Genomic DNA, 137,048 nt, shown 5'->3' with positions numbered 1-137,048 from the left:
CTACTGTATGCCAAAGAAGATCGCGTTCATCTCGCGTGGTCGACCCAAAAGACCGTTCCCGTGGAGTCAGGCGGTGGCGCCAAATAAAATGTGCTGTTGGCGGTTGTGAACCTCCAAAGGTAAGCGTAGCGGAGTGGATCTCTCTACCAACCCTTCTAGACTGCAAAGTAGCGTGCGATCCACGCTACCGCTACCCGACGTACAGTGCTTATTATACGACGACATAGGCGTTAGCGACGAGTATATGTTTGCGAGTTCGCCAACAGGCACAGTGCGGTAGGTCACGTGACCCTAAAACTTGAAAGTTGACCAATCAGAGCGGGCGCCAAGGCTAGTTGAGGGCTGGTATAGAGCTTCACTCCCTCGCTGACGCCTCACCTACGTACTCGCAAGCTCGTACTCCGGTGTGGCTAGCGCTCGGTCGCTACGCTTAAACATATGATCGCGACAGTATCTCATGCCAGAATGGAACGTCAGTTCCGTGGCCCAGTGTGTCTGTCTTATGAAGGAGGTGATGGAGATGCTGCTCTGGACTTCGGCTGTGTTGTTGTTGTGGTGGAACGAGCAGCTGTGCCACATGTTCCCGAGGCCTTCCCCTGTCGAAAGCTTGAATAGAAATAGATTGGCACGTGACTAGGCTTGGCGGTTTCTCACCTCGATGCTGGCCCTTTCCATTCAAAGATTACTGCCCATTTCCGACCCCGGCGACAGCATCTGCCGCGTGTGTGGAAGCAAGAGCGTCGGTCAAGCTTCCAGATGCAGTGCTTATGGCTCATCGAGAACAATCTTGCCAAGGGACAGCATAGAATGGTGCACAATCGAGGAAAGTGCCTCTACTTGAATGACTGCACAGGTGTATGCCAATGCCTGAGGCCTAACACGAGACCCTGAGCACCAATCATGATACTGTACGCTTTGGTGCAGTAGCACTAATCGCTGTCTAGTTTACACTACACACTACACTCATCCGGGTCGTATTCTCATATACATTCCATCGTCTAGTCTAGTTGATCTCAATCAGACCTGGTCCATACTTGGTCGCAGCAGTAGCAGCTGCAACATCCGCAAAAGGACCAGCACCCATGGCAAGACCAGCAATCGTCAGTCCATTCATGAGGTTCTTCTCGCCCGGGAAGTCAGCGCAAAAGGTAATCTGTCCATCTTTCTCTGCAACGCTGCGGACTGGCTCAGACACTGGCACGTTCTGCTGGTTGATGTACACGATGCTCATCTTGGTGACATCAACACCAGCCTTCTTGGCAATGCTGAAAGTTACAGTGGTGTCCTCTGGTGCAGTAGGTGGGGTGACGACAGTCAAAGGCTCGTAAATTGGGATGTCGATGATGTTGGCGTTGGGGCATGAGCCTGGGACGATGAACACCTGGTTGAGCGCAGAGTAGGCGAACGGCGCGGTGGAGCGAGTCAGGAATGGGAGGGCCGATGGGATCTTCTTGCCAATGTTGCGGTAGAAGCCGACTTGCTCGCCCTCCTGGCCGATGACACTACCGATCAGAGCGAGGAGCTCAGAGTCGCCGTCAGTGCCGAAGGCCTCGAGAGCGTCCTGGAGCGTGCCGAGGACGACGTCGGTGAAGGTGGCGGCGAGGGAGATGGAGCTGTCGAAGTCGGTGGTTGGGAACTTGTACTCGCATGGCTTGATTGGGGTGCGGCCAGCGGTGGCGAGGATGGCGTTGGCGCCGAGAGCGTGGAGCTCCTCCTGGGCCTGGACGGCGGTGATGGCGTTCACGACAATGTCCTTGGCGGCACCCTTGCCAACGTCGAATGTGCCGTCGGTGATGTTGCCGAGGAGAGAGGTGAAGTATGCGACTTCGAAGATCTCGTTGAAGGCAATCAACTCGAGCACGGTGGCGCTGGTGTCGTTGATTTTCTTTGGGAGTGCTCCGTTTGGCAGAGTACCGTGCGCCTGCTTCTGGATCGCAGTGAGGGCGTCAGACGGCACCTGGATGTTTGGGAAGCCGTTCGAAAGCGGGAATCTGAAAGGCTGATTCTTGCCATTGGCGCCGGTCGGAGCAGCAGGGCTCTTGTCGCCCCAGCTGTAACCCTTGTTGGGTTGTGGCTGATTGTGTGGAACGGCAGTCGCAGCAGCAGAGGCCACGAGGGCGGAGACGAGGAGCTGTGAGTACATCTTGACTTGAGGTCGAACGATCTCTATTGTTGAAGGAGGGTTGGTGAGAAGAAGGTGTCTGAGCCCACACAGGTCGGGACCTGCTGGACTTTATTGCTTATACCCTTGTCAGGACCACGACCTGCTTAGGTTTTGCCTGCGAAATCATCATCTTACAGATCTACCCCTCCTATCACACTATTCTAGCCCGCCACGCGAATCTTACCAAAGCTGAGTCGGATAGCTTGCTTTCCGCCATTTCTTCGCGAATCACAATCAGGGCTGCCGTGTGTTTTATATTGAATGCAGGAACAATCGCTCCATCGGTTAACGCCAGCGTGAAACTGGCGTCGAGCGTTGGAGCTTTCGCTGCACTGTGCCGCTTAGAGTTGGAAGCTTAAATAAAGCAAGCCCATTAGCAGAAGCTTCGCTTTTCTTAGCTGCATTTGCGGAGCGCACTCCTCTCGACGCCAGTGGCATAAAACAAGAAGCTGATCGCTCGTACCAGCACGAATGATGTTCACGATGGCTGCCGCGTTTTGACAAGTCTGCCTTCTTGTTGGTGGTGTTGTTGTTGCTGTTGGTGATGTGATTTCGCTTGTCTCTTTTTAAGGATTATTAGTGATCCCTTTGCAATTTGGTCCTCAAAAGTTACTTTCAATTTTCAGCCTCAAAACAAGGGCTGAAGCTGTACAGCCTTCACACACTTGCCTGTGCAAGCCATGCAGCGACAGACCGGACCAGTCAGACTCTGTCGTTGTTGAGCAACGTTCAAAAGTTAGACAGGGCCTCCGCACAGACTTGGTCCGACAATTTACAAAAGGTGCCACGTGGGTGCAAAGGGATCGCCAACGTGGAGAATTGGCCGCCAACGTGGCTACGCCGCAACACGAGTACGCGCAATGCGGCTCAAATGAATGTTGAAACTTGCCGATCGCATGGTTGCGGCGTGCATTTAACCTCTTGGAAGATTGGGGTCACTGCGACACGGTCAGGTATTCGTGATGGGACCAAAACATTTTCAGAGGGGAAGCGAGGATGTAGAGACCAATGCATCCGGTCAGATCTTTGCGAGGCATTGTTTTCCCTTCAAGCTCGAGCGAGAATGTGATGATGAGTCGAGGGAGCTTACTGGGAGCAATTGAGGAGAGGGTCTGCAACTGTGGACAGCTGACCCAATGGCTTTCGACAAGAGAGCTGGCCATTCTGAACGGAGGAGTGGCTGGCTGAACTGCAAAAGTGAAGCGTCTCAATCGTTGACGGACTGGAAGTACAGTGGCGTGTCTGGACTCGAGTCCATGAGCAGCATCGAAGGTACCAGATCTATCTTGCAGTGTTCGCTGTTACCGTCTGTCTTCGAGAGCACCGCGGGCACCTCTCTTGTGGGGGGCGCCTCGCGGTCGATGTCGCGGAGGCAGCTGCGATGCTTTCCGCCTACTATACACAATCACTGCATATGTCCCTCCTTCTCCGTGCTGTATGCAAAAGCCTCATCGGAAGCCTGTCACGACCGAAGAATCTGACCTCTTGGGCTCCACCGGAGAATGCGCAGAATCCTGCAAGAACTCATCTTCACGACGGCAAAATGTGCCTATGCGTCACTATCCTGCCTGATCTGCAGCTTGGTTGATGTAACGCCATGAACTCCTTGCCTATGCTCCCGCTGGGTATCGTCTCAATTATCAAGAAGTATTGCGCCGTCGTCTTCGACAACATACACCGGTTCGTCCTTATCCGCCTTGGCTTTCTTCTTCGCACTCTCGACCATTTCTTCGGCATCCCGCTTGCGCTTGGTACTAGAGCCAGGCTCAAGGGCAGGATCCGGATCAGATTTGGCTTCCACGAGGTTCTCGCCGTTGATGAGTGTCTTCTTAGGTGGCTTCTTGCCGAGCTCAATAGACTGTGGCAATAGGACCAGCTCGTCGCTATCAAGCTCCTTGGCAATTACGGCGAGCTGCAGGTCAACCCTAGGTTCGTCGCTGTCGTCCTGGATCGTAAGGAAGCCGATGCTCTTGCCATCGATGCCAAAGTCTTTCAGTGCTTTAGGTAGATTCTCCTCCAAATCAGGGTCGTAGATCATCCCAGCATCAGCTGTGATCGAGAAGTCTTCGTAATCTAGACGCCTCTTGAGTAAATCAACGAGCTGCTGCAATGTCGGTGAAGAGTCTTGCTTGATGTGTATCTTGGCGTAGAACGGAGAACAGACAGGGCAATCGGGCTTAGCTTCCACGAGATTCTGGCTCGTGATCATCCGATCGGTGCTCTTGGATGTCAAGAATGTCATTTTCGCGCCACCCAGTAGTGGAGGGGTGTTCGGTGCGCCATTGTTGGTAGCTGGCCTTTTGCTTGGAAGTTCGCTCTTGAAAATCTTGAATGCTTCAAGCACACATAGACTTGCTGTTAGAGCATTCGATGTCGCAATAGCGGGGATGATGTTGCCAGCCATTTGCTTGACATCCCACTCAGTGTTGAGTTCGATGCCGAAGATGTGGGAACGCAGGTTTGCCGCAGCCGTGACGAAGTCAAGAGTGTCCTTGTCATCCTTGTCGAACTCGATGACATTCTCCTTGCCCGACCGAATGCGCTTGCTGAGCGTCTTGACAGCGTAGCAGAAGACCTTCAAATTGTCCTGCAGTGTCCAGACATTCTGGTCCTGTGAAGCAATCGCCTCGCCTTGCGCAGTTGGGTTTGTGTCTATGCATACGGATTCAAACCGCAGCGCATCTGGCGCTTTCCGAGTCTGCCACATCTCAGCCATCGAACGTAACCGCTCAATGTCGTCGTGGAACACTTTGTTGAAGATAGCCTGTGCAAACTCGCTCTTGCCCATGAGACTCCGTATGTTCTTGAGCGCCTCGGCCTCCTCTTTCAGCTTGGCAACCTCTTCCGCGTTGTCACCCTCGGTGACTTGCATATCCGACGAATCCTCCTCACTTGTGCCAAAGAGCTCCGGTAGTAGATAAGATTTGGCCCAGACTATGCAGTGTATTGGTTGCGATGGAGTGGAGCGAATCGTGCAGATTGGAAACGATTTCGTGACCGGCTTCTCATTGCAATCGTAGCACTCAGTGATACCCTTCTTGATAGCCTGGACCTGACCATTAAAGCCAGTCGTGCCACTCTCTATGAGCGCCACATCCGCTGCCAGGCACATCTTGTTCACATGCCGCCGCGCAGCCAGGTTGTCCAGCGCATTGAAGACCAGATCGAAACCTTCGAAGAACTCCACGTTGTACTGCGAGTCGAAAATGGAGGCATGGTGCGCATCAATGTTCACGGCGGGGTTGAACTGGCTTGCCGTCTCCTTCGCCACTGTTGCCTTGGGCTTCTTGATGTGTTGTTTCCGAAACAGGAACTGCCGATTCAGATTGCTCAGATCGATGGTGTCCAGGTCGATTACCACGATTTCGGCCTTCTTCGCTGGGGGCTGCTCGCCTTCTGTGGCCGCCGCTGCTGGCTGTGCAGCATTGTGGTTCTGTGGCAGCTTGAGACCAGTACCAAACCCGCAGCAAACAAGGTTCTTCAGCAGCTCACATCCGATGCCACCAGCGCCGACCAGCAAGACTCTGCTCTCCTTGACCTTCTTAATGGTTGGGAGTCCGAGCGATTGCGCGATGGACCTGTCGCGGCGCTGCATCGTAGCGGCGGTGGTGGTGTTGTAGTGACAGTCGTTGGTGGGTGATGTGTGATGTCTAAGTGGTGATGCTATTCGCGCTCGATTCGCGCCGCGCCTCTCAGCAGCCGCGATAGCTTGCGTGGATGCGCTGCGGTGGTAGGACCATGAGCTCGGTGGTGTATATGGTAGCGGCGGTGGTGATGGAGGGGGTATGATGCTGTTCGCGTGGTATGTGGTATCAAACGTCGAGTCGTGTGCGTCGATCTGCAGGAGTGGGTGTTGGTTGGTGGTTGCAACGCAAACGCAGCCCTGAGCGCGATCCACTTCCGAACATCCCTGCTCGCTGTCGCGTAGCGGCCCGAGTGAACCTTGCCAGAACGCGGTCAGTGTAGGAAAGTGAAACACATCTTGCACATCAACCGGCAAGATGAGGTATCACTTCTCGACAAACAACGGGTCATTGCGATCGGGAGTGATTGTGTGGCTTGACGTACAGAACAGCCAGAATGAGCGACGACGAGGCCGATCGGGAGCTTCTGGAGTTGCTCAGACAGACTCTGGGCATTGGCAGGAAGAAGTCCACTGAGATCACAAGCAATACTGGTAGGTACCAATGGCAATGATCTCCTACTCTCCCAACGTACTGGTGGTCTGGAGCGTGGTCTCTCCGTTGCCTCGAACATAGCCATCATGGCTGACCTCAGATCCCAGGTGTCTTGAAGGATGCCGAGTACATCTACAACAATGCCATCGACGTTTCCATCGATATGTATGGCACGAAAGCTGCTGCTGCTGAGATTCACAAGAGTATGCAGCAGAAGAGCTATTCGACGGAGACTTGGATGCAGAATGAGCTCCATCCTAGACCGAGCGAGGGCTTCAGCGAGAATGATATCGTCAACTTCATCTTTACCATGGACCTCTTGAACTACTCGTACGTACAAGAAGTGATGTCTCTAGAACGATCTTTCTTTGTTGACCAATATGAAGCTTCTGGTCCGAATTGAGCAGTGAAGAACGTTACCAAGTCGAGTATCGTGGCACCCGATGGACTGGCTACAACAGCCTCGTGGCATGTCTTCGCAGAGCGTTGGACGAAGGCATACCTATCACGACACCTGGGTACTGGACAAGCCAGGAGTTCTCCGATCAAATAGCCCACAACGTTTTCCGTAGCGCAACTGCAGAGCAGATAACGCTTCTCGAAGAGCGAATTGCGAGTCTAAGAGAGGCTGGCAAGATACTCCATGAGGTACGCAGGAGTCAAGCTCTCAACGACATATTACTGATCTGTTAGAACTTTCCTGGTGATGGAGATGACGACGAGATGGAAGAAGCTGCACCGCAGACGACCGAACTGCTTGATGAGGGAAGCGAGTATAGACAAGGCTCGCGCAGCGACATCGATGGCCCTCCAGTCCTGGACAAGTCGCACGTCGGCGACTCTTCAGCGAAAGCTGTCGGATCATGCCAAGTTGTGTCCAATGATCACCCGGAGATTGTTTCTGGTTCGAGGGAATCAAGCGAAGCACTACTAGAGTTGACAAGTCAGTGTGAGCAATCCAATACAACTCTGGACCAACAACACTCGAGCGACCAAGTTCTTTCATCGGATGCACAAGACGCTGTGCCGCCAACCGTGGTGACGGACGGTCCCCTTACGTTGCAGTCGCAGAGTGGCACCGCGCAGCTATCCGGATCCCGGACCAGAACTCAGAGGCCAGACCATGCAGTGGCCCGACTGATACAACAAGCCGACAAGTCGGCTGGAAAGCTGGTCAACTTGCTTGCACATCACTTTCCGTCTTTTCGAGATGAGACTAGATTCGATGGCCGCAAAGTGCGCCTACTCAAGCGCGCTCAGATCTTCGTAGCAGACTTGTGGGCGGCTCTCAATGGCACCGGGCTGGGCGACTTTCACGATATTGATCACTTGACAATGTTTGCAGGTAAGTTGATACAGCATGCGGAGTCATGCAGCCAGCCGGAGCAAGGGCCATGGGCAGCAGACATGGTCACAACAGCGCCAAAAGCAGCAGCAGCAGCAATATCGACAGTCGTGAAGAAATGTTGCTGGCATCAACAGCCCCAGGCGGCATGCGCGCTTCTCACTTCTCGAAGAACACGGCGAGCGAAGCCAAGATGTTTCTGCCGCTGCTCGTGTCAAATGCTCGAGCTTTTGCAAAGGCGGCCACCTCTTTTGACGATGGCTGTTGTCCGGAATCGTGCATTGGGAGCAAAGCTGACGCCTGCTTCGTGTTCTAGACTATCGCGTGCCTCAAGTCCTGCACTCCTTTGGAGTACTGACGTACAGCCCACCTCTGGGCTACCGAATCCAGAATTTTGGACGCATTGAATCTGGACACTCCTGGGAAGTGCAACTCCGGTGAGCTTGTTTTCCCATCATTAGGCGTGTTCCGAAACCCAGGAACAATCATGCATGTACTGACGATCGTATTCAAACAGTGGCTGCAGCATCTGGGCAGTTGAGTTGATCAAACGCGAGATCCTCAAAGCACACCCCGATGCCAACGTCAATGCCGTTCTGATCGACTTCTTCCTCTACGACCTCGCAAAGGAGAAGGAGGCACAAGGTACGTTCTGGCCATGCTTTGAGCAACCACGACATCAAGACGCGGAGCAATTCTTGATCCTGCTGCTTTACGAACACAGCGCGAAGGCACCGCAGCCATTGGTTACACATTTCCGCTGTGAAACAGAAGGCTGACCCACTGAAACTCAGGTGTATCCTCCCTTCCCCACCACAGAACTCGCTCCCATTGGTACTGAGCCCACGGGGACTTTGCCGACAACAGTTAGATCTGCGACTGAAAGCTTCTCTGGCTGCGGCGGACCAGGCCGATCACCACATGCACGATGATGGGCACGAGTCCTGCACTTTGATTGGCTGAAGACCACCGCACCTATTCTCCCCTGACATCTCAGTAACAAGTGTAAGGTCGTATTTTGTGGCCCTTTGGACAGATCCCACAGCAGGAGGAGCTCGTGTGCCAGGGACAAGCTTTCACCATTCTGCCCCTATAACCGAGTTCTCAGCTATGCGAGGAGCTCTAGACGGCGCTTTTGTGCATATGTGATCCGTCCACTTGAGCGTTTGTGTGCATGTGCTTTTGCGGGTCGACCGTTGCGGCTGTGAGGGGCCCACCTTATAGGTAGTATTTCTCCTTCTCGTAACCTCTTGCACCTCGTCGCTACAACTGCTGCTCGCTGTCTCGTGCCTTTTGTGCTCATTGTCTCTCGTTACAAGTCGCTAGTCGACCAGTCACTCATTAACAGACAGATCTGAGATCTGTCACCACACTCATTGAAGAAGAAGAAGAAGAAGAACAAGACGTAGAATCTGCCAGCCAGATACCGCGCCGACAACTCAACAACAGAATCACTACCACAACAACCCAACAGCCACACCAACAGCACAGCCCACTACCACTCACGATATTCATCAAGATGCACGCGCTCACCATCCTCGGCCTGGCTGCCGCATTGACTACCGCAGTCCCACATGGCCATAGCCACCAGCACCTCCACGCCAAGAAGCACGATGTGACCCTCGCTGGACGAGACCACATCGACTGGAACTTCGGCACATGCGGCGGCAGCACTGGCTTCACATGCGGTACTGGATACTGCTGCTCGCAATGGGGCTACTGCGGCACAGACAGCGACTACTGTGGCGCGGGATGCCAATTCGGCGCATGCAACGGAGACGCGAGCGAGACCGCACCTGCTAACAGCACTGCGCCCACCGCTCCCGCTTACGTAGAGCCAGTGGCTTTCTCGATGTCTGAGCAGATGAGCAAGGTCGCGTGGCCGACGCTCTCCTTGGATGTGCCGAACGTCTACTCGGCACCTGCTACTACCCTTGTGACGAAGGCATCTGCCATCACGGATAAGGGTCATCACCCACAGACTTATGGCGTGGCACCTCCGGCATACAGCAGTCCTGCTGAGTCTCCAGCCAGTCCCGAAGCTCCCGCATACACTGCTCCCTCTTCTTCCTCAACCGCACAGGCACCTGTGGCCACATCCAAGACCATGGAAGCGTCAATCTACAGCGCTCCAACCACCACATCCATCTCCTCCACCACCTACGCCGCCCCCGTGGCCTCAGCCTCCCCCTCAGCACCCACCTACTCCAGCACCTCCTCCTCCTCCTCCGGCTCCACCGGCCTCGGCAACATCTACAAAATGTACACCGGCACCGGCGAAGCCTCCTCCGGCTGGCCCTCCGAATCAACCTGGATCTCCTTCGACGCCGCCTGGACGTCGAACCTCGACATCATGGCCAAATCCTGCACACAATGGGGCGTACCCAACAACTCCGACGAGGAGAACGCCAACCTCAAATCCGCCATCCAATCCGTCGCGGCCTCGAGTGGGGTTGATGAGCGCTTCGTCCTCGCGATCGTGATGCAGGAGAGTAATGGATGTGTGCGCGCGCCGACGACGACGTATAGTGTCAGCAACCCTGGGTTGATGCAGAGTTTTAAGGGGACGGCGACGTGCAATCCGGGCACTGCTACGGCGCCGCAGGGGCAGAGTCCGTGTCCAGCAGACTCGATCACCCAAATGATCTCCCAAGGCACCAACGGCAGCAACCCCGGCGACATGTCACTAGTCTACGCCCTCCAAAAAGCAGGCTGCGACGACGTTTCAAAGTACTACAAAGCGGCGCGCATCTACAACTCCGGCTCCGTTGCCTCAGACGGTGACCTCGCCGGTGGGGTGGCGACGCACTGCTACGCGTCGAACGTCGCCAACCGACTCACTGGGTGGACGACTGCAACTTGTGGGTGTGATCTCGATTAAGGGGGGGAGTTCTGAGGGGCTGGAAGCTCTCTCGACAGCTTGTTGCGAGTTTTCATGATTGAGATGATAAGGCTTGGATTTTTGGGCATACACAGAGCCAGGACATATGGTACAGCCACACACGCGCCAAGTTGCGCAGACGGGGACTTCTTTGTAAATACTACTACTTCTTCTTTGCGAGTTTTGAGCGTTTCAAGCCAGCGAGCGAAATGCAAAAGCAGCTTTGAGCTCATATCAGGCACAGGACTGATCCACAAATTCGGTCGGGATCTGCTGCACAGCAGTCCCATCCGCTCCAAACCTCAACATCTCTGACTGCCAGCCTTCAGCCTCCAGACCGACATGAGGATCTCGCATGAACGCCATCAAAAAGTCCCGCATCTTCTCACTCGTCTCATACTCCAGCTCCGTAGACGGTCCTTGTCCATTGGCGTGGTCCTGGTGCGTGCCGAATAGCATTGGCACGTCCGAACCATGGTAAGCACCGAGCCATGGTAACGTACTGACGTTACTGAAGTTGCCGGAGTAAAGGTAGCGGTACGTGGTGAGGTTGAATGCAGAACGGAGGTTCGTGGAAAGTACTGCTGGACATTGGAACATGTCGAGTGTGACTTGCTCAGCTAAGGCCTGATCGCTTCCAGCGACGTTATAGGCCACTTGCGAAGCTCCTTCATTCTCGCAGGTGGAGAATGTAGCTGGTCGATCTGACACTTTGCCAAGTGCATACCTCTCAGTGTAGTTTGAAAACATGACCTTCTCGTCCGGCACAGGGAGGAAACTGAGTGGACCAGCTGAAGCTGCTCCTTCAGAGTAGGACTGTGTGAAGTCTGTGATTCTCGTGTGAGGAATAAGGCGCATACATGCCAGCTGTGCCTCGGGCACGGAAATATTGCAGCCTGCATTTTCGGCGACGAAGGAGAAGTTCGTGTGTTCGACATCGTTTGGTAGAGCGCCGATGAAGACTGTGCCTGACATGCCGAAGAAGCCGGTGTAGATGGGGTCTTGCCAGTAAGCGAAGTTGTGAGCGTCTGCTGAGGCGGCGCCGGCGGATTGGCCCATGAGGGTGATCTTTGAGGCTGGAGGTCGATCAGTGGGAGTCTTGAAAGATGGAGTATACGGTGGACTTACGATCACCACCGAAGGCATGTATGTTATCTCGCACCCACTCCAGGCCAGCACGCTGATCAAGGATTCCGACATTCTGCTCAGTCAGACCAGCAGCGTTTGGGAAACCGAAGATGTTGAGCCTGTAGTTGATGGAAACGACAATGTGCCCTTGCGTTCGCTCGACCCAATGGCCTGGCCACTGATAGTCGACATTCGTACCGCCAGTCTTGAAGCCTCCTCCAGGCAGGAACACGAGTACCGGCAAATTCTTCGCTCCAACTGGCGTGAAGACGTTGAGAGCCAGGCAGTCGTCGGATATTGGTCCGTTGATAGTGATCTCTGGCAGGACTTGATTGCCGATGAAGGGTGTCGTGGTTCTGGGCTGCGGACATGATGGGGCATAATGTGTTGCGTCGAAGGTGTCATTGCTCGTGGCGTCTAGCTTTTGTGGTGCCGCGAATCGCAGGTCTTCAACAGGAGGGTAGGCATAGCGTATGCCTAGAAACTCTCGAACGTGAGGTGCTGAGCTGTTGACGATGCCGGTATACGTGCCGACGGACGTCTTGACGATGGGATTGCTGTCCTGGTTTGGTAGAGCGGATGCCAGCTGGCATAGCAAGGCAAACAGAACGAACCTCATGATGGTACTTACTGGGTATGTTGTGAGTGGGAACTCCAGAAGAGCTTTATATACGCAACGACGCCCATCGTACCTACCGCACTCATGGTGCTGCACGGTGGCTCTTGACTACGTATGCAAGGCGGTGGGTTGTGGTTTCCGAGCATACTCATAGGCTCGTTCGGTATTCGTCCAATGGTGTCAGCCACAACTTCGAACTGACGTTCCATAGTCCACGCAATCTGTGGCCCCGTACGTGAGACATGTTTGCTATTGAATGGTACGGTATGATGGACCTTCAAAATACATGTACTTGTGACAGTCCGATGGCAGTCGGCATGTTCGGTGGAGGTTGATGGAGAAGGAGCAAAGGGACACTGGACGGTCGAGTGTTACGGCACGTGCGTTCGCGTCCCTAGCGCGTTGCACATGCATCCTCAAGCTGCTCTTTCTCACTTGAGCCGTCTCCTCTTCTAGAGAACAAACATCCTGAGCTGATGGCAGCTTGAACCAATACAACCACCACTTTGCTCACGCAGACCACCACTGCGAATACAATTACCACCACACTCGTGGCACTAACAACACAGACATGACTAACGACACTGCAGACACAATGCCATCTCCGGCATCACTCACTGACACCACCGACCTAGCACCGCCCACACCAGCTCCCGAGGCAGCTTCCGAGACAGTCTCCGAGAACACCAATCCAGCCGAGAATGACAGTAACCCAGCACAGACGAACGGAACTTCCAACAATGGCACCCCCACAAATCAGACAGTACCAGAACCAGCCAACAACGTCCCCAACTGGACCATCGAAAGCGAACCCCTCGCGATACAACCTCACGAGCAAAGGGACGAGATCATTCGCCAGGTCGAGTTCTACTTCAGCGATGAGAACCTACCTCACGATGCTCACTTGCTCAGCAAGGCAGGCGAGTATGGCGATGGCTGGGTATCGCTCAGCACCATCATGGGCTTCAGGAAGATGAAGCAATACAAGCCAGCGGCGCGCGTCAAGGCTGCACTCTCTCTGCCAAACGATACCTTCGTGGTCTGGAAGAATAAGCTCATTCGTCGGAAGCAGCCATTGCAGAAAAGCGTGGTGGTCGTACCAAAGGTTAATCCGAGTCTGGAGCGAAATGCGCAGATGGTCGAGAAGCCATGGATGACGAAGGCAATGTTCAAGCCCACTGGGTTCGAGAAGGACTTTGTCGAGGGTCCTATCACTCCCGCCGATCACGAAACAGAGCGCAGACTGTTCGATCCGGAAGAAGCCTTCACAGAGCGCATCCAGCACGCTGTCACTCGTTACACCTCGAAGCGCAAGATGCACCAGAACACTGCCAAGATCTTCGGGTCCTTCATCATGTTCGGCGGCTTCGCCGGAGGGCAAGCCATGTTCACAGGTGGTCTCAGCAAGACTGATCTCGAGGATTACGACAAGGATCAGATTGAGGCTATGAAAGCACGATACGCTGTATCGGAGGCCGTTCTTGATGGAATCTACGAAGATCAAGAAGGCGGTGCGACCTGGGTCGTCGACTTTGAGGCTGTAGCCAAATCCTACCTGTCGATAGAGTTCATGGCAGCCTACAACTGGAAGGATCAGAAGGCGGTTGACGAGACAACAAACATCATGGTCAATTTCTACAACTACCTCATCTATCACGACGTATGCCCAGAATACGAAGAACGGGTCATGAAGGCTCGCGACATCTGCGTTCTAGCTGGCGAAGAGCTCATCAAGCTGGCGGAGGTTGACAATCTCCTGCCCGGCCAGTTCAATATTGCCTGCTCAACTCTCTACGACGGCTACTACAAGGAAATGCGACCAGTCGACCCCAACGCAGAGTGGTTGCATCCGGACGACTTCAAAGGCATCTCTGTCGCGGACGCCACAAAGATCTTGAGCGCAGCCATAATGGCCTGGGGCACATCCGAGCAAGTCGCAGCCTACGCGACTGCCACACAGCAAGGCAAGCTGCTGGAAATCACCTCCGAGGATGAGATAGGCCTCGAAATAGTCAGCGTCGAGATGTCCAGCGGAGAAGGCAAGGAGCTCTACGACAGACTCAAGAACACTACTGCGAGGCCACTGGGCAAGCTGCACTGCGTTCAGTGGGAAATGCCAGGTGCTGGTCCCAAAGACCTACCAGCTCATGTCACCAAGCAGCAAAAGGCCAAGATCGGCAGCCAGCACCAGCTCCTTGTGGACGAAGCCACTCTTTGCTTCTGCTATCCAGGCCTCAAGATCGAAGCTTTGGTGAAGACGCTCAGCAATGGCATCGAGTTCGTCGACCATTACAAGCACGCCTACCCAAGCTTCTATACCTGGACGCTCAACGACCGTATTCGAGACTGGAAGGAACCAGGACCGCCGAAGGCTTGGATGCAACGTCAAAACGCGAAGAAGGGCGTGAAGGGTAAGGAGATGGTTCGTCGTGAGGACGAGGAGGAGCAGAACACACCAGATTGATTGTGATGTTGACAACCGCATCGGTCCGGCCTACCTGAATTGGAACAGCTGATCGCAGGGTGACAAAGCTCGCTACTGCACATTCCGAGAACTTGTCATAGCGGCAGCTTCGCGTGCTGCGGAAGGTAGTAGATCAGCTCACTGCAAAAAGCTGTCCAGTGCAGTACCCGGCGGAGTTGAAGCCGCCAACCGATTTCGGCTCAAGCTCAAGGCGGGGCAAGGCGCATCGCGTCAAGGGCAGGAGCTTCCAATGGCCCACGAAGAGCTTACAAACACGAAACATTTGTTGGTCAAGCATCACCGTCTTCTCTTGTCACAAACCTCCTTCATCTTTCTTTCATGTTCCTGCGCACTGCTTTCACCAGAACTCTGGCCTCCACACCAACACGTAGAGCGGCTGCGATCTCCTCCCACATTTCCAAACCACTCCAAACACGAGCCATGGCGTCCATACCAAGCACCATGAAGGGTGTGATCATTGAGAAGCATGGCGGCACAGAGGTCCTCCAGTACAAGACGGACCTACCCGTGCCTCAACCAAAAGACGGCCAGGTCCTCGTCAAGAACGACTACATTGGCGTGAACTTCATCGACACGTAAGACCAGGTCTGACCTGCAACTTCGCATGGCCCCAACTGACATTTTCTGCCACCATAGATACTTCCGCACAGGCCTCTACCCAGCTCCCCAATTCCCCTACATGCTCGGCCGCGAAGCCGAAGGCACCATCGTCCAAGTCGGCTCCGGCGAAACACAAGGCCTCAAAGAAGGCGACAAAGTCGTCTGGATGGCCGAATCCGCATATGCCGAGTACACCGCCGCACCTGCCGCGAAGACTGTCAAGGTCCCCAGCAACATGGACCCGAAGATCGGCGCAGCGTCCTTACTGCAGGGTCTCACGGCGTTGACGCTGGTAAGAGAGGCGTATCATGTGAACAAGGGGGACTGGATTCTGGTACATGCCGCCGCGGGCGGTACAGGGTTGTGGCTGTGTCAGTTGTTGAGGAGCATTGGTGCGAATATTATCGGGACTGCGTCGACGAAAGAGAAGGTGGAGACGGCGAAGAAGGCGGGAGCTACGTATATGATCAACTACAGCGAGGAAGACGTCAAGACGAAAGTCGACGAACTCACCGGCGGCGCCGGCGTCGCGGCCGTCTTCGATGGCGTAGGCAAAGATACCTTCGACCTCTCCCTCAGCTGCCTCGCGAGGAAGGGGTCAATGATTTCTTTCGGGAATGCGTCAGGTGCTGTGCCGCCGGTTACGATTGCGAAGTTGAGTCCGAAGAACGCGAGGTTGATGAGGCCGACGTTGTTTGGGTATCTTGTTACGAGTGACGAGTTTGAGGGGTACACGAAGGAGTTGTTTGACTTTGTGCTTAAGGATAAGTTGGATGTGAGGATTCATGAGACGTATCCGTTAAGCCAGGTGGCGAGAGCACATGGGGATTTGGAGGGGCGGAGGACGAGTGGGAAGTTGGTTTTGGATCCTAGTACGTAGTGACCGACCAGATACCTGGGAGCATTGCTACGTTGATGGCATTTACCTTTACGTACAAGTTCTCGACATCGGCAAAGATGAACGACCACTTTGTGTTCTGTGGCCGTCGTTTACGTGTCTCTTATCCGCGAGGCTTTCATCGATACCTTTCCTCATGTTGATCTTCCCAGACGACGACGGATCAGTCTGCCCCAAGAACCACACCATATGAGCCTGCGGTTTCTGCCTGAAACATCAGCGGACGGACTGTTCAGAAGAACATTTTCCTCAGCACCCACAATAAGCAAGCAAAATGATGAATCAGAGAGGTACCATGTACGTACAGGAGCATACGGCTCCTAATAAGTTACTACTAACAAAGGAGACCGGATGCGGTGAGGTATGTAGAGCCCATTGTCCAACACAAAAACAAATGCCCAGATGGTGAACTTGCACAAGCCGTAAAGCGCGGGCTGTATCGAGTCGGTCCATCTGTACAGGTCGAAGTGCGAAGTCTTCGCACATCCTCCACACACGCAAATGATGCGTCTACCATTGTTCTCTCGGGACAGCTCACCGCCGACCTTGTGGCACATTGGGCATGCGATGACTTTGCGCTCAAGGTGTCTCAAGACACGAGCTCGCTTGTGAAGCACCTTCCCAATATCTGCTGCGAACGTTGGCTGCGCCTCCGCGATCTTGCAGAACGCTTTCCGTCCAGTGGAGTCTGAGAAGAGTTTGTCGACGTTGTCGACGAGTGAGGTGCTGATGATGTCTCTCAGCTTGCGGGAAAGATCATAAGTGGTTGCGTATGCTTCTGCCGTCGCTTCGAGGAGATCTGTGCCGCTGACTTGCTTGATGCGAAGCTCAAACTTCTTCGCGGCCAGATCAGCCAGGCCGGGGATGAATTACTTCTCGCCGAGAGCAAAGACACGGACGTTGAAGGTCGCGGGGCGAGATTTTGAGGCCGTCTTTTGGAGGAGGGAGAATGCGTCGCTGTAGTCTTTCGTGTAGAGGTGGGAGAGCATTGCTTCGACTGCATCCGGGTTGTCGTCGTGGAGGATGATGACACGTTCTTCTGTCTCCTGTCCTGGGGATCAGCCACTCGATCGGATTCGCGATATGGAACGACATACCCTGAAACGACCATCGCCGGCTGCTTTGAACCAGTCCGATTGAGGACAGAGGACGTTCTTGTGCACCATCCAGTGTCGAGATCCGCAGCGCAGCTCGAGATCAGCATAGGCACCAGAGCGCAAGATCCTGCGAACGGTGGTTAGTGAAGGCACGCAGCGATGACTTTCATGTAACTCACTCTTCGCCGTGTGGCAGTGGGAGCTTGCTGGCGGCGAGGCCCATGATGCGGGGTGATCGACTTGTGCTTGTCAAGCAAGAGGTAGTGGAGATGTGTGAAGCCAGGTGAAGTTGGAAGAAGATATTTGCCAGCAGTAGATAAAGTTGCGCTGAACTCAGCATCCTTGTCAACACATGCGCCACATCACCGCACCGGTTGCCATCCAAGACAACAAGTGAGTAAGACAACAAGCAGTAGCAACGACACACTCGAACTCCTCACAGCAGACGACGGCACATCCCCCTGTACACTCATTATCCCCGTCGTATTCAACACCCCCCTCCCATCGATCTCCACAACATTCTCCCCCGTAGCATTAAACACCGTCTGCGCCAGACTAATCTGATCATTCTGCAAATCATACACCACATACGCACTCCTCAACACCGTATCCCCAATAACACTGATAGCCTCCGCATTATCCGAGACCGGCAGAATCCCAAAGACACATTTAGCATCCTCGATATTGCTCTCCCTCTGCACCAGCTCGTTCATGCCCACCTTCAAGACCTTGTTGGTCGCGAACTGGAAATTGAAGACGCGGTCGCTTTGAGCTTCGGAGCAGTCTATGACCGCAGCTTTCAGGCCTCCGGGGAAGTTTGTGACGTTTACGAGTTCGGCGCCGACGACTTTGTAGATGTCTTGGGTGAGGTCGTCGGGGAGGTATGTATAAGTTGAGCCGGAGTCGAGGAGGGCATCTAGGTTGATGTTACCGGACATGGACGTGGCGTCTCCGTTCTGGCCCACACCGCTGAGGCCAATGATGAAGCGTGGCGAGCCTGGTCTGATGGGAACTGTGACGAGATCGCCGGCGAATTTCGCTGTGTCGATTCCACCGAAGAGGATGGATCCCGTGGCGGCGTGTAGGTCGTTGAGCCATAGGCTGTAGGCCATTGTTTGGATGTGACCGTCGTCGACAAGGCGCTGAGGGAGGTTGGGGTACTGCTGACCGCCTTGCTGGACTGTAGCTTCATTTGCAGGATATCCGATCCCTAGGATCCCATTCTGCATGGTGGAGTCGTACCCAATGCCGAACTGAAACTGGTTTATCACCAAGTATTCTCCAATATGCAGGTAGTCGGTCACATAATCACCGGTCACACGCCGACCACTGGCGTAGGAAATGTTGAAGTCGCTGTTGACATATCTGTAGGAGAAGGAGCTGTTGGCATTATAGGTTCCAGACTGGCACTGACCGAAGAGATTCGAGTTGCAGATAGTCTCGCTGCCTTCCTGTGTGTTGACCCAGAGATCACTGCTGCCAGTGTCGAGCTGCACTCTTATGCCTTGGCCGTTGCTGCCACCCAATGAGATGTTCATGAAGTAGAAAGATCGCTGATTGTATAGAGGGACTTCAAGATGGCCAGTCTGACGCTTGTCCGTGGCAGAACCATGCTGTCCCAAGAGAAATGGGCTCGCATCTTGCCGCTCTATGTGATGGAGGAGTACTCGTGGCTTGACGATTACCGCTTCGCGCTCAAACAGCCAGCCATGAGCGTCGGGTAATATTGATGTTAAGAGAAATGCAGTGCTTAGGTTGAACCGCATATTGGCCGACTTTCTGTAGGATATGCAGTAGGTGGACGAGCCGCATGCACTTTGCCGTGCAGGGGCGCAACGTGCATTTTGATCAAGTCGGCCACGCCGCACTATGCTGCATCTGCGGAGCGACAACCGCGAGGTGCAGAAGCAGGATCATCCTGCGCTAGGCCTGGAGGAAGGTGCTACAGCGCAGCGTAAACACTCTTGTGCAGGTGCTGTGCCGTCTCCAATTTGAGTTTTGATCCTTTGCACTTCTTTGGACGACCAGCCACAGTGACAAGCGGCTTTCGGATCCTCACTGTCTTGGCGCGACGATCTGCATACCATGATTTGATGAGACGAAACTTGTGTGTTGTGATGCCAAGCAGTGGTTCATTGCACGCACTCTTAACTTTTGCCGTGGTGGTAGTATTACTGTCATGAGGAGCTGTCTACTCCTTCTTCTTGTTCATGCGTGGCAGGCCGAACCATAGCATCAGTATCACAGCCATCAATGCAAGTACAATTGGCTGCAGAACACCGACACCCTTTGCTTGCGCGATGGCGCCGACTGCATATGGCAAGATTGCACCGCCACTGCCTCCGAATGCTGCTGCGAAGCCGATGCTCGACACGTGGAGGTGCTTCGGCAGAAGTTTAGTGCACGCAACCACGACCGCTGGGAAAAGTGGTCCAAGGAAGAACCCAATGAGGGCTGCTGCGATCGTCGAAACGTAGAATTGAGGTACAAGCCAAAAGACCAGCTCCAGACCCATCGAGATTGGAATGTAAATCATGATGGCCAGTTTCTCGCCGATTCTCGGTGTGACAAAGCCCAGTACTACCCGGCCGACAGTCATGCCTAACCAGTATCCTGTAGCTGACATGCCACTGGGAAATGGAGCAGCGTGCCTGACTTGTATCATGAATTCGACTATCCATCCTCCCAAGGCAACTTCGATACCAACGTAGCCAAGCAGGAAGAGTGCGCAAAGCCAAGTGACACGAGCGGCTGGCCTCTGAAGCAGTGCTTCTCTCAATCGTGAGCCCTTGGCATCGGATGTTCTGCCGTTCGACTCTCGGAACTTTACACCAGTCTCAGGCCAGAATGCGTGCACTGACCATACGAGCTCAAGGGCAGCGAAGCCAACCATACAGTAGTACCAGTTGAACCACGGGAGGTTGGCTTTGGTGATCATGCTCGTGGCGATCAAAGGAGCAATAGTTGCACCGAGTCCGTAGGTCGCATGAAGAAGCCCGAGCATTTCGTTTGCATTTGCCATGGCACCAATCCAGGCGTTCCAGCCAGCGTCTAAAAGTCCGTTTCCGAAGCCAGCGAGGATAAAAGATACGACAAGGACGGGAAATGGTGGATGAACACAGTTGATCACGTAGGCGAACAGATGGCAAAGAGGTCCAAGAAAGGCCACTCCACGCTGGCCAAACCGAAGATGGATCGCGTTGTTCAAAAGTGCACTCGCAGTGTAGCCGACAAAGGGCGACAGGAAGACCAGTGAGACGATGGCGTATCGCAAGTTGTAGTAAGTCTGGAGGTACGGGATGATGGCTCCATAGGTTGCGTCGTTCATGCCCATTACGATAAAGGCCCAGAAGGTTGCCGACACCTTGTAGATGTTGCCTTTGGGATTTCTCCAAGTCTCCTGTGGCTGGCTGGCTGTCGTTGGCGATGGAAGCGATTCGTTGCGATCATCGCTGCCGTCGTCCGTCTTGATCGAACGTAGACTGCGGCCGCCTACAGATGGCTGTTTCGATGATGATGTTTCCTGCTTCAGTGAGAGTGGCTGCAGTTGGACAGGCTCCATGACGGCCGTGGATGAGGTGCCATTCTGGAGTGTTGTTGCCATTGCAGTCGACCTTCTGACCTGGGCCTGTGGTGACAATGTGTTGTTTCAGTGTTTGTGTCACGTAGAGATCAGGAAACAAAAGAGAGTGAAGAAGGGAACGTGATGAAGTAGGTGTTGCGGAATGTGGCCCAATCAAGCAATGCCGACACAACGGCTTGGCGCAGGAAGAAAGAGCAGAGTCTGCGGCGGCGACTCACATGTCAAAGCACAAAGGCATCAAGCTGCTGCCTGTGAGGTTGCGCGTAGTACCGATCAGCTCGAACTCCCCATCGTTTGGGCCGCTGCTCGTGCGGGGAGTCGAGGCCCGTCGGCCCTGTTGTCGGTGCGATGACGCCCGAGGCGGCAAGCGCGCATCAGGGTAGATCACCAATGTGTGTAGGAGAGATGCCTGATGCATCGGCGCTCGTGATGATAGCGCTACCGCTTCCAGTGAGTAGTATGGAGGAGGGAATGGAGACAGGAGAAGAAGTGAAGACGGTCCCAAGCATCTGATTCTCCTCTCGGGCTTGGCCGGCCACGACATCCGGCACTGCACTTCAGTGGTCAGAAGAGATGGTGGCCGAGATTCATTCTCACAAGCATCAACAACAACATCACCAACAACAACTGTCACGGCATGACCACGACCACCTGATACCACAGTCGCCATCATGAACGCCGTCGACGCCACAGAGCGAAGCGACAAACACGACGAAACAGAGCCGCCATCACTACTGACCATCATCCTTGACACCAATCCGCATGCCTGGGCATTACACGAGACATCATTGTCATTGTCAAAGGCAGTCGCGAATCTGCTGGTCTTCATCAATGCACATCTCGCCATCAACCACGGGAACAAGGTCGCAGTGCTCGCCAGCCACGCGGAGCGCGCTGAGTTCTTGTATCCCGCCCCAGCGAGAGTGAAGCAACACCCAACAGCCGCCACTGGCAATGTCGACACGGGCAATGATGACTTGATCGGCAGCGGAGGCCCAGTCCAGCCACCAGACGATGCCAACAAGTACAGACCCTTTGCGCATATAGAGCATGCCTTGACCAGCAATCTGCGGGAGATGATGAACAGAACATCTCCCACTTCGCTCTCTGCACCAAGCACGATGCTAGCCGGGGCGTTGACGATGGCCCTTACATACATATCAAAGCAATCTGCTTCGCTACCAACCGCAAACTCCAGCGCTCAATTCAATTACTCTGACCCGTCCTCTGTCGCAGGTGGCACCGACTTGACTGCCGACGGCAGGAAAAAGAAACATCATGGATTGAGGTCAAGGATCCTGATTTTGTCTGTGTCAGGCGACTTGGCAGACCAGTATATCAGCATCATGAACGCCATGTTTGCGTGTCAACGTATGAGCGTACCGATCGACATCTTGAAACTCGCCGGCGATACTGTTTTCCTCCAGCAGGCAGCAGATGCTACGGGCGGGGTCTATGTCGCGCTCGATGACAAGACTCGAGCCGGGTTTCTGCAGTATCTGATGTTTGCCTATCTACCAGATCAGACTGCACGAGCCCACTTGATTATGCCTGGCGAAGGTGAAGGAGTCGACTTTCGAGCAGCCTGCTTCTGTCATCGCAAGGTCGTCGACACGGGCTACGTCTGCTCAATTTGCTTGAGCATATTCTGCGAACCTTTGCACGATGGCACATGCCTCACTTGTGGGAGTCATCTTACCATGAGCAACTACGGCCAGAATCCAGTGGTGGTGCCCAAGAAGAAGAAAAAGAAGAAGCGACCACTTGACGGAGCGACACCAGATAGTCGAGCTGGCACGCCACTTCCATCCTGAGGGTCGTGACCATCATACACCTGGGGCATTCTAAGAACGATGTCTGGTATCCCATCGCTGTGAGACTCCACGGACAGCCTTTCATTCTCTCCGAATAATGCCCAAAATCGTTGACCTTGTACTCACTAAGATCACCCCGAATGGATATCACTGCGGGGGCGAGCTCAAGTGTACCCATTGCATGAGAGGTGGGCATTCCGCGCCACGGAAGTGCCGGATGGGGAGGTTCTGGTGGTCGTTGTTGTCAGCTGCAATGACGATGGTTTCCTGAAAGGGCGCGATACGAGGTGCGAGCGAAGCTGCGATACCTGGTACAAAGTTACTACAAACACAGATCCGGGACGGTCTTGCGAGGCTATGACAAGTCATTCGGGAGTTGACGAGCATTTGTCATCTGCATCAAGGCGGCACATAGGTGAAACTTGGAATGCACATTCACTGAGTATGCAGATGAGTGATCGCGGGAGACTACGTGAAGGGACCTGTCTTGGGTTTCGGCAGATCAGCTTAACATCTGCCAGGGCCATTTCGCATCCTCAGCATCTCGCAAGCGTGCGGGTAAATCCTCTCACGACCAGGATATGTTTGCTGTCGGAGCGGCGGATTTCTCGGCACGCTTGCGAGATGCTGAGGATGCGAAATGGCCCTGGCAGATGTTACACCATCCTGCACTATCCCATTGCGGCCTTGCAGAACTCTAATTCCACCCATAGAGCCAGGATAGTCTGACTCGCCTGACACCACATGCTGACTGCGATCTGATCTTGCGAACTCTACATGTACCTCAGCTCGAGTTCAAGAGCGTCGTACTTCCATCAACTTCCGAACCACTTCGACTAGACTCCTCGACTTGGTTGTCTTGACTCAGCACCTCCTTCTTCCCATATCTGTTGACTACTACCACCTTATTGCCAACATGGGCCTCCAGGTCATCATCGTTGGAGCTGGGATCGGTGGTCTCGCAGCTGCAGTTGCCCTCCGTCGCGCAGGACACCGAGTGACGGTGCTGGAAAAGTACGATAGCAAGAGCGAGGTTGGATTCGCCGTCGGGGTCTTCCCTAATGCTACACGCGTACTCCGGAGTCTGGAGATCGACTTCAAGCAAATTAGACTGTCTCCGTGGGTGGGCTTGAACTATGCTCGAGCAGATCTCGACCCAATGGAGTTGGTTGCGGATGTCGGCGCAGCAGAAGGCAAGGTATTGAGTACTGACTACGGCGCCCCATCTTGTGCTGCCCATCGGGTGGACCTTCATGAGGCGCTCAGAGATCACGCAATCAGACCTGAGGGCACTGGTCCGCCGGCCGTGATCAAGGGAGGATGTACAGTGGTCAACTACAATCCGCAAGCTGGGTCGGTCACACTTCAAGATGGTGCGGTGCTCAAGGCCGATGTCATCGTTGCAGCTGACGGCGTAAAATCGAAGGCGCATATCGCCATCCTCGGTTACGAGCAACCGGCAAAGCTGACGAGACTCAGCAACATCCGCTTTGTGTTGCCCACGGACAAATTCAAGGAGATTCCTGAACTGCAACTTATGCCAGAAGCCGAGAAGATGCCCACATTCTACAGAGGTGCGGACCCATCAAGGGGCTTGTTGAGGTACCCGTGCCGAGAGTAAGCATGACACAAGCCCGCGCAAGTCCATCTTGTTAACACTGCTGCAGAAACACGTTGCAGAACTTCGGCCTGTATGAAGTCAGTACCGACCTCCCCGCCGATGAGGAGAAATGGCGAACGCAAACGAAGAAGGAAATCGCCTTGGAACGCCTGAAAGGCTTCAACAACGGCCTCCACGAAGTTGTCCGCAGGGCTGATGAAAAAGACATGTACCTCTGGAAAGTAGCCGACCGCATGCCTCTTCCCGCCTGGACTAAGGACAAGATGACATTGCTTGGCGATGCAGCCCACCCAATGCAACCTACCCTCGGCAACGGCGCTGCACAATCGATCGAGGATGCTGGAGTCCTGGGAACCCTTCTGGAAGGCGTCGACGATCCCACCGAAGTACCAGAACGCCTCAAGCTCTACGAGGAACTTCGCAGACCACGAGCGAGTGCTGTGCAACTGCTTTCGATGTCGGGGAATTTGTACTATCGATTAAGTGATGAGGTGCAGAAGGTGCTGAGGACTTTTGTGGCCGAGGAGGATTTCCCGGTTCTCACTAGGCCTGGGGCGAATCATTTCCTGTTCAAGTTTGATTGTATTGAGGAGGCGAGGAGAGTTTTGGGCGAGAGGTATGGGCGTAGGACGGATAGTGTGCAGGGTTTCGAGCTCTATGGTAATGGCCACAAGGCATAGTCGCTGCAATGCGCCAAGCCACCCAGCTCAGAACCCTTCAACTTCTTCCACCTCTATAGCTTCTCCGAAGACACGCTCATCCACCCACTGCTGCCCGACAAGATCCAAAATCACCCTTCCGAGCAGACCTTCCTCATCCCGTGTCTCATATGCCTCCCTGATAGCCCCCACGAGATCTTTCTCGACGGTTGACTCCATGCTCGCCGCTTTGCGGAACTTGTCCACAGCTAGCAGTCCGAGACCGTAGGCTTTGTACTTTTCGGCGAGTGCGAACATGCGAACGTGGTACAGCACCGGCGAAATGCCGCTGTCGTCGCTAGGACCGTCGTAGTCCAGTTCGTAGCAGAAGAAGATCATCGACGACACGAGTTCAGCAGGCTCGTACAACTCGATCGTATTGGTATGGCGCTCCTATGATCAATCGTGAGTGGGAAATGGAGCTTTTGGGGCAGTATCGAAAGCTCTGGGAGAAAGTCTGATCGCAGCAAACTCGATCCCATCAGATCGGTCCCGCCAACTTCAAGCTACTCAGCCATAGAGCGTCTCAAGCCTCTGGTCAATCATGACATCCATCCAATGTATTGCCGTTGGCATCTGCTCGTTCGCCGACATATCCGACTGTATATCCGATCGATTCCAGACTTCTTGCACAAGTTTTGCGCCCCGTTGTATGGAAGCGAAGCCCAACTGTTTGTGGATGTGGATAATCTGCTCACGGACGTGATCTCTCCACCAGCGGACGACTGCCTTGCTCTGCCTTACGCTATCGAGTTCAGCTGTCAGTCCATTATCGGCGCTTGCGTCGCTGGAGCCTGGCTTGCGTCCAACAAGTGGTGGCTGTATGGCACTGCCTGCTGAGATGTAGGCGATTGCCAGGACAGTGAAGACGTTCGAAGTCTTGGGTAGTTCTGACAATATATTCAGCGCGCTGGTTGCCAGGTCAAATACGAGTCCTTCTCGTCCCCAGCCGAATGATGCGCGCCGCTGTGAAGTACTTCCAGTTCCCAGTTCGATGAGCAGCGCGGGAAAGGCCTGATACAGCTCCAACAGTGCGATGAAGCGGTATACCTTGGCGACGTCACACAGGTGAGAAAGCGGCGTGTTGGGGTCGCCTGTCTCTTCCATTGCTTCTTTAGGCGGCAGATGGCAGTCCATGATCTTGGTGTGTAGTGTTCTTGCGTCTTCAAGAATGCTAGGGTCCTCAGCTGCATGGCCTCGCTTGATGAAAGCTACCTTTTGCAGTACTCGCTTCTGCCGCATGAGGATTCCGACTTGCGCAAGTCGAATGAAGATCGGTGATGACACTCCAGTCCAGCTATTAGGATAGATATTCTGCTCCATTGGTGTGGAGCAGCAAGGTTCCAGATAGTCCAATACGTCCAGCGGCTGATCCGTCAAGAAGGAAGCGAGCGCTTCCCAATATGCCATAGAGCCAACGATGAAGGACTGCTCGCGATCAAGTATTACGGCATGCCCATGTTCATTCACCAGCCCGAGCTCCGCAGACCACGTTTTGAATAAGTGCCGTGCTCCTTGAAGATGAGACAGTGTATACGCTGACGGGTCATGCCAAGCCTGTGCATATTAGTACGTCGGGTTAGTAGCAGGACAAATGGTGAGATCATACCGAAGTCATTCCAAGCATGATAGTTCCGAGTAGAATTCGGTATCTGGCTGCTGATGTGCCAGTAATAGGCGAGTCATGAACAGCGAGCTTTGCCATCTCTTCCTGAAGAGTGTTGACCGCTTTGGTCTGGTGGTTCAGATTCGCCATTGCCATCTCACCGGAGAAGTTCGCCATGTGTGCAGCAGTCATGCTCATCATACAGTGATAGAGATGCGGAAACATCGTCGAGGCCTGTGGAATATCGGTTCTGTACGGATTGCTGGGTGAATCAAAACAGCTCATTATCCGACAGGCGGCCTGGAAATAGCGTGAAATGAGTTGTTCCGCAGGTTCGTCGTTGTCATCCGCAAATGAAGTGGACCACGTTGTTAGTGGTAGGTTGGCTTCCGGGACGAACATATCTTCCGCTGTCATGTCTTCGATGATGTCGTCCAGTCCGGGCACTACACTTGGATCCTGTTCATCTTCGAGCATCCAGGCGGCCGTGGGTCCATCGAGGCGTTCGAATGGAAAGGACGGCAGGTGGTTGTAACCGGAGTTGACCTCGAATTTCAAAATGTCATCCTGAGGCTCGTACACGTTCGGCTCGTTCGTGCCAGCACTGTCGACTCGAGCAAGGCCATGAACAGAAGAACCATCTTCGCGAGCATTGTCCAGTACAGCCGATAGCAGTCCGACGGCGCTGTCGACTACGCCGTGGTCTTGAGACGATGCTGCTGTCACCTCGGGCGCTTGGACAGTCTCAGAGGTGGGTTTGGCCCTGATCTTCTCGTGCTTGCCCGACCATTTGAGCGGCTTCACATAGCCGGGACATTCTATCTTGCGACGTATACAGTTCTTGCAGCTTGGTAGAGCCTCATCGCACTTCATTCGCTTCTTCTTGCAGGCAACGCATCCGGCTATCTCCTGAGCATCAGCAGAGCCAACAGGGACAAGGATGATGCCGTGCCTTACAGCGGCTCTTCACGATCTTGGATTCTGCTGTTGTGTCAGCCATGACGAGCAGTTGAGACAAGATCCAGCAAGTAACATCGGATGCGCTATAGACCTGATCATTGACTGCGATGAAGGCAGCTGCTCTTTAGCCGGAGTTGTGGTCCGCTTTAGCCGACTGCCGAAGAAACGCCGTCGCTGGCATTTGCTGCTTGTGAGAAGTTCCTGCCATCAACATCCATCTCACATCAATAACATCGAGACACACATACGTGACTGCCTTGATACCACGCAGATTTGGTGACGCGGAGCTCCTGACCGACTCTCATCAGCGCTGATGTTCGATCTACTACGCTGTCACCACGGCAATTGACAAACTCACATCATGGCCAGCACCAGCAACCGCGAGAAAGGCAGCGAGCGCATCACTAAGCTGCCGTCTGAGCTGCTACATATCATCTTCAATTGCCTCTTCGTCAGACACTACCCGAACAAAGTGCTTGGCGGCAGGACTGAGGCGCACGACACACCTCGAGGCTACGCCAATACAGAGCATGCTCACCCTCTAGATTTCGTGGCGGCCACTTGCAGAACACTGCGGTCAGAGACCAATGACTGGGCGATTCACTTTCTCGTCCAGCACAAAGACATAACGCGCTTCACAGCCCTCCCCAGAAAGAAGAAAGATCACACCTTCAACATGCTCCGAGGCCGGACAGGACTGCTATCTTGGGCAGAGAGGCATTGTATCTTCTGTGGAAGGAACTCCTCGCGATCTGCTATCCTCATCAACGGGCTGCGAAGCTGCGCAGCCTGCGACAAAGTCCAGTGGCCAGACAAGATCACCAAGACTGATGCCAGGGAGAAATTCGACCTCAAAGATGAACATCTTCTGCCTCAGCGACCTCATGGCTCAGCTCTGGCTGTCAAGCTCGAGGCACAGTTTCCCAATGGTTTGCCGAGGATTCACTATGGTGCCTACATTCAACAAGGCGGTACAACGGTGATGTTCTTGAAGAAGGACGTTGAGAAGCTGGCCAGGCTGCACCATGGTGATCTCGAGGCGCATTTGGCAAAGGTACGTCGTGAGCTATGCTACTCGGCATATTGCACGTTAGCTGACTTGAAGTAGCGCGAAGCACGACGTACTGAGCTCAGGCGCAAGAAGATCGACCGAGACAACGTGAAGAGAGTGCCCATAGTCATCGATTGATCAGCTATGTCATAGCCCAGAGGCAAAAGCCATAAAAGGCTGCTCGAGACTTATGGATGACGAAGTCCCCGCGGTTGCAGAGACCTGGTCGCGAATTCCTTCACGGATTTCTGCTTGTGCGACCACACTTCTGGCTACAAGGCCGTCACCTTTGCGCGTCGCTCGCATTTATGCTCCGACCGTCCAAAATAGGACATCAAATTATGCTTCTGATCCCCGACAACGCTCTATACTCGCAGTCTGACAGATATGCTGCTTGGCTTGGCATGACATATTTACGGCCGAACCGCCCGCAGGATCGCTTCGCACTGCAGGCCGAATGTGGAATCGCTGCAGACTGGCTGAGCACCGCCTTCCTCTACCTCACGCGGAAGAACATTGCATCTCGTCCGTAAGTATGGAATCGTGACATATGAAATAGGGCATGCAGCAGGTCATGTATAAGGTGCAAGTAAATCACCGCAACAGACTTTTCTTCATCCCATCAACACAACATAAGACAGCAAGCAATTACACAAATAACCCAGCTTCTGCACAGAGCATCATTCGCTCACATCAAACATGTCAAGATCTGGTAAAGACTTCATAGGGCTGCTTCCATCCCAGGATAAGCAACCCAGAAATCACTTCTTCGGTCCAGGCCAACAGGCGCACTTCATCCGCAACCGACTTTCAACCTCAACATGGCTCTGTCTCGGCGCAATAGCTCAAGGGCTACTGATCCTCGTAGTCGGTCGCATAGCGCTCTACCCAGCCATCCTCCTCATGCTATACCGCGCATTCGACACCTATGCCATGACCGTCGGCTGGAAACACAACCCCTACATGGACAACATCATTCCCACGAAATTCAGCGCCCAGTTCCCCGACTCAGAAGGCCACTACGGCAACAAGCCCTCCAACAGCGACGTCGTAGTCCTCCTCATCGGCACACGCTGTAACCACCCCATGGGTCTCCTCGCCCCAGGGTTCAAATAAACTCGGCGACTACTTCTCCAACATGGCCATCGACCTCGACAAACACTCTGAAGAATTCGGCTTCTTGGGCATGACCTCGTGGCTCAATAGTTCCGATCGCGAAACGAAACCCGAATTTATGGCGGTCTGCTACTTCCGCACGACCGAGGGTCTGCATGCGTTTGCGCATAGCCAGTATCATCGTGATGCGTGGGATTGGTGGAATAGGACTATCTCCGAGCACAAGCATTTGAGCATCTGGCATGAGGTGTATCACGCGCCACAGGGACATTGGGAGAATATTTATGTCAACTCGCATCCTGCTGGGATCAATTCGACGACGTTCAAGGTCTTTGATCAGGAGAGTGGGAGCGAGAAGTGGGCGAGTCCTATAGTAGATGCGAGTAAGGGTTGTTGAGGACGAGTGCTGGGCGGATGAATAGGAGTGCGAATGAGGGAGGGGAGCATGCGTATCGCGGTGAGGATCCGTATGGGGAGCAGTAGGGTGAGGGGAATCGACTGGGGTGAGTGAATCAGCTGTATAGAGGCGTTGTTGGTAGAAGCTCGTTGATCAGGTCTCATGCATAGTGTCGGCGCAGAATCGTAGCTCTAGAAGGTCTTGAAGAAAGGTCACAAGGACGACCATACCAAGCCCCCTTCTCTTCCTCTTCCTCTTCCTCATCCTCATCCCCACACAAGCATACAACCTGCATCCGACATGCTGCTGCACCTTCACCCTTTACTCACAACCTCCGCATCATCCCGACATCAATCCATCTCTCCGATACCCTTACAACCTAGCCTCCGACGCACAAATCAGGCGTCTCAGCCGCTACACACGGGCACCCCGCAAGTTTATAACCCGCCGGACAGGATCCATTCACATTCCAGGCAAGGCCGCACGCGCAACAAGCCAGACTCGCATAGTCCGGTGGTTCTTGCTGTATGAGGGTCAGTTATGATGATACAAGACATCGAAACCCTCCAGACTGACTTCTGAAAGCTCTGCTGCCACGGGACTGGGACTGGCGATGACGGTAAGGCTGAAGAGCGCCGTGGCGAGGAGGGTGGTGAGGTGCATTGTTAGTGGAGATCCGGGGGAGGGATTGGTGGAGAGGGCTTGATTTTATGGAGCAGGTGGGTGGAGGGTGTTGTATATCTGGATCTTCTTGGGAAGTTATCGGCATCGTCGAGGTTTTGGCGTGAATACTTTGACATCTTCCCAGGTGACCATGTGTAGTCCGAAGCCATGCCCCCTGCCTCTTTCACGGGCTCACTTCGATCCAGACCGGAAGCGTACGCGTGCGTGGTACAATCCCAGAATATACACGTGTAAGAGACCGTTGAGGATTGTCAATAGTAGGACCGGACTGTGAGGCCTTGTCTGTCGTCTGTTTGCCAACGGAGTCGTTGCTCCGCTTGTTATCTCATCTTACCTCCTCTGCTTGTTGAACTCACTGAAGCCCAAGAGCCCATCCTCTTCACTGACTTCGGAGAGCTCTGCTGCAAGTGGACCGGCTATGACAGTGATGCTGAACAGTGCTGTGGCGAGGAATGGGGTGAAGTGCATGATTGGGGGACTACCGGAGCAAGGCGAGATTTTGATCGTGAGGTATCGCTCTTCATGGTCGGCAGTGCGACAGCTCTATATGTCTGGCGTCTTTGACAATCTTGTGCATCTCTGAAGTCGTCCATAGACCGAGTGTACGAATGAGTGCCGTGTGAACGAACGAACGCCCCTGCCTGTTTCACGGGCTTACTTCGATCTAAGCAGGTTCATGACGGAGCAGTATAAGAGCTTTCTCCGGGGCAATGCTTCCATCTCGTACATATACTGCAATGTGTACTGGCTGGTTACTGATCACTGCAACTCAGTCCATGTATGGTATGCAGATGTGGAAGACTGTTGCCAAGTTTTCGGTCCTGAGGCAGTGTTATCAAGCCAAGCTTGGCTATCGAACTGCTGCTCAACGACCATTGCGCAACTCTATATCTCTTCATATTAAAAGGTGTTCGTAGCGGAAGCTAGCCTTAGGATATTCGTAGATAGTCGTAATAAAATCGAGTATAATAGTCGAGGTAATAGTAGTTAAGAGTAGTAGACTTGCTTTTTTTTGCTTGTCCTATCTAGAGGGCTTATTCTACTCTTATTTATATTCGATTATAGACTCCTAGAACCTTCTATACTACGTAATCTATTACGTAGTATATTTATAATAAGAAGCGGATTTGTAAGAAGTTATATCTCGTAGATTCTATTAAATTCCATAGCTTGTCTTCTAGACCACCTAGAGCGTTCTAGATTTTAATATAATTGGAACATAGCTAGTTCTAAAGATATTATGAGCCGGTAGTCCGGCGCTAGCCTATTACGGCCTAGACAAGCATTTCCGTACGATCCTAGCGATGCTAGGAGCTTACGGGTTGTTAGAATCTATTGGATTTGTTAGTCTACCGCTTTATAATAGTATATCTCGCTAAGTAGCTATATAAAGCTTATAAACTAATACACCCCTATAAGCTTTATATCGATACTACCTATCAAGGCGAGAATACCTTTCTACTAAGGGGTTTTTAGGCTAAAGAGACGACTCTCTCCTTCTTTAGGTAAATAGCCTATTTTCTATACTCTTTTCTGAAGTATAGATAGCTATAAGGTATTAAGTACGCGCGATTTTAAGAGAGTCTATAGGATATACCGTCCTCCTAGTCGGATATAATCCTTAAGCTAAGTTAAAGACCTCTTCTTAACTATAGTAAAGCTTCGCTATAGTTATTCCTTATAGACTTAAAACGTCGTTCCTAATTTTTTAGGATTAAGGTACTTTTGACGGGGGTAACCCTACCGTTTTAGCGACTTTACGCCTTAAAACCTAAAACGTTTCGGTATTCCTATCCTTATAAGGTACGTACGTACTTCGCTATTTCTAGATAATTCTAAGCTCTTAAGTATATAATAGTATTTTAGCTCGAATTGCCTCTTAATATTACTTTATAAAAGTAATACGTTAAAAACGGCTTATTCTATGGTTAATAACAGCTCTTTACCCTACTAGACTACAAAACCTTTTAGGTATACTTAAGTAAAGTATCCTAAATCTCGGTTGATAGTAGTAGGATTAGCCGTTATTTTATAATCGAATTTCTAAAATTCGAAAATTATGACTTTCTCTAAAGGCGTCCCTCTAAAGAAAAACAATGAAAGTACCAACTAATTACTATTACCCCTAACTAAGTTCTAGGATTAAGGCCTATACATAGCTCTATAATTAAGGGCCGTTTTACGCCGATTAACGCCTTATAGAGTACTTCATCTCGTTAAAATACCTTTAATAAAGGAAAAAGAGTACGAAGGTTTTCTAAACTAACTAGTCTCGTTAAAAACCTAGATAGGGATCACAACCTAAATAGGATAAAAGAGTACTAGTATGATATAAGAACTAGCCGTAATTAAGGTCCCGTAGCCTCTTAAAATTCGGCGAGTCTAGAGCTTTAGTTAAAATATCCGCTATTTCTTCTTTTATAGGGATATACTCTAGACTTATTATTTTTTCTTGAACGCACTCTCGAACTAAGTGATATTGTATATCGATGTGCTTTGTCTTGGCGTGGTGTTCGGGATTATGAGCTAGTTCTATCGCGGATTTAGAATCCGTAAGAATAGTATTAAGGCCCGTACTAATTCCTATCTCGAGATATATATCTCTTAGGAATAAGAACTCTTTTATAGTCTCTTTTAGGGCCATATATTCGGCTTCGCAACTCGATAGCGCGACCGATTTTTGTAGGATACTACGCCAACTTATAGGCGCTTTAGGTCCTATAGTAAAGATATATCCCGTAGTACTTTTTCTAGTCGTAAAATCACCCCCCCCAATCGGCATCGCTATAGCCTAATAATAGGGGTGACGATTGCGCTTTATAGACTAGTTTTAGCTCGTAAGCCTTAGGATCGTTCAAGTATTTCCAAATCCTATTCAGGGCTTTAAAATGTGAGCTATCGGGATTAGAGGCAAATTTAGCTACTTGCCCTACGGGGTAGCCTATATCTAGCCTTGTTTTAGTAGCTAGATAAATTAAGGACCCTACTTCGGCTTGAAATAGCCGAGTATCCTCTAAACTAGCTTGTTCCTTATTCTTTTCTAGACGTAGGCTATTTTCTATAGGGCTACTAACCGGATTAAGACCTCTCTTATTAAATCTAGTAAGGATCTTATCTAAATACCCTTTTTGACTTAGAGTAATAGACTTATTTTCGCGATCACGCGTTACTTCGATCCCTAGATAGTAGTTTACGTCGCCTAAATCACTTAGTTCTAGCGACTTAGAGAGGTTATCCTTAAGTTCCCTAACTAGTCCTTCGTTAGGACTAAATATAAGCATATCGTCTACGTGGCACGTTATTATAATGCCCGTATTAGCGTTTTTAAACGCTACCTTGTCTTTCTTAAGCGGAACAAAGCCTAGCTTTTGAAGTATAGACTTAAGGTATAAGTACTATTGTCTAGAGGCTTGTTTTAAGCCGTATAACGCCGTATTTAGACGGCAAACTCTCGGAGTATTATCCTCGAAACCTAAGGGCTGTTCGATATATAATTCTTTATCTATAGGGCTATTAGGAAAAGCTAATTTAATGTCCTATTGCTTTATTTCCCAATTATTGTAAGCCGTAAAGTAGAATAACGAACGCCAAGTTTCGGGTCGACAAGTATTACTAAATGTCTCGTCGTAATCTACTCCGAATATTTGTTTAAAGCCCTTTACGACCCACCGACTCTTATATTTAATTATATTGCCTTTAGCGTCGGTTTTAGTCTTATAAACCCACCGTCCTTTAAGGGCTACGCGATCCTTAGGAAGGTTAACTAAGTCCCAAGTTTTTAGCTTATTTAAGTCGCCTATTTCGGATTTTATAGACTCTAGCCATTTGACTTTATTAGGACTAGTAATCGCGTCTTTATAAGTAATAGGATTGGCGGTCTACCCGCTATAATTAGCGAGTAGCGCTAGCTCGTCTTCTAATCCGTCGTCTTCTAAAGTCTTAGAACTATTAGATTCTAACGGATTATTAGAAATTAACGGGTAAATAGAAATCGACGGGCCGGCTAATTCCTTATTCGTCTCTATAGATATAGGGTCTACGTCGTCGTTCGTATTTTCTAGAGGACTAGAACGAGTAGTATTAGCCCCATTTTGCGAATTTATAGAAGGAGTAGCGCTGAAATCGCTATTATCGAGGTTGATAGCGGGACTAAGAGCCTCTACGCTTCCGGAAGTATTTTTCCTAGACGTATCTAAGCGTAGTCTCTTATTACTCGGCTCGTTTTACTTCGTAGCTATTTTATTTTGTTCTGTTAAGAATATATAGGTCATAGGGTCAACATTAGGTGCTTAGGGGGATTAGTAATCAGGGCTTGCTAGTCAAGTCCTAAGTATAGCTGTCCCTCCTAAAACACCTACACTAACACCGGCGATACTATATATAGATACACGCTATCCTATTAGGTCCTTCTTCGTCTTTCGTGTGATCCGCCGTCTTCTACTACTACGCAACTCGTACCTATTTAACAGGTTATAAGCCCGGGTTAGTAACTCGGTGTTTTACCCTCGACAAAGTCGTATTAGAGTTATTCCTCTTTAGAACAAAAGGAAGGCAGACTAGAGGCCGCACCCGCCTTGTATAGGAAGCTACAGCCGTGCTATAGGTGCATATAAGACGTGAAAGAGCCTAGTAAGGCACTGTTATACTCCGAGTTAGGGAGCCTATACTAATACCTTAGACAAGTAGGCGAGCTTACTAAGAAGAGTCGCTCTCCGGACATCGCGTTCGTATCGACTAACTGTTCATTCTAAGAGAGCCGTAGTGTCTTAGAAACCCCCTCTGCTAAGAGAGTTACGCTACAGTGTCTTAGTACTAACACGATCCTTACCGACCGACTTTCCTCCTCTTCCCGGCGGATAGCCATCCTCTCCGCTATCAACCTCGCGTTCGGTTTATCCCATTTCGATCCGATCCGATCGCGTACGACCGAATACATCCTTTTACCTAAGGGCAGCTAACCTGTCCCTTAACTTACAAAAAATAGAGAACGAGACTAGGTTTACGAGAAAGAGAGTAGCACCTATTCTAACAAGAGAGAACCACGAAACATAGTTCAAGCTGATAAGAATACACCTAGTATTAAAGTAGGTTAACTAGGTCCTCGAAGACATTATTACGGACATTCCCGCTACAACCCTATCTGTAGCGACACCCTCTATATCATCGGAGTCATCCCTTCCTTTGGATCAAGCGATAAGGAAGGCATCGTACAGACGGCACAATGCAACGGCCCTATATAAGATGTATATCTGTCTGTCGACAGATGATCAAGAGATGACATACGAGATCCGGCATACGAAGGAGTTGTAGGAATAGGCTGAAGCCAAATACAAGAGAAGACTTCTCGCTACTAGAAGAAGTTTGCCTTAGCAATACACTAATTTCGTGATAACAGAGGACCAGTCAATAGATGACGCCTAGTAGGAGCTTAGCTCAATTATAAGGAGGGCTGTTTCAATCTCGCCTTAGTTCTAAGACATTAAGACTGAGGACAGAAAGATCTAGCAACTCTTAGTAGCTCTGCCAGACTCATTTGGCTCAATTCGCGATACAATTGATGCCTAGGTGAATCTCTCACCACAAGACATTCTTGCAATCCTTAGGGAGAAGCAAGAATCAATGATTCATCAAGGGACAGCTATATTCGCTAAGAAGGGTTTCTAGGGCAAGCTCACGTGCCATCTCTGCAATGGTGACCATTTTATGAGCAAGTGCCTACACCTTTCTGTAGCTCAGCAGGCTGTTAGGAACAAGGACAAACTAGCTAGGGTTACCTACCCTGCTAAGAGACAACCGTCACCACCTCGTAGGAGGTCATCATCACCAACCCTTCGTGATGTCCTCAAGGTGATGACGGACCTTGCAAAGCAGATGAAGGAGAGCCGCAAGCCAAAGGCCTCCTCTAGTAAGAAGCCTGCAAGGGCCCATGCGACCCAGGAAGACGCATCAGACTCTGAGATACCATCAGAAGATGATGATGTTGATGAGGTTGCCCATTCCACTGTGGAAGCCAAGGGCAAGTACCCCTCGTCCGAGTGGTTGGTTGACTCTTGTGCTTTATTACATATGACTGACCAAGATTCACTATTCAGGACACTGAAGCCTCTTCAAAAGAGGAAGTGGATCAAGGTTGGGGGTGGCTATCTACAAGCTACACATGTGGGAAGTGCAGTAATGGGTGGTCCTTCTGGAAAGCAAATTGTCTTAGAAAATGTCTTGTTTGTTCCTGGCCTTGGAGTTAGTCTTGTTTCGTGGAATCAGTTCAGCCAATAGTTTGATGTCCAACCACCCAGTCTCACCCTTAAATCCCTTTCTGGAAAACCTGTTGTCTAGACAAAGCTGAGAGGGGGTGTTCCATTCATTCAAAGTGTTTTAGAGCAGCTTGAAGCTATGCCTCAAGCATATGCCTCTCTACAGGAGCATGACTTGGATCTGTCTAAGTTAGGTACACATTTTGAGTGTGAATTGGAACAGGCTATGACTGCTACTGAGTCCCAGGACCAGTGGGAGCTATAGCATAGAAGATGTGCACACCTTAGCAAGGGACTGCTAAGAAACCTGCATAGAGTCACTGACAAAAAAGATCCCATTCCTGTTCCTTCTGAACACTAGAACTGCAAGGTCTGCTCCCTTGCAAACATGAGGAAGTTCAAAGGACCTGCCATAGAGAGGAAAGGAGAGAGGCTGGCCCTCATCTCTATTGACATCTGTGGGCCTTTTCAAGGGGCAGTCTCAAGACTTAGCTTCAAGTACTAGCTTGAGATTGTAGACAACTTCTTAAGGAAGAAGTGGGTAATCCCTTTGAAGGCTAGGAGTGATGCTCCTACAGCTCTAAAGGAATGGAAGGTTCAGGTAGAGAACAGCTCAAGGTGTTTTCTGTCTGCAATCCGTAGTGATAGTGCAAGGGAAATTCTTTCCTTGCTAAAACAGTGGGAGAAGGAGTTTGGCATTCAGATGGACATAACTGATGCCTACAACTCACTTCAGAATGGACCTGTGGAAAGGTCAATCCAAGCCTCTAAGAATACAGTGAGAGCTATGCTTGAGGACTCGAGTATGCTAGTTGAATTCTAGCTAGAGGCCCTTATTGCTCAAACTGTGGTCAGAAACAGACTTCCAAATGGACCAATAATAGATGGTACTACTCTTTCACCAGAAGAAGCCTTTACTGGCCAGGTACCATCAGTTGACCATTTGAGAGTCTAGGGATGTAAAGCAGTGGTCTGCGTAGACCCGAGATCCTAACCTCAAGGCTTGAGAAGTGACGAGCTCATGAATAGGGGTAAAGAAGTTGTCTTTGTTCGCTATATAGAGAACACCACAAAGCAATGGCTCTTCTGGGAGCCTGACATGAAAGCCATCAAAACACACGGGCAAGTTGACTGGTTTGAGAATGAGAAGGGGGGTGATATGGATCTTGGCATCACCTTCACAAACCAGTCAAGCAGAGCCCTGAAGAGAAACCCCGTTGGAAGACCTCCTACTCAGGTCTCCAGTTCATCAATGCAGCCACAGCAGCTCCAGGCAAAGCCTCTGTTTGTGCAACTTCCCCAACCTCCAAAAGACATTAGAGTGTACTAGAAGAGTGGAGTAGAGGGGACTCCAAGAAAAGAAAAGGAAGAGGAACTTGTTCAGGGGGATCAACCTCAACAGCCACCTCAGCTTGCAGGCAACAAGAGGTCAAGGGGGGATGAAGATGATGGCTCTGCTGAGCATGAAGCCAAGCATCATAGGGCATTGATTGCTCAGATGTTTCATTTTGATCCAACTATAAGCTAGGTTGAGGAAATCCTGAATGATGTGGAGGGATATGCATTTGCTGCTGTTAGGCAGGCTATAGCCTACTAGCAGGAAGTGCCAATCCCAAAGTCCTATAAGGAGGCAGTGGGAGACCCCAATTGGGGACATATGTGGAAAGAGGCAATCCAGAAAGAACTTATTGCCTTAGGAAGCAACAACACCTTGGATCCAGTTGTACCACCAAGGGGTGCAAACCTGGTTACATCTAAGTGGGTTTTTGATGTGAAAAGAATGATCAGTGGAGCCATTGAAGAGTTCAAGGCAAGACTGGTTGCAAGAGGGTTTTCACAGAAATATGGTGTTGACTTTGAAGAGACCTTTGCACCTACTGTTAGGCATAATACCCTTAGGGTCTTCATGGCTGTAGTATGTGAGAGAGATCTTGAGATGCACCAGGTGGATGTGAACAATGCTTTCACCGAAAGCAGCCTTCTTGAAGACATCTACATGATCCCACCCCTAGGTGTTGAAATTCCACCAAATATGGTCTTCAAGGTCCTTAGAAGCCTGTATGGACTGAAGCAAGCAGCTAGAGATTGGAACAAGCTCTGTGTTGCCAAGCTAGAACAGATTGGATCCACCTAGTCCCAGGTGGATCCATGCCTACTCATCTATAGAGGAAGAGACATCATGGTCCTCACCTATGTGGATGACATCCCTATTGCAGCTCCAAAGCTGTCAGATGTTCAGTGGTTCAAGGCTGAATTTAGAAGAGTGTTCAAGATCAAAGATCTTGGGGAACCTGAGAAGATCCTTGGAATAAGGATTACAAGAAACAGGTCCTAAGGTACTGTAAAGCTTGATCAAGGACACTACATCCAAACTAACCTTGCCAAGATAGGCATCTCTCCAGAGAAGGCCACACCCACACCCTCACCTATAGACAGCTATAAGGATCTGAGACCTTCAGCTACTATGGATGAGAGGTGCAACAAACAGGAGTACTAGAGTTGCAATGGTACCTGGATGTGGCCAATGACAATGACAAGGCCAGACCTTGCTTTCCCCCTTGGAAGAATCAGCTCATATGTTGCTGACCCTTCAAAGCAACATCTTAGAGCTTTGAAGAAACTCTCCAGATATCTGAGATCATACCCAGACCTGGGCTTGATGTACAGAAGAGGAGGAGGTATTCTCTAGGGATACTCAGATTCTGATTATGCTATAGACAAGGCAGACAGAGTCTCAATCCTTGGACATGTGTGGTTCCTTTATGGATCACCTGTGTCCTGGTTAAGTAGGAAGCAGAAGTCTGTTACCACATCAACAATGGAGGCTGAGTTCATGGCCATGAATGCAGTAGCCAAGCAGTCACAGTTTCTTGCTACAGTCCTTAGAGAGATGAGGTGTCCTGACCTGGTTGGAGAGTGTTCATTCCAACCTAGGATCAAGGCAAGCAGTACTGTTGATGAGCTGAGACCCGTGAAGCTTATAGGTGACAATCAAGCAGCTTTGACCTTTGTCAAAGATGCCCATGTCCATGACAGGTCAAAGCATATTGATGTGGCATACCACTATGTCAGGAATCTCTAGTGGCAAAAGAAGATTGCAGTGGATTGCTGCCACACAAAGGACATAGTTGCTGATGGGCTGACTAAGCCCCTTAATGGCCAGCAGTTTCAAAACTTTGTGAGGCAGCTCTAGCTTGTATAAGGGATTGTTTGAGACCTTCTGACCTGAGTGGGAGTGTTGAGAATATGCAGGTCATAGGGTCAACATTAGGTGCTTAGGGGGATTAGTAATCAGGGCTTGCTAGTCAAGTCCTAAGTATAGCTGTCCCTCCTGAAACACCTACACCAACACCGGCGATACTGTATATAGATACACGCTATCCTATTAGGTCCTTCTTCGTCTTTCGTATAATCCGCCGTCTTCTACTACTACGCAACTCGTACCTGTTTAACATGTTCGCTAGAAGCTTTAATATCCTCGCTAATTTTTAAATTATCGTTTACCTCGAATTCGCTAACTATAGCGGGTTCTTCGGATTGAGGACTATCTAAAAAGGTTCCTTCTAAGACTCTTACGTCTCTAGTAAAGACTACTTTTCTAGAGTCTAGATCTAATAGTTTATAGTTACCGTAGTCGGTATAACCTAATAGAATAGCCTTTTTGCCTTAGTTTCGAGTTTCTTAGGACTCGGATTACGATAATAGGCGATAGATCCGAAGATTTTAATATTATTAAGGTCGGGTTTAGTCCCGTACCTAACTTTGTATAGGGATTTAAAGCCTAAGCTAGAATACGGCGTACAATTATAGATAAAAATTGCCGCTAAAACGGCTTCTCCCCAAAAATATTTAGGTAGCCTAGACTCGTATAACATAGCTCATACTTTAGACATTATAGTACGATTAGGCCTTTCTATTTTAGCGTTTTGCTCCGGACAATACGGCGTAATTAGCTCGCGTATAATACCGCTATTCCGTACTAGTTCTTCGAATTCTTTAGTTAGAAATTCGAGAGCATTATCCGATTTAAGGATCTTAAGCTTAGGCCTTTTATTATCGGCTACGCTATTAGACAAAGAATTCTCGGTACGTAATTTATAGGCACAAAAAGAACGAAAAGCTTCGGACTTAGACTTAATTATATCCGCCTCTATAAACCTAGAGTAATAATCGATAAAGCTAAAAAAATAACGAAGTCCGCAATTAGTCCTAGGCTCTATAGGACCGTAGATATCGAAACTAACTTTGTCTAGGAAGGCTTTAGCTTTCGTGCTCGTATTACTTATTTTATTAATTTTGCGCGTAAATTTCGCCTTAAGGCAAATGTCGCAATTTACGAGCCTAGGATCGTTTTTGTCTACCTTTACGCCTAGTTTTTCTAAGGCGTTAGGATTTATATGTCCTAGTCTTTTATGCCAAATTAGCGAATTATTCTCGCTATTAGATAGGGTATAGAACGTACCCTCTTTGTCTTTCGAGTCTTTAGGTAGGCTATTATTCGGAGAATAAACGGCTAACTTATATAGCGATTTGTCTTTGTTAGCCCGCGTTATAAGGGCATTATTTTCGCTATATAAATCTATAACGCCGTTCTTAAGACGGGCATAGCAATTACGAGCATCTAATTGCGCTAGACTTATAAGATTTACGCTAAACTCGGGTGTATAAAGGCAATCCTTAAGAAGAACTACCTTATTAGTGTCTTTAAAGCGCATTTTTATATCTCCTTGCCCGTAGGAGACTATTTTCCCGGCGTTACCCTACCGTAATACGGTAGTAGTATCCCGGAATGTAGTGAAATAGTCTTTATTTGCTATAATATGCCGGGAAGCGCCCGAATCTAGAATAAACTCGGTACTTTTAGCGCTTTTATCGCGATTATTATCGCTATTTACGCTTAAAAAGGCGATATAATTTAATTCTTTGCCGCCTAAGTCCTCTATATTAGAGAATAGTACTTCGACTTTGCTAACTTCGTTAGAGTTAGCGAATAGCGCGTCGCTATCCTCCTTAGAATCCTTATCCTTTTTCTTAAAAGTCTTATTTCTTAGATTAGGATTCTTTTTAAAACACGTAGATTCGATATGTCCCTTTTTATCGCAATAGGAACATACCTTATTCGAATTAGCGTGTTTAGGACCTTTATTCCCGGCCGTTTAGGCCCGTATCTCTTAGGCTTTCCTTTAGAAGAATTGCCGACAAATAAAGCGCTATCTTCCTTATCTTTAGCGCTATATCTTCGCGATTCGTCTAGTAAATTACTAAACAATTCTTCGAGAGCATAAGCCTCTATATTAGCTCTTAGGCTTTGACTAATAGAGGTAACAAACGACTCGTATTCGTCCGTAAGATTATTTAAAGTCTACGCTATTATAGCGGTCTTAGGTAACTCGACGCCTTTAGATTTAAGGTCGTCGTATAGACGGCGAATCGTAGTCGTATATTTTTCTACGGAGTTATTACTCTTAGAGAGCGTAGTATTAAATAGCTCTCTTAAAAGTAAGAACGAGGAATTAAATCCTTTAGGACTATATAAGTATAAGGGCGCGCGTACTATAGGGTCCGGGAGAGATAGTTGTTGTTCTACGAAGCTACAAAAGAGGAGCGAAAGGCGCGGCAAAGTTATAAAGTAAAGCCAAGCCGCGCTAACCCGATACGGAAGGTCCGCGGTTTAGCCGGGCTAACGTAGCTATAGTAGGGGGTCGCGGGCTACCCGTAATAGTACCCCCCTTCCTAAAACACGCCTTAGTCCTCTAAGCGTTATCTACCTTATAAGGCTACTTGCCTATCGAGCTCTATAATCGCGCGAACGCCTAATTATCCTCTAGTACCCTATCGTTATCTAATAACATCGTATTCGCTCTATTAAGACTATCCTCGACCGGCTTCCTTCGAGAAATATGTTGCCTAGTTAGCTAGCTTGCCCTAGACCTAAGTCTGTCTTCGGCTAGTACTCGCGTATAATCCTTATAACTAAAGTTAGGTATTATTATAGGCTCTATAGGCTCTACTCGAGTATCGAATATATACGGAGTAGATTCTATTAGAGGTAAGGCTCGAGTCGACTTATACGTAACGGTATCTCTATTAATCCTAATCGTATTAAGTCCGAGCACCTTAGCGTCTAGCGGTGACTAGTTAGATAGAGCTACGAAACCTATAGGCGTAGACAACTCCGGCCGGTTATAGTAAAAGTCTATAATAGCGGCGGCTACCCTCGTAAATAGGTCCTTAGTAGGTTACTAAGTTTTACTATCCTCTATATCCTAATATCCGACCTATCGTACCTTATACTATATATCGACCTTACGCTTATACCCCTTCTTCACCTTCCTAGTACGCTTCCTCGTATATATATTTAAGATCTTGTCTACCTCGTACTCGGTCGCCGCGGGTACTACTATAATGTCGGCCTCGGCATTAGCTTCCGTCGTATTAGGAACTATAACTACGGGTAGCGGCGGTATAAGGTACTATCCCTCTAGCGGCGGTAGGTCAGTATCGTCGGCGCGCTATAATAGCGACGTATAGAAACAGTTGTCGAGTCTAGCTAACGTATCGGAGAGCTTTAGCTTATAGGAGAGCTTCGAGGGCATGACTTCTACGATCTAGTATAGTCTAGTATATCGTCGATCTAGTTTCTTAGAAGGGCGTATCGTACGGATGTTCTTCGTACTAAGGAACACCTAATTGCCTACCTTATAGTCGGGCGAGATACGGCGATATCGGTTAGCGGCCTTAGCTTAGAAGGCTTAGGACATTCTTATATTCTCTTAGAGGAACTGATGTAGCTCGTAAAGGCGTCGGGCGAATACTTCGGCGGATTTGCTATCGAGTCGCTAAAGAGTCGTTATCTAGCGGCGATCTCCGCCTACCTATAAGTCGATACGTTCCGTAAACTCGGGGTTATATCTAAGGTTTACGTAGAAAGGTAAAACACCGGTAGTCTCTAATACGTAGTTATTAATAGTAAACTAAGCTAGGTATAGCTATTTAGCCTAGTCGCTCTATACCTTATTAACGTAGGCGCGTAAGTACTGTTCTACGTTCTAATTAGTACGCTTAGACTAACCGTCCGTCTCGGGTGATATAATGATCTTAGCTTACGTTAAATCCGTAGTATCTTATATAGCTACTTCTAGAAAGTTACGATAAACTGTTTCCCTCTATTAAAGGTGATTGTGTCCGGGAGCCTACGTCGACTAAATACGTACTTTAAGAATAGGCGCGCTACATTCTTCGCCGTTATAGCTCTAATAGGAATAAGTTCTACTTCTTTCGTTAGGCGGTCCGTAACGGTCATAATATTATTATAAGTTATACCGTCGAGTTCGCTATCTAGTAAGTCTACTATAAAGTCGACTAATATGTAGCGCTAAGGTCGTTCTAGTATAGAAAGTGGATGTAATAATCTAGGTAGCTAGGTATACAGAGATTTCGTCGTACGGTATACTCGGTAATTTGCGGTATATCTACGTACTAATCTTACTAAGCTAGGCTAGTAAAATTCACGTGCTACGAGCTTATATATACGGGCTCTACTAGGATGGCCTACTACTAGTACGTCGTAGTTCATCTTCACTATTCGAGTCCGTAGCTTCTAGTTATCCGGTACCTATAAGCTCTAGTCGCCGTACTAATTACGGACGTAGAGTATATCTCCTTCTACCTCGTAGTATACTAGGTATACCTTCGCCTTTTGAAGAAGTAGCGGGATTACGTCACCTTTCTATAGCATCTTAATTGCTACCTTGAGCTCCTAGTCCACGGCGTACGCTATTACTATTCGATACTCGAGTTTAGCCTCGTACTTAGCCTCTATCGTAGGCTTCGATACGGTAGTAGCTTCTACCGGTATAGCGGCTTCGGCTAGTATAAATTCTGTTGCTTCTAGGTTTAGTAGAGTTTCCGTCTCTTTAGTAACATCTTCTACGGTTACGCGTATAGAGTCGATCTTAAGGAATCGCTTAGGCGGTAGTAACGTCTAGTACTAATACTAATTACGCGGATCGTCTACCCCCTACGGAAGGTCCTAGCTACGTCTCGTTAGACTATCTAGCTTTATGCCTTAAACACCGGGCCTATAGACGATGCGGAAGTTAAACTAAGAGAGGAACTTAGCCTACCTCGCCTAACGTCGATTAAGCTACTTCGTTATTATAAAGTACTCTAGGTTCTTATAATCTATAAACACATTAACCGGTTCGATAGTGTTATTATCTACTTCGTAGGCCAATTTAGACCTCTACTCTTCAAACGCCTTAATAATAGATAGATAGATTTGTCATTCCCCTATTCTAGGACCCTATCCGGCCTATATAGGTATATATCTATTGTTATATACAAAGGGAAACCCGAATAGGTAAAAACCCTTCCCGCCCCCGACTACTCCTTATCTAGTTTAGCTTTCCCTCTGAACGTACGTAGTCTATATCACTACCCCGTTAGCCCCCGCTCCTAGCCCGTCTCGTCGCGCTACGTCGTGTCCTCTCTTTCTATACTACTCCTACTAGGCGGTACTGTTCTAGCTAGCCCTTCTCTAGTATCTACTTCGTAATACGCCGTAGGTCCTTAGCGTTGTTAAGAAGTGCCCTAATCGTCCGGTTCCTCGCCTTTACTATCTACTCCCCCCTTCCTAGTAACCACCTCGGATAGACGAGGAGTACGTGCCGTACGTTCTAGGAGCGATAGCCGTAGGGGCAGCTAGTATTCGTATATCCTAGAACCTTCCTCTATAATAGGTACCCCTAGAGGCCGATGTGTTCGCTTCGTAGTTAGGTTGCTATACTACTCTATGCCCTCGTAAGGCGGTAGTAGATAAGCTTCGGGGGGTACTTAACCGCGGATTTTGTAGCTAACTATTCCTTAGGTTGTCCCGCTAGCTAAGGGCGTCCACTATACCCTATAACCTAGTTGTTCTACCTCTCTTTCTATAGTTGCTCTATAAATGATTTCTTACCTTCCTATTATATTACTAGCTATTCGTCCCTTACCTAGTAGTTCGGCTCGTTTCCGGGTCAAATGCCCCTATACGCTAGTACTAATTCGCGGGCCCTTACGACTATACTAGCGATGACCTTCTATACTAGGTACTATACCGACTTGCCTAAGTAGGAGGTCCGTAGTCCCTAGATATATAGGTCGATCGGCGGTATAGCGGTCTCGTACTTAAGTATCCTCGTTAGTATCGACTTATATACCCCGGTGACCTTCCTTAGGCATTAGTTTTAGATCTTCGCTAGCGGCGCGACGAGTCCCTTCGATAGGTAGGCCCTCTCGCCTAAGGACTACACTTAGCTACTATAGGTAAGGACTGGCCGTATAATAGCCGTATATAGAATTCGTAACTACCGGAAGTCCGCCCCCTATATAGACGTAGTGAGCCTCTAGTATAATACTATATTCTGTTTAGCTTTCCGTAATATTACCTATACGTACTTCCTCTACCGTAGCGCCGGGTCTACCTATAGTCCGAGGACCCTAAGCTAATTTGCCGGGTTAGTCGTGTGCCCCTATATCTAGATAGAAGCTTATATATTATAGAACCGTGGCCGGCGCGTAAAGTGTATTAGATTATACTTTTCTAGGGCAAACCGAGCCCCGTGCCTCCTAGCCTAGTCCTCGTAGATCTTGTACTTCTCTTCTAGTAGCCTATAGTTCTCCTTAGTCGAGGAAGACTACGCTAGGATATTTATATTGTCTACGAAGCCGCTCGTAGCGGTGTTCTAGGATTCTAGGGCTAGGAGTAGCGTCGCTATAAAGAAGAGGAACAGAATAGGTACTAGCGTTAAGCCTTACGGGATTCTAGTATAGACTACTTAAAATAGGCTTCTATACTAGCCGACTAGGATCGACGTACTACGGTTTTAGAGGTAGGACCGTACGAAGTTAACAAGCCACTTAGGGAGTCCTTTCGACCTTAGGATATAGAGTAGCCGCGGGTATAACACGTAGTCGAAGGCTCCCGATATGTCTAGGCTAAGTAAGGAAGCTACCTTGTCCCTATTCTTATACTAGATAGCCTTTACCTAAGAGGTGATAAGTTCTATCGTAGATAGCGTCGATCGCTATAGGCGCGTACCTATCTAGGTGTCCGGGAGTAGGGAGTGTTCCTCTACCGCCTCGGAGAGTCTTGTTATAACTAGCTTCTTAAGCGCCTTCCTAAGAGTATTAAGGAGCGCAATTAGGCGGTACGACTTTACCTACGTATAGTCTTCCTTCTACGGCTTACGTAGGACCACTATCGTCGATTGTTTAAAAGCTATTAGGTAGTATCCGGTCTATAGGTAGGCGTTAAAGATCGCTATAACTACTAGGGCTAGTTGATCTCTATACTTCTTTAGTAGCTCGTTTAGGATCCTATCCGGCCCCGGGGCTTTCTTCGCCGGTAACTTCCTTAGTATAGCGGCAACTTCTCCCTCGGACACCTCCTATTAGACCGCGATACTAGGGGCTAGGGGAGTAGAGCTATTTATGTCGCTTAGATTAGCCTCGACTAGAGGCGGGAAGAACTTACTAGCTAGTAGACGCGCCTTGGCCTCGGGGTCGCTAACCGGGCTACTAGGCGATTATAGCGCTAGGATAGAGAAGGAGGGGCCCTATATAGGGTCCTGTCGGGCCTATTTCGCTAGCTTCTATATCCTCTCTAGCTTGCCGGCGATTTCTTCTACTATAGCCCTCTAGCCGACTGCTTTCTCCCTCCGTATTATAGCTTTCTTCTGTTAGTATGCCTCCCTATATACGTTCTAGGCCTCCTCGCTATAGCTGCTCGTCTATACCCGGCGGGCTCTCCTTACTTCTCTTACTACCGTAGTGTACTCCGGCGTCTAGTATAGTTTAGACTATGTCGTTAGTTAGGTAAGCGGAACGTAAAGTAAGGTCGCTTTTCTTATTTCGTCTATTAACCCCTAGACTGCTTCGTCTATCTCGTGTTTACTATTGTATTACTACTACGCGATCTAGACTAGCCTCTTAGAGTTATCGAGGTACGCCTAGATATTGGCCTAGTAGGCCTTTCCCTAGTTTAGCTTAGGGGTTCTCGCTAGTATACGTTATATCTATATCGTAATAGAGGTCCTGACTAGTATATATTCTGACGACGCCTCGAGTTTATGTTCGATCCTATAGTAGGTTACCGTATAGTAGTAGCTATCTAAGATCTAGGAGAGGTCGATCGTGCCTTAGAGTCCCCCTCTCTTCTAGGTACCTAGGTCCTTCGGGGTATAAAGGGCAATTACGTTACTCGCTATCAAGTCGAGTACTTCGTCGGCTATAGGGTGCGGCTATATAAGGCTTTCCTAGGAAGGGTAGTGTATATTAAAGTCTCCTACTACTACGATATAGCACCCTTGTCTCTTAAGCGTACTATCTAGGTGTCTATAGACTCTAAGGTCGCGGCTAGACCTCGAGGCTAGCGGTTATATATATAGGTTGTATATCTAGGTACTACCTACGTAGAGGGAGGTAATATCGCCCCCGCCTTCTTCGTCTACGTAGTATACTACCTCCTAGTCGGATTCTAGTATATCCTTACTAATATAGAAGCACGTACGGGGTCTGCCGTCGCCTCGTAGGCATGTCGTATAGCCTAGTGACTTATAGGTCGTTAGTCTCTTATAGTACGGGTTAATCTATAGCTCCTAGATTATAAGGACGTAGTAGACGCGCGGGTCCGCCTCGTATAGGAAATGGTTCTAGACTATATCCTTACTATAGTTGACGTTATACTAGATAATACTAAGCGTGTCGAGGCTAGTTATCGGTATCGACAATCATTTCCTCTATATCGTCCTATGTCCTACTACCCTATACGTCCTAGTCTACGCCTATCGGCTATATACTAAAGGGGAGCCGGGCCTAGTTAGATTCCCTCGCCGTAGCTAGTAGAGTACGTGGCCTCCCGTACGCCCTAGGTTACGTATCCTTTATATCGTTCTCGGCCCTAGGGCGCTTATACCCGACCGCCGCTAGTTAGTTCCGGTATAGGCTAGCCTTACGGTTGCCGTAGAATCTTAGGGCGACGGTTCTGTTTGTAATTGCCTTGTTTTTCGCTAGTTTCCGCTATAGGCATTCCGTACTATACGATAGGTAGTGCCCCGGACAGTTCGCGTACCGTCTCGTAGTCGATATATAGTCCCTAGATATATAGTCTCCTATATAGTTCGAGCAGGCCTACTTGTTTATATACGTATAGGTTTGGTGTCTATACTGTTAGCATTTGAAGCATTAGAGGATACAAAAGGATAAGGAGTGCTTTTCTACTATCTTAAGGCTATATTACTAGACTAGGCCTTGTTCTATCGCTAGATCCGCCGCTTTCGCGTCTTATAGCTATACTATTAGCGCCGAGGCCTTCTTACCTTCTGGCCATTTCCTATAGAGCCAAGTCGCCTTCTAGATTAGAGAGTTAAGAGTGACCGGGTTGTCCTCTTAGAGAGCGCGTAGGTAACCCTAGTTAGTTAGGTCAAACTCCTTAGGTATATCGTAGACTAGGATCGTAAATTGTTTCGTTAAGACCTTCGCTAATGCCGTAACCTTAGATGCCTACTATAGCTATACCTCTAGGTGCCTCCTAGTAGTAGTAGAGCTAGTATAGATCTGTAGAGTACCGTTAGAATATTAGTTCACTACGACCACCCCTAGTTAGTTAATTCGTTAGGCGAGCTCCTTATTCGATAGCTTCGTAACTTCGGCCTAGTCTTCCTTTGCTACAATACGGATCGTAACTATATCGTGCGTTAGGCGGGGGCCTAGTATCGATGCCGCGACCGATGCCTAGCTATAGGGGTGTTGATTCCGGGTGGCCTTACTAATCGCCTAGGACGTCGTCCTTATTTCTTATTGCCCTCGGTGATACGATAGTACAAGCGCCGTACGTAGCTAAGTGATCATTACCTATAGAGACCGGTAAGGGAGCTAATTGTTAGTTTCTATACTTTTTACGTCCTCTATAAGTTGCTACTAGTTGTCTTAGGGGGGCTTCGCCTATAGGGCCGTAGGCGCCGTTAGTACCGTAGCCTAGGCTACTATTGCCTAGGAGTTGCCTAATGTAGCTAGGCACCTCCGCGGCGTTTAGAGCTAAAGAAATAGGGTGAAGAGAGCTTTAAGCTATCTAGATTAAATAAGGTAGAACTCCCTTAGTCCTAGGGGTAGTGGCCTACTTTATATATCGTTAGAATAGCCTTGATAAGAGCTTTCGAATGTGTCTTGTTTTGGCGTAGAGATCGATAAGTCTACTTAATAGGTACGTCTATAGTCGATTAACACCTTTTATATATATTCGACGTTCAAACGCCTTAATAATAGCTAATAGCTCCTTGTCGTAGATCTTATAGTTATACTCTTATAGATTTAACTTCTTAGAGTAAAAACGCTACCGGGTATAGGACGCCTTCTTCGTTATATTAGGAGAGGACGCCGGTATTAACAAAATCCGAGGAGTCCGTCTTAACGACTGTCTACCTCCCCGGTACGTAATGTACTAATATGCCCGCTTTACTAAATGCTGCCTTTAATACGTCAAACGCCTTCTAGCACCCTAGTGTCTAATCGATTCTTCTGTTCTTATAGTTACTAGGGCTATCGGACTTGGTCAAGTCGGTTAGCGGCGATACGAGTCGCGAGAACGCTTCGATAAACCGTCTATAGAAGTTAGCGAAGCCTAGGAACGCTTATATATCCTTTAGGTTAGTTAGAGCCTCCTAGCTTTAGATATATTCTAGCTTATCGGGGTCTATTTTAATGCCTTCTAGCGTAATGATTAGGCCTAGGTATTTGACTCTCTACTAATAGAATTCGTATTTGTTAATATCTACGGTTAACCCGGTATCGCGTAGTTTTATTAAAACCTTCGTTACGTACTCGATATACTCTTCGAGTATATCGCTAAAAATCAGCACATTATCTAGGTATACCGACACGAAGTCGTTAAGGTGTTCCTATAATATACTATTAATATACGACTGAAACGATACCGCGCCGTTATATAGACTAAACGGTAAGACTAGACATTCGTATACTCCGTACCGCGTAGCGAACGCTATTAGCTATTTATGCCCTTCGGTAATACAAAGCTTATTAAAGGCTATAACAATATCTAGCTTCGTAAAGTACCTCTTGCTATACATCCTATTAAGGGTTTCCTAGATCAAAGGTATAGGGTACCTGTTCTTAATAGTTATTATATTTAGCCCTCGATAGTTAATATATACTCGGAGTCCTCCTCCTAGCTTACGTACTACTAGAATAGGAGCTAGGGACTAGCTTGTCTTCTAACTAGCCTTACGGACTTTCCCTTCGCTCTCCTACTTAGTGACCTATTTCTTGACTACTTCATTCTCTTACGGTACAAGTCTATAGGGTTTGCGGTAAGAAGGCTCTTATAGGCCGTCGGGCTTAATGTAGATTTTATAGTTAATACCCGGCCTAAAAGGCGGGAGCCCTTTATAGTCTTTAGCTAAGAACGCGTCCGTAATATAATAGTACTCGGGCGGAAGCTTCTCCTTCGGGTTGTATTTAAATTGCTTGTTTAGGAACTAATTAAGATCGTTAGCTAATATTACGCTTAGCTTTAACTCGCCGTTACTGTCCGTTTTACTAGACTCGTTACTAGTAGGTAGAATGTAGAAGTACTCGGCCCTAGACCGGTACGTATATATCTCCTAAGCGTAACGACTAACGCCTTAATAGTCTACTTTCTTATCGTCGTCTATATATAGATAGATAGATTTGTCATTCCCCTATTCTAGGACCCTATCCGGTCTATATAGGTATATATCTATTGTTATATATAAAGGGAAACCCGAATAGGTGAAAACCCTTCCCGCCCCCGACTACTCCTTATCTAGTTTAGCTTTCCCTCTGAACGTACGTAGTCTATATCACTACCCCGTTAGCCCCCGCTCCTAGCCCGTCTCGTCGCGCTACGTCGTGTCCTCTCTTTCTATACTACTCCTACTAGGCGGTACTGTTCTAGCTAGCCCTTCTCTAGTATCTAGTTCGTAATACGCCGTAGGTCCTTAGCGTTATTAAGAAGTACCCTAATCGTCCGGTTCCTCGCCTTTACTATCTACTCCCCCCTTCCTAGCGACTACCTCGGACAGACGAGGAGTACGTGCCGTACGTTCTAGGAGCGATAGCCGTAGGGGTAGCTAGTATTCGTATATCCTAGAACCTTCCTCTATAATAGGTACCCCTAGAGGCCGATATGTTCGCTTCGTAGTTAGGTTGCTATACTACTCTATGCCCTCGTAAGGCGGTAGTAGATAAGCTTCGGGGGGTACTTGACCGCGGATTTTATAGCTAACTATTCCTTAGGTTGTCCCGCTAGCTAAGGGCGTCTACTATACCCTATAACCTAGTTGTTCTACCTCTCTTTCTATAGTTGCTCTATAAACAATTTCTTACCTTCCTATTATATTACTAGCTATTCGTCCCTTACCCGGTAGTTCGGCTCGTTTCCGGGTCGAATGCCCTTATACGCTAGTACTAATTCGCGGGCCCTTACGACTATACTAGCAATAACCTTCTATACTAGGTACTATACCGACTTGCCTAAGTAGGAGGTCCGTAGTCCCTAGATATATAGGTCGATCGGCGGTATAGCGGTCTCGTACCTAAGTATCCTCGTTAGTACCGACTTATATACCCTAGTAACCTTCCTTAGGCATTAGTTTTAGATCTTCGCTAGCGGCGCGACGAGTCCCTTCGATAGGTAGGCCCTCTCGCCTAAGGACTATACTTAGCTACTATAGGTAAGGACTGGCCGTATAATAGCCGTATATAGAAGTCGTAACTACCGGAAGTCTACCCCCTATATAGACGTAGTGAGCCTCTAGTATAATACTATATTCTGTATAGCTTTCCGTAATATTGCCTATACGTACTTCCTCTACCGTAGCGCCGGGTCTACCTATAGTCCGAGGATCCTAAGCTAATTTACCGGGTTAGTCGTGTGCCCCTATATCTAGATAGAAGCTTATATATTATAGAACCGTAGCCGGCGCGTAAAGTGTATTAGATTGTACTTTTCTAGGGCAAACCGAGCCCCGTACCTCCTAGCCTAGTCCTCGTAGATCTTATACTTCTCGTCTAGTAGCCTATAGTTCTCCTTAGTCGAGGAAGACTACGCTAGGATGTTTATGTCGTCTACGAAGCCGCTCGTAGCGGTGTTCTAGGATTCTAGGGCTAGGAGTAGCGTCGCTATAAAGAAGAGGAACAGAATAGGTACTAGCGTTAAGCCTTACGGGATTCTAGTATAGACTACTTAAAATGGGCTTCTATACTAGCCGACTAGGATCGACGTACTACGGTTTTAGAGGTAGGACCGTACGAAGTTGACAAGCCACTTAGGGAGTCCTTTCGACCTTAGGATATAGAGTAGCCGCGGGTATAACACGTAGTCGAAGGCTCCCGATATGTCTAGGCTAAGTAAGGAAGCTACCTTGTCCCTATTCTTATACTAGATAGCCTTTACCTAAGAGGTAATAAGTTCTATCGCAGATAGCGTCGATCGCTATAGGCGCGTACCTATCTAGGTGTCCGGGAGTAGGGAGTGTTCCTCTACCGCCTCGGAGTGTCTCGTTATAACTAGCTTCTTAAGCGCCTTCCTAAGAGTGTTAAGGAGCGTAATTAGGCGGTACGACTTCACCTACGTATAGTCTTCCTTCTACGGCTTACGTAGGACCACTATCGTCGATTATTCAAAAGCTATCGGGTAGTATCCGGTCTATAGGTAGGCGTTAAAGATCGCTATAACTACTAGGGCTAGTTAATCTCTACACTTCTTTAGTAGCTCGTTTAGGATCCTATCCGGCCCCGGGGCTTTCTTCGCCGGCAACTTCCTTAGTATAGCGGCAACTTCTCCCTCGGACACCTCCTATTAGACCGCGATACTAGGGGCTAGGGGAGTAGAGCTGTTTATGTCGCTTAGATCAGCCTCGACTAGGGGCGGGAAGAACTTACTAGCTAGTAGACGCGCCTTGGCCTCGGGGTCGCTAACCGGGCTACTAGGCGATTATAGCGCTAGGATAGAGAAGGAGGGGCCCTATATAGGGTCCTATCGGGCCCATTTCGCTAGCTTCTATATCCTCTCTAGCTTACCGGCAATTTCTTCTACTATAGCCCTTTAGCCGACTGCTTTCTCCCTCCGTATTATAGCTTTCTTCTATTAGTATGCCTCCCTATATACGTTCGAGGCCTCCTCGCTATAGCTACTCGTCCACACCCGGCTGGCTCTCCTTACTTCTTATACTACCGTAGTGTACTTTAGCGTCTAGTATAGTTTAGACTATATTGTTAGTTAGGTAAGCGGAACGTAAAGTAAGGTCGCTTTTCTTATTTCGTCTATTAACCCCTAGACTGCTTCGTCTATCTCGTCTTTACTATTGTATTACTACTACGCGATCTAGACTAGCCTCTTAGAGTCATCGAGGTACGCCTAGATATTAGCCTAGTAGGCCTTTCCCTAGTTTAGCTTAGGGGTTCTCGCTAGTATACGTTATATCTATATCGTAATAGAGGTCCTAACTAGCATATAGTCTGACGACGCCTCGAGTTTATGTTCGATCCTATAGTAGGTTACCGTATAGTAGTAGCTATCTAAGATCTAGGAGAGGTCGATCGTGCCTTAGAGTCCCCCTCTCTTCTAGGTACCTAGGTCCTTCGGGGTATAAAGGGCAATTACGTTACTCGCTATCAAGTCGAGTACTTCGTCGGCTATAGGGTACGGCTATATAAGGCTTTCCTAGGAAGGGTAGTGTATATTAAAGTCTCCTACTACTACGATATAGCACCCTTGTCTCTTAAGCGCACTATCTAGGTGTCTATAGACTCTAAGGTCGCGGCTAGACCTCGAGGCTAGCGGTTATATATATAGGTTGTATATCTAGGTACTACCTACGTAGAGGGAGGTAATATCGCCCCCGCCTTCTTCGTCTACGTAGTACACTACCTCCTAGTCGGATTCTAGTATATCCTTACTGACATAGAAGTATGTACGGGGTCTGCCGTCGCCTCGTAGGTATGTCGTATAGCCTAGTAACTTATAGGTCATTAGTCTCTTATAGTATAGGTTAATCTATAGCTCCTAGATTATAAGGACGTAGTGGACGCGCGGGTCCGCCTCGTATAGGAAATGGTTCTAGACTATATCCTTACTATAGTTGACGTTATACTAGATAATACTAAGCGTGTCGAGGCTAGTTATTAGTATCGACAATTATTTCCTCTATATCGTCCTATGTCCTACTACCCTATACGTCCTAGTCTACGCCTATCGGCTATATACTAAAGGGGAGCTAGGCCTAGTTAGATTCCCTCGCCGTAGCTAGTAGAGTACGTAGCCTCCCGTACGCCCTAAGTTACGTATCCTTTATATCGTTCTCGGCCCTAGGGCGCTTATACCCGACCGCCGCTAGTTAGTTCCGGTATAGGCTAGCCTTACGGTTGCCGTAGAATCTTAGGGCGACGGTTCTGTTTGTGATTGCCTTGTTTTTCGCTAGTTTCCGCTATAGGCATTCCGTACTATACGATAGGTAGTGCCCCGGACAGTTCGCGTACCGTCTCGTAGTCGATATATAGTCCCTAGATATATAGTCTCCTATATAGTTCGAGCAGGCCTACTTGTTTATATACGTATAGGTTTGGTGTCTATACTGTTAGCATTTGAAGCATTAGAGGATACAAAAGGATAAGGAGTGCTTTTCTACTATCTTAAGGCTATATTACTAGACTAGGCCTTATTCTATCGCTAGATCCGCCGCTTTCGCGTCTTATAGCTATACTATTAGCGCCGAGGCCTTCTTACCTTCTAGCCATTTCCTATAGAGCCAAGTCGCCTTCTAGATTAGAGAGTTAAGAGTGACCGGGTTGTCCTCTTAGAGAGCGCGTAGGTGACCCTAGTTAGTTAGGTCAAACTCCTTAGGTATATCGTAGACTAGGATCGTAAATTGTTTCGTTAAGACCTTCGCTAATGCCGTAACCTTAGATGCCTACTATAGCTATACCTCTAGGTGCCTCCTAGTAGTAGTAGAGCTAGTATAGATCTGTAGAGTACCGTTAGAATATTAGTTCACTACGACCACCCCTAGTTAGTTAATTCGTTAGGCGAGCTCCTTATTCGATAGCTTCGTAACTTCGGCCTAGTCTTCCTTTGCTACAATACGGATCGTAACTATATCGTGCGTTAGGCGGGGGCCTAGTATCGATGCCGCGACCGATGCCTAGCTATAGGGGTGTTGATTCCGGGTGGCCTTACTAATCGCCTAGGACGTCGTCCTTATTTCTTGTTGCCCTCGGTGATACGATAGTATAAGCGCTGTACGTAGCTAAGTGATCATTACCTATAGAGACCGGTAAGGGAGCTAATTGTTAGTTTCTATACTTTTTACGTCCTCTATAAGTTGCTACTAGTTGTCTTAGGGGGGCTTCGCCTATAGGGCCGTAGGCGCCGTTAGTACCGTAGCCTAGGCTGCTATTGCCTAGGAGTTGCCTAATGTAGCTAGGCACCTCCGCGGCGTTTAGAGCTAAAGAAATAGGGTGAAGAGAGCTTTAAGCTATCTAGATTAAATAAGGTAGAACTCCCTTAGTCCTAGGGGTAGTAGCCTGCTTTATATATCGTTAGAATAGCCTTAATAAGAGCTTTCGAATATATCGTGTTCCTATTTAATAGTAACGAAGATAATACTCTAGAGGCTTTAAGCTCTAATAATAAGGGTTCGTCGTCTATATATAAGGACGAGACGTTTAACTCCGCCCCTCCTACCGTAAATCCTAGCGACTCCCCGGTAAAGGGCTCTAGTCCGTATTTCGTACGTTGCTAGTATTAGTAGTTTAGGGACTGAACTATTGTCGAAGTCTTCCTACGAAGATAGTAACTAAAGTAGTAGTCTGATCTAAGGGCCACTTCGCCGGTTTCCTAGAAGATATTAGGGTTATACTAGCTTAACTAAGGTAGGCCGAGGACGATCTCGTATTCGAGGTCGGTTACGTAGCACATTATTTACTCGTGATAATAACCGCCGATAACAACGTCGACTAAGGCTACGTATATAATACGTCTAGTACTCGCCTTCCTATCGCCTAGTATTAAGTTATTACTCTAAACTAGGGGTATTAGAGCGATGTTATATTTGCGTATATATTTCTAATCGAGAAAGAGAGAGGTTAAAGCAGAATCTAGTAGGCCTCGTGCCTTTCTATTTTATATTATTATAGGCAGTAATATATAAGGGTATATATCCGGTAACTATAGTTCTAATATATAGGCCGATATTTTAAGTTCTCCGCTATAGTCCGTCTCTTATATTCTATACCTCTCGATCTTATACTCTTTCTAATTCTTATTCTAACTACTATCTACTATACTTAGGTAGTGGCCCCGGCATTTCCCTACTCGGTAGCGAGGGCGCTTAAGTTCGGAGTTACGTTACGTAGTCGAGGTAGGCGGTAGTCGCCGTCGTAGCCGTATATCTCGTACTCGGGGTTACTAGTAATATATAGTCCGGTACGGTAACGGAAGTACTTACCCTACTTCTTTAGATCTTCGCGACCCTCGCGGTTAAGCGGTAGTAGATTCTAAAGGTATACTAGTAAGTCTTCCTTCTTCTTAATGCCTAAGTACTATAGTAGGCGTTATACGATCGTACCGGTCGCGCTAGCTACGGTAGCTATAGTAGTTATTACGTTACTAGTAGGGCCTAAGTTCTAGTTACCTCCTCCGCCGCTACTACGAGGGCGGTTATTGTCCTACTAAGGGTATAGCTACTCGGTCTCGTAGAAGGTCTTGTCTAACTCGGTGTACTCCTTAATAATATCCTATATACTATTTAGGCAACGGTTAACCTCTCGGTCGCTAAATGTCTTAACGAAGTACTTACGGTTTAGGCGGTTACGGAAAAGTATTAGCTCGGTATTATCCCCCTAGTCTATCTAGGTACGTAACTTCGAGTAACGTACGAAGAATATAATAAAGGATTCCTTCTACTACTACTTATAGGTTATAATATCGACTATAGCCTTTATAGCTTCGTTCCGGGTACCGTACTATCGAGTTATCTAGTCTAGTAGCTCCTTACCGGTACTAAACTCGTTATATAACTAATGTCCTAGGATAGGGATACGTAGCTTAATAGTAGTCTAGACTTCACTATTAGTCTATCTATATAGGAAGCGGAGGGCATCCTACTTAGTACGGAAGGTCGCTACTATAAGCTTTAGTAGGATACTCGTATACTAACTATCGAAAGATAGGTCGGTATCGTTCTTAAACTTCTTAGGATCTAGCACTCCCTTACCGATCTCTATACTACGCTCTAAGGTACGGTCGATATTAATAAGACGCTCGGCGAGGTCTACTAGCGGTGTCTATATACAATTAGTACGTCCTCCTCTAGTACGTACCGTCTCTTAGCGCTAATTACGGCGGCGATTATCGCGGCCTCGATCCTTATCCTTAGCGCTACGGCCTAGGCCGTCATTATTATCGTTATCTCTACTACTACCCCTACCGCCCCCGGTAGCGGCTTTACGATATATACGCTAAAGCTTCTCGAGGGAGGTCTCTCGCGGGTAAGAGCGCGAGCGTGACGGACTACGGCCTCGACGCCTATTACCGTTAGTAGTGTTGTCCTCTATAGCTTAGAGTCGAGTCTTTAAGTTATTAATCTCCTTTTATAACGCCTAGTTTATACTCTTAGTATCTTATGCCTTCTTCTTCTCCTTTTTACTAAGATCGTGAAATTGTTTATATAGATCATTAGCTTACTTATACTTATCCTAGACCTCCTTTATCTCGGCTAGGTCTAGTACGTTCTTGAGATCCTATACTATCTTCTATAAGGCGGACTTCTCGGTTCTAAGTATCTAATAGATACGGTCGTATTCGGCGTAGAGGTTACGGTACTAGTCGTTCTAGAGGGCGTTTATACGTTATAAGACGTCGACTTGCTCGGTAGCGGTCTACGTAGTGTTAAATCCTCGTAGGATAAAGTCGTACAAAGTCTTAGGATAGTCTCGGACTAACTCGGCGAGGTCGTTCGCGTCGACGTTCTAGAAATCGCTAGCGGCGATATATTCGGCTTCGTCGAGGGAGTAGTAAACGGGTAGTATATCGTCGCTACCCTTCTCCTAGTACTCCTTTAGCTCGTAGAGTTCTATAAAGTTAATAGCGCCTCTCTGTTCCCTATCGAGTACCTTCTCCTATACTATATCTAACTCCTACTAAAGAGCGACGCCGGTATTAATCGTAATACGCCGGTCGTTATCTTAAGTCTAGGGCTATAGAAAAGATAAGAGATCTAGGAAAAGAGATGTGCGCTTGCCTAAGGGCTTTACCGGTAGTAGTATACCGTTCTAGATCTATAAGTCCTACTGACTCGTTATAGTATAGTTATTAACGCGACCTATCGCTATCGCTAAGGTCTTCGCGGCGTTAACTTTCCTAGGTATCTACGTACTTAGCGCCTTACCGTGTTCTGCTACCCGCTCGTAGTCGCGTGTTCTTTAGTTCTATAAGTCTGTTCCTATTATTACGCGTCCCTTACCTAGATCCGTAATCTAGGTAGGCTAGTAGAACAAACTATAAGGGCGCGCGTACTATAGGGTCCGGGAGAGATAGTTATTGTTCTACGAAGCTACGAAAGAGGAGCGCGAGGCGCGGCGAAGTTATAAAGTAAAGCTAAGCCGCGCTAACCCGATGCGGAAGGTCCGCGGTTTAGCCGGGCCGACGTAGCTATAGTAGGGGGTCGCGGGCTACCCTTAACAATAAGTCCTCTAAGGAATTCTACGCTTCTAGGGCCGTATTCTTATTTTGAATTTGTAGAAGAGGCCCGTCCTCGATAGATAACCTAATAACGGCGAGCGCTTTGTTTTTAATTTCTTTATCGTCCGTAATAGGTTCCTCTATAGCCTTATTTAGGCCTTCTTTTATAAGGTACGCTTTTATCCTTAGGGCCCAAAATTTATAATTAGATTGGCCCCTTAGACGCGTAATATTAAATGTCTTATTATTTAAAGACATCTTTAAAAATCGTCCTTTAGAAAGTAAAGAGCTTTATTTAAAAATCGCCCTTTCCTTTTATAGAGAGATAGGCACAATACTTTAGCTACTTTCGCAGGCTCCCGCCCTCAGATTTCGCTATTTTTCGTCCTAGCGTATTAGTATACCGATTGCTAGTAGGTTCCTCGTAAGGATTTTATACTACTAGTAACGCTAAAATTCCTAATTACTTAGGATAGCGCTCCGAAGGGACTTTGTAACGCCACAGGCTCTCTATAGTTAGATTCGTCGTATATTCTCGATCCGGAAATAGGTTAGTTTGTATTTTTAGGTCGTAGGGTTGTCGAGTTATTGAATTTACGAAGTTGTAATAATTATAATAAGTCGTAATCCTCGTAGCTTCGAAATGCGGGGTACTTCCGTAAACGGAAGGTTTGCCGAGACTAGCGCTCATTTTTCGCCAGGATGTTAGGATATCTAGGGTGTTTCCCTTTTTAGTATAGCCCGCTTATTTATGACGCGGGGAATCCCTATCCGTATCGGACCTTCTAGTAGATTCGCGCGATTTTTGCCGTTTCTCGTTTGTTTCCTCGGGTTTCTTCGGTTGCTACGCCGCTTATTATATATATAGGGCGTAGTTATCGTTCTTAATTAGTAGAGGCGACTAGGTTCCGTAGGCTAAGAGCTGATTCGGGCTTATAACCTATTAAAAGGTGTTCGTAGCGGAAGCTAGTCTTAGGATATTCGTAGATAGTCGTAATAAATCGAGTATAATAGTCGAGGTAATAGTAGTTAAGAGTAGTAGACTTGCTTTTTTGCTTATCCTATCTAGAGGGCTTATTCTACTCTTATTTATATTTAATTATAGACTCCTAGAACCTTCTATACTACGTAATCTATTACGTAGTATATTTATAATAAGAAGCGGATTTATAAGAAGTTATATCTCGTAGATTCTATTAAATTCTATAGCTTGTCTTCTAGACTACCTAGAGCGTTCTAGATTTTAATATAATTAGAACATAGCTAGTTCTAAAGATATTATAAGCCGGTAGTCCGGCGCTAGCCTATTACGGCCTAGACAAGCATTTCCGTACGATCCTAGCGATGCTAGGAGCTTACGGGTTGTTAGAATCTATCGGATTTGATAGTCTACCGCTTTATAATAGTATATCTCGCTAAGTAGCTATATAAAGCTTATAAACTAATACTTCACGCTCTTTAGATCGATTCGGAAAACGGGTCGACCTACTATAGCCTCGAATAGCTACATTGTCTCTATCTCGTAACAAGCTCGATACCGTCCTCGGAGTGGTCGGGGTGGAAGCGAAGGTCCGTACGGCGATGGCCTACACGTACGACGGGGAGAGAATGACGGGTGCATTAATTGATTGATTGATTGATTGATTGATTGATTGATTGATTGATTGATTGATTGATTGATGAATTGATTGATGAATTGATTGATGAATTGATTGATTGATGAATCGATTGATTGATTGATTGATGAGTTGATTGATTGATGAATTGATTGATTGATGAATTGATTTATGAATTGATGAATTGATGAATTGATGAATTGATGAATTGATGAATTGATGAATTGATGAATTGATGAATTGATTGATTGATTGATTGATTGATTGATAGTGGAGGGTCGGCATGAGTGGTGCTCGAAGGATCAGAGGTCAAGACAGACTCTGCTGATGAGTGATCGTGTCGACTGTCGATCTGCGGAAGATATTCTCCACATCCCGACACCTCTTCCAAGCTCTCCTCACTTCTTTGCGGAGCAACAGCACGACATCAACCTCGTCCCTCGCATTGTTTCCCCATATATCTCCACCTCTCACGCCCGGGGACGGCAGGTCCGCCTAATGTCATCGCCTCTCTTTCGCTAGTCGTGTTACTAGTGCAGGCCCCGCTCACGTTGTGTTCTTCCGTGGCATCATCATCAGCTCCCGTACCTGATCGGCAGGTCAAGCTTCCCGTTTGAGCAAGCATCACTGCCAAAAGCGCCAAAAGCTTGACGGATGCAATGTCTTTCGGAGCGAGACACAGCGAAGGGCGAGTACAAAGCTCGTCGCCCTCGCTCAGAAAGATTCCTTGAACTCTTTCCGACATTGTCATCTTTTGTTTGTGAAAGCGAGCGAAGATGTTGTTCGGCAAGCTGTTGAAGGCAGCTGTGCTGTCTGTGGCAGCAGTCCAGACCGCCGCCTTGACCATTGGCGGCAAGCCCAATATGATGATCAAGTCATACAAGAGAGAGGCATTGCAAGATCTGGTGACATGGGACGAGGTGAGGCGAGGCATATAGTTGGGAGACCGAAGCAGGACTAACATCAAGTCCAGCAATCTCTCTTCGTCCGCGGCGAGCGTGTACTCTTCTACTCTGGAGAGTTCCATCCCTTCAGACTGCCAGTACCATCTCTATGGCTCGACGTCTTCCAGAAGATCAAAGCTCTAGGCTACAACGGTGTCTCGGTATACTTTGACTGGGCTCTGCTCGAGGGCAAGCCCGGTCAATTCGAAGCAGAAGGTGTCTTTGCATTGGAACCATTCTTCGAGGCTGCGCAAACCGCTGGCATCTACCTCATTGCTCGACCTGGACCATACATCAACGCTGAAGTATCAGGTGGTGGCTACCCCGGCTGGATGCAACGGGTCCCTGCTCTCTTGAGAACAAGGGACCCTGCCTACCTGGAAGCGACGCAGAACTACGTTGTCAACATCGCGAAGTTGATCGCGGCAGCTCAGATCACGAATGGAGGCCCTGTCGTTCTGTTCCAGCCAGAGAACGAATACTCCCAGGCCACGGACAACATCGAACCATTTCCCGACCCGATGTACTTCCAGTACGTTGAAGACCAGTTCCGTAACAACAGCATTGTCGTTCCATTCATCAGCAACGATGCGAGACCTCAAGGTTACTTCGCACCTGGACCTCCGCGACAAGAAGCTGCACTCGACATCTATGGTGAGATAGCACCTTACTTGACAATAAACATTGTGCTAACACCTGACTAGGTCACGACGGGTACCCTCTCGGTTTCGACTGCGCCAACCCGTACACATGGCCGGACAACGCCTTGCCCACGAACTACCGTGACTTGCACGAGAACCAGAGCTCCAGCACACCATACTCGATCGTCGAATTCCAAGGCGGTGCATTTGACCCATGGGGCGGCCCAGGCTTCGCCAAGTGTACTGCTCTACTTGGCCCAGAGTTCGAGAGAGTGTTCTACAAGAATATCTACTCCTTTGGCGCGACTATCTTCAGCACTTACATGACTTACGGCGGAACGAATTGGGGCAACTTGGGACACCCAGGCGGTTATACCAGCTATGACTATGGCGCCGTGATCACTGAAGAGCGTACCGTTGACCGCGAGAAGTACAGCCAGGCTAAGCTCCAAGCGCAATTCTTGCAAGCGTCCCCAGCATATCTCACGGCTTTCCCACAAAACAATAGCAATGCCAACGGCTCTTACACCGGCAATGGTGCCATTGCAACCACTGCATTGCTCGGAAACGTTACAAACTTCTACATTGTTAGACACGGTGCCTACAACACGCTAGACACCACAGACTACCGATTCAACTTCCCTACCAGCAAGGGCAACATCACGGTCGACGGACTCTCACTTCACGGGAGGGATTCCAAGGTCTTCGTGAGCGACTATGATGTTGGGGGCATTAACCTGCTCTACTCGACTGCTGAGATCTTTACCTGGAAGCAGTACGGCAACAAGAGAGTGCTCGTAGTATACGGCGGTCCTGGCGAGACTAATGAGCTTGCGATTGCTGGGGCTCAGACTGGTAAATGCGTCGAAGGACAAGGCGTCACGACTGACAGCAAGAACGGTGTCTCGGTCATCCGTTTCAAGACAAGCTCTGAGCGCAAGGTAGTCGAGGTCGGTGATGACTTGTCGGTATACATTCTGGGTAAGCAAGTGTGATGAGAGATAATGAGCAACCACTGACGTCTCGCAGACCGCAACTCCGCCTACAACTACTGGGTCATTGACCTTGCTGATGATTCGGTCACCAAGAACTACACCAACTACAAGCACGCCACTTCTGCGCCAATCGTCAAGGCAGGCTACCTGCTTAGGACTGTTCAAGCCCACGGCAGCAGTCTCCACTTGACTGGTGACATCAACTGCACTAATCCTGTAGAAGTCATCGGTGCGCCCGAGCCACTCCACGAGCTGACCTTCAACGGCGAGAGCCTGAATTTCAAGCAAGCCAAGAATGGCGTCGTGACGGCCACAGCTGAGTTCAAGAAGCCTGAGCTCACGGTACCTGACTTATCTTCCATCGGCTGGAAGGTCATCGACACTTTGCCAGAGATCGAGTCAAACTACGACGACAGTGCATGGACTGTCGCAGACCTGACTTACAGCAACAACACAATCCGCAACTTGACTACACCCACTTCGCTGTACTCAAGCGACTACGGCTACCACACTGGCAACCTTATCTACCGTGGACACTTCAAAGCCAATGGCGGCGAGAAAGAGCTGTACCTGGCCACACAAGGAGGCTCCGCATATGGTCACTCACTTTGGCTGAACGATGAGTTCGTCGGTTCCTTCTATGGTGGAGACAAGTACTACACATGGAACACGACCTACACCCTCCCCAACACCGTCGCTGGTAAGGACTACGTCATCACCGTTCTAATCGACAACATGGGCCTCGACGAGGCCTTCACAGTCGGCTCCGAACAAATGAAGAGACCTCGCGGCGTCATCGACTTCAACCTGAATGGCCACAACAAGAGCAGCGTCACCTGGAAGCTGACCGGCAACTTGCACGGCGAAGACTACGAGGACCACACTCGCGGTCCACTCAACGAAGGTGGTCTGTACGCAGAACGTCAAGGCTACCACCTCCCAGGCGCCCCAACCTCGGACTGGAAAGACAGCAAGACCGGCCCCATGGAGGGCATCGACGCACCCGGCGTAGCATTCTACGCGACGGAGTTCGACCTTGAATTCCCACAAGGCTACGACATCCCACTAAGCTTCTCATTCACGAACAGCAGTACCAACACCAGTGCGACGACTCCAAGCTATCGATGCCAGCTGTATGTCAACGGATACCAATTTGGCAAGTACGTCTACAACATTGGTCCTCAAGACTCGTTCCCTGTGCCGGAGGGCATTTGGAATTATCAGGGTAGCAACTATGTTGCTGTCAGTCTTTGGGCTCTGGAGAAGGAGGGTGCGAAGGTTGAGAAGCTTGAGCTTGTGGCTGGGACGCCGGTGCAGAGTGGGTTTGGACCTATTGAGCTGGCGCCGCAGACGGGCTGGAAGAAGAGGGAAGGGGCTTATTGATGGGTGATGTGACATGAGCGATACTTGTAGGCAGCTTAGAATCTAGTCTTCGCACGGAATCATGGGCTTGCACGCAGTTGCACGAGGAAGTTCCAAGCACGTGTCTTGCTCGCGATTCACACAATGTCCGCACAGCTGCACTGCTACTCCTTTGTCGTCCCCTTTGACCAGGTGAGCGATTGACATTGTTCGCTCCCTTTGTCCTCTCTTTGACACTCCGCTTTATACCAACACTATTATGTGCATCTATTTTCAGCACGCCACCCTTCCCTTCCCAATATATACCGCATTCCCACACCTCCCCCTTTCCACCCCATCATCTGTCAAAATTCCCCTTTCCTTACATTTCCTTTGTATCCCCCCCCCAATCCCCACAAGAGCTGGTCTCTTCTTTCCCCAACACGACAACTACCGCAATAAAAATGGGTCGTAATAATAAGCGTAAAAGTCAAGACAGGAGAGCAGGCTCTTCTGACAACTGGTGGCAAGGTAAGTTCGATCAGAACAAACACAATAATAATAACAACAACAGGAGAACGGGAATCGACTACTGCCCTTTGAAAAAGCAGCAGTACAGATCCGATGATACCTGCTATAGCGTCCAGGAGGTGCAGCAGTTCGCGGATCACAATATGACGTGTCTGCCCGACTATGCGCCCTGGGAGACGATCCATCAGAAGCAACTGCCGCACTTCAATCTCGAGACGATTAGGGAGGTGCCGATCCACCAGATCCTCAGCAAGCGGAATTTCCAGATTGCGCGAGCGGACGTGAACGGAAGGGAACTCCTCGAGGACTGTCCAGGGCTCGACTACTGGAGCCTCAAGCAAGCCCTGCACCTCGCCTCGTGCTTCCTCGTCGTAAGTATCCCCTTCTGGCACACCATCTTCGAAGGTAAGCTCCGCCCCATCCTCGGCGCTCCCACGCGAAGCTACGAGTTCGTCGAGAACAACGAAGCATTCCTCTTCGGCGACGCCAGGAAAAGGACAATGGACTTGCTCCAGAACCTCGCTCAATACGTCAAATTCGAAGTCAACCAGGACCCTCAAGCGACCAGCTGCACGGTCGCCGGTGAAGACATCACCGGCCACGGCCACGACTTCTCCCACGGCAAGCAGAGCACCATCTACCTCAGCCAGCAAAAAGTCCTTGCCGCCATGGCCGCGGCCCAGGACGGCGCGGATCCCCTCTTCAAGGCTGCTGCCATGTTCGATATCGCCCGAGACATCGCACACGAACTCACCCACGCCGCCATCTTCGCGGCACGCGGTACGCACTGGCGCGCGAAAGAGGGCGAAATGAGCTGGTACCGCGCGAAATTCTTCTTCAAAGGCAACCCCGTAGCGGACGGCGCCTTCGAGCTCGAGCACCGCATGCTAGGCGGCCGTATCGAATTCGTCCCCGAAGAGGGCGGGCAAGGTCTCCCCACGTACTACCTGATGAACGGCCGACCTAGCGCTTTCCAGCGTAAAGTCATCTCCCTCGACCGTCCACAGCAGAACATCCGCTGCATATACGACGACTTCGCCGCCAAGACTGGCCTTCGCGCTCAGCACGCGCCAGTGTTCCAGGCGCATTACGTGCACATGGCGCTGATCTGCCAGCTGTTCCAGGCGGACTTTTGGTACCTGGTGGGTCAGAATGGGAATCAGATTCCGAGCCTGAAGAGTGTGTATGCGGTTAATTATCGATACCCTAGCTCGCCGATCGATCACTATGCACCGCTTGATTCTCCGCGACTGGCGGAGGAGGCGGGGTGGGACGAGGCTGAGTCGCGGCCGGCGATGCAGCTTTGTCATTTTTCTAGTGATGGGTTGCCGAGAGGCTGTTCGGCGAGTTTGAGGGTGTTGGAGCAGAGGCAGGAGGTTGCTGGGACGGAGGAGGATGATTTGATGGATATCGATGGTGGGTTTGTGTATGTTGGTCATGGACCGGCGAAGGTTGTCAAGTCAGAGGTCTTTGAGATTCACCATTGACAGTAATTCTAGGTAGCTGTCGGCTGTGCTGGATCATAGTCAATAGTCAACACATGCTTTCTTCGCACTCACAGTCTCACATCACGGGTTCAATGTGCCATACCTCGCTGCTAGCAGCGCAGCTGTGACGTTGTGTGCTGAGCATGCCCTTCGGCAGCCCTAAAACGATGAATAGATGCTATACGATTTGCTACGGCATTAGTAGAATGGGTCGTACGCGGCTCAATGGTCCCTAAGCACAGATTGTATCTCCCTGATGGTGCGGCTGCACATGTCACACAAAGTAGACCAGATCATCCGCCACAAATGTTGCGTGATGTGTCGACGAGGTGAGAACAGCTTCGTGTTACACACTCCCTTTGCGTTCCTTAAGCCACGAGACACTCCCCGGATCGACGACGCATGAAGAGACAGAAACAGCACCAATGCTGAGCCTATCGTGGACTGACTTGCGCACAAAGGTCAATTGTGGCTGCCGCGTGCTCTTTCTCTCTGGGGACATTCAGTTCCGAAGGCGATCTCATATCTTTCAATTGTCATTGCTGGTGCTGTGCTGCAACGTTCCGTCTGCAATGTGCATCGATAGTTTGAACGACTGTTCATGTGCCTCCGGGTACGGGCGCTGACGATTGCACCCGACAAACAGAGCCAACGAATGTCGCCTCGTATGGGAATGGTTGTACAACGCAGGGGAAGGGTTCTTTGTCGTGACCGCCTTGCGTCGGGAGTATGCCGAGAATGGCGTCCGCACTAAGAGGCGTGAACCCCTGCGGCTACACGCTCGCGTCGAATTAATGGACAGAAGTCCCTATTGGAAGCTGGCAGGCTGTAGGCATCGGTGGATGTGTTACATATGCCATCAGCCAGGACGACTGCTGGTCAAACCAGCTGACTGCGCTGGGAGTAATTTGGTGATTGCAAGCTGACGCAATCTTGCCGTCCAGAGCATCGTACGGCATCACAGACGGTCTGATGGTGCCTGGGTATCGACGTTTGTTGAGCACAAAGCGGTGGTACCAGGCTGAAACATAACCCACCGCTTCAGCTTGCATTGACGCCGTGGCCGAGGTGCGAGCTGCCAGGCCAGGTTGACGGAGGATGCATCGCAGCATCGCAGATTGCAAAGTTTTCAAAGCTGCAAGCGGTGGTCCAGCGCACAGCAAAATGGGGCGTCCATGTCCACCGCCTCGTGTTGTTGTTGTGTGAATGGTATACTTGGCACAGCGGTTGGGCAGAAATGTGAGCAAGAGCAGCCTATCACAGAATATTCGGTGGCGTTGGCGCCACGATCGGTTCCTGTCGGCCAATCAAACTGGGGCAGCGGCGGAATGGTGCAGCAACGTCTGCATGTCGGTGGGCGTATGCGCTGTTCGTGATGGGACTAGAAAGCATGCGTCGTCCAAGGAGTCCGTCATGTGTCTAGAAAGTCAGTCTGGTGAGCTTCGTCGACCAGTCGCCGTGGCCATACGAGCTTTGCCATACGAGCAAAGCTGCAACGAGCTCGGGTGGGCAAATTGCGCGAAGGCGACAGCTGTTCTGCTGCCGTAGTCCAGCAGCAGGTGGCAGGTGGGGGCTGGTCTGCGACGAAGCTTGTCGGGCCAGTCATTTGCTGAGAGAAGATCGCCGAGTGCGGCTGCGAGATGTTCGGGATGAGTGCGTGGGTTTGGGCAACGGCCCCCTAGCGAGATGGATGATACATGTACGGCTCAGAAAATGAGCGAAGTTTTGGAAGCAGCGGTGCCAGGGCACTGGGCGGAGACGGGAGCGGATGCTGGGCGGTGCACGCGGTGCACGCAAGCCGCTGATTTGTCTGGATACAGCATGCATGCGAATCCTTCCAGCGCTGCAGCCTGCAGGAACGTCTGTTATTGGGTGAAAGTGTGCTCCGAATCCTCCAGCACGCATGCTCGGCATGGCTACAGCCTGCAGCTGCACCTTCCTTTTGGTGGGCTGCTCGACCGTTTTACCGTGCACAACATCATCAACATGAAGGTGCAGTTCTACTGCAGACTGCGAACGGAATACTGTATGATGTCTCTGACTCGCTGGGTGCTGTGATGCTAGGGTCAGGCATGTGTGCTCGGCCGGATATAGATGGGTGTGGTGTCACTGTCGTTTTGACGCTGCTGAGCCCGTCGCTTTCGCCACGCTTACGCAGCGCGTATAGATAGCATGTCCCTGAACTCGCTGCTGAGTGCACATGTAGAATATCTACGGCCCGCCCGGATGCACAAGGCGTGTTGCTTTCTGTCACTCCAAGAACCTGGTGGCTTGCCACGCTTGCTCTTCGTTGTCCGACGAGACCCTACTGCCCAGATACTGTACGTGCGACACGACGTATATCTGGCGGACCTCGACCAGTCTTCGGTGCTGCAGGTAGAAACGTGCGCTCTGCTCTGCCGCCGGCCCGCCTGAGGACCTCCTTCGGCTGCGTGTTTCCACCTGTGCATGCTTCCCCTCGCCGCAGAAAACGCATCAGCCATATCACGTTGGGCTCCCGTGCTCGTCAGAAACGCTTCGACTCATACTGAGACCAGGGGAATGCCAGGGAACATCGCCATGTTCTCGTCCTCCTGACTGGCCAACGCCGCACACACAGACTGCAAAAATCAGACAGACTTTCATCAGCCACACTGCTCTGTCGTCGACTCGTCGGTCGTCGCCCCTGGATCGCACCTCGCGCACCTTAAACTTAGCCCGCCGTCCTGACCAACCTCTTCGTTCTCTTCTTCGCACTCTTGAGAGAGATCCAGGCAACCATTACTAAGAACCCGCATATCTTACCAGCACCCTCTACGAGATTCTCGCGGATCTCGTCTGGATTTGGTCATCTTCCAAATCAACAACAACATCTCAATGTACCCACACAGACAGGCAGGGACTCGACAATCCTCCTCCTCTCGGCCTCCGCTACCACACTGTCGACCTCACGGTCCGTCATAGAACCAACACATTCTTACCTGGAAGCACTGCATTTGACACGATATAACACCATCGATCAGAGGCGCGTCTGGTCGCCTCGCCGTCGCTCGATGGCAACATACCAGACATACGGCGCGCCGCCTGGCTACGCATCTTACCACTACCGGTCGCCTCCACAAACACCACCGCCTGCTAGAGGATATGCGTACTATTCGCCACGCAACCCATCATACACCTACAAGCCTCAGCACACCCGGCGAGCCACTGGAGACGGAACGACTTTCACATACACCTACACGACCGCGACACCTCGGAAACAAACATACTCATCGACACCAGAGTCCACTTACAACACCCCTGCGCAATCAACGCCGCAGCGCAAATCCGACTATGTAAGTGGCTCTGCTCGCACACGCGGCAAAAGCGAAAGCACTCGCACATATCGAGTGTCGACGGAAAGCACCAAGCAGCGCAAGTCATCGACCAGCAAGCAGTACTCGTCTCGTCCGGAGTATGTCGACCCATACTACAACCACGATCGATCATATGAGTATTTGCCACGCTATGAGACGCACGAATCGCATGCGCCGCCGCCGTACAAGCAGCGTCGCCAAAGCTACCACTACGCACGAGCTGATCAACGATCCCGTGATCAGGTCCCCATCTACACAGCCGCTGACTCCACCAAGCAATCAGCACGTCCTCGTCGAGCATCATACACCACCAAGCCGGCCAATCCGCCTCCCCGACCCAGCACAGCCACCAAATCGCCACCGGCGCAGGCAACCGCCGACGATGCGCGTCGCGCAGGTATCCCAGCCGGTTACTCATACAAGAACTGGGATCCAACCGAAGAGCCTATCCTCCTGCTAGGCAGCGTGTTCGATGCCAACTCACTCGGCAAGTGGATATATGATTGGACAGTCTTCTACTATGGCCCGGCGACTCCGATGTCCGAGGTAGCCGGCGAGATGTGGCTGCTACTCATACAGCTAGCGCACAAGGTCAAGCGCGCAGAGGAGGTCATGCCACGGATTCGATCCACGGCATCCCGTGACCTCGTCGACGACTTCCTCGAATCAGGCGAGCGCCTCTGGCAGCGCTTCAACAAGCTCCTCAAGATCTGCGAGAACTACATGTGGAAAGCGGCAAAGAAGGAGAGCGGCAGCGCAAAGAACGTCACCATGGGCAAGAACAGCGGCTGCGAGTTTGTCGATTCCATCTTTGGTCGCGATCGCGAGCTGGAGCGTACCGAGAAGCTCATGACCGGCATGCGGCTCTGGAGCATGCGATTCGACGCCAACTGCGAGGAGATCCTTCGCAACCCTACAGCATAGAATGTTGATGGCTGGCTGCTGCCTGGAGTCACGGTGGCAAATCCGCGCCATCACATCCGCCTTCTTGTCATTACATCGCACTTCGCCTTCTGATACCCAACACCGTTACTTTATTACTGGGATACAACGCATACTTGGAGTTTCGGATACGGGATGCTTACTACTACTACACGGGAACACTACTGGGATTACTTCATTCTTCGACTTTTATACCGGGCAAAGACTGTACGAATAGACTGATCACGCGCCACCTGCATGGAACATGGAACATGGGAGAACTGCTTCTTCTTTGATGCGCAAGGCGCTCCGTTGGCGAGGATATGAGTCACACGTACTGAAGCGTTCACGTTCTGCATGGTTCGGGTTCGCCACGACAAACAAACGAGTTTCTTCATCTGATTGGTGGGTGGAGTTGCTCTTGATTATGCTCGCGGCATGATATGGGGACAGGACAAGGACAAGGGCTGGGAGAAAAGTTTGTGCCGTGTGCATTTGATGATCTTTGATTGGATCTCATCATTTTTGATACAGCGATATACCCTATTGTTCGCGAGAGTGTTCTAAACCGCGCATCGTATGGTGGTGGCTGGTGGGGAATCATTAATTGTTTGTACGGGGCGGATGTGTTTGCACTTCGCTCAGTTTAGATAGCAAGTCTTTTTTAATCCAATCTACAGGATCTATCGGTATAGCCGTTCCATCCACGTTTTCAAATGTGTTTCATGAGTGTTACGAGGTGAGGTCTACCAGCCACGAGACCGACGCAACCATCACATGCCCAAACGACGATCCAAGGCAGCATTGCCTGCATCTCTGCCTCCAATGCTCCCCAGAACCCGGATGGCGATGTCTTAGTTCTACCATCTAGACCCAAGCCACCAAAGGCCGGAGGTATCTATCTGCACGTCGGTGTTGTGCTGGTGCACGGCCATTCTGTATGTATGTATGTACCTATGTCTCAACCCACGTGTCTCCGCATCGGATAGCGTACTGTTGTTCCATGTGGCTCTGGCTCTGGACGCCTCCGGAGTCCATGCGACATGGAGATTGAAGATGCAGCACCTGTTGGAACTCATGCATACTCCACAAACTGCCAACGACCCAACACGTTCAACAACACGGGCGTCAGAATTGATTCGTTGTCGTCACTTGCGGCGCTTGCGATGTGAGTTGATGGAAATCTCGGAGACCGAAGGGGCGAAGGTGCGAAGTATACAGTAAGTGCATTGATGAGTAAGATGCAGCTGGGTGTAGGATGTGTGAAGTACGATTTGAGCTTGCGAGGTTGCCGCTTGCGAGGTTGCCGCTTGCGAGGTTGCCGCTTGCGAGGTTGCCGCTTGCGAGGTTGCCGCTTGCGAGGTTGCGATGTACCTGTCCTGTCCTGTCCCGCACCGGCTCGCTGCTCCTTCAGCAACCTTGCTGGCCTTGGTGCGGACTGCGGAGCGGGTGTTCGCAGCTGTCAGGACAGCGCACAGCAAACGCAAACTGTGCTAGCCGTGTTGATCCCCACGACAGCCCTGACATCCTGGTCTGCCGCTGCGAACTGTGCGGGATGGATGTCCAGGTGGCTTTTGGGGCAGGCGATGGTGTCGTGGGATGGTCGCAGCTCGCGACTGCCGTGCCGCGGAGCACGTTGCTCATCACAGATTTACAGACACGCTTGCAGGCTTGTTGATGAGGGATCGTTTGTGATGATGGAAGAGGCTGGACTGGACTGCACTGTGACGATGCAGTCGCTGTGGTCTACTAAGCGCCCGTGCTCAAATTCGCCACCCTGCCTCCCGGGTTTTCGGGTTGTGATGGAAGGAACGGTTTTCACTTTCCATAGTCAGCCCTATCGTACAGTACACCTGTTGCTGCGCCTCGCTGACATGGGCTGCATATCGTGATGCATAAGTTTTTGGCCAAAAAGTGTATGCAAGCTATTTCGAGGTGCCGAGGACATAGGTACGAGATACACAACGGCAGATAAGCAGTGGTGGCACGATGCGATGAAGGACATGACGATGTTGCTGGCGGCGTGGGGTAGGGGGTATGCGATTGAGGCGTCACCAGCGCCAAGACAGCTATACGGGACGACACAAAACACTGAACGACTTCCATCCAGACTCATGCGGCGACATAATAGCGCGATACCGGCCACCTACGCGCGACCACCTTCGTTCAGCCTCTGGTGTGATTGTGGCGTACATAACGGTACGAAGGTACAACGATCAATGATACACCTGCAGATTTCTCATGCCAGCGCTTAGATGCGAGTGCCGGGCATGGGAGCCCTGCTATCACAGTATCACTTCGGCGCTTTGCTGTGATGGCACGGACATCGTTCGCGCACGAGGAATGTCGTGCAGCTGACCTCTTGCCGGCCAGCCGTCGGCCGACCTCACAGGAAGTGCACGTCACGTCGGTGAGCGGACTCGTTGCTGATGTTGACTTCACTGTTGTTAGGTCCTTGGACGGGAGAGCTGGAGCCACGAAAGGAATTCTACATCAGAGTAGGAGTTTCGATGGATCAGCTACAGCCATGGCTTGGAACTCGTGCTTGTCGTCAATCTGGAGCCTTGGGTGGGCTATTGCTTATGGACACGATGGTGTCTTTGCTAACTTCCAGGTGTCGGCATATTTCGTGTACTAACCTCTTGAACGATAGGTAGGTCCTTTGTCCTTTCTTGACTCCTTGTCACGGCATGACTAGTCCGTCATGCTTTGTGCTATTATCGCCTATATCGATCCGGCGATGATGATGCACAGAACAAAGAATCTCGTGAGCGATCTCGTTGCATTCCAAAAGGTAGACGATGGCATGCTGCAAAATGTGCAAGCCAAGCCTTGTGAAGCATGGCAACTGATGATGAAGCCGAAGATGGAGAGCAAAACGACAAGCGATGGTCCATTGTCAAGCGGGCGTCCGGGAAGTGCAGACTCACTCAGGTGTTAGGAGAGGAACAGCGAGGACGTGCACAGCGCTGTCATTGCGGCAAATGTCGCGCGCCGTTGAGCGAGATCTCCCCAGGAGTCCCATGTCCCAATGGCTGTTCGTACAGGTGGCGGAGGAATCAGTCGTCCGGAAAGCGGAGACGTCTATCCGCGTGGGATGTCCAGAGACAGGAGCGGAGCCAAGACCATTGGGAGGTCTTGGAACGGCGCAAGAGTGCTAAGAGGGAGACTTCAGAAGGCTCAGCGAAGCCTGCGGAGATTCTGGAAGACTGCAGCAAGGAGGAAGCCCCTCAGCTCAATGAGGAGCGCACGGCATCTCAAAGCTCAGATGAGGTCTCGCTGATACCGGACGAAGTTGCACGCGATGAGGACGGAAACGTTGATCCGTTTTGGAGACAGCGGAGGGCGAATTTACTTCGATTTCAGGCGGAGGGATCTACCGCGCCCAGGGTGGAGGACCCGTCGCAGCCTGATATCTTGAAGGGACTGGAAAGGGGCAATGATGTTGGGGAGCCCGAGCTGGGACTGGTCTCTGATGGTGTGCCGGCTGCTTTCCAGCCTTCACATGCGGCTCCTCGTTCTTACTATGGAGGATCGGATGAAGAAGATGGGAATGCAGAAGAGGAGAGTGCAGAAGATGCTAGTATCTTGACTGATGAAGAGGAGAACGCTGAAGACGAGGGTAATGGCCAGGGCCAGGACGAAGTGGAGGATAAGTACTATGAAGAGAGGGGAGAAGGTCAGGAAGTAGGTACGGACCAAGGCTCTGATCAAGGCTCTGATGGTCAGGACGAAGATGACCGGAATCAATGTGGAGAGGGAGGACACGAAGCAGCATACGTGTCCAGAGACTTCTTTGGCTACCAGGATGAAGATGGCGCATATCACACTGCGCCTCTCGAGGACGAAGACGAAGACGAAGACCGGAGTGCTGATGAAGTACCTTCAGGACGTGAAGATATCCCGCTTGCGGGCCCCCCAAGTCGTGGTCGAGAATCGGGAGATAACACCGCTGCCACTAAAGCAACTACACCGACTGGCAATGTCCCGCTTGCAGGCCCGAGTCGCGGACCAGAATCTCTGGAGAACATCACCGCTACTGGTATAACTCCGATGCTTGCCAAGTTGTCGCTTGCAGGCCGAAGTGGTGGTCGAGAAGCTTGGGACAACAGCACTACCACTGGAGTAACTTCACAACATGCTGATGTACCGCTGCCAGGCGCCAGTCGGCGTCGATCATCTCCTGACAACACCATTACCACTGGAGTAACTTCACGACCTGTCAATAGACCGCCGTCTGGCCCGTGTCGGGCTCGAGAATCTTCGGACAACGCCACTACCATTGAAGTCGAGAATAAAGATCAAGTTGATAATAGGTTAACTTCAGGACGTAACATTCCTACTACGCCTGCCGATGCTATACTTGAAGCCTTTTCCGGCGGCGCCACTACCACTGAAGACGAGAGCGAGCGATCGACGACAGACGACACTTTGCCCGGTCGAGCTCTGCGCGGCAAAGACCCATCCGCGTACGAGCGCGACCTGGACCTCGTCAAAAGATATGCGACTGCCAACGGGCGGGCAGCGCTCAACACGGTGATCCAGATACGCTTGGTGCGAGCACTTACACAGATTCGACAGCCATCAAGCCGCGATCAATACCAAGACGCCTATGACTGTGCGACTTCTGGCCTAGATCTAGCTAGACTGGCGCTGGAGACGGATGCTGGACAGCAAGATTTCGAAACACTTTCCAGGATCGCCGCACAGAGCCACTACTATGCAGGTCTGGCGGCATATCTGGCTGGACCAGATGGCTTCGAGAGAGCAGCAGAGCACCTTCGATCCTCACTGGAATATGCGGGCAACACAGACGTGTTAGGTCGAGGTAGAACTGAAGAGGTTTTGAACAACATTCTTCAGTTTCAGCAGGATCCTGGTAATCTTGACACGAACGCGCAATCATCAAGCAGGTGGGCATGGCTTCGCAACCCCTTCGGCTCTCTCAGCTCTATGGCTGCTTCATTATGGAGCTCGCCATACGACAACGGTGTCACGCCCAATGGACAGCGTCTAAATTCAAACATGCTCGACGGAGAACTTTCATCTGGACAGTCTGGTAGCATGAGATCTTTCTCTACTACTGGCAGCGCTACACCAAGCAAGGGTAGTGGTACCGGCAACTTACGATCGTATGTACCCTTTCGCCTTGCTAGCTTTGAGTATGGGACCAGTGCCCGACCACACAGTGCTGGATCTCAGGTGAGCCCTGGCACCAGTCATAGGACGATACCTGTGGTCATGCCTGTGACGAAGCGTATGACCATTTCGATTGGAAGTAGCGGCAGTGATAGAACGTCGCCGAAGCCCAGACCGATGATGCAGCGCAACAAGACAGCGCCGAGCAGTTTTGGTAGCTCTTCGACCAAGCTTGGAGCCAGCAGGCCTGGAAGTAGCAACGGCACAGTGTCGTTGGAGGCCATACTGGGAGCATCAATTCGCTCGCCATCTAAGAGTGATGGCATATCGCAATCCGGATCGAGACCTGGCATTTCGTCACTATCTATCGCATCCCGCAGAAGCAGCGGCAAACTGCCTGTCCCCGGCGCAAGACCTGGATCAATACCGACCACTATCGTCGAGGAACGAAAAGACACTTTCGCACGAGATGTCCTTGACGAGGGACTGGGGCTGACAGAGTCGCCTGAAGGCTATCCACAAGGACTCTACGAGGCCGGTCTCCCGAATGCCAGACAGGATGAGGCTTACAAGAAAAGAGACGGCAGAGAAGAAGCCGAACGCATCGATGAGAGTAGCACGTGGCAGCAGAAGCAGGAAATTGCGAGGAGACTGGTTGCTCCAAAGGTCAATCGAATGGTGAAAGACTTTGGACGAGGTCTGATGGACGTAATGCTAAAGACCGTGACTCTCGAGGAGATGCGTGAGTAGTGAGTTAAACCCATCTAACCGAGAGACGACAATAAACTAACACGGATTCAGCTGCCTTGACACGAATGACGCCTCGTTGGAGCGCAAGATCTGGGAGATGATGTGTAACAAGCAAGCAAAAAAGGAGGCAGCCGAAGGCCTACCGCCGATACCACCAACCCCAAGACTACGTAGGGCTCAACTGGCTGTCGTCAATAACTCACCTACTTCTCCCCAGATACCGCCGACTCCGAGACTGGCCAAAGCTAAGCTGGCGGTTGTAAACACATCGCCAATTTCACCACGAGTGTTAGCCATCCTACAGTCCCCTAAGCCCAGGCTTGCAGTCTTCAATACTTCTCCGCGAGGCTACGTCCCCATACCGCAAGTGCCAACCCTTGCCAGACCAGAAGATGAGGTTCAAGCCGTTGGTACAGGAGTGTCTCGAGGTACGATGATATGTCCACAGGCCGGTCCTTCGCGGGTCTCAGCACCTCCGCGATCACCAAAACCAGGGCCCAGTCGTCCTCGAATGTCACCGGCTCCGGAATCTCATGAAGCAGAAGTGGACGCAGAAGCAAACAAGCCTCCAGAAGACCTCACCGCACCTATTGAAGCAAAGGGGGCGGTCGCAGTAGGAAACAAGCGTCTAGAAGCACCAACCACACCTCCCGAGATACCATACCTTCCGGAAACACCATGGGCTCCTCGAAAACCAAGAACAACCCCTTCAAAGCAGAATGAAAGTCCACCTTCACCCTTAGCGTACAAGAGTGAGCCGTCTCGGCGCCCATCCGGTCTGCCCAGCGGCCCTACTCCAATTGATGATTCTAGCAGCAAACATCGCAGAAGATCCTCAATCCTCCAAGGCACACTGAACATCCTGACCGGTGGTGGATCTGCACGAGCGACGTCAGCTGAAGATGCGGCGGAGCGAGGTGAGAGTCCGGTTCATTCACCCGTCGTTGAGAAGAGGGAGAAGAAGGAATGGAGACAGAGTCGGTTGAGTTTTCAGGTTGTTAAGCAGCGGAAGATGCTGGAGGAGCTGCTGGAGGAGGGACATAGTCCGGGGTTGGCGCTGGAGGGGTTTGGGGAGGGTGCTGGGGGACGGTTGTATACGTTTTGAAGTGAGAGGATGGTGGGGAGGGGGAGAGTGTACGGGTTGTGTGGTGTGTGATGGAGAGGGACTTCGATGTATAGTTGGAAGCGCGAAGGAGGATACTGCTCGCCTGGGAGCCTTCATATCAGTGCGTTTCGAAGGGCTCGCGTGCAAATTTGTGCGTTTCCATGTACATACTGTGCAAGCTCATCTCGCCACCTTCTGTTTCACGCTTTCCTCTCCTTGCCTTTGCGCAATCAAGCCGCGCCGCAAAGCGGCACAGCAAGCCGGTCCTCCAGCCTGTTCATGTCATTCATGGGTATCGTCGCTCCAACCTGAATCTCAAGCGTCCGCTACCATATGCGCCACCTGTAGTCGTATATTCATGCGCACTCCTCCGTAGTCACATCCCGCGAAGTGATCCTCGACAGTCCTCATCTCGCCCCCTCACCAAAGCCATAGATCGGCCGTCCCAAGCGGTTCAGTACAAAGACCACATCTGTGACACACACAGTCTTCCGGCCGCAAGACTCGACTACTGCGCAGATGTCTTTCAGGATCTGTTCATCGTAATCAGCATTTCCCTCGCCACTCACTCGGGAGAAGTGGAACTCACGTCCGTCAAGCGAATCCTCAACACCGACCGTGTCTCGTCGTAGATCTGACCAGAGATGCGTTTGACACCGCCACGGCGCGCGAGGCGACGGATGTCTCCTTTGGTGACGCCTTGGATGTTGTCGCGGAGGATCTTGCTGGTGGATGTTAGTGATGTGGTCTTCGCGATGTGGTCATTGTGAGTTGCGCGTACCGATGTCGCTTGGGCGTCTTTCCACCCTGACCGAGTCCTTTGCCGCCGGCTCCAATTCCCACTCCTGTTTTTCCTTTGCCGCCGGACGCCATTGTTGATGGAGGAATGCGATAACTGTGAGTGCTCGCTGGTGTGGGTTGTGTGCGGTGTGGTACGTCTGAGCGCAACAGTTCTGCATTGGAAGGGCGATAGCGAGCCATTTCAAGTGAGATTACATAAAACTAGGCAGCAATGTGAGTTGTTTGCGACGAAGTGAATGAAGATGTGAAGATGTTTGTTTTGTTTGGCGCTTGGAGTGAGGTCGCGGGGTGGCGTCGAGATGTCCGCGGGCTTGATGTGTGGAGAGTGCGGACATGGTGGACATTCACAGATGGAGATTCGACTCAGTGTAGATCAAGACGTGTGTAGTAGGGCAAGAGCGAGAGTGACTATCGCCTATCGTGATACATAGCAAGCGACGGAGTATACGTGCTTCGCGTATCTGATATGCAGTCGTCCTGGGAAATCTGCCCCTGCGAAGAACTCTCCTGCTGCGGCGATGATGAACTCGCTTTGCTCATCGGCTCATCCAAGTACGCCCCCATACCTTGAGCTCTCGGCTACTTCTTGCGAGCTGACGAGCTGTTCTTCTGTTTCGTCTCTCTCGCTTTCTCCGCGCATTATAGTATCACTGCTCTTCGAATGCCTTTGGGCGATACTGGTTCTCGAGCACTTGAATCTGGCCTCCGTCGCCAAAGCCCTGAGAACCGTTAGCATCGAGCCTGGGGTAACTGATGAATGAGAAACTTACTGCAATTGGGCTTCCCAGAGAATTGAGTGCATGGACAATGTCGACTGCTGTGACAGTCGTGCGATTGGCGTGCTCTGTAAAGCCTTGTTAGTATCGGCGCTTTGATCAATGATGGAGAACGCTTCTTACCAAGGTAGATCACGGCTTTCTTGATGACCTGCTATGTGTCAGTGATAGAAGCGCAGTCAAACCCGGGATACGCGGAACTTACGTTGGTGCAGCGGGTTCTGATCACATTGCGAATATCTTCATAGATTGGGCTCGACACTCTTACGACGCCTCCGCGGCGAGCAAGGCGGCGGATGGCGGGCTCTGTTACGCCTTGGAGGTTGTCTCTTACACTCTTCTGTAAGACGTCAGTTAATGTCTATATAGATAAGCTTCGGCTGTCGAACATACCGGTGGCGGCGGATGGTCACTGCACGGCCAACGCCGCTTCGTGGTTGAACCTGGGCCTGAGCCGGCTGTGGGGTCGGTGCTGTAGACCGGACGTGTCTGTCGTTCTCATTGACATTATCTTGGTACGCGATTTCGACCTGGACGTTAGGGCCGTCTCCATTGCCTCCACTCATGACAACATCCGGAGTCTTGGCTATTGAGGATGCGCCGCCGCTGGTGTTGTGATCGTCCTCTGCCGGATCGTACGAGCTCGCGACCGATAAAGCTCGGTTGTTCGACGATAGATTACTGGACTTGCTGGCAGCTTTGTTGGCGCTGCTGTTGGGGGCTTCGGTCTTGTTGCGCGGTCGGTTCTGGCGGTAATCGCTGGTGTCACGAAGCATGATCTTGCCTTGCTTATTTGACATGTTCTCTGCCTATCGTTAGCAAGATCTTGAACATTTGGCAGCTCATAACGTACCACTTCTCGTTGTAGTTGTTGATCTTGGTTGTTGAACGGGTGGTAGAGTGTAGCGTATGCTGAGTGGCGGTGTTTGTGAATGAGGTAGAGCTTTCGACAGTAGAAAGCCGAAGAGATGAGCCTTCTTATAGGCCGCACATCGATGTGAAACCTCACAGCGCACCTTGCAAGCATTGTCGCGACTCTCGCTACCGTTGAGTGGCCAGAATCGCCAACGGCTGGCGGGAAGCGCCGAATTGTGCATATAAAAGTAACAAGACTGCGCGAACGTGGTGTAGAGTGAAGTGCGAATCTTGAAGGCAGCCCGGTTCTCGCCCCGGGCATGATTGGCAAACAGCACTCTTCTTGGCTTCGATATAGCTGCAGTCCAGACAGAGATTCCAGAGGAGCTTGTCGAGATATGGTAGTCTTGTGCCAGAACGATTTGCTCGAAGTGTATGGCCCTTGGTGAAGAACGGCCGCACATCTAGGGGAGAGCAGCGGGAAGCAGCTGGGACACCCTGCTCGCCAATACCTTCACTTCGAGGCGCGCGACTTGCCGTGATGTGAGCCGCTTCTGCCTAGCGAACCGCTGTCGTCATCGCGACTTGAAACGCAGCCATGAAAATGCCGTCGAAAGTGAGGACCAGCACGGTGAATAGGACTTCGTCGGTCCTGAGGTTTCTGTTACGTCGCCGCCTTGCGATCGGGATGTATCATATCTGGCTGCCATTTGTCAGCTTCAGATCTTGTAAATGAGTGAGGGTGGTGGCACGACTCGCCTTGCTAGTGGTGGTGACTCATCCTGACTGAGCTCACTTGGAGGCAAAGGAGGTCGTTCGATGTCACTTTGACATGTTGGATGTTGATGTAGTTGAGAGAGGCAGTGTGGTGAGAGGAAACATCTTTATAGCACTGTTGGAAGAGGCATGCTTGCTCAGCTTGGCTTGCGAGCACGTGCGCTGTTAAAGCTCCATCTCAGGGAAGGTACGATCAATGCCGGCACTGTCAAAGCTCCGTTTCAGAGAAGGCACGAAGAATGCAAGTGAGCTGAGAAAGGGCATCGAAGCTGGGAAATGATGAGATCTATGATCATGTCATTATCTATATCGCATGCATCAACAGGGTATGGCGATGCCAAGCCATATGCCAGAGTAGGGTCATTACGCGTGAGAGCTCACCAAGACCAACGCCAAAAGGTCGCATCGAATGCTGCACTGTCGATCCTGCCACCCAATTCCCTATGAGATGAACGTGGCCTCCATAAAGAGCTGTCCCTCCTCTCCCTGCTCCTCTCCTCCGATGTTCAGCTTGAGCTTGAGCTTTGGCGTGTACTGATAGATGTATGGCTTCGTGCCGGCTGCACCAGCAACGATCTGCTTGACGAACTTTGGTACCTCGCCCATCACGTCGACTCTGTCGGTTCGTGGTCCAAGGGCGCCCTTGACCTCGGCGTGAAGCTCCTTGCCATCTTTGGTCTTGCCGTCCCAGGCGAAGGCCACTGCGGAAGGTTCTGGCCAGTCGTTGTCTGGGTCTCCTTTGATCTCTGTATGCTCTGCTTTGAGTAGTGGCGACGCGCCTGCGAATATGACTTCGCCATCCTTGACGATACCGCCGACATTGACCTTGGTCTCGCCGTACGATGGTGGTGTTGTGTATTCCATCATGATAGCGGTGTACATGGGGGTCTGGAAGTAGCAGAAATTCCACTTGGCAGCTGAGATGTGTCAGTCGCATTACTTCATGCTTGCCCTTATGTTGCGACTTACCTGCGAAATGTGGCTTCATTCCCTGCAAAGCGTGGATGAACACGCCCTTCCCCTTGAAGTCGACTGGTCCCTCCTTGGTCATGATGGTGCCCTCAACATTGCATCTCGGCCAGAACTTGTGGTACATCTTGCCCCAAGGATGCGCTGGATCTGTTCCAAATGTGCTTGTCCCATCCTTGCCAACCACGAAGCCCGGCGTGGCCTGGGTAAACTTCAGGTCGACCACTTGCGTCTTGTTCGTCGATGACTTGATGTGGTAGCTCTTTCCATCCTCGCTCATATCCATCGCACAGTTGTCTGCCTTGAAGCTCTGCTTGTCCTTCGAGAAAGAGAAGTTGTTCAGGCTATCGGATGCCCACAGATGCGGCTTGCCCGCCTCGTTCGAGTAGATCTTGCTGCTGAATTGCGCAGTGGTCCGTACCTATAGCGCAAATCAGCACCTCAATGACCGATCTTCCGCTGATTGTTCACAACTCACTCCCATGACATCGCTGTAGATAACTTGCGCTAGCCCAATCTTGCCGTTGTCGCCAATGACATAGAACGTCTTCGTCTCGACATTTGTGCCATTGACCAGCTCCCACTTCATGTCATCCTTGCTCAGCTCGGTGAATGGTGTCTGTTCGACCTGCTTGGCGACCGATTGTATGCCTTCCGGTCCATGGTTGGAGTCCGTTATGCCTACGCTAGGCGACAGTCAGTTGTGTGGAGGGGAATTTGGGACTGGCTGACATGCGTCTGCTTCACCCAATTGAACATCGTGAGTGACTACTGCTGTTATCTTGGTGCAAAGTTGATCTCGAGCACTGGTGTCGAAGCCCGGGTCGCTGTTGGAGGATTCAATGTTCTTCGATGTTGCTCATGGATAGCGGAGCAGGTCCGCTGACACAGACGTCATGATCCTCGACCAGGGTTCGACTTGAACACCCCTACCTCATTCACACCCTCCTTCCTGCCTCACACCACCTCTTCCAATGACCTCGAGCTGTCATCAATCATCAGCACGACAGCTTCCACATGCGAAGATGTACACAATGGATGACATAGACGGCAGCAGCTACCCCAGCTCTCCACAACGTTTCCCAGTCATTTGGCTTCCTCAACAATGGGCCGGCACCGCTCAATCGGGAAACACAGGCCGCCTCCATGCCTCGCTTTCATTCCCCTTTGGCATATCTCCGCCGTGATGACCTTAAAATGGCCTCTCCGCTGAATAAATTAGTAAGAACTCACATGCGAGCATGATTCGTTGTGACAGCTTTGCATCTTGAGTGTTTATCAACACCACGTTCGCTGCTACTGACCCTCAGCTTCAAGCCTCTCTCTTGAGTCCTTGGGTTCTAGAGTAATCGTTGCTTAACAACTCAAAATGGCTGCCTTGTGTCGTCTCGCAGGAGGCTTTTCCATCGATTCGGACAACAACACATCCTCCAGTGACACGAAGCACACTCGAGGGCCCTCCCCCAAAGAACTTGATGCCATCGAACTGCAAGATCATGGCAAGCTCGCCCAGAAGACTTCTTCGGACGAGCCAGTCAGTCCTGCATCCATCTATACTCCGGGACGAAAGCACGACCCATTCAAGACGCCAGAGGTGTCGAAGACTCCGAATGAGCTCGAGAGCAGCCAGCCTCCAACACCGACCCGCCAGACAGCCGCCTCAGTCGTACCCAGCTGGTCGTACCCAAGAATGAACAAGTGGCGGATCTTATGTGCCTGTCTGATCTACTTCGGCAATGGCATGAGCGACTCGGCGCCTGGAGCTCTCATCCCATACATTGAGACATGGTACAGCATTGGCTATGCGATCGTGTCACTCATCTGGATTGCCAATGCTGCTGGGTTCATCACCGCGGCTTTCGTCACGGACCCCATCTTAAAAAAGTTTGGTCGCGCCAGAACATTGATGGGGAGTGAAGCGTTTATGATTGCAGCCTACGTTATCATCTCTTGCACGCCGCCCTTCCCCGCTGTGGTGGTGGCTTATCTGATTATGGGCTTTGGCAATGCAATTAATCTTGCCTTGAACAATGTCTTTTGTGCCAACTTGGCAGACTCGACAGTCATCCTGGGTCTTGCTCACGGCTCTTACGGCGTGGGCGGCATTGTGGCCCCATTGATCGCCACAGCCATGGTCTCGAACGGCATACATTGGTCACGCTTCTTCCTCATCACCATCGGTGTCCGAGCTGTTGGCTTGGTCTTTGCTGGCTGGTCGTTCTGGAACTACGAAAAAGAAGGCACAACGCAATTCGCCAACAGTCTTCAACAGCTCGCTACACGACAGAATGGCGAAGTTACCAAGAGGCATCTACTTAGTCGTGCTCTTAAGAACAAGACAACTCTTATTGGAGCGCTCTTCATCTTTGCATATCAGGGAGCAGAGGTGTCAGAGTCAGGCTGGTTCATCTCCTACCTCATCAACTATCGCAACGGCAACCCAGCTCGTGTAGGATACGTTACCTCAGGCTTTTGGGCTGGTATTACTCTCGGTCGCTTCACGCTTACCCACGTCGCCCATCGCATTGGCGAGAAGAGATTCGTCTTCGCCATGGGCATTGGTGTCATCATTTTCCAGCTAATGTGCTGGTTCATTCCCAACATCATCGGCGAAGCCGTCAGTGTAGCGATTCTGGGTCTGCTGCTTGGTCCGGTGTATCCTTGTGCGGCCACAGTGTTTACGAAGCTTTTACCGGGTAATATGCAGACTATCGCCATAAGCTTCATCAGTTCGGCAGGGAGCAGTGGAGGTGCTGTGGTGCCGTTCATTACTGGTTTGATTGCACAGGGAGCCGGGACTTTTGTTTTGCATCCCATCTGCATTGGCGCGTATGTGTTGATGCTCGGCTGCTGGGTTGTGTTGCCGAAGGTGAAGAAGAGGGCGGAGGATTGAGCGCAGCTGCCTTGAGGTAGATTGATGCTCGGTGGCATGTCTTTATATCCTTACGTACACTCTGAACTACGGACGGCACGTTCTTACCCATCGACGAGGTGCTCGTGACCTACATTCGTATGGTCTGCTATCCCTCCGTACGTACAGCACGTTCTACGTCCGCACCGTGACTCACGTGCTCAATGCCTTGAAACGATCGCCAGACCGTGCTGAAGTCGGTGTGTATCGATCATCGGCGATTTTCGTCACATGTGACTCGGCAATGTCTCATGGGTGTGGTGTTGCAGATCGTGCAAAGACCAGGTCGTGAGGATGAAGATGTCAATTCGAGAGCACGTGTCAGCTGAAGATAGCATTGGACGCGCAGAGATTAGTGAGAGAGCACATGCTTTGTACATAGACCTTCGCGATGCAAGATCATCGCGCTTTCCTGGAACGCGTCAAAATGCCATTGCCAAGAGAGATGCAGGTTCGCGATCTGCGCAAGCCCACGCTAAACCTTAATCGATACCGAGCGGAAGAAGTTTTGGCTTCGCAAAAGACTGTCTTTCTTCCTCTTCTTCTCTCCTCCTCTCAACTTGTCGATACGCACAGAGAGACTCTTGGAGATGGCCGCCCAAGAGGAGAAGAGAGAGAGCTTGTGGAGCCAAATGGCTCTCGAAGTCCAGAATGGCACCCAAGCCATTCGCTTCGCTGAGGGCCGCAGCTTCGGTGCTCATCGCAGCGTCGCCGGCGAGCTGGTCTTCCAGACTGGTATGGTCGGCTACCCAGAATCTATCACTGACCCTTCATACCGAGGCCAGATCCTCGTCATCACATTTCCACTTGTCGGCAACTACGGTGTGCCTTCGCGGGAAGACAGAGATGCCATCCTGCAAGATCTGCCCGCTCACTTCGAGGCCAAGGAGATTCACATCGCAGGTCTGGTCGTGGCCTCGTACGCTGGAGAAGGAGAGGACTACTCCCACCACCTTGCCACCTCTTCACTCGGAGACTGGCTGAAAGAGCAGAATGTGCCCGCCATTTGCGGTGTCGATACACGAGCCCTGACCAAGAAGATCAGAGAGCAGGGAAGCATGCTGGGCCGACTGCTCATGCAGACGGGCACCAAGACATTGACGAATGGCGCAGTATCCGCCAGCGGCTTTGCAACACCCAGTGGCACTACAGCACCATCCACACCAGGTCTGTCGAACCTCCACGCTGTTAACGACGCGTTGGTGCCAAATGGCCAGAACGGCGCCAATGGCGCCAATGGATACTTTGGCAGATCCCAAGAGGTGGCAGTCTACGAAGAGATCGACTTTTACAACCCAAACACCAGAAACTTGGTGGCCGACGGTAAGCCTGCCTTGCCACTCATAGCACGTAGCTTTAGCCCAGAGTCAGAATCTGATTCGTGTTCCAGTATCAACATCACAACCAAAGATCTATTCTCCAAGTGCGTCCAATGCGTTGCGTCATCCGTCAGGTCGTCCCGTGCGTGTTCTCGTCGTCGATGTTGGTCTCAAGTACAACCAGCTGCGCTGCTTGGTGACAAGAGGTGTTGAGGCGGAGGTTGTGCCATGGGATTACGACTTCCCTTCGCTGGCTGGAAAAGAGTACGACGGTCTCTTCATCTCGAACGGTCCTGGTGACCCAGCGATGATGCAGAACACGGTCAAGAACATTCAGAAGACAATCGAGGAAGCGCGAGTGCCAATCTTCGGTATCTGCTTGGGACACCAACTTCTTGCCCGCGCAGCAGGTGCAGACACCCTGAAGATGAAGTTCGGTAACCGCGGACACAACATCCCAGCGACCAACTTGCTCTCTGGGAAGTGCTACATCACATCGCAGAACCACGGTTATGCAGTCAACGCAGAGACTCTGCCTCAAGGCTGGAGCGAGCTTTTCGTCAACGCCAACGATGGCAGCAACGAGGGTATACGTGCACACAACCGACCATACTTCAGTGTGCAGTTCCACCCAGAGAGTGCACCAGGTCCACGCGACACCGAGTTCCTGTTCGACGTGTTCATCAACACAATCACGGACGTCCTCAAGGACAGCAAGCACATGCAGCAGCCTGTTGCATTCCCAGGTGGAGATGCCGCCGAAAACGCAGCCCTCAAGCCAAAGCTCAGCCCGAAGAAGGTGCTTGTGCTTGGAAGCGGTGGCCTCAGCATTGGCCAGGCTGGAGAATTCGACTACTCTGGAAGTCAAGCCATCAAGGCACTCAAAGAGGAGGGCATCTACACCATTCTCATCAACCCGAACATTGCTACTATCCAGACTTCGAAGGGACTTGCAGACAAGGTGTACTTCCTGCCCGTCAACGCCGACTTCGTGCGCAAGGTCATCAAGCAAGAGCGACCAGATGCCATCTACTGCACGTTCGGTGGTCAGACTGCCCTCCAAGTCGGTATCCAGTTGAAGGACGAGTTCGAAGGTCTCGGCGTCAAGGTTCTCGGTACGCCGATCGATACTATCATCACTACTGAGGACCGTGAGCTCTTCGCACGAAGCATGGACTCGATTGGTGCCCCATGCGCCAACTCCAAGTCTGCAAACAATATGCAGGAAGCGCTTGACGCTGTCGAGGGTATCGGCTACCCAGTTATTGTCCGCGCTGCATATGCCCTTGGTGGTCTTGGCAGTGGTTTCGCCTCTAACAAGGAAGAGCTTGTCGATCTCTGCCACAAGGCATTCGCTGCCAGCCCACAGGTGCTTGTCGAGCGCAGTATGAAAGGCTGGAAGGAGATCGAATACGAAGTCGTCCGTGATGCACAAGACAACTGCATCACAGTGTGCAACATGGAGAACTTCGATCCTCTCGGCATTCATACTGGTGACTCGATTGTCGTTGCACCGTCGCAGACACTGTCAGATGAGGACTACAACATGCTGCGGACGACGGCAGTGCGCGTCATTCGCCACTTGGGTGTGGTCGGCGAGTGCAACATCCAGTATGCACTCAACCCAGACAGCAGGGAGTACTGCATCATCGAAGTCAACGCACGTCTTTCCAGATCCTCGGCGCTGGCGTCGAAGGCTACTGGTTACCCACTCGCATTCATTGCCGCCAAGCTGGGTCTGAACATCCCACTTAACGAGATCAAGAACACAGTCACCAAGAAGACAGTGGCCTGCTTCGAGCCATCTCTCGACTACGTCGTTGTCAAGATCCCACGCTGGGATCTCAAGAAGTTCACCCGAGTCTCCACCCTCCTCGGCTCCTCCATGAAAAGTGTCGGCGAAGTCATGGCCATCGGTCGCTCCTTCGAAGAAGCAATCCAAAAAGCCATCCGATCCGTCGACCCAAGCAACGACGGCTTCAGCGAGCGTCCCGCCCTCATGTCCATCGACATCGACACCGAGCTCCAAACCCCGTCCGACCAGCGCATGTTCGCCCTCGCCAACGCTATGCATAGCGGCTACTCGGTCGAGAAAATCTGGGAATTGACCAAGATCGACAAGTGGTTTCTCCGCAAGCTTAAGGGGCTCAGCAACTTTGCTAAGGAGATGACGACGTATGATGTTGATAGCATTACGCCGGTGCTCTTCAGGCGTGCGAAGGAGCTGGGATTCTCGGATAAGCAGCTGGCGACTTTCTGGAGCAGTAATGAGCCCCATGTCAGACGTGCTAGGCTGGAGCACAAGATTATGCCCGTGGTGAAGCAGATCGATACCGTTGCGGCGGAGTTCCCGGCGTATACTAACTACCTCTACACGACATACAACGGCACAGAGCATGATGTTGACTTCAACGATCGTGGTGTCATGGTCCTCGGCTCTGGCGTCTACCGGATCGGTTCGTCCGTTGAGTTCGACTGGTGTTCGGTACGCGCTGTTCGCACGCTTCGAGCCAATGGGTACAAGACTGTGAGTGGCGTTGCCGACTCATTGCTGTGGACTTCACTAACATATTCTTCGAGGTCATGGTGAACTACAATCCCGAGACTGGTAAGTCGCCTGCGATTGGTCGTTTCTCTCGTGATTGCTAACAGGTTCAAGTGTCCACCGACTACGACGAGGCCGATCGTCTTTACTTCGAGAAGTGAGTGACAGCCATGATATGCTTCGAGACTTTTGCTAACATCTTCGCAGTATCACTTTGGAAACCGGCAAGTATAAGGTCTGAATCTTCGTGGACTGCCAGCTAACACGCTCTAGTGATGGATATATATTCGATGGAGAACTCCAGCGGTGTCATCCTGTCCATGGGTGGTCAAGTGCCGAACAACATTTCACTTCCGCTGTACAGGTCCAACGTTAAGATCCTGGGCACATCACCGGAAATGATTGATACAGCCGAGAACCGCTACAAGTTCTCCCGTATGCTCGACAGACTGGATGTCGACCAGCCGCAATGGAAGGAGTTGACCAGCACTGAAGAGGCTAAGGAATTCTGCAGGAGAGTCAAGTACCCAGTGCTCGTGCGACCATCGTATGTGCTCTCTGGCGCGGCGATGAACACTGTCTACTCGGAGCACGATCTCAAGAACTACTTGGACCAAGCTGCCGAGGTGTCGAAGGACCACCCAGTTGTCGTTACCAAGTACATTGAGAACGCAAAGGAGATTGAGGTAAGTTCTGCCAAGTATATATGCTTGGTCGGAAAGCAGCTAACGATTCTCTCTTCTGCAGATGGACGCTGTCGCTCGTAACGGCACCATGATCGGTCACTTCATCTCGGAGCACGTTGAAAATGCCGGTGTGCACTCTGGAGATGCCACCCTCATTCTGCCACCCCAGGATCTCGACCCAGGTATGCAGAACCATTTCTCTTGCGCCGAGCCTCAAGCTGACATACTTTCAGAAACCATCCGCAAGATTGAAGATGCCACACGCAAGATTGGTGAGGCATTGAACATCACCGGTCCTTACAACATTCAATTCATCGCCAAGGACAACGACATCAAGGTCATCGAGTGCAACGTTCGTGCCTCGCGATCTTTCCCGTTCGTTTCCAAGGTCATGGGTCTCGACCTAATCGAGATGGCTACCAAGGCGATGACTGGCCTGGCAGTACGCGCCTACCCACCTTTGACAGTCCAGCCGGACTACGTCGCTGTCAAGGTGCCCCAATTCTCTTTCTCTCGCCTCCAGGGCGCCGACCCTGTCATGGGTGTGGAGATGGCATCTACTGGTGAAGTCGCTTGCTTCGGTCGCACCAAGTACGAGGCATACATGAAGGGTCTTATCTCGACCGGCTTCAAGCTGCCAAAGAAGAACATCTTGCTCTCTATTGGATCATTTAAAGACAAGATGGAGATGCTTAAGCCAGTAGAGACTTTGCACAAGCTCGGCTACAAGCTTTACGCCACTGCTGGTACCGCCGACTTCCTCGAGGAGAACAACATTCCCGTTCAGTTCTTGGAGGCTCTCGGCGACAAGGAAGACCAGCGTGAGGAATACTCGCTGACCCACGCTCTGGCTAACAACCTGATTGACCTTTACATCAACTTGCCATCAAACAACAAGTACAGACGTCCAGCCAACTACATGAGTAAGGGTTACCGAACTCGTCGTATGGCTGTTGACTTCCAGACACCGCTCGTCACCAACGTAAAGATCGCCAAGATCTTGATCGAGGGTATCGCCAGGAACTACGACTTCAGCATCAGCAAGGTCGACTACCAAGAGTTTGCTGAAGTCTCGACAGCGCCACCTGTCGTGCCACAGCCACAGCAAGCTCTTCTTGAGCCTCTTCACGATCTTCTCAAGAGATCGTCGCTCAAGGGCAAGGATGTCGTCTCTGTCAAGCAGTTCACGAAAGAGGATTTGCACCTGCTTTTCACTGTTGCTGCTGAGATGCGTCTAGGCGTAGAGCGTGACGGCTGCCTTGATATCCTGAAGGGTCGTGTCCTCTGCGAAATGTTCTTCGAGCCTTCGACCAGAACTTCGGCGTCTTTCGATGCTGCCATGAAGCGTCTTGGCGGTCAAACTATCATGATCAACGAGGCGCACTCAAGCACAAAGAAGGGCGAGTCGCTCGAGGACACCATTCGTACCCTCGACCAGTACGGCGACGCCATCGTCCTTCGACACCCAGACAACGACTCCGCCGACATTGCCGCTAAGTACTCAGACCATCCAGTCATCAACGCCGGCAACGGCTCTCGCGAGCACCCCACACAGGCATTCCTCGACCTCTTCACTATGCGCGAAGAACTTGGTACCGTCAATGGCCTCACCATCACCTTCACAGGTGATCTCAAGTACGGCCGCACCGTCCACTCTCTCTGCGAAGTCCTCCGACACTACAACGTGACCGTCCAGCTTGCCGCACACCCACAACTCGCCCTCCCTAAGAAGGTTCGCGAGTCGCTCCAGGCGCGTGGTCAGCTCGGCCTTGAATCCGACCGTCTCACACCCGACATCATCGCCAACACTGATGTCCTCTACTGCACTCGCGTGCAGAAGGAGCGATTCGAGGATCTTTCGGTCTACGAGGAAGTCAAGGACGAGCTCGTCGTCAGCTCGAAGACTCTCCGTGATGCGAAGAAGAATATGATCGTCATGCACCCACTTCCTCGTAACATGGAGCTTTCTCCAGAGGTTGACGACGACCCGAGAGCGGCGTATTTCAGACAGATGAAGTATGGTATGTTTGTGAGAATGGCGTTGCTTGCGCTGGTCATGGCGCCGTAAAGCGCGGCGACGGGAATGATGGACATGGGTTATCGCGATTGGGGTTTGGTGTTCTAGATGGGGAATGAGCTTCAAGACTCTCACTAAAGGCATAGCGTTGGCGTTTGATGACGGTAGATGAGATAACCCCACGGGACCGAAAAAAGTGCACACTTCTAGGAAGGATTTGGCGTGTGATGTACAAGGCGCATTTGTGCACGGGAGATTAGCTCTTGGGATGCCGTGTTGTATGATATTTTGGGATAGCGCTCGTTGCTATCGAATGCATATACTGTGCTGCCGTGGCCATTCTTTGGCGTTTCCTTTCCCTATCATTGTTGCGAGCTTACACGCGCCTTGAAATCCGAGGTGTCCAGGCGCAGGACGTTGCCCTGTTCAGGCGGTTCTTGACTACCACTGGATGTTCTTGTTCGACCCACAGCAACACGTTCTCCAGGATCCTCGACAGACGGTGCGAGCAAGTCCTCCATCCGCACCTACGGTATAGCAAGAATCTGCCTTCCACGCTCCCGCCGCGACTCCGCCTCACAAAACTTATCCTCTGGAGCCTTCCACTCCTCCGCGACCACCCACTTGCCAGTGATGTTGCTCCACTCCTTCAACACTCCCTTCTCCGCCAACATCAGGGCCAAATCCCGGTGCTTCTCTTCCTCCCACAGCTTCTAGAGGATCCACGCCGCCGGCCAGGTACAGCGGATGTTCTTGATGGCAGTGACATACTTGTCTGGCAACGCGGTAATCCAGTTGAAGAGTTTGTCGACGTTGGTCGCGTAGAAGATAGTGCGGGCGTAGTAGAGCTTGGCGGTCTCGTTGTGGGATTGGCACGAGGTGAGGAGGAGAGAGCCGTTGCTGTAGCGTGTGATTGGGCGTGAAAGGGCGAGGTCGACGGTGCGGGTGAAGGTGAATCTGGGAGGGTGTCAGCAGGAAGCGCGTGGCGAGGATGTACTGGGCGCCGCACTCGTAGACACTGTCGCGTAACTCACGAGGGAGGTCAAAGAAGGTCATCTTGCAGTTGGTTGGGGTCGCCATGCTGGGCTGGGCGCAGTGGCGTCTGCGTCTGTAGGCGCAGGTAGTGACGACGGCGCTATCACATTGAGATGAGGTGGCTTTGTCGATGTATTGAAACGCTGTGGACTAGCGATACTTTGGCTCTGTGAACTCGAGGAACCTCGGGAGGCGGCAGGCTTCGCGAGCGAAAGTCTGGCGGAAGTTGCCGGTCAGTGAGTGAACGGCACTCTTCACGGCACACTTCGATATTTCCTTCACAACTGGTCGTCCATGCTTACTCCATAAAAGTCGGATAGCGGAGTGACATTGGAACTGCATGAGTGTCGCGGCAACAACAGGCGATATGTCTATCTTCTCACTACCTACAGAGCTCATCCAGAGAATCGCAAGAGACTATTCGTCAACACCTGCGGAAGCCGCACTGGTGCTGACATGTCATCGGATGTTCCATATCATCGGCGGCAAGAGTTTTCAAGTGTAAGTAGAATGAGTCTCTGTCCGAACACATGTGCAACGAATGCTGACACACGACCCAGGCTCGGCCGCAGATCTTTCAGCCAGGAAACCAGATACCTTCCAGAGCTCTACCTGTTGCGACCAAACATACCCGAAGCCATGCGACGTGACTACAAGCGACGTGATGAGAAGCGCGAGTTCCTCCAGCTACTACTCAGGGACCTGCCAAAAGGCTATGCGATCTACTGCCACCAACACATCATTCTTCACATCTGCCAGCCGAAGCCATCGAAAGTTGAGGGTGCCAAACTCTGGAAGGAAACATGCGCCTGTAAGGCACGATATCGGCTTCCACTAGGTGCCACAGGTGGTCCTCCTGTCGGTGCGGTACAACTGGTCGCCCGAGGTGCTGCTGGACTCGAGCAGCTGGCCCATTACGAAAGTCTTGAGAAATTCACTGTAGCTCATCACATCTGCTGCATAGCCGACCATCCGCGAGACTTTAGTACAGAGCCCACAATGCCAATCTACAAGGACGTGACTTGCTACGGTCGCAAGGTGGGCAATAATGTCGTGCTCGCCATGCAATATCGCGCCCATATCTCAAAGAAGCGCTTGGCTTTCCACAAAGGCTGCGCAGACGAGACGAAGAATCATGCATACTTGCTTCTTCGATGGTCTAGATTCGGTGGCAACGGCTTCGACTTATACCTTGCCGTCCAGGACCTGATCGACTTAGTCGCTTTAGGCCACGCCGCCAAGGATATCCCGATGGGTTATATGGTAACACGCCGTCTAGGTGGCCTGGCCGGCATTCCATATACCAGAGTCCGCATCGCTACTACAAGAGGTGGCGCGGTCAATGTGCAACTAGATATGTTCGCAGACCTTCGGCAAGGACTTGCACGACCACGCGTTCCGCATCTGCCTCTGGGCATCATCGTCCTGGACGACAATATTGTGACTCGTCGTCGGCACAGGGCAACTGGGACAGCAGGACCATACATCGATACCCAGGCCCTTCTGCAGCAGCGGTGGCTCCGTGAGACTGTGCAGGAGCATTTCCAAGACCACGAGGAGAAGCTGGAGGAAGTAAGGAAGAGCAAGCTGCGCTGGAAAATATCCTCCATACGTTTCGAGGGAGTACGAGCAGGGCTATTCAGGAAGAATTAAGACGCACAAGCTATGCACACGCATCTTGCACCAACTGCACAACATTATGCAAGCATCATGAGGCAAGGCTTGGCAGCTGAGACTTCAGCCGCACTGCTTACCAAGAGCTGTACCTCATACTCACAGACGGAAGTTTATCGCCCACACGTTCATATCAAACTACCATTACAATGATGATGGAATGCGACTCGCTTTGCAATGGAGTCATCCTTCCCACCCAATCGGACCCTCTACCATCACCACAATACGAGCCGAACTCACCACATTCCCACATAACCAACTCAATCCATACCATAGTCCAAGCACTCAATGCCCGCGACTTTGACTCATCTCAAACATAGAACCTTATGACTCCGGACGCAATCTTAGAACCGACGTTTACGGGCTGGCCTAGGCGTTCATGTCTCGACGAATTCCTCGCTCTCTTCGAGGCACATACATCGAAACATCCCGAGCACTTTCTCCGAGTTATCGATGTTCACGTCACTGTCAATGGTAGTGGCGACAGAGCCAATGCTTTCGTCAACTTCAAGTCGAATGGCATACCGACGGGAGTGGTGAGAGAGAGTGTGGGCTCATTCGACTTTTCAAAGGTGAAGGAAAAGTGGTTGTGTGAGAGATACAAATGCTTGCCGGGGATCATTACTTATGGAGCGTTCATGCAAGGATAGGCGCAACTCTGAGCAGTCCACCTGAGATTTTGAAAGATTGTGATGGGAGAGAAAAGGAGTAGAAATGATGAAGATGTGTTCGCATTAGGTAGTACATGCTTTTGATTTCCCGATGAATGCAGATTGCCTCCCCAAGTATCAGACCTGCCGCCCAGCCGCCCAGCCGCCCTTCCGCCCTGCCACCCAATGATGCGTATGATAAAGGCGATGCCTTACGAGATTGTTGACAAAGAAGATGTTGGGAATGACTTACCGGCCATTGTTGCAATGGTCAAGAAGTGGCAATGTGGATTGCATCTACTTCTTCGCCATTATCTGACCCACCAATAACCGAAGCTTCGATCGCTTCTTGACATTGGCGAACTTCCTTCGGACCTCCTTCGCAACCTTAACGAACTTCTCGGTGACACTTGCTGTGGGATCTTGTACGGTGTAGTACGAGTGTTCAGTGATTTCCTGGCCTGGGTGGAATTTGTAGATGCAGGCGCCGGTCCTCACAAGGTTGCAATTCGGTGCGAATGGACACGCCTCGGTGTCCATTTGTTCCTGGATCGAGGACTTCATGCCATCGGCGCCACGGGATGACACTTCTCCTGCATCAACGTATGTCACATTGTTGTCCTTGCGGCGGACGCGCGTGTCTCGTTCCTCTTCTTCCAGCTCCTCTTTCGTGAGCTGGTGGAAACGCACCTCATCGAGGTGACGAGACATGCGTCTCCTGCTGCTGGTGGTCTTGGAGTGTATGGTCCGCGATGGACCTGCTTGCTCAAGCATGGTTGAGACTTGGGTTTTGATATTTGTGAGTGTGTCTGAACTGTCTTGCAGTTGAAAGGTAGTGGTGCTCTTGATTGAGGCGTTGCCGGAACGCTAACGATTGGTAGATGTGAACACTGGTGTTTGCAAAGATAGTCGAGACGGATTGTAGACCTGGATCGGCATCGTCCTGGCTTATATAGTCCTCGCAATACGTAGCTCTGACTGTTAATGCGTTACGGGTAGCACATAACGCTTGTATGATAGCTTCAATGTGTTGTACTTTGTGGAATCAAGCCATTTACTTGCTGTCCCCGTGACTAAGCAGGAATGTGACAACGCCATTGTCTGTGCTCTGCAAGAAGCGGCAAGGCAGAGGACCATCGTAGCAGAATGAGTGTATACGTGAGGTTGTTGAGTGTATAAGACTGCGTGAACTATCAGTACGAGAGCTTTCGGAAGATGAAGCGTTGACAGGAGAGAACGATGGGGGCTTCACTTACATTATCCGGTGAGCATACCTAACCATATTGGTACAGCCTCCCAAAAGCAAAGAAAGACTATCAGCCTCCAGTAGTCACGACCTAGTCACCATGTTAGTTGCCAGAACGTTTCATGACATTTTTGATCATACCTCTAAGCGTGTGTTTTGGCCGAGGCGGAAACATGTCATCAACACAAAGCTCCGAACTCGATGGCCGAGTGATGTTACGATCTTCCTGGGGCCCCTGCGGAGCGTGTCTCCGCGGACAGCCATAGAAGTAGCAATTGTCGAAATATTGACAGTCCTTGAGCCTTTCCTCGATGTCAAGTCGGTTGAGTGCAGGAGGCGGCGTTGGATTAGGGTTGTCCTCTGTGGGCTCGTAGCCGCAGAGGTTTGGAAGAAACCGGTGACAGAAGCGATCTCGTGCCTCACGAGATGGGTTGGTATACGGGTCGTTGAACTGTTCGGTACAGTATGTGTAGGCTTTGTGAAAGAGTCTGTCGAAGACTTGTCGTTCCTCGTCAGTAAACCCGTCACAGAGCTTCGAACCAGGGCTATCCGGGTTGTCTCGACGAGACACGTGCTCGAAGAAGTCGTAGAGCGCCATTCGCTGCTCGGTGCCCATCATCGCTACGTGCGGCATCGAAAGAAGCTTGCGTGGCATGATGGACGAGAGTGGTCTCGAAGATGTGTTGCTGGCCGGCAGCGTTAGTGTGTTTTGTGGTGATCTAAACCCTCCCGCTCTAGTCCCGGTCCAATACAGCGTCGTCAGGCGCTGTGAGTGTGAGGTCTGAGTTGTGAAGCTGGTGGTCCGATGGAGAAGAGAACATCATTCATCGATAGGGTGAATATATACTGCTCCTCGTTAGAACAGGGAACAAGACATTGTGTCAGGAGACAAAGGACCATCGCGCACACCTTTCTAGTGCTGACTACAATGCTCTTTGTCGTCTCTTTGTAATGATTCGGAGCATTGACTCAGGCGCTTTGTTCTCCAGCGCCACAAGACAGTAGCATCAGAGTCCTGCCCAATGCTTGGAGTCGTGGAACCACTTCATCGGCGACTACGATTGGCCCACACGCTGCCCTATGCTTCTCGAAGCCTGGACATGATTTATCGGCGACGGATCTCACACTATGAAGCCTCGATTCAAGGCCCAACGCGCACGGCGACTTGAACCAAGAGACCTGCATGAGCCAGTGCATGAAGCAGACATAAAGGTCCTGCGACGATTCAAAGCCATCAATACCACCAACTCCTACCGTATCGCTTTGATGATATCTCCCTATGCGAGGAGTCTGCAAACGCCTTCACTTCTGAGGCGCCCGGACTCGTAACATGTCGCTTCCCGGCGAGGGACCTTTGTGTTACATGCCGAGTGGTGCGTAGCCTTTGCCGTTACCGCTCGTGGCTTGTCCCGCAATCGAGTCATCTCTTCCTCGTCCAGGTTGGCACAGAACCGATCCCTGCGTTCCAGAGTCGCTTTGGACGGTGGTCGCTCTGCAGTCTGTTTTGCTCCCGGACAGTCGTGCTATCAGTGAAGCAGAAGCACTGGGTCGGAGAGGTTCGCAGGGGAGAGCCTATCGTGGTGCTGTATGTCCAGCGTACTGATGTTAAAGGCCGATAAGGCGATTCACGTGCGCATCTTACTGACAGTCGAAGAGTGGTCGTGAGTACTGTGCTGTGAAAGGAGTGACAGCAATACCGGACCACTCCTATGGCGATATGGAGTGTTCTATTTAGTTGCTATGTCCGGTCGATAGCATCTCAATGAAGTGAGCCCCGTGAACGCGGTGTCCATTCACTTTTCCATGTTGCTGCGGTAGTGAGGTTCAAGGTGGAGACTCCGAAGCAGGGGCTATGAGTGGCTGCAGAAGACCTTGCGCTAGTGGATGTTTGTTTTCCATTCACTCCTTCCTTCTCAAGCTTGGCTTCACAACATCGTCCGCTCACCTACAGCTCCCTCTGTTACATGGGTCTTGGACTTGTTGTGCAAGAATGTCACGGGAAGATACCAAGTTCTCTCCCCAAATCATCCAACGGCCTTGCTCTGTCAACCGCCATGTCAAACAGCGCATCCCAATCTATGCAAACATGGGTGACTCCCCAGCCTTCTGTTCCATGGAGGCCTTCATCTCCAGGATCTGCTCCCTCAAGTGCTGTGTCACCATAGCACATCAAAGCTACGCGGATGTAGTCGAAGCAGTGGAATATATGGCGCTCTTGGAGTGTCTCGGGCTGAGCGACACCATGCTGATATCTCATGTATGAGCGGAGGATGAGATTCTGATATTCATGAGACATTAGCTGTTCGAGAATGCCACTATGACGAACGCTGACGTACCAGGCAATGCAGCTGATGGAAGGCTGCCATGCCATACATGTTGTCGACTTGCACACCTCCTTCAACCCTGGCGAGAGGCCGAGGCAAGACATACTGGTCATGGTCGTCGATCTTGAGGAAGCCCAGGCCCACTGGAATGCTACCAGTCAGTAGACAGTATCACGAGCGTTCAATCACATCTTGATACCTGGCATCAACGACAACCACGACTGTTCTACCATCTCTTCTTGGTTCTCCAATGACATGTCTTTGTCGTAAGGGATAAAGCGAGAGTCATTCTGGAAGACGACCAGTTTCCGGGGAACTGGCAAGCATCAGTCATGGGCAAGTCTCGCTATGTTGTATGACCACACCTAGCGAGACAATCCCATTGATGTCCTCTGCTATTGAGGCTGACGGAAGACTTTGGTCGATATGAGCCCTGGTGTGCCACACGTAATAGCCGAGAAAGAAGTTGCAAACAACGCTAACAAAGAGGGCTGATACTGTGCTCCAGCTGCAACTCTTCTTTAGGTGAAGGTCTGTTTTGACGACAAAGCTTTCTTCATCTAGGTGAGGAGATTGGGACCGCAAGAGGCTGTACATGGTGCTCAGAGCATCAGCTTATCGATATGAGAGCGAGATGGGAATGCGAGTATTCAGAGCCATCACAATGCTGACCATCAATCTGTCGCAGGAAATAGTCCTCTATTGCTCAACGTTTTATGTGCTTTTTGGGTCCTCGGTATCATCTGGATCCGACAGCTTTCCATGCCGGGTTTCGTACATAGTCTGACGCATGTTAAGGTTGCGCATTCGCTCCCGATGATCTCTCGGTGCATGCTATGTCTGAGTTCGTGGGCTGCGATTCAGCACTTCTACTGCGTCGTTATACAAGTTTTCTTTAGCACTATGAATGCCTTGGCGCTCGACCTCTTGGGATTTCATTTTGTTCTTTGGTGTTGCTGGTGGTGATAAATGGTCGTAGGACACGGGTCCAATTGTCTGCCCAGGCTTTTTGAGGTTCAGGATCTGACGCTGGAGCAGTCTCTCTGTATCTGACCCAGGATCTAAGTTCGCCTTTGCCAGATTGGGCACTTGCTGAATCTTTCCAGGCTTTATCGCCTGTTCAAGCTTGATGGCATCTTTTAGGGGCTCTTTCGGGAACCAAGTTCCAGGATCGTTCTCGTCAACGCCATCACGGTCGAACCATTTATCTCGCAGTCCTACAATGAGGCTTCGGACGTTTTCTATGTTGTCTCTCCAGGCTGGAGGACATGCCTTGTCCAAGTGCTGGAGGTCCCCAAATAGCATCTTTGCTATCTCTGCGGAGTGACCCTGCTTTAATAGTACCCCGGAGCCTGTATATGCAGCTTTGCACCGTGCCGCCCATAGGTGAATGCAACGAAGAGCATGCTCCAGATTCACCTTCAGAGCATCGCACACTCGGTCGAGAGCAACATGGACTTTGGCTCCGCCATTCAGTGCTGCCTTACGCCACTCAGGCCCCTCCAGCTTAAGGGCGTCACTGATCATGGTCCAGTAATTCCGCCCACTTAACTCTCCGGATGGATCTAGATTGTCCTTGCTGGCTTGCAGCCGGAGGCCTTGGCAAAAATCGCCAAAGTAATCTCCATACCCGCAAAAGAAATCAAGCTCCAAAAGCCTTGTCAGGTCTACCTTCAAGGACTGCCAGTAGACTTGCTCTTCGACCCCGCCGACTGACTTGTAGAAAATGCGCTCCGCAAGATCAGACTCGTGAGATCTTAGCTCAGGGATAGCCTGGCGGCGCTTTGTCGACCAACTCGACTTGTCCTTCATGGCGATCTTAATCGAGTTGCACTTCTCGTGAATCTTTTCCAGCATCTCTCGTGTGGTAGGGCTTGGATTCCGCTTCGACTTAAGACTTTTTACAGCCCGATCACAGGTACGCTTGATCCTTGGTAGTGTGTAGGCCTCGATCGAAGTCTCTGGAGCTGGCATGGGGATGACGACGCTTCTTCTATCCTGACTCTTCTTCCTATGGAACCATGAAATCATGGTGGGCGGAGTCTGCTCTTATACGCTCTAGTGAGTCAGATCGCTGTCCTCGAACTCTGGGTGGGTGTACACGTCAGGCTGAAACACGCGTGCAATGAAAGCAACACAAATCGCACTACATACATGTATATCGAACTTACTTTGTCAAGACCATCCCGGCGCCATGGTGAAGCAAGATCGCCCCAGCGATTCTAGGCAATTTACTGCCCGCTAAGTCAGGCGCGTTGTGGAGCCTGAGGCAGTGCAGTCATGGCACTGGGGTACCTTCTATCTTGCAGTTTTGTAGACACCACATTTTGATTCACTTTCACTTGCGCGGAAAAGTACTACCCAACACAGGCGTAATGAAAAATCGCTTCGGGCGAAGCTGAAGAATGCAATATGCTTGATTGGTCGCCTCCGACACTAAGATTAACCTATGACCTATCTACTAAAGCTCATTTGGGACATCCCTGTGCAGCACAAGTCGTGACAGTATTTGTAGTGAACAAAGTTGTGGTCCTAGTCGTCTGTGCCGAGCAAACCGTGACCGTCACAATGTTGACCGTGGAAGTTCTGCTACCGCCGCTGCTGCCTGGAGGATAGACTGGTGGCGTTTCATTTCCGCCTGGAGTGGTGGCTGGTGTTCCTGTACCAATGCTACCTGGAGGAGTGCTGCCGCCGCCTGGCGTGGAAGGTGTCACGCTAACACCTGGCGGGTATGTTCCTGGGCTAGTGGGCGTCTGACTGCCTGGAGGCGTGCTAACCCCACCTGGATACTCGGGAATCGTGCCTTGTTCAGTCTTCAGCAGCGCGATGGTGCCTGGGCTGATGGTTAAGGTCTCATTCACTCGACTGAAGTACTGGCAACCCTCGGGCGCGACGTTAATGGCAACACAATTGATCATCTTGTCACAGGTTGCCATGCAGCTGCCTTGCTGTGGAGAGTAGGAGAGCTGGCGGTACTGGATAGGGTTGATAATCTCATCACCGGTGTAGGCAGAGTCGCAGTCGACCAGGTACTGGCTAGAGCCATAGGCTGGTGCAGTGAAGTATTGACCATCGTACGCTGGACAGACGCTCACGTACGGAGCTGGCCCTGATGTCGTGGTGCTGGTGGATGAGCCGCTTGTAGCGCCATTACCATTGCCTCCTGGGTACGATGCGGGGTTTGAGCCTGTCAATGGCGGACCTGTTGATGTAAAGCTGCCAGTGTTGTAGTTGATAGGTATCTGTTGGCTGCCTGAACTTGTTGAGGAGCTTCCTGATGCACTGCCATTTTCATAACCAGTAGGAATCTCCGAGCCACTTGTAGCCGAGGCCGTTCCCGTTGAGGTAGTACTAGAAACGCTCATGATTGATCCACTTGGAATTGATACCGTAATGGTTGAGACGGAACCACCTGATGAAGACGAACCAGTAGTCTGAGAAGAGCCTCCCGGCGGTGGATACTCGCTAGCTGGTGGCCCGTCCGAGGGCGCACTGCTCACATCGGTCGAAAGGGTGCTTAAAGATTGAGTGACGCCGGTCGATATGGTTGTCGCATCAGATTGGGACGGACCTCCAGGGAAGTAGTCTGTCGGCAGTGAGAGTGACAAGGAGCCGGAGATCGTTCCTGAAAGATCTGTAGTTGGGCTTGAGGTCACTTTAAGGTCTGATGAAGTTGTGGAGCCAGTGCTGATGGTCGGGATGATGTAAGGTGACTGTGAGGATGACGAGGAGCCGAAGATCGTTCCTGAGAGATCTGTAGTCGGGCTTGAGGTCGCTTCAAAGACTGAGGAAGTCGTTGAATCGGTGGCCACGCTAGCTTCACTAGAGCCGCCTGGGTATTGAGAAGCCATGGAGCCGGTGGCCGAGCTGCCTCCACTCGAGCTACCTGCGGATGGAATAGAACTAGTGCCCGTGCCGGTGCTTGAGACGCTTGATGCGCTCTCTGTGGCAGAGCTCGAGGCGGTAGGAGCGGAAGATTCCGTGCTGATAGTGGCGGAATCTGTTTGACTCGATGTTGCTGATGCTGTTCCTCCAGTCGCGGTTGAGTCGTAGGGTGGTGCGGTCGGTCCACTGGTGCTACTCGACGTAGAGCCATCGGAGTCGGAATTCTCCTGCTCGCAAGAGATGGCGCCCGGAGTGATCTCGTAACCATCAGGTGTCTCTACCAAGATGCAGGTGCCTGTAGCAGGGTAGAAGTTCACCGCCTTACAGCGAGGCCTGTTGCGCTCGCATAGCAAGTTACAGCCGGCCAGGTCGACCACGTCTGGAACTTGCCCATAGGGGTCTGGGCTGACCTCGTCGGTAGGAATGGTAGGACCGGTGATGGTGTTGCCACAGTTGTACGAGTAGAGCTCGTTGTACTCGTCGGAGATGATACAAGTGATGACTCCCAACTCATTTTGTTCATTCGCGCAGACATCTTCGAGTGGCTCTGGACATTGCGAGGATGTAGGTGAGGTCGTAGCACTTGATGTGGTACTTGAGCTGGTAAGCACATCATCGGTGTTGATCGAGGCAGTAGACGATGTCGCTGTCGCTGTTGTTCCTGTTGCAGCCTCCGTACTAGTACTGAGGGCTGGGACGCTGTCGACAGGGCCATTGACCCGTACTGCGACGAACATCTCGTCCGAGACCGCACCGTCCTGGGTCGCTCCTTGCTTGAGAGTACACTGACCAGCGCCAGAGTTGCCACCGATCCAAGACACCGCGTTGCATCGGAGTGTTGTGTCGCAGGCCACCATACATGCGTCGAGATTCGTCAGGTCATTTAGCTGTGTCAGATCCTGGTTGTATTCTGCAGCCCCACCACAGAAGACTTGGTAAGCATCACCGAAGGAGTCGACATATGGCAACACTACGGTACCGTCCGCACCACGGGGACATGGGTTTGGCGTCGGAGCAGAAATTGCAGAGCTTATCGAAGTTACTGAGTCCGTTAGGGTGCTGGCACTCTCAGTCGTTGATGTGGCAGTAGGTTCTGAGGTAGCGCTGGAGACCGAGGAGGCGACTGCAGGACCCGATATCTTCCTCAGGGCGACGCTGCCCTCGGCTGTCCCGACGCGGGTGAGGTATGTGTCCGGAGGTTTCAAGAAACAGTCTGGGGCCAGTAGGACTGCTCCACCGCAACCAGCGTTGTTCTCACACTCGGCGAGACAAGCTTCAAGGCCGAGGTTTCGCAGGATGAGTCCATATCCGAGTGAGGTCCCCTGAAATGCAAAATCACTATCGCAAGTGATTCGATACTCCTCTCCACCTTCACTGCGGTAGATGGCGCCATCGTAATCGGGACAAGGAAGTGTGGGATCTTCGATCTCGACATCTGCGTTGGGGTCCTCCGGAATATCACCCTGGTCCTCGAGTCTTACGAACCCGACGTTGCCGATCGCGGTTTCTTCACCTGGAGGCGTTGACGGAGCATTCTCAGGCTTCAGATAACAGTGGACGTTCTGAGTGTTGAACACCGCAGCACCACAGCCAGGAGTAACTTCGCACAAAGCGAGACAAGCCTCGATGTTGGAATCTGCGGTGGCTATGTTTGTATCTGTGTATCCGGTGAAGTCGTTGTCACATGAGATTTCCCATAGCACGTCGTCCTCACTGCGGTATACCTGGCCTACGTTATTTGGACAGGGACTCGCCGGAGCTGAGATGGTTGCACGTGCAGCACCGGAAGAGGTCGATGCAGTCGACGATGTTGATGTACCGGAAGCAGTGTCGGTTGTTGTCGCAGGATCACCATCGCTGCTTGTCTCAACCACTGCTGTTGCTGTCTATTCTTTGGTCAGCTTGAAATTCCGCTCTAAAGCTACGAGGGAATACTTGCCGTTGCCGTAGTAGCAGTGGTGGTCACTCGATCTCCAACGACCTTCCTCAAAGCAACGTTGCTGGCCGTGTCGGGATCTTCTTGTCGGTAGTAATAGGTATTCAGCAGCTTCCGATAGCACGCGCCGCCAATTCTGGGATCGAAGACCGCGGCACCGCAGGTATCGGATGCATCGCAGAGGGCGACACAAGCGTCAAGGTCTATTCCGGGGACTGGCAACGGTGTTTCATCACGAGCATAGTCACCACCGCAGGAGATCTGATACAGCTGTCCGTCGGCGCTGCGGTAGTATTGACCAGGGTTCGCGGGACACGGCAGACTGGGCGGTACGATGGTAGCTGTTGGCGCAGGATTTGGTACACCGATATAAGTGGTAGGCGTGGGAGGCACCTGCGTGCCAGGGAACGTGAGAGTCGTGGTAGCAGCATAGGCTCCCGTGAGAGTGGATAGTGTCGATGTGTCACTTGATGATGTATCAGACGTGGTCGTAGTACTCTAGAAACAGTCAGTAGGTGCCAGAAGTTTGAGAACTGCTGTGAGATACTTGCCGCCGTTATCGTGGTTGTGAACACATTGCCTGCAATCTTCCGAACAGCAATATTATCTTCAGTAGCTGTGTCTTCTTGGCGGTAGTAGTACGTGTCGAGACTCTTAAGAACACAAGTAGAGCCGGCGAGCGTGGCGGCTCCGCAGTCAGCTCTGTTAGTACATGCAGTGATACAATCCTGAAGATCCTGGTCATAGAGGATATTGAGCCCGGGAGTGGCTGGCTGAAGATCGTTCGCGAAGTCGCCTCCGCAGGAAATCTGATAAAGCTGTCCAGCATCGCGATACACGGACCCTGCGCTTTGAGGACACGCGGTTGCAAGTGTTGTAACAGTGGCCGCCGGACTAGAATATGGCGTACCGAAGACTTCAGTGTTGCTTGGACTAGGCCCAGGCCCGCCAGTTATTGTCATAATAGTCGTTCTGGTCGAGTAATCTCCGATCAGAGTGGAGGAGACTGTTACGACAGGCTGAGTGAGGATATCGCCAGGAATCTTTCGAATGGCTATGTTTCCATCCGTGGCGTCATCCAGTTGACGTTCATAATAGGTAGTCAGCGTCTGCAAATAGCACGTCCCAGTGCTTGTCCCAGTGTCCATCCCAGGGCTGAAGGTTGCCGCGCCACATTGAGGGTTGGCGCCACACGATGCGAGGCACTGGTCGACTGTTTGGCCCGATACGCCCGTGTCCTCGATATTATTGGCCCATGCGCCGTCACACGAGATCTGATACAGCTGACCAGCGCTACGATAGGTATTCCCAGCACCAGCGGGACAGATGCCGGTCAAAGTCTCACCAGTGAACTCGATGTACGGTAATGAATATGGTACTCCTTCTACGACTGTGGCAGTAGGAGTCGCATCAGAGCCCGCTATCGTAGTGAGGGTCTCGGTGGTCGTATAGCCTCCTGCCAAGGTCGAGGTCTGCAAATGTTAGCACATAAACATCACTCGTAACCAGACAACTCACGGTAGTCGGGTAAGGCACTCCAATGACGACTACGTTAGTCGGAGAAGGTGCGTAGGAGTTGGCAAAGGTTGTGCTTAGCGTAGTCGTTGCGGTCCAAGTACCGGTGGTAGTAGTTGTCGAGACGGCCGCGGGCGGTACGACGATGGCTGGGCTCTGCCTCACTGCGACCACATTGCCGCCGCCTCTGACCAAAGCCCCCGTATTGGCAGATGTGAACCTGTAGCAATCTCCCTGACCCTGGTCCTGCGGCCTAGCAAATCCCGCGAAACTGATACCACTACACTGTATAGCATCGGTACACGAGTTGATGCAGGCAGTGAAAGACCCTCTGTTGCCCGGTGGCATCATGTAGCTTCCAGCATTAACAAAGCCCGTGTCACAGCGGAGTCGATACTGGTTGCCGTTGGCGCTGTTGTAGAGCGTGTCGGTGTTGTCGGGACACACAGGGGCTGGATCATCAGTTGTGAGTATTTGATTTCTCTCCGGTTTGGGAACGCAAGCACCGGGACTACCAGTTCTTGGCAAGATCTGTATGGCGCTTATGTCGTAAACATTGCCAGCTATCCAAGTGTTTTGCGAACCTAGCCTTTTGATGTAGCACCTCTTCGACTCGGTCTGGAAGGTGAATGATGTACACTCCGTGTTCGCGGAACACCGTTGAAAGCAGTAGTTGAAAGTATCCGCGTATACTCCGGAGTCAATATCTTGGGTACCGCCTGTGTTTCGTCCGCAGCTAATCTGGTAGTCCATACCGCACTCGTCCCGAACAGTGAATGGTGCTGTGGTGGCAGGTGTAGGACATGATGCCATGTAAGCCGGAGGAGGTGGGTTCTGTGCACTGGCTGTGGTAATGAGTGTGACAGCAATACCTGCAAGCCTGCAGGCATCGATGGGGAAGCGCGCCATGGTCGACACGACCGACGAAACCTGAAGAGAAAGAGTGTGTTTGACCAACCAAAGACTTGCGAGAGCGAGAAGGAGGAGATGGTCAGTATACGACTCAAGCGCGTGTGTCTGCAAGATCAACACGACGGCTCCCGCGTTCCATTCAGCTCACTTGGTAATAACAGAGACATCCCATTGGAAATGGTCTAAACATGGAGTCCGTGCTGCCAAGGCCATTGGGCGACTCATTCTTGTGCTTTTCGGGCGGCTGGACGTATTTCTGACGGCTGGACGTATTTCTGACGGCTCGGCAACTGGCAAATGTTCCAATGATGTCTCGTTAGGAGGCATGCCGGACGGGAACAAGCATTCCTGAATATGCCGACACGGCGGATGTCAGTCAAGGGAGCCGTACAGATCATTACTCTGCCGCGCCATGCCGTGTCCAGCTGAGACCTGACCAGCGATCTCGGGAGACATGTTGTCGAGTGTGTGTGCGTGTGAGTGGTTAGGAACGTGAAGGAGGTGTTGTCAATGGAAAGGAACGTGGACCATACATCATACATGTAACGGTTAGTAACCTCAGACCACTCTCGCTTAGTCGTCCAATGGGAACAAGCCCTAGCTGCCAAAGCGCAGGGATCCTCTCGTCAACTTCCTCCAGCACCCAGCCATTTTCACGACGTCGTGCTCTGATGGAGTATCAAGAGTCTGTTGCATGTTGTGTTGTGGCTAAAAAGACCCATAGCATCGGGATAGACACGGCACGCTGCATACCTCTCCATCAGCCGGGTCGGCTTGGCGTCCGGCCCTTGTCTGCGCTTCGAAGATTGTTGCCGATCCAGGTAGAGGTTAATCTCGCTAGGATTGTGATGTCTGCAAAGGAGACTTGCCATTCACGTTGCCTTGAAAGCCTACCAGGTCACCGGATGATAGTCTCTTCGTATTCGTAGTATATCTCAAAACGCTCACTCACGTCAACAGTTGCTCCATCACCATCACAAAACCGCCCTCTCCCCACCTACCTTCCTCACCGTAAACGTCCCAAAATACGCATTCAACGCATCGACAGTCCCACTCCCCTCCACCAACTTCACCACACAAGCCACATACCCATCCGGCCTCACAACCACCACGCCTCCCTCCTCCTCACTCAACCCCATCTTCGCATGCGCCGCCGCTTGCGCGTCAGGAACTCTCTGATCCCACACATCATCCGCATATACGTGATCCTGGTACCGCGCTAGCACCTCCGGGAGCAGATCCTGGATCTCAATTTCTGGCCGCGGGGCGTTGAAGATGGTGTTGACGGTGAAGAAGTGGGAGTGAGGGTTGTGGCGTTCGTGGTAGTCGACGGAGTCGATGTCGCTGCGGGCGTAGATGGAGTAGAAGGAGGTCTTCTTTTGGAGGTTCTTGGCGAAGTCTGAGATGGCGGATTTTGTCTTTTGGGGTTTGCCGCCGAAGAGGTAGAGTCTGTAGGAGCCGTTTAGGGGGATTTCTTGTTCGAGGTGGACGACGTTTGCGTCTGAGACGCGCGTTACCGTGGCAGGTGTGAGGATTCTGCCTGTTTGTAGCTTTGTGGTGCCTTTGGATTCCGACAGGAAGAGATCGTGCTGTGCTGGGTGGGAGTCTGACCAGTTGAAGACGTTCTCGAGGTAGCGCACGCCGTATCCGGAAGTGAACTCGCAGGATTCCTTGAACTTCTTGATAAACGGGTTCTCCTCGCTTTCGCTATGGCCAGCCTGCTTGCCTGCGGCTCTCACCTCGCCAGCGGAAGGCTGCCGTTGTGAAAAGAGTTTCGCGTATTCCGAATCGAAGTTTAGGAGGTTCTCGGCGACGAACTTGCGTTCGGTCTCGTAGGATTTCAGGATAGAACGGTCAGCGAAGCCAGATTCTACGTGATGAATCTTCCAAGCAAGGTTCTGGGCATCGAGGAAGGCAGTGTTCATGCCTTGACCAGCTTTGGGAGAGTGGGTATGACAGCAGTCTCCGCCCATGAATACTCTTTCGTCAAGTGTGTAGCGATCTGCGATGCCTTGGCCGATAGGGTAGACCGAATACCACTCGACACGGTCCCATTCGATCCAGTAAGGCTTCAGGATTTTCTTCGCGAACGCCTGTACTTCTTCTGTGGTCGCTGATTTCCTTGGGTTGAAGTCTGGATCTTCTGAGGAAGCGATCTGGATGTATAAGCGGACCATGTTGTCCTCGCGAGGAATAACCATGATGGAGCCAGCATCGGAGTGGATCGTGCACTTCATCTTGATGTCTGGGAAGTTTGTCCGAACAACACCATCCATGACACCCCAAACATATGCGATCGGGTCTTTGTGTGTGATCCCCACACATAACTGTTCTCTGACAAAACTTCTTGCGCCCTCTCCACTGAACAAATACTTCGCTCGTACAGTCTCCGTCTCGTCACCATCGACATGTCCGATGCTGACCTCGACTGGGTACTCCGGATCCTTGCCATCGTTCTGGAACCCTGTGATCTTCCAAGGCCGTTGTATCCGTGTGTTGTGCTTCTCGATGTCGGCGATGAAGACGCGCTCGATCAAACCCTGGTGTAGCAGAGTTGTGAACGGGTATCTCGCATCAATGAATTTCGGACACGATGCCCAAGTCCCTGTCCTGTGAATGCCTTTCCCAGCTTCTGATGGATCCCAGAATGCCACCTCGTAGACCTTTGCAGGTTCGTTAGCCATGATCGCGCGCTTCAGGCCCATGTTCCGTAGAAGGTCTAACGATCGGGGCTGAATACCGTCTGCTCGTCCTGTGAGGGTAGGCTCGGGTCGCATGTCGATGTGCTTGATCTTGTACCCCCATCTTGCTAGGCATGTCGATAGGAGGAGACCAACTGGTCCCGCGCCAACTATCACAATGTCGTACTTCTCGTGAGGCATCTTGTGCGACTCTTCTGCAGCTACTCGAACGATGATGAAGACGTCCTAGGGACTGTCCTTGTTGGTGATACGAGTCGATGGCCAGCCGGCGATCTGCAGTCAGTAGTCTCCCACGTTCGATAGGACAAACAACAACAATGAAGACCGAGTAGTGATACGGACGGAAAGGTATAGATGGGATCCAGGACCTACCTTATGAAGCGCCATGATGCTGATAGCGCAGGAGGCGCTTGCACACGGCTAATCGATCGGATGGCTGGTTTTGGTGCAAGAATAGTTACCATGTGTCGAAGCCGTAGCTGTGAGTGATGCAGAATCCCCGCTAAAGGTTTCCCGTGTATCTCATCCGGTGCGCGGGAGAGACAGAAGGCAAAGCTTATGTGAGCACGTGATCCTGCTCGGACTCTGGTGGGGCAGACGAGGCCGAAGTCGCTCCTTCTTGTCATCTTGTGCATCGACATCGATCCGCAGTATCTCCGCAGACATGGTGGAGGTGCATCTGGAGGGTAGGATGATAGTGCAAAATGGTTAGCATTGATACTCCCGCGATGACAGAGAAGCTGAGGTTTTCGGACCAGCGGCCGCTGCCGGCTACCTGGTTGAAGTGCCGTGCTGTCTATCAGGAGGACCTGCTGACTACTCTGTCGAGGGTGGCGGTGATCGCCATGATGCAGATGCGTCTTGGTGGAATTCATCCGGACAGAGCATCCCAAGGTCCTTTCGATTTACTGACCTACATCGCTCGGTGAGCACCAATGGCCAGCCATTCGCGAATTTGATGTGTTTGCTGTCGAGGATTGCCTGTAGATACGTCCAGCTGGTTTCACCAAAGAAGAGGCATGAATTGAGGTTGTTTTGGAAAGAGCCGGAATTGTTTGAAGCAAGAACGAACTGAACCAGCAGCGACTTCTTACACAGACCACTCAGCTCTATTCTCATCTGCTCCCTTGTGCCGCAACAATGGCAGAAGTATCGCACGACCTCCCGGCAATACTTTCTCCAACCATAATCATCGCCGCAGTCATCATATTAGCCATCGCCTACGATGTCTGCCTCATCTACTGGATCTAACCTATATTGAGCTTCTCTGCCGTAACCGCGCCTCTCGAACATCATCTTCCGTTGTCTGTTCCCAACTAACGACCAAGGCGGATAGTGTCCTGATCACCCGCCTCATTGCGCGAGCATTATGTCGATTCAGGCAGAGCGGTCTCGAGGCCTGCTAGTGTGGCATACTGCTTCGTCATGGGTGCAGGTAGGACAGGCTTGCAGGTACGCCGTACGTTCGATCGAGAATGTAACAGCGATGGCGTGAATGGCGCGGCGGATACGTCCAAGCAATAAGACACTTCTTTGAACGCGGACCAGTCTGTGCCAATGTCCACGGCTCCTGGAACTTCAGCCTCTTTTGGCACATCTCTTAGAGCTAACGAGGCCGCAGACGAATCCTTGCAATTTTCAGGGCAATGGATGCATTCCAATGCCGGATCCTGTAGCGAATTGTTTGTAGAGTGGGTTTGGGATCCTTGACCTTCGAGTCTAATGGATGTCAGTCATATCGGACGGGAGTGATTCAAGTTGTCTTTCGCCGACGTGCCTCCACCCATACGTGTCTTCTACCAAGTCTTCTTCCTCTCCAGCTCCTCCATACTTCTGAACAGAATACATCCATCGATGGGTGTCGTACACGAACTCTTGAGCACACCCTTTGGTAGCTGTAAGCCGTAGCTGTACATGCTTTAAATGAGAAATTTTCCATGACATCGTGTGTCTAGAGACTCCATCATCCTGTGCACACGATCTACCACCCACCCCGAAGCAGCCCCTTCTGTAGCGCGGCCACGCTTGAGCGCCGAGCTGGTCCTACATTGGCCCAAGTTGAACGAGTACTGTACACAAGTTTGCCTTTCACGACATGCTTCACGACATGAGGCGTAATCATCGACACCCTCAACAACATGTTCCGATAAGTTATCCCAACCATCAGCGTCGCCTTTCATGGCAATGGGCAGACCCATCGATCGGTATACGTCGCTGTGTCGGAAATGTCGTCCATCTGATGTCCTATTCCAAGCCCCCTCGAAGCGATGTAGACGACGAATATCGTCGGGCCCGACGTGGTGATAAGTGACGGCTGGGTAACACCACGCTCTTCGTCCATGCTCCATCATACTGAAGTCCATCGAGGCTGGATCCCCGCGTTGGAAGTGCGGCAATGCCCAGCTGAGGTCGATACCAATGGAGAGCAGCAACTTTGCGAACGGGACTTCCCCGAATTCGTTTTCTACGGCATCTGTATCCCAACGCGATTGCTGAGCCTGGTAGCTTTCAACCACTTGTGTAAGCGCAGCTTGCGAGAGCGCGTAGCCAGATCCGCCGTGGCCGAAGAACATATTGGGACCCATAGCGGCTGGATAGCCTACGTACAAGGGCTTCGTGTGATCGAGAGTGCGAGCGAGACCGAGGAAACCGGACCACGAAATGTATGTGTCGGCATCGATGAAGACGAACCATCTTGCATCCGGATGAAATTCAAGCGCTTTCACGGACATGGCCAGATTCATAAAACGAGCCAAGTGCCAGCCCGCTTGCATATCTGTCGTCCCAGATTCCCAATAGACGTTGTCGCCAGTCTCCGAGTCCGATATCTCAATGGCACTTCTTCCGTGCGCATGCAGACGGCGCCACAGCTCGAAAGACGGATGTTCGAGACGGATCTGCTCGCTCACATGGTCGAGTGCGTCGTGGACTTGGTGTCCGCCAATGCTCTCGTCGAAGTCCGATAGGAAAAGGACATTCGGCCAGCATCGCAGTGTCGTTTGGGAGTGGACCGGTACTTTGCGCCGAGACTCCGTAGCGCCAGTCTTTATGACGAGCACGGTGTTCTGAAGCTCTTCGCGAGCTCGCTCGCATATTGACAGGTCTCCGCTGGCGTCGGTCAGTCCACTGCTTGGGGGCTCGAATTCGGGTCGCATGGCAGCATGTTGTTGCTCAAGAAAGATCTTGCTGTCTGTGCACCATGATCGATAAGATCCTCCTACCACTATCACAATCAGAGCAGTCCATATTGTCAACCACAAGGCCTTTCTCAACGGTATGAAGACCATTGATATCCCGATTCCAAGGTATTATGTTGAGATTGGCGTGAGTTGCACGTTGCTCGCCAGTGCTCCTGGGCTTGTTGCGCAGTCGATGTGCGGTCAAGAACTCACGCTGCTTCGCGATCTGGCGCTGGAAATGCTATTCTCATCCGGACGAGACTGGATTCCTCTATCCAAGAAGAGTGCCCAAGCGTGCCAGGGCCATGCTCCATTCAAGAAGTTCGATATAGAAGGGAGAATTTTCGGATGAAGCTGTGTGACTAGCTGAGAGCTGCAGGTCTGGGAGCATGTGATGGTGCCATGTGCGAGCTGGTCTGTGGCATGAGACTGACACCCATACCGTGGGGTGCGGAGTAGGAGTATGGAGAAGGGGCGAGTCGAAGCTGGCGTATTTGACTTCGACACTGCATCCCAGGGCCCAGCCTGCCCAGGCTGGGAGGGCCGGTCTCGCGCCGGCATCAAGCTTGGCACCTAACACTGTATGTCGAAGCTCTCTCGTGATATCGCGTCCAGACTCCAATGTACAGATGGTGCCGACCACATCATCTGCGACAATCACACTCTGGCTCGTGGCCATAATGTACGAAGACCTACGTCTGCACCCAGCAGTCGGCATGTCGCTCCCACGAGTCGTCCCCGCCGGCGGCATCACAATCGCAGAGAAGTAGGAGGTACATCCCAGCAGGAATCGTAGTCGGTGTCAACCATGGGTAGTTCACCGCAGCGAGGAAGTCTACGGCGAGGATGTCGATGCTTTCAGACCGGAGCGGTGGATGAAGGAGGACAACGGCGATATGCATCGTTTCTTCTTCACATTCGGAGGTGGTGCGATGATGTATTTGGGGAGGAATATCAGTTGGATGGAGATGTCGAAGCCGATACCGACTTTGACCTTGCATTTTGATAAGGAGCTGGCGGAGCCGGAGAAGCAATGGAGGCTGAAGTGTTGGTGGTTTGTCATGCAGCAGGGCGTGAACGTGAAGCTGAAGCCGAGGCGGAGGGAAGTATGAGCAGTGGGATACTTGTCTCTATGGGATTCACACGACAGCGCAAAAGTACGTACCAAGCAGGACAGAACAATAATCGGACCCTGGCCACTACACCTCACCGTCTCTGCCACCCAGATGGCAGTACAGCTCCCACAGAAGACGCTCTCTATCCTCGAAGGACATAGTAATCCACATCAGCGCCCCAGGATAGAGCTCCTGCATGTTCGCCTCGAATTCCTCGAGCGATCCCGAGACAATGGACGCATCAGCAGTATTCTCTAGATCTTCGCGAATAACAAGCGCCTCCCACTCCGGCGAGCAGTCCATCTCGTTCAAAGGCCCTGCGTAACCAATCCGCATGTAGCGAAGAGCCTGTCTGACGAGCAGATTGTTCTCAAAAATCTGGTCTTCGTCGGTATCTTCTGGAAGTGGGTTGACGCGGTATGTTAGCTCCCATGCTCCTGACGCTCTGGGTGCTGGGTCTGGTTGCTCTTCGAGCTCATCGTCACTGTAGTCGATGAGATCTTCGTCTTCCGCGGGATTCGGCTCGATCACGGGAGCTGGCTGTGGTTGGACCTCAACGCCATCAATATGATCGATGAGATCGTCGTCAAAGTCGTCCTCGTCAGCACCACTGTCATCCTCCTCATCCGCCTCATCTGAATAATCACCGCCGTCGATACGCTGTACCTCATACCAGCCATTATCGTGTCCAAATATAATACGTGCCTCCGGGGAGACATCCAAGGGGTTCTCGAGACGCCTAATACGATAGATCGCTCCCGCATCTCCTGGAAACACCAGCCAGCCTTCCGCATCAACCACGACCTCTCCTCGTGCGGGAGGAGCTTCGTGCTCGTATTGCGCGGCGCGGCAGTTTGGACACGTCGAGGACGTAGCGAACCACGTTCGTGCACATGTTAGACAGAAGATGTGGCCGCACTCGAGCTGGACTGGACCTGTGATGAGCTCGTAGCAGATTGGACAGTCCTTTTGCTGGAGTCCCGCGAGGAAGGCATCCTGTGTTGGAAGCGTCATGGTTTGCTGAGAAACTTGGTGGTCAAGGAGCAGGACTGAAGTATCTATGCGGCGATGTGGAAGTTCGTGAGAGACCGCGAAAGTTCTTATTTATGCTGTCTCACAAGCCCGTCAGCGGGGATTTCACCCTTTACCATTCACTTTATGCTGCAACGGCGCTTCGCCACGGCGCCCAGCCCGCTTGAACTCCCACAAATATCCCGCTGCTGCGCATCGACCACGCCAGTCCTCACCTCAAGCAAACCTATGTAAATTCGAGTTCGTCTACACACTACAGCGCCATGTCCATCATCCGAAAGTGGCTGAAGAGCGCCATGCCAGGGTTTGCAACCACCAAATTCACACCTTTGCACTTTCCCACCAGCGATCTCCCGATAGTCCACAAGAGCATCATACTCGAAGAAGAGCGACTCGTGGACTTTCAACGAGGCCTTTTCTATCCGGTGCAGATTGGCGAGACAATCGCTTCCCGCTATCAGGTCGCTGGCAAACTTGGCTTTGGCTCCACTTCTACAGTATGGCTGGCTCGAGATATGCAGTGAGCCACACAACAGGTCTCGAGATACATCCCTAACAGATCTTGGGCGCACCGACATGTAGCCTTGAAAGTCTACAAGCGTGGTGCAGACCACGATGATGAGTTCAAGGCGTACAAGACCATCTCTCAAGCCAACACCAAGCACCCAGGTCGTCGCTATGTGCGCTCCGCCATCGACATGTTCACTATCGAGCACGAGAATGGGAGCCATCGGTGTCTCGTACAGGAGCCATCTGGAACGTTGGAGTTATGGTAGGCTTGAACACGACCCCACGTCGTTACATGCATCGACTGACTGCTGTTAGATCTGGACCGTCTTCGAAAATTCGTACCTCTTCGTGGGCCAGGATCCCGGATTGCAGTGTTACTCTACTCGTGCACATCTCGCCGAGCTCATCGGTTCGCTGGGTCCGCCGCCTCTTGATCTTCTTCAGCGAGGTCGCCGAGTTGATGAGTTCTTTGACAAGGATGGTGAGTGTCATGAACGAGCACCCATGTTGCGAGTACTCCCGGCTGACAGTAAGCAGGTCAATTCATTGCAGATGTGACGGTTCCCCAAAGCAGTCTCGAGGACCGGGAGACTTCGTTCGAAGGCAAGGAGGAGGAAGATTTTCTGAGGATGGTACGAGGCATGCTTCAGTGGCGGCCAGAAGACCGCAAAGTCGGAGGATCCTTGGCTGAATAGCTCGGCTTCCATCCCGTTCCCTAGACGCAAAGACGGCCGAACCTTCGCGGTTCTCGATCGATAGCATTACGTGATAGCATGCGGAGAGACCGCGCTATTGGCGGGAACGACCCCGGCTATCTCGGCGAGACCGCGGAAACACGAAAAGACCGCGCTAATTACGCGCGCTAGTCGAATAAAGTTTCGAGGTAGGTTAAAGCAATTTCTACCTTATTTATAAACCTACTACCGATCCCCTAATATATCGTACCCCCGTCTCTTAACTCTCTACTAACCTCCTACGACGACCTCTTTAGTACACTACTAATAGCCTAGAATATACTACTTAGCGAACTACTAATAGCCTAGAAATAGATAGATAGATTTATTATTCCCCTATTCTAGGACCCTATTTGTCACAGGTAGCCCGCGACCCCTCACTATAGCTACGTCGGCCCGGCTGAACCGCGGACCTTCTGCATCGGGTTAGCGCGGCTTGGCTTTGCTTTATAACTTCGCCGCGCCTCGCGCTCCTCTTTCGTAGCTTCGTAGAACAACAACTATCTCATTCGGACCCTATAGTACGCGCGCCCTTACACTATTTGGCCTATATAGGTATATATCTATTATTATATATAAAGGAATACCCGAATAGGTGAAAACCCTTCCCGTACCCGACTTCTCCTTATCTAGATTAGCTTTCCCTCTAAACGTATATAGTCTATATTACTACCCCGTTAGCCCCCGCTCCTAGTCGGTCTCGTCGCGCTACGCCGTGTCCTCTTTTCCTATACTACTCCTACTAGGCGGTACTGTTCTAGCCAGCCCTTCTCTAGTATCTAGTTTATATTACGCCGTAGGTCCTTAACGTTATTAAGAAGTGCCCTAATCGTCCGGTTCCTCGCCTTTACTATCTACTTCCCCCTTCCTAGCGACTACCTCGGATAGACGAGGAGTACGTACCGTACGTTCTAGGAGTAATAGCCGTAGGGGTAGCTAGTATTCATATATCCTAGAACCTTCCTCTATAATAGGTACCCCTAGAGGCCGATATATTCGCTTCGTAGTTAGGTTACTATACTACTCTATACCCTCGTAAGGCGGTAGTAGATAAGCTTCGGAGGGTACTTGACCGCGGATTTCGTAGCTAACTATTCCTTAGGTTATCCCGCTAGCTAAGGGCGTCTACTATACCCTATACCCTAGTTATTCTACCTCTCTTTCTATAGTTACTCTATAAACGATTTCTTACCTTCCTATTATATTACTAGCTATTCGTCCCTTACCCGGTAGTTCGGCTCGTTTCCGGGTCGAATGCCCTTATACGCTAGTTCTAATTCGCGGGCCCTTACGACTATACTTACGATAACCTTCTATACTAGGTACTATACCGACTTGCCTAAGTAGGAGGTCCGTAGTCCCTAGATATATAGGTCGATCGGCGGTATAGCGGTCTCGTGCTTAAGCATCCTCGTTAGTATTGACTTATATGCCCCGGTAACCTTCCTTAGGCATTAGTTTTAGATCTTTACTAGCGGCGTAACGAGTCCCTTCGATAGGCAGGCCCTCTCGCCTAAGGACTACACTTAGCTACTATAGGTAAGGACTAGCCGTATAATAGCCGTATATAGAAGTCGTAACTACCGAAAGTCCGCTTCCTATATAGACGTAGTAAGCCTCTAGTATAATACTATATTCTGTTTAGCTTCCCGTAATATTACCTATACGTACTTCCTCTACCGTAGCGCCGGGTCTACCTATAGTCCGAGGATTATAAGCTAATTTACCGGGTTAGTCGTATACCCCTATATCTAGATAGAAGCTTATATATTGTTAAGATGTAGCATCTTAAAGGGAGTCAACAATTAGGAAGTGATCTAGTAGCCTAAGGTATCTACGATAACTCAGCTTATAGGGAGATACCTTTACTCCCCTTTAGCTTAGATAGACATCTAACACAATCAACATATTAGTTCCTAATATATTACTATATACTCGTACTATTAGTTAGTTAAAGATTGATCTCTTACTCTACTCCGCTACTATCTACCCGTACCTGTTTAATATTGTCTATCTTTAGTAATCGCTATATTTACTACCTATTATAAGGGAGCCGTTCTTAATATAGGGCAAAGAACGAAGTTGTTAGATAGGCTATCTAAGAGGAGCACGAGGTACGGAAAGTTAATATATAAGCCGAGGCATACGGGCCGGCCCGTACCAAGTCACGTGACCGACTGCTATTTACTAGACGGCCGCCTAGGCCCGTAATACCACCCCCCCTCCAAAAAATCGGCCTGTCCTTAGTACTATTCTTCCTTACGACGTAGGCCTATACGAAGGTCGTATCGTCCTCTAGATTATCCGCTTTATTATCTATTACGTTATTATCTATTACTTTGTCCTCTATAACGTCGTCTTCGTCGTTAGTTATTAAGTCGTCTATCGCTACGCTCTTACGCTTTACTATACTATTATTATCCTCGCTATATCGGATACTAAGAGAGTCGTAGTAATTTATAAAGTCTACGAAGGCCTCCGTTATAGGCGCTATTATATAAGTATCTAAAGAGCTATAGGGCCTAATACTATTCGAAGATAGCGGTACCGTTAAGGTTATAGAGCTATAGGAAGCTTCCTATTCGTATTGACGTATATTGCTCGTATTCCTACTATCTGTCGCTTTTCTCGGGTCCGTACTATACGGGTCTTTATCTAAAGCTACTATTGCTATTAGACTAATATAGTTATCTACCTTATATAGGAGAGCTATAGGCGCTATTTCTGCCTAAAGGTAGTACCTACCTATAGTTACTACTTTAGCTATAACTAATACCGACGCGGAGGGGTTCGCTTTATTCGCTACCTATCCTTCTAGTACTATAAAGCCGGTAGGTATTAGTTTCCTTAGGCTATTATAGTAGAAGTCTATAATAGAGGCGGCGGCTGTCTCTATTATATCCTCCGCTAGCTCCTATAATAGATCCTTATCGTCTCCTACCTAACTAACTAGATACTTATACTAGCCGTACTTCCTCCGTATATTTAGGATCTTATCTATATACTAGAACTAATTAATCCCCCCTTCGTTCTCTACCTCGATCGGCGGTAGGGTTAGTTCTACTTAGCTAGATAACGCTTTATATATAGGGAGTAAGAGGTTTGTATAGAATCTATTATATAGGTTCCCTAGCGACCGCGGTAGGCTTAGATAATACGTATCGTTCGGCAGTACTTCTGTTATTACGTAGGGACCTACGTAGCGATAGTTAAGCTTCTAAGATAGCCGAGCTATACGCTAGTTACGGGTACTTAAGTAGACTTTGTCGCCTACCTCGTACGTAGGTACTAGCGTATAATATTAATTAGTAAAGTCGGCTTATAAGTCTTATACTATATATATTGCTTCGTATAGATACTCCCGTATATTACTTATTCTCTTTACGAAAGCGTCGGCCAATTATACGTTAAGCTTCTACTTAGCGGGTATCGCTCGGATCGGAAGGTCTAGCTCGCTATCTACGTATCGTACTAGTTTACCGTAGTTAGCTATAAATAGTAACACTCCCGTACTTTTAGATACTCTATTATTAGCTATAGGTCGACAACGAGAATCACCTATACGTGGTGTCGGCTACGAATCTCTCGTCTTACTACGAGAGAGCTAAGTATTCTTACGCTAGAGCGTCGTAGGCGCGACGGGCGCGTAACGTAGGCGAAGCCGCGGCGAATAGAGGACTACTAGCAAAACGGGTATAAAAACCATCCGACGAGCGTGTACTCGTGTCGGGAGCGAGTCCCTCTTCTTTCTACGTGTAAGAAGGGCGCGGAACCGTAGCCTATACGCTCGATAGGACACCTCTAGTATAAGTACAGAATTTTCACCTCCGGAGACCGTAAACCGAGCGGGCTAAGCGACGAACATTAGACGAGCGGACTATAGAACAACAACTAAGCGGACTATACGACGGCGTCGAGCGGACTACGAAACAATCTAGTGTTTGCTAGCGGGCAATACGTTAGGTAGGTAGACACGCGACGAAGCCTATAAGGGCCTATTAAACACCCGGTATAGGAACGAGGGTTTTGCCTAAGGCACTACCTGTCCCGCTACATAACGCACCTAGTCTGATATAGTAGATTACGACGAGGAAAAGACGATAGCCTAAGCAAGGAAAAGACGGCTATTAGGACGGGGAAAAGACGTATAATGCAAGTGGATTAGTTCTATGATCGGGGAGGATCGAGGGTAGGGTGATAAGGAACTTTATATTGGTTAGTAGGTAGAAACGTAAGGAGTACGCTGCCCGGCGTAGTGTGTGCCCCGAGCAAACCTACGAGGTATAGACGGCCGCTTTCTAGAGATAGGCTACGGTAACGCGAAGGGCGTTAAAACCTAGGGCGTAGTGTACACTAGTAGCGACGGCTAACACTATCTATATAGCCCGAGAGGACGGATACGTATGTCGATCAATAGAGAGCACTAACGGGCTTAGGCCTATAGAGGCGGATATTGGCTTAAGGAGCAAATAGGGAGGGAGGGCGTAGAGGGAAGCTTTTGCTCCGGGCTAACCTCTCGAAACGAGGCTACACGGTGGTGCTAGATAAGTAGGAAAGCGCGGTTAAGACTTATTACCTTATCTCGTAGCTAGCTTACTAAATACGATTCCTTCCTTGCTAGCCCGGGCATATAAGAACACTATAGCACAGCTACTAGGAGCGCTAAAAGCGCTATTATACTAAATCCCGAAGACAATCTAACAACTAATATAGAAGGCAGCCTAGAAACCAACTATATAGGCAATAGTAGTAGTAGGCAAGAATTAACCCCCTCCGAAGGCAAGTAAGGCGGTACGCCTATACATTACTAATCCGGCGGAGAAACAAGAAATCGTAGCCCTAATAAGTAAGGAGATTGTCGACAGAATCGGCTAAAAGGAGGTAGTTAGGGCGAGGGTAGAGGCAATAGGCGTAGTAAGACTCTTTACCGTATAAGAGTCTAATAGACGAAAGCTAGAGACATATAAGGAGTGGACTACTAAAGTCGCGAAGTCGGCACGAGTCTCCTACTAACAGTATACCGTCATCGCCTACGGGGTCCCTAGGACATTTAAGGTCGAAGACCTTCCCTACCTCTAAGTATAGAACTAGAACACCTCCCTAGGAGTACGACTAACGAAGGCGGCATAGCTACATAAGACAGTAGACCGAGAAAAGACGCATTTATCGCTTATTATTTAGGTAGAGACAGCGGAACAAGCTAACTAGATATTAGATAATAGGCTATTCTAGAACTACGAGAGAATGGACACGGAGATCTATTAGAGTAGCTATAGGGTACTACAATGCTTCTAATACTAACAGTACGGTCATATAGCCTCAAAATGCGGGGAGAAGACCCTAAGGTGTCCTTACTACGTAGGCCTATACTAGGGAAGGGAATGCCCAAAAAAGGAGAGTAGGTACGTATACTACGGCAGAAGGCACCTAGCGTATTCAAGCCAATGCCCGGCTAGAATAGTAGTATAAGAACGAGCGAGACAAGCAAGGATCTCTATACTAGCTAGGTACCCCTAACGACAGTAGGAGGGACCTACCGTATATAAGGGCTTCGAGCCGAGCAAAAGGAAGAGGGCAGAAGAGACGAACAAGAGAACCTAACCGTAAACGTATCTACCTCCCGGTAGGCCTCGACACCTTAACCGGGCTACTAACGAACTAGGCCAAATGCGAATCTTTAGGGCGCCCTAGCGGCCCTAGGGCTAGCCGGATAGCGAGATATAGGCTTAGGAGATATAGTAGGTCAGTACGGAAATAGACCTCACGGATAACGAATGATACTATACGACGACATCACTATCGTATAGTATAACGTAAACAAAAGTAGGGACAAGGTCTAGCGCCACTTTCTATAAGAGCTAGACCCGCTACGGCACTACGTTATTACGGTACAGGAACTATAGATCAACCCCTACGTAGGACTCCTAGCTACTTGTAATGACCGGAGATACTATACCGTGATCGCGGGCTAACGAGGCGTCATCCCGAGGACATATATATACGTAAGTAAGACTATAGACCTTGAGTCGTAGAAGGTTATACTACCGTAGTAGGGCAACCTAGGAGACATAACATCAATCTAGATCGACACGACACAAGGCCCTATCTAGATCTATAACGTTTATAACCCGCTACCGCGGGGTCGGACGAGTAGGGAACTAGGAACCCTCGCCTACCTAGAGCGGACCCTAAGCTAAGACACGAAGCAAGTACTCCTCGGCGACTTTAACCTCTACTACCTATAGTAGGGACTCGAATTCACTCCCCCGTACGCATTCCTAGGGGGGAAGCTACTAGACATAACCGTACGCTACGGAATGGCCTTAGTAATACTAAAGGGAATAGAGACGTAGAAGGCCCGTACTAGTATAAGCACGATCGACCTATACTTTCTATTACGAGAACTTGAAGAGAGACTAGTCTAATACCGACCGAACTACGCGCTAGAAGCCTCCTTAGACTATATCCCTATCTAAACGACGCTAGGGGTAAAGGCGATAGAGGAGCTAGTAAACGAACCACGCCGTAACTAGAAGAAGGCACGCTAGGACGACATAAGAGGCTTCCTAATAGCGAACCTACTATAGCATAGAGAACTCGAGACGACAGCTTAGCTAGATCAAGCAGCGGAACAGATTACCTCGGTTATATAGTAAGTAGCGGAACAATATACGCCGTTACTCCGGCCCTTAACGTAGTAGAAGGCCTTCTAGACCCCTAAATGCTCTACGAAGGTAAGGGAGGCTAGAAGGGCAAGGCGACAGTGGACGAAGGAGCACACCTAAGAGACGTAGGAGCAATACTGTCACGCGATATAAGAGAAGAAGGCACAGATAAGACGCGATAAGCTATAGGACTAGAGAGCGACGATCGGGCTCGTTATAGAAAACCCGGAACAGATATAGAGACTTACTAAATAGGCACGACTACCTAAAGAGCAACAAGCCCCTCACTTCCCCCTAATCGTAGACCGCGAAGGGATTGCCTAGGCTACGCCCCGGGGTAAGGCAAAAGCGTTAGCCGACTATTTCTTTTCGACGTAAGTAGAGGCAGACCTTACGGACATCGACCCGAGCATATACCCGGAACCCCTAGACATAGATTAGGCGGTTAGCTCTAACATAGTAACAGGAGTCATAAGTAAGCTAAAAGGACGAAAAGCCCTAGGCCTAGACAGGATACCAAACGTACTACTAAAAGAGTATAGAGAAGAGATCGCGCCGAGCCTTACAAACCTATTTACCGCGTATCTACGGCTAGAGTATCACCCGAAGCCGTATAGAGAGTCTATGATAGTAGTGCTACGTAAGCTATAGAAGGAAGACTATACTCAGCCCAAGTCGTATAGACTAATAGCACTTCTAAATACGATAGGGAAGGTCCTAGAAAAGATAGTAGCCTAGAGACTTACGTAGCTTACCGAGGACAACTACGTACTCCTAGCAACATAGATAGGGGGAAGAAGCTAGCGATCGACACTAATAGTAATAGAGCTAATTACGGAGCAAATTCAGACCCTCTGGCACTACGGTAGGAACCGAGCGGCGTCCTTACTATCCCTCGACATCGTAGGGGCCTTCGATAACGTCTTATACTAAAGGCTAATATATATCCTATAGTAGAAAGGCATCCCCTAGTAGGCAACGTCGTTCGTCTACTCCTTTCTCTAGGAACGGACGACATACCTAGTCCTAGGAAGGTACACGTCCGACCCGGTGAAGGCAGAGACTAGAATACCTTAGGGATCTACTCTCTCCCCTATCCTGTTTCTAATATTTATGTCGGATCTAATCCCCCTACTTACCTCTCCGTAAACCTTAGTATCGGGGTTCGTAGACGATACAAACATCCTAGCCTAGTTAGACTCGACAGAAGAGAACTGTCGCCTCCTTAAAGATAGGCACAAGAAATGCGAGGAGTAGGCAAAGAAGTATAGTGCCCGGTTCGCCCCTAAAAAGTACTAACTTATATACTTTAGTAAAGCGAGAACACACTATAATATAAAGGCGGCGGTAAGAATCTAAGGCTACGAGACCAAGCTATTAGCGGAGCTACGAGTACTAGGGATCTGGCTCGACCCGAAGCTAAGCTAGAATGTATAGATTAAGAAAGCCTAGAGTCGAGCGCAAGTCAATAAAGCCTCGATAAAGAGGCTTACGGTATCTATATAGGGAGCAACATTCGATAAGGCAAGAGTAATGTATAAGGCGATCGTTAGACTAGCTATATTATACGGGGCACAGATTTAGGGAACAGGAGGCGTAGGCAAGCCGATCCCGAAACGGATAGAGCAACCCCTAAACAGGACATAGGTAGGCAACCTACGTAGGGTACTAGGCGTATATAAGACAACGTTAATAAGCACGGTAGAAATAGAGACAGGAATACTACTAATCGGCTAGTATATCCGGGGAATAAGAATTTAATACGCGGTAAAGACGACAGGTTACCTAGTACAAACCACGATCTAGGAGGCAAAGAATAAGATAGAAAGCCGCTACCGGAGAGGGGAGGGACATAGGACAAGCCAAAAAGAGGATGACCTTACTACCTTTACGGCCGTATAGATAAGCACCGAATGGCTAGTACGAAAGGAGGAGGAGCGTAGGACTCGCTAGGCCGGCGGGAGCAAGGCTAAGACCTAAAGCCTAGCGGAACAGATAGCGAGCTACCTATAGGAGCAGGACTAGAAAAGGAAGCCCCCTAAGACAACAGGCCCGATAGCGCTCCGAGCCTTCTAGAGACATAATTACTAGCTATATAGGGACCTGACAAGGGCCGAAGCAAGCATAGCGATCCAAATCAGGTCCGAACACATTAGATTAAGGGCCTACCTGTTTAGGAGACGCGTACTAGACATCTATAGCCCAGCCTACTAGTGTGGCTACCTATCGTAAAACCTAGAACATATGCTACTACGATGCCCGTAGTAGGCGAGAGGTAGGGGAAATTGGAGGCACTAAGCGGGAAGGAGAGACTATAAGTCAATTATTAGGGACAAAGGCAACATTCGCCGAATCTCTCGGTAGATACTATAGTAGGGATACCTCTAGCAGTTTAGCCTCGCGAGCGAGACGGAGGAGTGGATAGACAAGAGGCGGAAGCGAGGGGGGTTACAGATAGGGTAGTTATTAGGGCAGGCCTATAACACTAGCGTACCCCTAACAAGGGAAATTTAAGACGATAACGAGGAGGAAAAGACAGGCGGGAAGGAGGAGGGGTTTTCACTAACACGGTTTCCCCTCTATATATACAAAAACAAGATAGTATAGCTATATAGGCCAAAGGGCACTACAACAGCTTAATGAAATATCTATCTATCTATCTATCTATTATTAGCTATAAATTCTACTAGCGGTAGCTAATCCGGCTAGTCGTCCTAGGTATAGTTAATAAAAGCTCGGAGGTACTTTTCTATTTCCTTATTCGTATTCTCGCTCTATCTATCGGTCTCGGGGTAGTATCTAGTAGATAACTTTCGCTTAATCTATAGCAACTCGTAGAGGCGTTACTAGAATACTAATAACTATTACGGACCGCGATCGGACGTAATCGACTTTAGGAGCCCGGGCCTACTAAACATATACTTAATATAGATATACGTAATATACTCGGCCTTTATACTTAGTACTAGGATTAGGTGCCTCTCCTTACTTAGTCTATTAGTTACTATTAGGACGTTCTAATAGGTCTAGCTATCGGTAGTATAGCGTCCTTCGGGTAGCTCGACTACGAAGTTTATAGCTACGTCTTTCTAGATATCGAATAGAATCGGTATCGGGTATAGTAGGCTATATAGCTTTTTAGTTAAAGTCGTAGTATTTGTATATACTCGATAACTACGGTAGAAAGTACGAACGGTACGCGCTATCCTCGGCTATATATAGTACTAGGTGACCTTCTTATACGTCTTAGCTCTTTCTAGATATCCGGTAGTAGGTATATTATAGAAGGACTTAATAATTCGGCTATAAACCGTATAATACTTCTCTTTGGACGGTAGTACAAATAGTCTAAGCCCGCTAAACCGGTTCTTTATATAGATTATATTGTTAATAATAATAGCGTCGCGGTCGTTAAGCTTACTACTACGGAGCGAAGTCACCTTCTGTTTATCGCGGAGTTACTATAGAGCTTCTTAGGCGTTGTCTTAGTTATATAGATTCCGAATGTCGGTCTCGAGGCCCTAGTTGATAACTATACTAGTGTTCGTAGTCGTAGCTATAGATATAATCCTACTAGCTAAGAGACTTAGAGCCTTAGAGGCGGAGACGTTTTTTTCCCGCTATACTAAGGAATCGCCGAGTAGTACGCGGTTTTAGTGCTGTCGGCGTAGGTCGTTAGTATTATACCGCTCCGGTAGGTCCTACGTCCGTCGTATTAGGCTATCGGGCTTTCTACCTTATTTACCCGGTCGATATACGATCTTAAAGAAGAACTAGGAGAGGAATTCGGCCTAGTATACTTAGCGTCGGTTTAGCTCTTTCGTAGTTATAAACTACTCTAGGTTTTTATAGTCGGAGTAGACGAGTACCGGCTTACCGCTATCTTATAGGTTCTTAAAGTAGCCTTCCTCGCTATCTATATCTCCGGCTATAAGCTTAGGTCGCTATTCTTCGAAGGCCTTAACGATCGTAAGTAGTTCCTTATTATAGATATCGTAATTATATTCCTAGGGGGACATCTTCTTAGAAAGGTAAGCGATAGGCCGTAGTACGCCGTCTTTATCTCGCTAGCTAAGTATAGTAGCCGTTACGAAGTTAGATATATTAGTTTCGAGTACTATCTCTCTTCCGGGTTTAAATATAGCTAATACGATACCTTCGGCGTCCGTAAATGCCTATTTAAGTCCCTCGAATACGGATTAACATTCTAGGGACTATATAAACACTACGTCCTTCTTAGTAAGCCTAACTAGCGGTAGGACGATCTTGCTATAGTTCTTAATAGATCTTCGGTAAAAGTCTACGAATCCGTTAAACGCGAGGATATCCTTAGCCGACTACGGCGTAGCCTAGTCTTATATAGTCTATACTTTAGCTAGGTCTATAGACACGCCGTCCTTACTAATAATAAGGCCTAGGTACTTCGTAGATTACGTATAGAACTCGTACTTAGAGAAGTCTAGTTATAATCCCGCGCCTTAAATCTTCTAAAGGACCTTCTTTATATATTCTATATACTCTTCCCGGGTATCGCTAAAGATAAGAATGTCGTCTAAGTATATAGAGTAGAAATTATCTAGGAACTCGTAAAGAGTGTCGTTAATATAAGACTGAAATGTACCTAGCGTATTATATAATTTAAACGGCTTTACTAAGTACTCGAACTGTCTATATCTAGTAGTAAATACGGTCTTCTATTCGTGACCCTCCGTAATACGGATACGATTAAAGGCGGCGATTATATCGAGCTTAGTAAACTACTTCTTATCCGCTATCCTATTAAGCGTGTCTTATATTAAGGGGATAGGGTATCTAGACTTTAACGTAATAGCGTTTAGGCCGCGATAGTCTACGTATACCCGAAGTCTACTACTAGGCTTACGTACTATAAGTACGGGCGAAGCTATATCCGCTCGTCCTACGTACCTTCGAATCTTCTAGTCGGCTAGGTAGCTATCCGTCTAACGCTTAATCACTTTATCCTCCTAAGGCGATATACGGAATAGATGCTTAAAAGGTAGCTTACTTCTTTCCTTAAGGTTAATCTTATAATCGATACCTAGTCAGTATAGTAGTAGCTTATATACCGCCTAAGCCGAGAAGGTTCGGGCGTACTTACGGTACTCGGGTAGTAGGTGATCTACCGGGTCTATAATGTTGTCCTTATTAAGCGATTTGTAGAACCGGTCAATATCTACCTACGCGTATATTTTATACGCCCGTAACGAGGGCCCGGATCTTTCTACTACTAGTATAAAGGCTACGGCTCGAGCGTCTAGTCGTTACGTAGTCTTGTCGTCTACTACTATACTACAATTGCCTATTATACGCCGTATAGAGTATAAGCTTAGCTAAGCGGTTAATATCGCGTATAAGTATAGAGGATCGGTACTTTGCTTCGATCCTAGTAGTTTATCCTTTTCTCGGATATATATAAGGTAGAGTTACGCACCCTTTCGTCTTATATATATTATAAAAGCTCCTACTCCTACTTATAGGATATCTAGTAACTAATTATCCGGTATTATAGTTACGGTTACTTCTACCGGCGTTCTCCGGTCCTTTCCTAAGGAGCGCCTATATAGCTCCTTAATAGTGTCTCTTCCGTCTACTAGTAAGGGTAGTCTAGTATAGAGACGGGGCTCCGGTTTATCCTCTATAGTTACTACTAGACGGAAGGTTTAATACGTCTATATAGGCTACTTTCCTTTATTATAAACTGACTGTACCTATACCGGCTTGCCGTCCTATAGGCATAGCTCCTTATAGCGCTCCGAGTCGAGGGTAAGCGTCCTAGATTCGTAATAGATACCTAGCTAATATACTATACTCTAAGGCCTACCGAGTATAAGGGCGCGCGTATTATAGGGTCCGAACGAGATAGTTGTTGTTCTACGAAGCTACGAAAGAGGAGCGCGAGGCGCGGCGAAGTTATAAAGCAAAGCCAAGCCGCGCTAACCCGATACGGAAGGTCCCCGGTTTAGCCGGGCCGACGTAGCTATAGTAGGGGGTCGCGGGCTACCCGTAATACCGAGGACTATATTATATTCGAGGTCGGCGAGCTACGTACTTATAACTTCCCTATAACTATTTAGGTCTAGTTCTATCGTTGTCTATTCCGTAATCTCTACTTCTAAGGTAGAGCTATCCGCTAGCGTAAGGAGTAGAGGCTCTAGTAATAAATAAACCTTAAAATAGTTATTATACGTATATATTCGGTCTATAAACTTAGAGTTAGTACCGATATTAAAGAACGACTAAGATTTAATACTATTCGCTATACTAGGCATTACTTAGTATATTACTACCTTAGGTTACTATTCTTATTCCTTTCGAATCGTTCTTAAGGAACGTAAAGATATCCTTAGCCCTTCACCTAGTAGCGGTAGTAGCTCTAGTTCTTTTAGACTTCTAAGAGGCCTAATACTTACTACGCTTAAGTACTAGCCTGACTATTTCCCCGCTATTATAGAGTAGGTAGACGGGGTAGTATCTCGTAGTCGAAGAGCTTATATACTCGATTAGTAAGGCGGTGTCCGGTCTTACGACACTTCTTATAGCGGCCTTCGTTTATATATCGAGTGTTCTTAGCGCTATCGAGAGGACCGATATTAGCGGCCTATATACTAACTTCGTTACGATCCGTCTACGCCTTACGGGTACGTCGAGAGCGTCCTCCGCTACCGCTACTACCTTCGTTATTATTACTAGAACCGGCGGTAGGTAGGTAGATCTTCTCGTCCTTCTTACTATCTATCTTATTATCCTTCTTAGTAGGCTACTTTCTCGGGTATAGTATATCGACTAGGCGGAAATCCTCCTTAGCTCAATATAAGTAATCTTCTATAGCTTTAATCGTCTATAGGTCCTTAGAGATAAACTTCTAGAGGTACCGGTAACTTAGCTTACGCTTAAGTATATCGATATAGTCCTCTTAATTGCGGTGAAGCTATATAATGTTCGTACTCTTTCTAAATAAGACGTTAGACTCGGTAAAGGAGTCGTTATATCTATCTACTTACTTTAAGGCGGCTATATCGTCGTATACGCGAGCCTTCGCGTTACGCTTACTATAGCGCTTACGTAAGTCCTTTATAAGCTTATTAAGTGTCTTATATATACGGTCGCCCTTTACGCTAGTAAGGGACGGGATTTAAGGTCTAATTAATTAGAACGCGCTACCCTCGGTATAGTTATATACAAACTTTAACGTAGCCTTCGAGGTACGGAACGTAGTGTTCTATAGCTTAGTTTCTAAGGTGTTCTACTATACCTCGAACGTTAGCCCGATAGGCGTATTGTCCTTATTCCTATTGCCGCTAAACTTCTTTACCTCCGTCTTATCTATCTTAAACATAACGTTAAGGTCTAGGTCGATATTAAGTATCGTATCCTAGTCTACGTTAAGCTCCTCGTCCTTACTCTTACGCTTGCTCTTCTTAGACTTCTTCTTACGGTACTTACGGCGATCTTCGTCGTCGCTAGGTTTAGAGTTAGAATCGGAGTCGGACGAGCTCGAGCTGTCGGAGCTATTAGATAGGTTGTCGTCTTAGGTACTATCCTTACGTAAACCGTAGCCGCGTCGTCTCTACTTAGGCTTCTCGGCAAGTCGCTTCTTTAGGTCTACAATTTCGTCGTCCTTAGTCTTCTTAATATACTCGATCTCGTAGTTATAGTCCTTAGCGGTAGACTTATAGTTAGAGAGCTTATTGTCGACGTCGCTCTATTAGTTCTCGAGGTCCTAGACACGATTAACGTACTCTACGATCTAGGCGTTAAGTTTAGAGAGCTCTACGTTCTTGTCTTAAATCTACGACATAGCGTTAAGTATATACTCGCGGTTCTTAGCTATATCCGGCGTAGACGGCAGTTTCTTAAAATCGTCGACCTACTATTAGAGTAGATTACGAGCTACTATTAGCTAGTCGCGATCCTTTACGGCGGTATCGCGTTCCTTAGTCGTATTATCTAAGCTCTTCTAGATATTATTACGATCGGCTATAATTGCCTTTAGATCGTCCTTTACTTTAGCGATATCCGGCTCGTTCCTCTTATACTTATCGACCTTATTCGTAAGATACTTAACCTACTTATCTACCTTCTACTATAATATCTATATATCTAACTTCTTCTACTTAAACTCGGCCTTGTCCTACTTTAGCTTATCCTAGGCTGTCCTAACTACCGCTCTCTTATCCTAAAGCTTATTATACGCCTAGCCGAATATCTTTAACAACTCGGTTATATTATAGTCGTCGGCTTAGGCGCGTTAAAGTAGGTAATAGATCGTAGATAGTGCTTTAGGTGTGCTAGCTATAAGGGCTTAGAACTCGGTTATATCTAGGTTCTTTAGCTCCTCTAGATTATAGCGGAAAGTCTTAGCTACCTATTGTTCTCCTTTTCCTTCGTCTATTACTATATTATCGTTATAATTAAACTCGACATCCTATCTAGTCGCGTATTCTTTCACTTTATCGTCCCGGATATAGTCGGAGAGGTTAATCGTCTTAGGCGGTTTGGTAACTAGTTATATTAGTTACTTAATACGCTACTATATTCACTCGTTAGTTAGCTATTAGGGTTAGGTTTAGTAACCTTAAGTCTAGCTACTATTAAATATAAGCGACTCGCGGCGGATCTTAGGGCGACTAGTAAGTAGGGAGTACCTACCGCCTATACTCTTAGCTAGTATCTTGTTAATAAAGGTGTTTCTTATTGACTTAGACCTGTCGCGTTTATTACGCGATTAGTATAGAAAACTCGCGATAAGCGTAGTTTCTATATCTTTAACCTATTACTTTATAGGTCCTTCGTAGTACGTATTCTACGGTTAGTAAAGGAGGTCTAATAAAGTATAAGAGAGCCGTTCTTAATATAGAGCAAATAACGAGGTTGTTAGATAGGCTATCTAAGAGGAGTACGAGGTATAGAAAGTTAATATATAAGCCGAGGTATACGGGCCGGCCCGTGCCGAGTCACGTGACCGACTGCTATCTACTAGACGTCCGCCTAGGCCCGTAATACCTATAGTACGAAGTCGTAGGTAGTCTTCGGGTACTAGGATACGAGGGTCGTAAGTTTGTCTAGTATAATATTCTAGTATTTAGATACGAGAATATACTCTACCTTATCGAGTAATAGGTATACCTCGTCTAGGTCGCCGCCTAGGTTCTCTTCGAGCTTGAACTCGAATAGTTCTATAAAGTTAATCTTACTACCTTCTTCTTACTTAAAGGCTTTCTAGTAAGCTTTATTAATTTCCTATTATACGCGATACCGGTATCTACTATAACCCGCCGGTTATCGTCCTATATCTAACTCTAAGGAAAAGAGGAGAGGTCGGGGAAAAGAGATATACGCTACTTACCTTTGCCCTTAGGCTTTAGTAGCGGTAGTATACCGCCGTTCGTCTATAAAGTTATATTATCTAGATTCGGGGGAGGCGTAACGATACCTATTTCCTAATTATCTACTAGCGCGCGACTACCTACTAATAATATTGCCGCGTTACGTTCTCTAGGTATTTACGCGCTATACGCCTTACCGTGTTCTATATTCTAATACGACTCTACGCGTTCTTCGAGTTCTATAGTTCTGTCTATTCCTATTATTACGCGTCCCTTACCTAGATCCGTAATCTAGGTAGGGTAGTAGAACAAACTATAAGGGCGCGCGTACTATAGGGTCCGAATAAGAGACGAAAGAGGAGCGCGAGGCGCGGCGAAGTTATAAAGTAAAGCTAAGCCGCGCTAATACGATACGGAAGGTCCGCGGTTTACCCGGGCCAACGTAGCTATAGTAAGGAGTCGCGGGCTACCCGTAATACGTAGTTAGGTTACTATACTACTCTATACCCTCGTAAGGCGGTAGTAGATAAGCTTCGGAGGGTACTTGACCGCGGATTTCGTAGCTAACTATTCCTTAGGTTATCCCGCTAGCTAAGGGCGTCTACTATACCCTATGCCCTAGTTATTCTACCTCTCTTTCTATAGTTACTCTATAAACGATTTCTTACCTTCCTATTATATTACTAGCTATTCGTCCCTTGCCCGGTAGTTCGGCTCGTTTCTAGGTCGAATGCCCTTATACGCTAGTACTAATTTGCGGGCCCTTACGACTATACTAGCGATAACCTTCTATACTAGGTACTATGCCGACTTGCCTAAGTAGGAGGTCCGTAGTCCCTAGATATATAGGTCGATCGGCGGTATAGCGGTCTCGTACTTAAGTATCCTTATTAGTATCGACTTATATACCCTAGTAACCTTCCTTAGGCATTAGTTTTAGATCTTCGCTAACGGCGCGACGAGTTCCTTTAATAGGTAGGCCCTCTCGCCTAAGGACTATACTTAGCTACTATAGGTAAGGACTAGCCGTATTAATAGCCGTATATAGAAGTCGTAACTACCAAAAGTCCGCCCCCTATATAGATGTAGTAAGCCTCTAGTATAATGCTATATTCTGTTTAGCTTTCCGTAATATTGCCTATACGTACTTCCTCTACCGTAGCGCCGGGTCTATCTATAGCCTAAGGATCCTAAGCTAATTTGCCGGGTTAGTCGTATACCCCTATATCTAGATAGAAGCTTATATATTATAGAACTGTAGCCGGCCCGTAAGGTGTATTAGATTGTACTTTTCTAGGGTAAACCGAGCCCTATACCTCCTAGCCTAGTCCTCGTAGATCTTATACTTCTCTTCTAGTAGCCTATAGTTCTCCTTAGTCGAGGACGACTACGCTAGAATATTCGTGTCGTCTACGAAGCCGCTCGTAGCGGTGTTCTAGGATTCTAGGGCTAGGAGTAGCTTCGCTATAAAGAAGAGGAATAGGATAGGTACTAGCGTTAAGCCTTACGGGATTCTAGTATAGACTACTTGAAATAGGCTTTTATACTAACCGACTAGGATCGACGTGCTACGGTTTTGGAGGTAGGACCGTACGAAGTTAACAAGCCACTTAGGGAGTCCTTTCGACCTTAGGATATAGAGTAGCCGCGGGTATAATACGTAGTCGAAGGCTCCCGATATATCTAGGCTAAGTAAGGAAGCCACCTTGTCCCTATTCTTATACTAGATAGCCTTTACCTAAGAGGTAATAAGTTCTATCGCGGATAGCGCCGATCGCTATAGGCGCGTACCTATCTAGGTGTCCGGGAGTAGGGAGTGTTCCTCTACCGCCTCGGAGAGTCTCGTTATAACTAGCTTCTTAAGCGCCTTCCTAAGAGTGTTAAGGAGCGTAATTGGGCGGTACGACTTCACCTACGTATAGTCTTCCTTTTGCGGCTTACGTAGGACCACTGTCGTCGATTGTTTAAAAGCTATCGGGTGGTATCCGGTCTATAGGCAGGCGTTAAAGATCGCTACGACTACTAGGGCTAGTTGATCTCTGTACTTCTTTAGTAGCTCGTTTAGGATCCTATCCGGCCCCGGGGCTTTCTTTGCCGGTAACCTCCTAAGTATAGCGGTAATATCTCTCTTAGATATATCCTATTAGACCGTAATACTAGGGGCTAGGGGAGTAGAGCTGTTTATATTACTTAGATTAGCCTCGACTAGAGGCGGGAAGAACTTACTAGCTAGTAGACGCGCCTTAGCCTCGGGGTCGCTAATCGGGCTACTAGGCGATTATAGCGCTAGGATAGAGAGGGAGGGGCCCTATATAGGGTCCTATCGGGCCCATTTTGCTAGCTTCTACATCCTCGCTAGCTTGCCGGCGATTTCTTCTACTATAGCTCTCTAGCCGACTGCTTTCTCCCTCTATATTATAGCTTTCTTTTGTTAGTATGCCTCCCTATATACGTTCTAGGCCTCCTCGCTATAGCTACTCGTCTATACCCGGCGGGCTCTCCTTACTTCTCTTACTACCGTAGTATACTTCGGCGTATAGTATAGTTTAGACTATATTATTAGTTAGGTAAGCGGAACGTAAAGTAAGGTCGCTTTTCTTATTACGTCTATTAACCCTTAGACTACCTCGTCTATCTCGTCTTTACTATTATATTACTACTACGCGATCTAGATTAGCCTCTCGGAGTCGTCGAGGTACGGCTAGATATTAGCCTAGTAGGCCTTTCTCTAGTTTAGCTTAGGGGTTCTTACTAGTATATATTATATCTATATCGTAATAGAAGTCCTAACTAGTATATAGTCTAATGACGCCTCGAGTTTATAATCGATCCTATAGTAGGTTACTATATAGTAGTAGCTATCTAAGATCTAGGAGAGGTCGATCGTACCTTAGAGTCCCTCTCTCTTCTAGGTACCTAGGTCCTTCGGGGTATTAAGGACAATTACGTTACTCGCTAATAAGTCGATTGCTTCGTCGACTATAGGGTACGGCTATATAAGGCTTTCCTAGGAAGGGTAGTATATATTAAAGTCTCCTACTACGATGTGGCACCCTTGTCTCTTAAGCGCACTATCTAGGTGTCTATAGACCCCTAGGTCGCGGCTAGACCTCGAGGCTAGTGGTTATATATATAGGTTATGTATCTAGGTACTACCTACGTAGAGGGAGGTAATATCGCCCCCGCCTTCTTCGTCTACGTAGTATACTACCTCCTAGTCGGATTCTAGTATGTCCTTACTAATATAGAAGCACGTACGGGGTCTACCGTCGCCTCGTAGGTATGTCGTATAGGCTAGTAACTTATAGGTCGTTAGTCTCTTATAGTACGGGTTAATCTATAGCTCCTAGATTATAAGGACGTAGTAGACGCGCGGGTCCGCCTCGTATAGAAAGTGGTTCTAGACTATATCCTTACTATAGTTAACGTTATACTAGATAATACTAAGCGTGTCGAGGCTAGTTATTGTTATCGATAATTATTTCCTCTATAATGTCCTATATCCTACTGCCCTATACGTCCTAGTCTACGCCTATCGGCTATATACTAAAGGGGAGCCGGGCCTAGTTAGATTCCCTCGCCGTAGCTAGTAGAGTACGTAGCCTCCCGTACGCCCTAGGTTACGTATCCTTTATATTATTCTCGGCTCTAGGGCGCTTGTGCCCGACCGCCGCTAGTTAGTTCTAGTATAGGCTAGCCTCACGGTCGCCGTAGAATCTTAGGGCGACGGTTCTGTTTATGATTGCCTTGTTTTTCGCTAGTTTCCGCTATAGGTATTCCGTACTATACGATAGGTAGTACCCCGGACAGTTTGCGTACCGCCTCGTAGCTAATATATAGTCCCTAGATATATAGTCTTCTATATAGTTCGAGTGGGCCTATTTGTTTATATACGTATAGGTTTAGTGTCTATACTATTAGTATTTGAAGTATTAGAGGATAAGAAAAGATAAGGAGTACTTTTCGACTATCTTAAGGCTATATTACTAGATCCGCCGCTTTCGCGTCTTATAGCTATACGATTAGCGCCGAGGCCTTCTTACCTTCTAGCTATTTCCTATAGAGCTAAGTCGCCTTCTAGATTAGAGAGTTAAGAGTAACCGGGTTGTCCTCTAAGAGAGTACGTAGGTGACCTTAGTTAGTTAGGTCGAACTCCTTAGGTATATCGTAGACTAGGATCGTAAATTACTT

At 50.0% G+C, this 137,048-nt stretch overlaps 38 protein-coding genes across 38 annotated transcripts; 18 read left to right on the top strand and 20 right to left on the bottom strand.

The window, feature by feature from the left end:
• Positions 1-1,003: 1,003 nt before the first annotated feature.
• Positions 1,004-2,143, bottom strand: CLAFUR5_11537 (uncharacterized protein; the record flags this gene model as incomplete). The annotated part of the gene is made up of 1 exon (XM_047910685.1): positions 1,004-2,143. One exon carries the CDS (start codon positions 2,141-2,143, stop codon positions 1,004-1,006), a length of 1,140 nt encoding a protein of 379 aa, XP_047764947.1.
• Positions 2,144-3,797: 1,654 nt separating this feature from the next.
• CLAFUR5_11536 (Ubiquitin-activating enzyme E1-like) lies at positions 3,798-5,759 on the bottom strand (the record flags this gene model as incomplete). Its single annotated transcript, XM_047910684.1, has 1 exon — positions 3,798-5,759. One exon carries the CDS (start codon positions 5,757-5,759, stop codon positions 3,798-3,800), a length of 1,962 nt encoding a protein of 653 aa, XP_047764946.1.
• A 485-nt stretch (positions 5,760-6,244) lies between these two features.
• CLAFUR5_11535 (Queuosine salvage protein) lies at positions 6,245-8,528 on the top strand (the record flags this gene model as incomplete). Its single annotated transcript, XM_047910683.1, has 7 exons — positions 6,245-6,341; positions 6,450-6,672; positions 6,729-6,990; positions 7,036-7,687; positions 8,004-8,124; positions 8,205-8,332; positions 8,482-8,528. 7 exons carry the CDS (start codon positions 6,245-6,247, stop codon positions 8,526-8,528), a joined length of 1,530 nt encoding a protein of 509 aa, XP_047764945.1.
• Positions 8,529-9,539: 1,011 nt separating this feature from the next.
• On the top strand, positions 9,540-10,568 carry CLAFUR5_11534 (uncharacterized protein; the record flags this gene model as incomplete). The annotated part of the gene is made up of 1 exon (XM_047910682.1): positions 9,540-10,568. One exon carries the CDS (start codon positions 9,540-9,542, stop codon positions 10,566-10,568), a length of 1,029 nt encoding a protein of 342 aa, XP_047764944.1.
• A 234-nt stretch (positions 10,569-10,802) lies between these two features.
• On the bottom strand, positions 10,803-12,315 carry CLAFUR5_11533 (Acetylcholinesterase; the record flags this gene model as incomplete). Its single annotated transcript, XM_047910681.1, has 2 exons — positions 10,803-11,644; positions 11,697-12,315. The coding sequence occupies 2 exons, from the start codon at positions 12,313-12,315 to the stop codon at positions 10,803-10,805; spliced, it is 1,461 nt and encodes a 486-aa protein (XP_047764943.1).
• Positions 12,316-12,886: 571 nt separating this feature from the next.
• On the top strand, positions 12,887-14,779 carry CLAFUR5_11532 (uncharacterized protein; the record flags this gene model as incomplete). Its single annotated transcript, XM_047910680.1, has 1 exon — positions 12,887-14,779. One exon carries the CDS (start codon positions 12,887-12,889, stop codon positions 14,777-14,779), a length of 1,893 nt encoding a protein of 630 aa, XP_047764942.1.
• A 339-nt stretch (positions 14,780-15,118) lies between these two features.
• Positions 15,119-16,280, top strand: CLAFUR5_11531 (putative quinone oxidoreductase; the record flags this gene model as incomplete). Its single annotated transcript, XM_047910679.1, has 2 exons — positions 15,119-15,375; positions 15,437-16,280. The coding sequence occupies 2 exons, from the start codon at positions 15,119-15,121 to the stop codon at positions 16,278-16,280; spliced, it is 1,101 nt and encodes a 366-aa protein (XP_047764941.1).
• Positions 16,281-17,167: 887 nt separating this feature from the next.
• CLAFUR5_11530 (uncharacterized protein) lies at positions 17,168-17,735 on the bottom strand (the record flags this gene model as incomplete). Its single annotated transcript, XM_047910678.1, has 3 exons — positions 17,168-17,344; positions 17,396-17,522; positions 17,575-17,735. 3 exons carry the CDS (start codon positions 17,733-17,735, stop codon positions 17,168-17,170), a joined length of 465 nt encoding a protein of 154 aa, XP_047764940.1.
• Positions 17,736-17,757: 22 nt separating this feature from the next.
• Positions 17,758-19,161, bottom strand: CLAFUR5_11529 (putative aspartic-type endopeptidase OPSB; the record flags this gene model as incomplete). The annotated part of the gene is made up of 1 exon (XM_047910677.1): positions 17,758-19,161. The coding sequence occupies one exon, from the start codon at positions 19,159-19,161 to the stop codon at positions 17,758-17,760; it is 1,404 nt and encodes a 467-aa protein (XP_047765383.1).
• A 425-nt stretch (positions 19,162-19,586) lies between these two features.
• Positions 19,587-20,999, bottom strand: CLAFUR5_11528 (Bypass of stop codon protein 6; the record flags this gene model as incomplete). Its single annotated transcript, XM_047910676.1, has 1 exon — positions 19,587-20,999. The coding sequence occupies one exon, from the start codon at positions 20,997-20,999 to the stop codon at positions 19,587-19,589; it is 1,413 nt and encodes a 470-aa protein (XP_047765384.1).
• A 650-nt stretch (positions 21,000-21,649) lies between these two features.
• On the top strand, positions 21,650-22,792 carry CLAFUR5_11527 (General transcription and DNA repair factor IIH subunit tfb4; the record flags this gene model as incomplete). Its single annotated transcript, XM_047910675.1, has 1 exon — positions 21,650-22,792. One exon carries the CDS (start codon positions 21,650-21,652, stop codon positions 22,790-22,792), a length of 1,143 nt encoding a protein of 380 aa, XP_047765235.1.
• Positions 22,793-23,708: 916 nt separating this feature from the next.
• Positions 23,709-25,093, top strand: CLAFUR5_11526 (FAD-dependent monooxygenase ntnJ; the record flags this gene model as incomplete). Its single annotated transcript, XM_047910674.1, has 2 exons — positions 23,709-24,409; positions 24,460-25,093. 2 exons carry the CDS (start codon positions 23,709-23,711, stop codon positions 25,091-25,093), a joined length of 1,335 nt encoding a protein of 444 aa, XP_047765385.1.
• Positions 25,094-25,120: 27 nt separating this feature from the next.
• CLAFUR5_11525 (uncharacterized protein) lies at positions 25,121-25,450 on the bottom strand (the record flags this gene model as incomplete). The annotated part of the gene is made up of 1 exon (XM_047910673.1): positions 25,121-25,450. One exon carries the CDS (start codon positions 25,448-25,450, stop codon positions 25,121-25,123), a length of 330 nt encoding a protein of 109 aa, XP_047765386.1.
• Positions 25,451-25,621: 171 nt separating this feature from the next.
• CLAFUR5_11524 (Beauvericin cluster-specific repressor BEA4) lies at positions 25,622-27,590 on the bottom strand (the record flags this gene model as incomplete). The annotated part of the gene is made up of 2 exons (XM_047910672.1): positions 25,622-26,668; positions 26,721-27,590. The coding sequence occupies 2 exons, from the start codon at positions 27,588-27,590 to the stop codon at positions 25,622-25,624; spliced, it is 1,917 nt and encodes a 638-aa protein (XP_047765387.1).
• Positions 27,591-28,038: 448 nt separating this feature from the next.
• On the top strand, positions 28,039-28,866 carry CLAFUR5_11523 (uncharacterized protein; the record flags this gene model as incomplete). Its single annotated transcript, XM_047910671.1, has 2 exons — positions 28,039-28,731; positions 28,786-28,866. 2 exons carry the CDS (start codon positions 28,039-28,041, stop codon positions 28,864-28,866), a joined length of 774 nt encoding a protein of 257 aa, XP_047765388.1.
• A 561-nt stretch (positions 28,867-29,427) lies between these two features.
• Positions 29,428-30,241, top strand: CLAFUR5_11522 (Monooxygenase; the record flags this gene model as incomplete). The annotated part of the gene is made up of 2 exons (XM_047910670.1): positions 29,428-29,781; positions 29,834-30,241. The coding sequence occupies 2 exons, from the start codon at positions 29,428-29,430 to the stop codon at positions 30,239-30,241; spliced, it is 762 nt and encodes a 253-aa protein (XP_047765389.1).
• A 32,086-nt stretch (positions 30,242-62,327) lies between these two features.
• CLAFUR5_11521 (putative beta-galactosidase A) lies at positions 62,328-65,514 on the top strand (the record flags this gene model as incomplete). Its single annotated transcript, XM_047910669.1, has 4 exons — positions 62,328-62,471; positions 62,525-63,149; positions 63,200-64,117; positions 64,166-65,514. 4 exons carry the CDS (start codon positions 62,328-62,330, stop codon positions 65,512-65,514), a joined length of 3,036 nt encoding a protein of 1,011 aa, XP_047765390.1.
• Positions 65,515-65,936: 422 nt separating this feature from the next.
• Positions 65,937-67,490, top strand: CLAFUR5_11520 (uncharacterized protein; the record flags this gene model as incomplete). The annotated part of the gene is made up of 1 exon (XM_047910668.1): positions 65,937-67,490. The coding sequence occupies one exon, from the start codon at positions 65,937-65,939 to the stop codon at positions 67,488-67,490; it is 1,554 nt and encodes a 517-aa protein (XP_047765391.1).
• Positions 67,491-70,522: 3,032 nt separating this feature from the next.
• On the top strand, positions 70,523-71,749 carry CLAFUR5_11519 (uncharacterized protein; the record flags this gene model as incomplete). Its single annotated transcript, XM_047910667.1, has 2 exons — positions 70,523-70,804; positions 71,069-71,749. 2 exons carry the CDS (start codon positions 70,523-70,525, stop codon positions 71,747-71,749), a joined length of 963 nt encoding a protein of 320 aa, XP_047764916.1.
• A 240-nt stretch (positions 71,750-71,989) lies between these two features.
• On the bottom strand, positions 71,990-72,241 carry CLAFUR5_20074 (uncharacterized protein; the record flags this gene model as incomplete). Its single annotated transcript, XM_059462918.1, has 1 exon — positions 71,990-72,241. The coding sequence occupies one exon, from the start codon at positions 72,239-72,241 to the stop codon at positions 71,990-71,992; it is 252 nt and encodes an 83-aa protein (XP_059319093.1).
• Positions 72,242-74,587: 2,346 nt separating this feature from the next.
• Positions 74,588-78,740, top strand: CLAFUR5_11518 (uncharacterized protein; the record flags this gene model as incomplete). The annotated part of the gene is made up of 2 exons (XM_047910666.1): positions 74,588-77,634; positions 77,687-78,740. 2 exons carry the CDS (start codon positions 74,588-74,590, stop codon positions 78,738-78,740), a joined length of 4,101 nt encoding a protein of 1,366 aa, XP_047764915.1.
• Positions 78,741-79,147: 407 nt separating this feature from the next.
• Positions 79,148-79,721, bottom strand: CLAFUR5_11517 (Histone H4; the record flags this gene model as incomplete). Its single annotated transcript, XM_047910665.1, has 3 exons — positions 79,148-79,273; positions 79,330-79,465; positions 79,522-79,721. 3 exons carry the CDS (start codon positions 79,719-79,721, stop codon positions 79,148-79,150), a joined length of 462 nt encoding a protein of 153 aa, XP_047764912.1.
• Positions 79,722-80,188: 467 nt separating this feature from the next.
• CLAFUR5_11516 (Histone H4) lies at positions 80,189-81,494 on the bottom strand (the record flags this gene model as incomplete). Its single annotated transcript, XM_047910664.1, has 6 exons — positions 80,189-80,260; positions 80,312-80,385; positions 80,441-80,468; positions 80,523-80,657; positions 80,707-81,126; positions 81,171-81,494. The coding sequence occupies 6 exons, from the start codon at positions 81,492-81,494 to the stop codon at positions 80,189-80,191; spliced, it is 1,053 nt and encodes a 350-aa protein (XP_047764911.1).
• Positions 81,495-82,390: 896 nt separating this feature from the next.
• CLAFUR5_11515 (Survival factor 1) lies at positions 82,391-83,507 on the bottom strand (the record flags this gene model as incomplete). The annotated part of the gene is made up of 3 exons (XM_047910663.1): positions 82,391-82,866; positions 82,919-83,339; positions 83,397-83,507. The coding sequence occupies 3 exons, from the start codon at positions 83,505-83,507 to the stop codon at positions 82,391-82,393; spliced, it is 1,008 nt and encodes a 335-aa protein (XP_047764914.1).
• A 780-nt stretch (positions 83,508-84,287) lies between these two features.
• On the top strand, positions 84,288-85,811 carry CLAFUR5_11514 (Bypass of stop codon protein 6; the record flags this gene model as incomplete). The annotated part of the gene is made up of 1 exon (XM_047910662.1): positions 84,288-85,811. The coding sequence occupies one exon, from the start codon at positions 84,288-84,290 to the stop codon at positions 85,809-85,811; it is 1,524 nt and encodes a 507-aa protein (XP_047764913.1).
• Positions 85,812-86,419: 608 nt separating this feature from the next.
• On the top strand, positions 86,420-89,934 carry CLAFUR5_11513 (uncharacterized protein; the record flags this gene model as incomplete). Its single annotated transcript, XM_047910661.1, has 5 exons — positions 86,420-87,152; positions 87,220-89,675; positions 89,729-89,756; positions 89,808-89,850; positions 89,901-89,934. The coding sequence occupies 5 exons, from the start codon at positions 86,420-86,422 to the stop codon at positions 89,932-89,934; spliced, it is 3,294 nt and encodes a 1,097-aa protein (XP_047764908.1).
• A 34-nt stretch (positions 89,935-89,968) lies between these two features.
• Positions 89,969-92,447, top strand: CLAFUR5_20335 (uncharacterized protein; the record flags this gene model as incomplete). Its single annotated transcript, XM_059463171.1, has 3 exons — positions 89,969-90,379; positions 90,441-90,561; positions 90,613-92,447. 3 exons carry the CDS (start codon positions 89,969-89,971, stop codon positions 92,445-92,447), a joined length of 2,367 nt encoding a protein of 788 aa, XP_059319092.1.
• A 662-nt stretch (positions 92,448-93,109) lies between these two features.
• Positions 93,110-93,476, bottom strand: CLAFUR5_11512 (uncharacterized protein; the record flags this gene model as incomplete). The annotated part of the gene is made up of 2 exons (XM_047910660.1): positions 93,110-93,353; positions 93,394-93,476. The coding sequence occupies 2 exons, from the start codon at positions 93,474-93,476 to the stop codon at positions 93,110-93,112; spliced, it is 327 nt and encodes a 108-aa protein (XP_047764907.1).
• Positions 93,477-93,771: 295 nt separating this feature from the next.
• On the top strand, positions 93,772-95,084 carry CLAFUR5_11511 (uncharacterized protein; the record flags this gene model as incomplete). Its single annotated transcript, XM_047910659.1, has 2 exons — positions 93,772-93,932; positions 93,992-95,084. The coding sequence occupies 2 exons, from the start codon at positions 93,772-93,774 to the stop codon at positions 95,082-95,084; spliced, it is 1,254 nt and encodes a 417-aa protein (XP_047764910.1).
• A 968-nt stretch (positions 95,085-96,052) lies between these two features.
• CLAFUR5_11510 (uncharacterized protein) lies at positions 96,053-97,656 on the bottom strand (the record flags this gene model as incomplete). The annotated part of the gene is made up of 3 exons (XM_047910658.1): positions 96,053-96,564; positions 97,030-97,092; positions 97,143-97,656. The coding sequence occupies 3 exons, from the start codon at positions 97,654-97,656 to the stop codon at positions 96,053-96,055; spliced, it is 1,089 nt and encodes a 362-aa protein (XP_047764909.1).
• A 1,338-nt stretch (positions 97,657-98,994) lies between these two features.
• On the bottom strand, positions 98,995-99,582 carry CLAFUR5_11509 (Oxidase ustYa; the record flags this gene model as incomplete). The annotated part of the gene is made up of 3 exons (XM_047910657.1): positions 98,995-99,279; positions 99,338-99,468; positions 99,525-99,582. 3 exons carry the CDS (start codon positions 99,580-99,582, stop codon positions 98,995-98,997), a joined length of 474 nt encoding a protein of 157 aa, XP_047765351.1.
• Positions 99,583-100,159: 577 nt separating this feature from the next.
• CLAFUR5_11508 (uncharacterized protein) lies at positions 100,160-101,356 on the bottom strand (the record flags this gene model as incomplete). The annotated part of the gene is made up of 1 exon (XM_047910656.1): positions 100,160-101,356. The coding sequence occupies one exon, from the start codon at positions 101,354-101,356 to the stop codon at positions 100,160-100,162; it is 1,197 nt and encodes a 398-aa protein (XP_047765352.1).
• A 437-nt stretch (positions 101,357-101,793) lies between these two features.
• CLAFUR5_11507 (uncharacterized protein) lies at positions 101,794-107,570 on the bottom strand (the record flags this gene model as incomplete). Its single annotated transcript, XM_047910655.1, has 4 exons — positions 101,794-105,096; positions 105,150-105,644; positions 105,698-106,618; positions 106,665-107,570. The coding sequence occupies 4 exons, from the start codon at positions 107,568-107,570 to the stop codon at positions 101,794-101,796; spliced, it is 5,625 nt and encodes a 1,874-aa protein (XP_047765349.1).
• Positions 107,571-108,547: 977 nt separating this feature from the next.
• Positions 108,548-110,455, bottom strand: CLAFUR5_11506 (Phenol hydroxylase; the record flags this gene model as incomplete). Its single annotated transcript, XM_047910654.1, has 1 exon — positions 108,548-110,455. The coding sequence occupies one exon, from the start codon at positions 110,453-110,455 to the stop codon at positions 108,548-108,550; it is 1,908 nt and encodes a 635-aa protein (XP_047765350.1).
• A 1,739-nt stretch (positions 110,456-112,194) lies between these two features.
• Positions 112,195-113,430, bottom strand: CLAFUR5_11505 (uncharacterized protein; the record flags this gene model as incomplete). Its single annotated transcript, XM_047910653.1, has 1 exon — positions 112,195-113,430. One exon carries the CDS (start codon positions 113,428-113,430, stop codon positions 112,195-112,197), a length of 1,236 nt encoding a protein of 411 aa, XP_047765347.1.
• A 704-nt stretch (positions 113,431-114,134) lies between these two features.
• Positions 114,135-114,566, top strand: CLAFUR5_11504 (Cytochrome P450 monooxygenase cicH; the record flags this gene model as incomplete). Its single annotated transcript, XM_047910652.1, has 2 exons — positions 114,135-114,220; positions 114,242-114,566. 2 exons carry the CDS (start codon positions 114,135-114,137, stop codon positions 114,564-114,566), a joined length of 411 nt encoding a protein of 136 aa, XP_047765348.1.
• Positions 114,567-114,653: 87 nt separating this feature from the next.
• CLAFUR5_11503 (uncharacterized protein) lies at positions 114,654-115,583 on the bottom strand (the record flags this gene model as incomplete). Its single annotated transcript, XM_047910651.1, has 1 exon — positions 114,654-115,583. The coding sequence occupies one exon, from the start codon at positions 115,581-115,583 to the stop codon at positions 114,654-114,656; it is 930 nt and encodes a 309-aa protein (XP_047765345.1).
• Positions 115,584-115,864: 281 nt separating this feature from the next.
• On the top strand, positions 115,865-116,806 carry CLAFUR5_11502 (uncharacterized protein; the record flags this gene model as incomplete). Its single annotated transcript, XM_047910650.1, has 4 exons — positions 115,865-116,121; positions 116,271-116,373; positions 116,427-116,592; positions 116,649-116,806. The coding sequence occupies 4 exons, from the start codon at positions 115,865-115,867 to the stop codon at positions 116,804-116,806; spliced, it is 684 nt and encodes a 227-aa protein (XP_047765346.1).
• Between the last annotated feature and the right edge of the window lie 20,242 nt (positions 116,807-137,048).

Source organism: Fulvia fulva, chromosome 8 (assembly GCF_020509005.1).
Source record: "Fulvia fulva chromosome 8, complete sequence".
NCBI lineage: Eukaryota > Fungi > Ascomycota > Dothideomycetes > Mycosphaerellales > Mycosphaerellaceae > Fulvia > Fulvia fulva.
The sequence above is the reverse complement of the archived record's forward strand: the minus strand, read 5'-3'. Positions and strand labels throughout refer to the sequence as shown.